A 144,179-nucleotide genomic window follows, 5' to 3' on the forward strand; every position below is an offset into this window, starting at 1 on the left:
TGATGTAACAGAAAAGTCACTGACATTCCTGACGTTCTTCGAGGGGCAAGTAGACATCCCAGTTACCTCCACAGCCTCATGCTGCATTCATGTGGTGTAAAAGTAATGTAAAAAAATTAGTTCCCAATCACATTTCATGGCTCACCTGATCTGTTTTGTTTGCTCTTTATTATCAACATGTTGTTCAAATGCTCGGAGCAGTAAAACACAAGACATCTCTGTAGTGTCCATGTTGTTTCCACATTACAACGTAAAGTTAACAAACACATCAAAGTTGAAAGAACAACCATCCAAGGAGCATGTGAATGCACCTTTGGACTTTTGCTTGAGAAGGTCTCAACTCGAGTCTAGTTTAATTGGTCCTTGCACGTTCCTTCAGTGCTGTTGTTGCACTACGTCATGACACGTTATAATTCATGAGCACTCAGACGTTTGACAGCTGACCCGGTACATACCAGACACCAAAAAAAGTCATTCAAAAAGAGTCATTAATTTATTTTTCATTAATATAGATGTGTGTGCATGTATGTGTGTGTGTGTGTCTTGCACTTGTGACTGTGTAAGTGCAGGGGCAGGAGGGAGAGGCAAGATATGTTTTTTCAATCTTTGAAGATGCATGTGTGTGTTTAAGTGTGTGAAGAGGTGGGGGCTGTGGAAGAGGGCGTCCCTCTCATGGTCCCTCCCCAGCCCTGCCCCTTCACATGGAGGAGTATCCTGTAGCAGGTCCCAAAACTGGAAACTCATTCAGTCCCTTCTGAATGGAGTGCCTTTAACGTGAGAGTGGAGGACTTAACTTTCAGCACGAATATATCACAGCCATGCATTCGGTCCTGGTCGGTGCTTTCCTGACCCTGCTGCTCTGCCTCCCCAGCCCCGGTCATGGAGGTAAGTGCCACTGCAAATCAATCTGTTAATGTCCTGTCCCCCACCTCTTCTTCCTTTCTCCCCTCTGTCAGAGATGCACGGGAAGAGATCAGATCACTGTCCCTGTCTGAGGTTTTCCTCATGCATAAATCAGAGCCTGACAAGCTGATGAGTTAATGCCTCAAACTTTAACTTGATGAAACTTTAACCTGTACCAGTATTGCACTGAGCAAAAAGTTTGAGTAAACTCCACAGGTCTCCTTTATTTTATTCTCTTTACTTTTTTGTTGTCCACTCTCACAGTTTTCATGTCATTCAATGCTCAGCAGTGAAACCCTCCTTTTCTTGATGAAACTCAATACATGAGGGGAAAAGATGTGCCAAGGGTCTGACCCTGGCCCAAAGTCTGAGACAACATCTGTCGGTTTCTCATCTGAAACTTTTTTTTTTCTTTGCCTTTCAGCCTGTGCCAGGCTGAGTGTATGAGAGCATTTACCTTGAGAATGTTTGCATTGAAAGCTTGTTGCCAAAAGGCAGGAGGTAGTGAAGTTGGAGCCCTCTGTGGATAGGAGGTGAGCTGAGGTCCCTCTGCCGGCAGCAATGAATGGCTCTTTGAGAGGGAAGTACACAGTGGCAGGCAGAGCTGCTCCTTATCCACCCAGTGAGGAGAGATGAAAGTGTGGCAGAGAGAGGGGGCTGGTAGGGGAGTGTGAGAGGCAGTGTGTGTGTTGGGGAAGGGGATGCTGGAAGGCCAAGGCCCTCACAATGGCCCCATAGTGCATGAGTAAAGTCTGTAGATGTACCTTTCTCAGTGTGACATGATGCAGCAGCTCCTCTTCTCCTTCCTCCTGAGCGTGAGTACAGTTAGTGTGGGATGTACAGTGTTTGTGGGTGAGGCAAATCCGGTATGTTGATGAGAAGTTGAAACACTGTCTCCAAACAGCTTAACCAGCTCACCTCAGCGCAAAATTGTACATATGGCAAGTTGGCAGGATCAGCCTTGGACTTAGAGCAGCTGTTGAGCCCATTGTCTTCTGCCGGCTGTCAGATCTTCAAACTCTCACTGCAAATTCCACTCCAATTAAGTCCGGGCAAACCTCTCCATGAGTGTCTCGTTGGCAGCTAGAGTGAAAAAGTGTCTCTTGATCTGAACGGGGGAGGATCGCTTTGTTTCAGTGGCAGAGAATCAAAGTTCAGCTGGAGAGCTGGATTCAGATCGTCTGCACTGTGATCTGTTCACCGTGAGCATGAAAAGAGTCATCTGCCCTTCTGTTTGCTCATTTATAGATAAACCCCACTGACTGGCGCGACAGCGACACCTCCACGAAAGAATTAGCTGTGCGCTGAGCAATCAGTCATTGCTGTCAGAGTGTGGTCACATTGCATTTGCTCATGATTTACAGAGACCTTTCTGCATGTCAGTGTGCAGTATCTTGAAGAAGTATCTAACCACTGGAAGATTCATTTAGTTTATTTAATTAATGCGCTGTCTATGCAGTAGAGAGACGCAAGAGAGACGCAAATACTTCTGAAATTGGTGCTAGAAGACCAGACAAAACAGCAGTAAAGGCCTGTCCCATTGGCTTCTGTTCAAGATTTAGTTAACCTACAACTACCAGAATGCACTGCGTCGCACTGAACCAATAAAAGCTCCCGCTGGTGGGTGACCTTATTGGTTTTGACGAGATGTGTATAGCTGCAGCCACACCACACAACACATCCCTACAAACCACAATCGCAAACCCTGCTGCAACACAACATTAAAGTGAACACATATGAGGCCAAACAGCAAAAACCCATGCTATTTAGTATTAAGATGTAACCCTTCCTTAACCTTATCCACGTCTCCTTTAAGCGTACACTTCATAGCTAGCTGAACGCCAACTTAGCATTTCCTTTGGGGCTTCAGCTTCCAGACTTAGTAGCAAAGGAGGCTGATCATGTAGGTATAGTGGGTGGGTCTTGTAGCTTCTCCAGCCACAGCTATACTTATTTGGTTTTGATACAGAAAACAATATGGCAGCCAGCCCGTGACAAGCAATCCCAAATTACAGCCAAACAGTACACTAAAATATCTTTCTGAAAACATTTTAAGCGAGAAATAGGCAATGCAAGGACAGAATGTTGGTTCATATTTCATCAGAACTGCTTAGTTTAGCCTTTTGATCTGAGTTATTGCAGCCTCTGTGTCCACGATACAGGAAATAGCATGCCCACTTCCTGTTTGCTAATTCTCATATTGAAGCTTAACAGTGCACTAAAATATGGTTCTGAAGATATTTTAGGTGAGAAACAAACAGTGCAGTAATTGAATCTTGGTTTTAATTTGATCTGCACTGACTAGTTTTACGGTTTGGTCTATGTTTGGACTGAGTTTGAGAGAAAGAGAGGCGTGTCTTTCTTTCGATCTACTTCAGTGCTCTTTTGAAAATGCGAAAGTACAATTTGTAGTTTGTGCAAAAGCCCTAGAGCCAACTAAAAATCCAACCGGATGATGCCAGATTTGAGCTGGGAGATGAGCAGGATGATGTGGGCGTTGGCATGACAGAGGGAAGTTTATCACAGTTCATGTCCACACACTATCCACGTTGTTACGATACAAAGCTGTTTGAAAATTGACAAAGTACCCCTTTAATGCAGTTATCCATAAAGTAGTTAGCATTATAGTTACTTCTGACTGGCTAAATGGTGCAGTAGATGTAATTTTCCACATAACCAAATTCTCCTCTAATCAAAACGATGGCAGAACAAAACAGGAAAACTGTATGAGGGAATAATTTCTCCTCATCTAATTATCTGTTGGCACAATCCTCGCTGCCTCAGTGTGAACAGTACTCACCCACTGACCCTCGAGAACTAATTGCTAATGTTGACCAGATGTACCAAGTCACTGATTAGATTTTGGCCCCCCTTTGCTCTCACAAAATCCCTGCCACAAGCTGTCGGGGGACTCTTCCACCAACCATGTAGTGGGCTCACAGAGGGTTTCATTTCTTCCCTGTGTTTACATCTTCAAATGTCACAGGCCACAAGCCCACATGACGTTCTTCAAGCCATTGGCACCTTTCTTTACCAAGGCACTGTGCAATCTTTCTTCAAGTGTTAAAGTGGTCTACCTGCACCCACTCTGATTATATTTCTCTGCCATCAGGAAAGTCTTGCTCAGAAGTGGTTTGAGTCATATCATGAACACAGTAAGCTTCCCCCTGTAATAACATTTTCCATGAGTTTTCTTCAATGATGCAACCTACCACTTTCCCATAGTCTTACGCTGTTGTGCTTCCTCCACCCACAGAACAGCCTCGAGAACAATTATGCTGCAGTGTGAGGAAATGCAGGAGCTCACCAAATCAATTCTATAATTTTCTCCACATAAAGAATATATGAAGAAAATTTGAGAATGGTGAGATGTGAGATTAAGTGTTTCACATGCACAAAGACTTGTCTGTTTAGCCCTCTGCTGGTCTGACTCACCGGATATAGACTCTGGCTATAAGCCTGCCATTGGTCGACTACTTAGGCTGGCATTATAACCCTCTTCTACTATCTGTGTGTTACTGTTTTCAAATCCCCTTCGCTACGGGAAACAGCAACAACCTCCGGGCTAACAAGCTACACGCTGAAAGTGGCAAATTTTGACAAAGATTGAGACTGCGTAATAAGGCTTGCCTTGTTATTTCAGGGAATTGTAACGATCTTGGAGTGGCTGTGGCTCAGAGGTAAAGCAGATCGTCCACCAATCTGAAGAGAGTTCGATCCCTGCATGTCACAGTATCCTTGGACAAGATATTGAACCACAAATTGCTCCCAATGGCTGTTCCATCGGTGTGTGGGAGCGTGTCAGTGGTTTCTGAGTAGCAGGTGGCAACTTGTATGGTAGCCTTGGTCACCAGTGTGTGAATGTTTGTGTGAATGGGTCAGTGTGACTCAGCAGTGTAGAAGTGCCTTGAGTGGTGAGAAGACTAGAAAGGCACTATACAAGTGCAGTCCATTTACCATTTACTTGTGAACAGTGTCACCCCCCAAGAATTTTTGATAGGTGTGGCCAGATGGGGCCACTGAAAATCTTGGGGTGGCATACCGAAACCAAAAGCCTTAACTCATTTTTTTTTTCCTTAGAAAGACAAATATACAGCTCTAATTTGAAGAACTACATTGATTCTGAGGAGCAAAACATTTACTTCGAACAACCCTTCTCAAGTTTAGTGGAGTGAAATGGACCCCTTTGAAAATGACCATGCCAGGGTTTCCTGTGCCAAAATTTGGCCTTACTTTGGAGCATTATTTAGCCCTCTTCCTGACAAGCTGTGTGGATATTATTGATATCACTACCTTTGCGCTAGCTTAAAACGAGCCTGCCATAGCCTATTAAAGTTGGTAATATTGGCCTCCTGTTATTTTCTCTAGACTCCAGTAAGGGGGGGCAGAGGGACCGATGGCCCAAGCCCAGACCCCGCCTCACAGGACTTGAATGGCCAATATACTGTAGGTCTGTTTTCCGACACGGCCAGTCGCAGGTGATTTGCCACATTTTTCTACCATGGCAGTGGCATGTGCCAGTGACACAGACTTCACCAGTGTACCGATCCGTTCCACTTCACACAAGCTTCTGTAATATCGTTGGGAGAATATTCTGCAAGAGCCACATACAGCTAGCACATCGACTGTGTGGTTTTCTTTTGTGGAGAATTAACCATTTAAAACAGTGTCACCTCCCGACATGCAAATGTTCCACCAAAACAAGTTTTGCCTGACACTGTTTTGCAAGGGCTGATTGCTGCATGCTAGGCTTGGTGCCGTCCAAGACGATTGTGATTGGTTTAAAGAAATAAAAACAAGCTAGAGCGTTTTTATCACAGCAGAATGATAATGTGTGCTTCTGGTGCTGACAAAGCACTGTGGAGATAGGTCTGGCTTTGTGAGACTAGCCTTCTGGTGATGGTCACGGCCCTCGAATCAATAACACCGTCTTTCACTTACCTAAGCTTCTGATTACCTGCCAACCCCATTCAGATCCTGTATATCATTGAATATCATTTCACCATAGAATTTAAAAGGGACACATTTTTTTGGCATTGAAAGTAGATAAGCAGCAGGGTTCTGTATTCAGCAGCCATGTGAGAGCACTTTTTCTCTCAAATCAAGCAATGCTCACTTTATCATGTCTCCATCTGAAATGGAACATGACATGTTCCTGTTCTCTGCCTGCAGCTCTGTATCTCGTCAGCAGCCATTACGCTACCCTTTAACCACCACTTTACTAAGGTTTGGAAAAAAATTGGCAGGGTAGTTATTTCCAAGCCATAAATTGCTCTCTAGCGCTCGCATGTTGTTTGGTTGGCCTGGTGATAGAGGTTATTTTATTCCTGTTTTGCTCTCTGTTGATAGGCAGACAAAGTTTGAGGTTGTTATGTTAATCTGTCTGAAAGTTGTGTGCTCCTGAGGAAGCCACGTCCACTGCCACTCCCCTCTGTTGGCCAAACAGTGTGAAAAGTTAATGACTTCTTTCTTGCCCCATTACCATCCACTCTACAAAGTCTCCTGTGTGTTCTTTTGTTTTGTCTAGTGTTGTTTTCTGGAAATCCATTTATAAAATATTGACGTCTGCTAAAATACAAATATGACCTGACAGATGAAGAGACAGACGAAATGGGACTCCTGTCCAACTCTGTTGGCAGAACTGATGATGTATGATGTGAAAAAGATACTCAATAACTGTAAGAGCATCGATTGGATTACCACATATTGGATTGTGAATGCTTGCCTTAAACTGCTCAAATAACAGTTATTAAGCAGTGGCGCACCCAAGGGGGAATCCAGGGGGGCATAGGCCACCCTGATACAATTGCTGCCCCTCCTACTGGCCCCCCTAGCGAAAATAGGCAGATGTTAATGTCTTTAAGAGGCTGTGGCATGCTCATTTTTTAAGTTAGCGTGAAGGCAGAGGTAGCCTATGAAACCAGACAAGGTAAGGCATCCATTAGTGGGGCTCACCTGAACTCTCAACTCAAGATAGCTGAATCAAATGGGTTCTATGGGAACCCACAAGTCTCCCCTAAACTTGATTGGGCTTATATCCAAAAAATGTGTGATTCCTTACAATCAGTGTGCTCCTTCCCAGCTAGCACTGGATAACAATATTACGCCAGAAAGACTTTGGACTGTTACGTTGGACAGATGTTAAATTTTGGTTGGACAAAATTGGGTTTAAGATATTTTAAATGTCAAATGATGTTAGAATTTCACATTTTGTGGACATTAACATCATGATGTTTTGCTGATGTTGGGTTTTGCTCTCTATACCTTATGACTAAATGTCATTATTCCACATCAAGATGACATTGGCATGAGACGCCTGGACGACATTTGATTATAGTTACTTAACAACACAACTTACAACCATCAAAATATCAACTTTATTTGTTATCAGTATTTTACGTCAAATTGTCATTGACATTAGATGTTGTCCATTTTGGTCGCCCTACATCACAACCTTAATTCAACCAAATATCAATGGCTTCCCAGCTAGCACCGGATGTCAACATTATGTCAGAAAGACATTGAACTCTTATGTCGAACAGACGTTAAATTTTGATTGGACGAATATTGGGTTGACAGTATTTTAAATGTCAAACAATGTTTGTATTTTACATTTTGTGGACATTAGCATGATGTTGTTTTGTAGGTGTTGGGTTTTGCTCTCCATACCTTATGACTAAATGTCAGTATTCTGTGTCAAGACGACATTGGCAAGAGATGTTTGGAAGACATTTTGATTTTGGTTGCTTAAAAAGACAAATATACAGCTATAATTTGAACCCAGTCGGCCACCGATATTGTTAGATGTTCATATTTGGTTGAATTTTGTTTTTGACATGGGGTGAACAAAATATAATGTCAGGACAATGTCTCATGCTGATGTCAATTTGATGTAGAATGCTGACTACAGATGATGCTGATGTTTTGATGGTTTTAAGTTGTGTTGTTAAGGAAAAGGACAACCAGCCTTTTTTAAGAACAATCAATTGCTTAACATTTATAGATATAAACTACATTAAAACAGGACTGTAAAACTCAAAATGTTTTACCAGTATCAGTCTAAGCACATCAGATAGTAACATTTACTGCAAAATAAGAAACCAATGTATATCACTATGTGATCCTTAACTCTCATATTGACATAGTTTTCAGCCCACCTATAGGCTTCAGCAACATGAGCAAATTCCTAAAATTCAGTTATGGCTTTTGGTTTTGGCACCTCAAGATCTTTAGTGGCTACATCTGGCCACCCCTATGAAATATTTCTGGGGGCTCCTCTGATAATAAGACAACAGCATCTACTGAAAACATTGTCTAATGGTTTATGCACATTTGTGAGTGTTCTAGAGATGTCTTGCTCCTGAATGTGTTTGCATTTTCAATTGCAAAGCTTAACGAGGGGATTTGCATCCCAAGACTGCATATGAGCCTGCTATCTCCCCTAGAGTATAATGTCACTATGGTAACAGGAGAAAATAAATATGAAATTTGCCTGGGCTTTGTGAAGTGTCTGTATACAAGGCCTCCGTGTGTTCCTTGAGAGTTGGCAGGGAGGATGGTGTGACTACAAGTGTCTGCACAGAAGATTAATAAGTCCAGTATTTGCATTGGGAAATTGATGAGATTAGTGTTCTGCTGGTGGTGCTGGTCCCACAGACACACTGTGTGACCCTCCCCTCACCTCTTAGTTTAAACACAACGCAGTGTTAGGACAGAATAAAAATGGGGCATTTGGAGGAAATCCAAACAAGAAAATCAGAGTGTTTATAAATGCAGAGCAGAATGCGCAGTCATGTGCCTGCTTTCTGTCTCTCCACGTGTGACTGAAGGTCCTAAAAAATAAGTGCTCACTTTAACTTGGTGAGAAATGTCTGAGGAGGGAGTTTTACAGGGTACTTTAAATCACCTTAGTGTACACTTTCAGCACAAACTTTTAATCAAAATATAAACTATAATCTGTAACAAAATACAGTCGGACATATTTTGTGATTAAAAAGAGCAGGAAGAAGAGAGATCTTGTCATGATAGCTTCAGTAAACTTGTATAAAATATGCACAAATGTAACATACCAACATGATCGCACAGAAATATGTGAAATGACCACAACCTCTTAACACCACATTACGTGGTGGTGGTGGTGGCATGTATTGTTCTGAAATTATGTGGTGGCAGCACAGTTAGGTTTAGGAAAATATTTTGTTTTTGATCAAAATAACTAAGATTGTTATGTACGGGACACAAGTATGTTGTAAAGTGACGTAAGTATGTCAAGAAACATGTGGTAAGAATGAAAAGGGCGTAAATATCTAAAGTTAGATAGAAGAAGTTCAAGTTGACCTTTAATTTCACTGTTGACATGGTTGGTGATCTCCTGGATAAAGGTCTAGTATTTCTTTGACTCATCCACCACCCTGACCTCCTTCCAACAAAGACTTTCTCAGTCTTTATACGACCTATGAGGTTGTAACATTGACCACCGCCCATTGCATGACGTCGTTGAACCAGGGAATTCATGAGTCTACAATGAAAAAGAATTCTAATTGACCTTATTTGGCACCGTTTCTCTGTCGCCAGCACATAATTTCAACACAATACCTGCCACCAATGTAATGTGGTGTTAAAGAGCAGTGTGTAGGACTTAGCCACATTTAGCAGTGAGGATTGCAGATTGCAAAACCAAATGAGACTTCTCCCACGTGCCAAGCGTTAGCCTACATTCACACCTACAGCCAATTTAGAGTCACCACTTAACCTGCATGTCTTTAGACTGTGGGAGGAAGCCAGAGCAAAACCCACGCTGACACAGGGAGAACATGCAAGCTCCGCACAGAAGGGGCCCCCCACCCCAGGGTTCGAACCAGGAACCATTTTGCTGGGAGGTGACAATGCTAACCACTGCAAGTGTTTAGTTTATCTGTTCTGGGCTACTGTAGAAATGTGGCAGTGCAACTTAGCGATCTTCACAAGGACCCGCTCCCTTTGTAGATATAAACGGCTCATCCTAAGGTAATTAAACACGATACTTATTTTAAGGTGATTATAAACTAAAGAAAACACACTAATTATATTAAATTCCATTCTGCCAATATATCCTCCTGAATCCTGCACACTGCTTCTTAAAGAGGGCATGGTCATTTTAAGTATTTGAGGAAGTTCAGTCAAGGTGTTCTTGAGATATCACGTTCACAAGAATGTGATGGACGCAAGGTCACAGTGGCCTTAACCTTTGACTTTTTTTTTTTTTTTTTAAGATTTTTTGGGCATTTTTAAGCCTTTAATTGATAGGACAGACAAGTGTGAAAGGGGGGGAGAGAGAGAGGGAGTGACATGCAGCAAAGGGCCACAGGCTGGATTCAAACCCGGGCCGCTGCGGCAACAGCCTTGTACATGGGGCGCCTGCTCTACCACTAAGCCACCGACGCCCCAACCTTTGACCTTTGACCACCAAACTTAAATCACATCATCTTTGAGTCCAAGTGGATGTTTGTACCAAATGTGAAGAATTTCCCTCAAGATGTTTGGTTGTATGTTGTTTTTGAAGAAGGGAATAAACTCTGGTTGCTCTGCTGCAGAACACAGCATTTCTTTTCAGACTTAAGTGCAGCACATGAGTCATTCTTGTAGCCTGGAAGACATCCTGCTCATTGACAAGCTCGTCTTTCAGCTGCATGAAAATGAGACGCCCGCAACTTCTCAGAGCACGGAAGACAATCAATATTGATAACACTTCTAATGTGATATAACCTCCCTAACTTCTGCCTGCCTGATGTTTCATCCTGGCACTTTCAGAGAGAAAGTTTCAGTGAGTCATGGTTTATTAACTGTTTTTGGGGGGGAGTCTGGCCCGAGGCAAACATCATTTCAAGAATCTAAAGTTATCTGTATGGGCAGCCTGCCTCACCCCACTCCTTTCCTCTCTATAACTTCATCTTGTTACTACAGGTAGAATCTTATATCTGACCTGCAGCAACAGAGTGGGCAGCATGTCTGCCCAGTGATTACACTGCTCGGTCCTATAATGGAAATGAGAGAGGTTTGACTCCTGTAACAGCAATAACTCCTGTCAAGGTGTCCTTGAGGAAGACACTAGGCCATTGCTGCTCTTTTAAAGCTGCTGTAGTCAGATAAGCATGTCAGCTAAAAGCCAGAAATGATAAATGCAAGAGTGCCTAAGAAAAGCCAAAACCGATGACCATTTATTTCACCGAACTACGGCTAGTTTAAGGATGATTCCAGTTTATTACAACCTGAGTTCTTTTTCGGTATAATAACCTACTCATCAAAGTAACTGCTGTTCCAGAAACACAGGGACTGCCCTACAAAAAACAGTTATCTATACAACTTTATTTGTAGGTAAAACTGAAAAGTAACAAATCCAAAATGCACAAGATTATGACTAGTATAGTTGGTCAAAGTCTGAAAACTGTATTGGATGTTCACGACAGACAGTTTGAGAAGTAACTTAACTCTTCATTTGTGGTTTCTTTTCCAAATAAATCTGGCTAACCTTGTGTCAAGGCTGGCTTGCCAACTAGACAACTGGCAGGGGCCCAGCACTCTCGGGTAGGGGTGTTCAATATATTGATTACACTCAATGTATTGCAGCTTGGGATCTTTAAAATAACACTGAGTAAATTGTAAAAAGTCTTTTTTAAGCCACTGGCACAAACACACACACTCCCCATTTTTGTATGTGCAGGGGCTCTAGACCACAACTATTAAGTCACATTTTGCAACCATGGAGCACCAGTGCAACTTGCATTTATTGTTAATATATGAACTGGAGAGCTGTTAGTTTGAGTCCAGCTCACAGTAAATAAATATTTTATTAAACGGCGGTTTAACGACGCTGCGGTAACATTTAAACTTTCTGCTAACTGCTAACATCAAACCAGAAGCTTCAAATTCACAGCAGGAACATCAACATTTCAGAATAAAAGCACCAGTGGTTCTGCTTTGATTTATTTCATTATAGCAATGCTTTATTTAACTTTATTGTTATGATAGTACTTTATCAAACTTTATTTTAACGGTAGATTATTTAAGTTTATTGTAACTGTGCTTTATCTAACTTTATTATAGCAGTAGTTTATTAAACTTTATTTTAACAGTAGATTATTTAATTTTACTATAACAGTACTTTATTTAACTTTATTATAGCAGTACTTTATTAAACTTTATTTTAACAGTAGATTATTTAACATTATTGTAACAGTGCTTTATTTAACTTTACTGTAACAGTACTTTATTTAACTTTATTATATACGAGTAGCTACTTTATTGAATTTTATTGTAACAGTAGTTTATTTAGTGCTTTAGTGTTTTAGTAGTCTACAGTAATTTAGAGAAGATTTCAAAATATCGAGATATATATTGTGTATTGTGATATAGCCTTAAAATATTGAGATATTATGTATAGGCCATATCATCCAGCCTAGATTTCAGGAGTCTCAAAGTCTCCAAGTTTTCTGTGTGGTTTTTACTTTGTGGTAATTTGATAGTTTGGTAATAATGCATGCACCTCTAAAACAATAAACAATGTCACAGCTTTATAGCCATTCTTAAAGCTCTCTGACTTGTAGAGAGTGTCCAAATTGAGTTTCCTTTGTTATTCTAGTTTGTATTGTAGTTATATAAGCACATATTATTACATAATTTTGTGCTTAATTAAATTCCCAGAAACTAATTACTAAATAATTTCTAATTAATAGGCACACAGTAAAAAAGAGAGATGTGGAAAAATTAGAAATCAATAGGGGCCGACAGGAACATTTTTACCCCAAGGCCCTAAAATTTAATAATCTGGACCTAGCCGGTGTGATCATCTGACTCCTCGTGTTTTTTCCCCTTTTTAAGACCACCAGATCTTGGCACTAAAATATGTTTGTTGGCTAAAAAGCCAGAGGAAAAACAGTAATGACTCGCTCAAATAAAAACAGTTTTGTTGTTTATTGGTCTCAAAAAGCGGCCCGCAGCTTGGCAGTACATGTTGTAGTTATATCATATTAGTAAGTTATTTTGTGCTGAATTAAATCCACACAAACTAATTGCTAAAACAAATTAATACATATAAAGTTTAAAATGAGAGATGTGGTAAAGTGGGGGATCAGTAGGGGCCCAATACTACACTTCTTTCCCCCAAGGCCCCAGATGTTAGTTGATCTGGCCCTGCTTATGGGTCTCTCTGAAGCCAGACTTATCATCTGATTACTCGTGTTTTTCCCTTTTTTAAGACCACCAGATCTCAGCACTTAACATGTTCATTGGCTAAAAAGCCAGAGGAAAAACATTAATGACTCTCCAAAATAAAAACATTTTTTTTGTACTTTGGTCTCAAAAAGCGGTCCGCAGCTTGGCAGTACTTACTGCAGCTATATCATACTACTAATTGATATATACACAGTTAAAAAAGAGACATGTGGCAAAATGGGTGGTCAGTAGGTGCCCATTACTACATTTCTTTACCCCAAGGCCCCAGATGTTAGTTGATCCGGCCCTGCCTATGGTTTTCTTTAAAGCCATTCTGATCATCTGACGACTCATGTTTTTCCCCCTTTTTAAGCCGCTAGATCTCATCAGCAATTAACTTGAAGAGTCCTATCGTATAATTACTGGCAGGAATAATGGCCAAAACTACAAAAATAAGACCCAAGTTGTAGTAAATCAGAGGAATCCTTTAAAGCGGCAGAATCATGTGATGAAGCTATCAAGTGGTGCTTCACAGGGCGACAGATGTGCCAGATGCACAGCCCTTCCAAAATAAGAGAGAAATACTGCCTTCCCTCCGAACGAATCACTGGCATTGTTGTCACACTTAAAGCGGGGGACTCAGCGACTTCAAAAGCGCATATCATCACTCAGTTTATTCTCATTGTGATGCAAGAACAGTGAAAAAAAGGACATGTCCCTCGCCTTGAGGACTCTATAGTCCCCTGGAAGATGATCTTTCCCACATTGCTCTCTTTGAGGTTGCTGGCTGTCAACGGCAGGCTGCTCGGATTATATTTTAGGGCCATGATCTGCTTAGAGCGGGCAGACAGCCCACACACAGACCTCATTTAGCCCTTGGTGTGTACACAAAAGAGTTTCTGTACATAAACACAGGCCCAGATTCTCTCCCATAGGTGGAAGGTCAGAGGCCATCTCATGGTGTGCTACCGTGTTGTTTTAACCCCTTCCACGTCAATCAGATAACTCGGGAGAAGCAGGGGGTTTTGCTGCAATTTGGTGACGAATGGTCTACACCCAGATTTCAGGTCTGTAAGTGGCAATTTGGGATTTGAAATTGTTGATAAACTGTGATTTCCTTGTCGCCATGCAATTTTAGGTAATTCTAAGGACACAGTCTTACCTGCAGCAGCAGCAGTGCGGGGTTAGAGCTGCATGGGTGAAGGAGGAAAATAGTCAACCTTTATTCCAGAGGACTGCACTGTGAAAAAAAAGTCAAAGCCTTGCAACCTGCCAGGGTTTTCTTTCTTTTTCTTCTTCTTCATTTTTTTTGTTTGTGTGTTGGCATACTGAACAGGTTATTAAAGTTCAACAGCTGTATTTTTCATTTACCATATTTTACAGTGTGGACATGTTACAGAAATATCTATGCTCATATTGCTTCTTACTAAGACACTTTATTAACTTTTCAATAATGATAATAACAATAAGAGTCTCAAGCCACGCTCACAGCTATGTGAGGCTGTACTTAAGCAACCCAGTTTCCAGAATAATGTTGGCATTGTTTGTTGCTGCAAATTACAGATGTGCTACATGTGTGCAATACTATGGAGCAGATATATTGAAACTTTGAATTTCAACAATGCTGTGGTTTTATGTGGTTAGGTTTAGGCGCAAAAACAATTTGATTATGGTAAGGGATACATCACCTTTTGCCACTGAAAATTCAGCAGCATCTCAGTAAATGGCACAACCCTGGCTAGAAACACAGGTACAGGTTGCTGAAGAACAACCGGTTTTGGTGCTTGCATGTCTTTAACAGTGGTTTGCAGTACTCTGCTATTTAGCAGGTATCTCAAGACATGCTATCCACCATCCCCTCCATCTTGCAACAACAAAGTCAGTTCATATACTACGTCACTTTAGAAACATTGATATGGTACATATGACACATACAAATGTAACATATTTGTGGTTTGCAGAAATGTGCAATGCCAATATTTCTTCTAGTAATGGGCTGACTTAAGCACAGCAATACTTAGCTAAAGGCTAACTTAGTCATTTTAAAGTGGGATTTATATTTGCTTTATACTGCATCAAATTGATGCCATACCTACAGCGTAGGCTCTGCATTGACGTAGAGCCTGACATGCATCTCCTCAGAAATGTAACTACACGTCGCAGTGACGCAGACCTCCTGTCTATTTTTGTAAGCTGAAACCATTTCCCTCAGTGGAAACAAAGCTTTTATTTACTTTTACTTCACAGGTAAGAAACAATAAATTGTGAAGACAATAAAGCCTCCACAAAAATAGCATTTTAAGTCTTGTGTGTGATTTATCCTGGCTTCATATGAGCAGAGGAAATCTCCACTAGTTGCTATAAAATGTAAAATTCCATAGGCTTGTGCTAATAACGTTAGCATGTCGTATTTGTTCGGAAAACGAGTATAAGATAGTTGTTTTGTCGGTGAATCTGTGAGTTGTAATGGAGCCGAATTTTGTAACGTTACCTTTGTTAAATGTTGCTGTTGTCCCTGGTTTCATATAAGTAGAGGAAAAGTCTGCTAGCAGCTAGGCTAATTTATACAATGTAAAATGCCATAGACTTGTGCTAAAAACATTAGCATGTTGTATTTGTGGGGAAAATGTGTCCAGATAAAGACAAGTGTTTGTCTGAGAATGCTGCAAGTTATAGTGAAGCTGATTTGTGTACTTGTGTTTGAAATTCTTGCTATTAAGCCATGTTTAATGTGAGTTTTGGGTTTGTTTTGAGTCAGTTAAACTTTACAGCAGACTAGTGTTTTGGAGGTGTAACTGCAGAGTGACACAGACACACCACTACAGAAGTATAAATGCTCACAACAGCGTAGGCTACAGTGTAGACTGCATAGAGCTGAGGCACAAGTATAAATCCCGCTTAACATGCTTACAGTGACAATACTACCAACTTCACCATCATCACCATCTTAGTTCTATCTTAGTATTTGTCAATTAGCAATAAACACCAATCTCCTTAGTTTTGCAGGTATTTGCTCATAAATGTCGCCATAAGTAAAAGACAAATATTTTTGACCTGCAGTGATGGCGCCAGAGGAAAAGTCGGAGGATCACCAGAGTCAATAGGATTCATCCTCTCGGTAATCCATGCATAGTTGTTGATGTTTCAGTCAGGACCAAAGTGGTGGTCGGGCCGACATTGCCAGTTGTAGACAAATCCAGCAGTGGTCACAGCAAAAGTGCTCAAGACAGAGTCCTATTACATTTGTGTCCTTGGCCAAAGGCTTGACATCCTCGGAAATCTGGAAAGTAGATTAAGTTTGGTTTATGATGTTTTTGAGGATATTGGGTTTTTGCAGCAGCAGGCAACAGGATATGGATAAAAATAAGATTAATGTCAATTACTGAACATAACAAAGAGTGAACACTACAAAGTAACAATAAAGCAAACCAATAGTGCTGCGAAAAAAGATCAAGAAGACAAACACCACCTACCTAGATGCATCATCATGCACATAAGGATACCTGTAGGGCCACAATGGGGCCTGGACCTGCAGTGCAACATTTTAAATCAAAAGTGTGTGTTATGACCCTGAGAAAGACAGGCTTATATTCATCCCCCACTGCAGCAACTGAATTCTGCATGTTTATTTTTGATAAGAGCTGTTGGGGAGTTTAGTGCCCAAAATGAAAACTCCAGAGAAAATTCTCATCATCACAGAACTGCCAAGTTTTCAATAAGCAGGAATTATGCATGACCAGATGTCTCGATACGAGTGGCCTCTATGGGTTTTCTCTCTCCCTCTCTTTTTTTAGAGAATAGTCTGTTTTATCATTTTTGGTTAAATAGAGGGGAATCAGTTTTATTCTGGCTACTATTGTTTCTCCTATCCATTGAATATAAATTAAAAGGAAAAACAAAATGTCATCTTACCCCAAAGGGCTGTTACGTAATTACTCAGTTTATCCCTCAAGATCAGCTCTCAAGATCTTCCCTTCCTGTTGATTGTGAATGTTATCTACTGGTAATATCATCGGATATTGTTATCTTATATCATATGATGTAAATTAATGCCTAAATCAGATTTAGGAACAATGCTCGCTTTGTCGAACACTCTGCATCGCATGTAACTCACATGCCCTGATCAGTGGAATCAGCCCGATGTGGCCAGTGCGGTAACAAAAGGCTGCTAAGGCACTGGAAAAGCAGCGTGAATCATGGGAAATGTTTCCAGTGTTGGGCTGACTCATCTGAGACGTGTTAGGAAAAGCCTGAGGTTTCCACTCCAACATCTGGAGTCAGCCTTGGTCAGTTAACAGCAAGCCAGAGCTGGAGGCTTTAATCAAATTGTCCCTCTGCTTCTCTTACCTAATATAGACAAAACAACCGCGGTGAAAGAATGTGAGTGTGTCGCAATTAGGCGAGTTCTGAAGAATGCTCAGTGTTAGATCTGAAGTGAGTCTCGAGACAGGCACTGAGAGACCGGTTTGTTATCAGATGTGTTTTATGTTTGCTCTCCCAGCAACCCGTAAACTCTTGGGAACTTGTCCTTTTTAGCAACTCATATATACATATATACATATATATATGTATGTATACAGTAAGCCACACAATAATGACTCATATACGTCACATTGAAAAAAAGAGCGACATTGTGAAACATTTTTATTATTAAATGTGTTGTATATTGCATTTCACATGTCTCGTTCTATATAGCACCTTCCCTCAGAAACCCAAATCCGCTATTTTTACAAGTCCAGCAGGGACAGTAGCTCGCACATGAATTTGACTCACTATTTTAAATATAGAGGCATCCACTGTGAGCGCGGGGACTCCCTCCAGCCCTCAGGGTGCATGACTCATAAGCACAAGGCCTCTGCGGTTAATCATGAGACATCTGACTCCAAACTAATAGTTTTTTGTGCTTCTAATTAGTTATCCACTCCAAGATGTTCTTAGCCTTTGCTCCAAGACGGGGGGATTGAGCTTTAGCCTCGAGGGGCTGCAATATGTTAATCTTCTGAGAGAAATAAAACGTTTTTAACACAGTGAATTTAGTCACACATAAAGTTTTGACAGTCTGACAAAGTTTTCCGGAAACGCCTGACACCTGACAGACAACTTCAGCATTTATTTCATATGAGGATGATTTTAGGGAGAGACTGGCCGTATTTGAAATAATATATATTTAAAATACAATTAGTTTTGACTATTTTGTCATTTGCTGGACAATTTCTGTCTCCAAAAGCATCAAGATGGCGACGGCCAAAATGTCAAACTTGAGGCTTCAAACCAATGGGTGACATCATGGTAGCTACATCCATTATTATGTACAGTCTACAGTCCTGGCACTGTCTCTTGGATGCCTGCTGCTTATGGTCTGGCACCTGGTTGCTACCTTTTTGTAAAGTCCCAACCTCACCTGAGTGCTGTTGGGGACCACGACCGTAAACGCCCTGGACACAGAATAGTCAGCGTCTCTGCAGAAATATACATCGCCGCTCAATGAGAGTGGTTTGGAAGTACAGGCTGTAGATAATATTGGACATAGCTACCATGATATTACCCAATGGTTTGTGGACTCCCGTTTTGAAGCCTCCGATTCCGTATTTCGACCGTCACCATATTTTTGGATCCAGAGGTGACCATATTTGTATGAGAGGGTGGAGGTATGGAGGAGCAAGCAAGCAGTGCCTTGCAGACAGCCTGTCACTCAAGCAACACTGTCTTTAAATATGCGTAACTTCAAGCCTAAATAAAATGCAAAGGGTGAGAAAAAATTCTTCCCCTGTACAGTTGTCATGGATGGTGAAATCAGTATTAAATAACCAAAACCGTCTTTTGTACCGGGCTGTAAACATGTTTATTTCTGCTGTAAAGTTGGGCATTTTAATATGGGGGTCAATGGGGATTGACTCATTGGCCATTTAATGAACTGAAGTTTTTGGCATTTCTGCATTGGTTTCATTTTTCAGCCTTGGAGGTTGTCGCTTGGTCGTAAGCACTGATTAAAAGATCTATACATTTGATTTGAGTATATAACACTTCACCAGAATGTAGAAATGTAAGTGTTTGATGCTTACAGTTTCCTGGCAGGGGACCCCCCAAACCCTTAGTTTCAGATGAGAGATACATTACGTCATATTTGTAATTTGTAACAAGATACTTTTTGATGTAATTGAGACTGTCTCTGATTTTAAGTTACGTAAAAATTAACATGACGATCCTCCCCTTTTTTAATCCAAACAGCTCGTCTTCATCATTCCCACAACATGTCAGCGGGAGGTTACAGTTAGGCGCGCCACTTTTCACAGCATGCTGACATGAAGTCAGATCAGCGCCAACTTCCATCCTGTTGAAAATCTTCATCAGCACTGCAGAGGGACGATGAATTGCTCTGAGTAATTTGACGCCAGACGGCCTCATTACAGGCACGGTTCAGACAGAATCAGGGGGCTGGGGGGAAGCACCAGACCTGGGATCGGACAGATGATGGTCTGGAATAGCTTGCACCAGATAAATATAGCTAGACGGGAGAACTAACAAAAGAGCATGTTGCTTCACATGGGGCTGACGAAAGAGGAGAGGGGGAGGAAAGGGGATCCAGGGTGGGGCTTTTATGTGTGTTTATGTGTGTGTGTGTGTGTGTGTGTGTGAGAGTGTGTCTTCTGTACGTGCTGTGGTTCACACAGATCCCAGTGTTAGGGAGCCCAAGCAAATGTCGTCATCCCGCTGGTTATGAAGGCTTAAAATAACCGGAGGAAATGATGTGTCCCATGAAGTTTGGTTTGACTGACTGTGCGACCGCCTGCAGTAGCATGAAGCTGAGAACAGCTGCACAGTGGAGCTGAAGCACACGTCACCGGCCTGCCAAGCCAGACAACCAAGCTCCTTGTGCAATCATGTGTTGAATCTTTCACACAGTTGTGGCAAAAACAGATGCTAAAAACTTCTGCGTAGCTTCATGGCATATTGTGGAGTGAGCACAGATTATGTGTTGTGGGCGTCAATTGTATGATAATTAAATTCTTCGAGATTTAATTAGATTCTATTATCTGCTGTGTGTCACATATAAAATGTAATTCATGATGTTCAGGCATGTAGAATAGCTGTGGTTGGGAAAGTCATCAGCAAAGTGCTGTAGGAAAAAACACATATTTGTGTATGTTGCTTGTTCACAAGTAGTGGGAACGCTCGGTTCAGCCCAGTCGCCAGAAGAAAATGTTGGCATTGCTGATTTCAGCAAACCATGGACACGTTACATTTTCATTTTCCTTTGTGTCATATAAGCATTTCTTAAGTGGCGTAGTATATGAGCTGACTCTGTCATCAGATGGTGGATGGTGTGTTACCTGAGTGAGATGCCTGCCGAGCTGACCACAGTTCAAGACTAACAAACAACAAAACTGGTTGGTTTTTAGCATGTAATTGCTGCTGGGTTTTAGCACCTTTTAGCCACCAAATATGGGTGTTTTTTTAGAGACCTGTTGCTGTGTTTCCACCGTGGGTAGTGCCACAAAGAGCAGTTGTTTTTTAGAAAGACATTGCCATGTTTGCAACACCAGGAATCAGCACACTTAGGGCCCCGCCCCTGCCTGCCACCCGGCACACAATGCTCTGGACCTTGATTACTGTCCCTGCAGGTTGTGGGCCTACAGGGTGACAGCTCCATGTTATATATTCATGCTGAGCCCAACCGGCCCGGCCACCAGACAGCTGGGTAAGGAGCTCGGAGTAGAGCCGCTGCTCCGTGGTGTTGAAAGAGATCAGTTGAGGTGGTTCGGGCATCTGATCAGAATGGCTCCTGGGTGCCTCCCATTAGAGGTGTACCAGGCATGTCTCACTGGTGGGAGGCCCCTGGACAGATTCAGGACACACTGGAGGGATAACATATCTCATCTGGCCTGGGAATGCCTTGGGGTCCCTCAGGAGGAGCTGGAAAGTGTTGCTGGGGAGAGGAACGTCTGGGTGCTTTGCTTGGCCTGCTGCCCCTGCGACCCGGCCCCTGATAAGCAGATGAAAATGGATGGATGGATTGCAGCATTTCTAGCCAGGATTGTGCCCCTAAAGCACGTATTTTAAACCCAAACAACATCTTTTCCTTTCCATAACCAACTGTTTTTTGTGCCTAAACCTAACCACACATAACCACATTAACCACAGCACTGTTAAAATGTAAAGAAACATAAAGTTTCGATGTATCCACTACAAAATGAGGTACAAATGCTACACATCCATGGTTTGCAGAAATGTAGAATGCCAACAGAAGCATGTCACTTATTAGTCAGTGGATCTTTGAACTATGGTGAAGGCATGACCCGCCCTACTCTGCCTCTGGTAGGGTTACCCTGATATCATTACCCTAAACCTAACCAATCTCACTCCTTAGTCCTTAACCTAACTAATCCAACCAACAAAGGCAACAAGTACAAGCCAATCAGAGGCAGAGTAGGGTTGGTCATGCCTTTGCCATAGTATGTCATTCTGCATAATAATTATCAGTGGGCTTCTCTTTGGGAGAGTGTGTAGCCATTTTGGAGTAACGGCCCTTCAGAGCTCTGCACATTTGGTTTTTGGGATAACAGGCTGTCAGACAAATGGCTTTTTGGCTTTAAGGGACATTTATCAGATGACTGGGGCTTCGGAATTATGAGTCATCAGAACAATGGGCAGTCCCCAAGAGGTCGTGGTCATTTCACATATTTCTGTGAGATCACATTGCAATCGTCTCATCTAATTCTCGACAAGAAGACAAACCAGTGTATTTCCCAAAATGTCAAACTATTGCTTGAAAGAAAGAGGAAAAGCAGTGCACTCATAGCTCTGATGCAATCAATTCATCTTTGATTCTGTGGATCAACGTTGTAACTCCGATTGCATTCTTTAGGATAGAAGGCAGTAATCGTTCTTCTGACATACGGTATAGTACACAGGATATTTAAGAAATCATTTTAATGGCCATTCTTTTGTAGACTTAGTTGCTTTATTTGGAAGTAAGTGTACATATGTCGTCCATAAAAGGCGGGCATAGCCATTTCTTGGCTTTAAATGACTTCTCTGTGGGCTGTTCCTGTCGATTACACTGCAGTGATTTAAAACTTACATACAGACAATTACTGGCTTTTATCCTGGAGGAGACAAGATGATCTGAAACACTGAGCCACAGAAATTGAAATTAAAAGCCTGTATCAAAGTTATTGAGGTGCTGCTCTCCGTTCCTTCCATAAATATATAAAGTAAAACACCCGATCACCCCTTTCATCTTAATAACAAACCTGTTGCTTCATCATCAAACTTCTACCTGAATGTATGAGGGAGACAGGTTGAGTCTCCCTCATACACTCTTCCTTGCTGGAAAAAAAAAACCCACATCAGTCTCATTTTTCGTGCCTCGCCACCGTGCACATATTTGCATCTCCAGACATTATTCACATTTTATTAAATTTGGGGAGACCAAGCTCAAAAATGATTACATGCTTGATTAAACAAACAGAAGACGCAGATATCTTGTGGAAGAGTATGAAGATTGTGAGAAATGAGAAAAGGAATTGGAGTCTTTGAGCGACTGACAACAGCAGCTGAAGTCAACAAATGATCGGCCAAACCAAAAGAAATGCAGATGACAGGAGAGCCGAGCGCGCACCGAGAACAACCAGTATTTTTGTGGCCAACTATGTAATCTGATGTATCATATGGTGCCAGACTGGGCCATGGGAAAAGGCCCTGGGGAATATAGAGATACGGAGTAAGGACGCTGACCACACGTGACCCTGGAGCATCCTGTCCCTTTACAGCCAAAAATGCATTCCCAAGCTTCTCTCTGACAAATCTCTATTGTATAAGTGACCACAGAGGAGACACTTAACTATTGTTGAGTTGAGATTTAGTGATCTTAATTGCAATGCTCTCAGAATATTTTTCATGGTTCTCTGAAGGGTCAGATACAGTAGATTTAAACACTACAACAAGAAAACTTCCATTTAGTCTTTTAAAGCAAACCAGTGATATACACGGCCTGTTCAGATATTCCAAACTAACAGAAATGTGGTCCACCTTACCTCCGGAGGCTGTAAAGCTAATTTGCACTGTGAGGGAGCATTTTGCTACACATAAGGGTACCAATCACCATTGGATGGCAATTAGCTTAAGGCCAGCCTAAGGGGGAAAAAATTGAACTTGTTCTTTCTGGCTGCATGAGTCTCTAATGCACATTAATTTATTAGAAAAATGAGCAAGCTCCCGGTGCTGCTTTGCCCTCTTTCACTTAAATGCATAAACTAATTTTATAGATGTGTGGAGAGGAAAAATGGTAAAGTTAAAAACAAAATGTGTTGTGTTACGGGAAGGCCATTTAGTCAGAGTTTATTAAGGGGAATGTGTAGTGAGTGGCATGAACTGTAAGTCTTAAAAACTTTAAATGGTGTAGCTCCCTCAGGGGTTGAGCTAACACTTTAACTCACTGGTTTTCATCTGTGAAAATCCACATATTCAGAATATTATAAATGTAATAATAAGGTTTACTCTGCAGGAATTGTAAATTACTGTTTGTAAATACTACATGAAACTTAGCCCCTCCTCCCTACAGTCCTTGTACGTACACTTCAAGCTACTATTGTGGGAAATTACATTCGTTGTAATGACAGTTAAATAACCGCTAAATAACTGCTAGTTTAGTTAGCAAGCTAACAATGTTAGGCTAGGCTAGCTTAGTTAGCAAGTTAACAAGGCTAGGCTAGGCTTCTTTAGTTCACAACTGAAGAAGCCTCTTGGATGAGAGGTGAAACATCTTCAAAAAACCCAAGTCCAGTTGCCTACGATATAGCACTTAAGCTTAATTAGCATCTAACTAATGCTAAATAAGCTAACCACGAGCACCTGCTGGGGAGTTCTCTTTGTTCTGACAGCCAAAGATTTTGAAGCCCCGTTGGCCTGAAAAATGTTCCATTGCACCCAAGTCCCATTTCTCAGAAAATACACACTCCCTGCAGTAAGAGAACCCAATGGCTAGACAAAATGTTAGCATTGTACATTTCTGTAAAACACAGATATGTTACATTTGTCAACAGCCCTGTGGTAAATGGGTGGTATAGTTTAGGCACAAAAAGAACTTTGTTATGGTTAGGAAAAGATCATGTTTTGGCTCAAATGCTGCTGTAGGAAAGTTGTTGTTAGAGAAATCAGCTTTCGATCCAATGGGACATTCTTTGGACGAATGTGGCTTTGGAATTTTGGGCCAGTGGACCAGTGGCATGGCACCAACCTGCCTGTCCAACAGAAAACAGGTGAACTCCACCTCTTTTCATCCTCTTCAACCTGGTCTCACTCCGAAGTCATCGAAATCTGGTGCTTGGGCAGTGACTTGCTGCGTCAGACAACGATGAAAAAGCCATGTGCTTTTATTGCCGAAACCCAACCACATGAGTTAGTTGCTGAAGGCCAAAAAAACCCCTGTCAATTCGCAGTGTTGTGCTGAAGCAGTGCGTTTATTTTGAAAGAGACTGTGAAAGTAAATGTGGCAGCCATTTTATCTGCGCTGTAACCACTATTTTCATATCCTCCTCTGGATGTGTGCTGCTTACGATCTGGCACCTGATGGCCCAAACTCAACAGCACGTTGTTTTTGGCAGCTGGCTACGCCCTAAACACAGCAAAATAAGAAGAAAAGAAGAAAATTTGGGCAGAGGACAGAGTCTCTGCAGGTGAATACACCGCCACAAATTTCCAGTGGGTCATAAGAGATGATTAGGAGCGATTACTTATATTATATCTTTAAGAACATGTGCTCTTTCCACATCGGCTGGTGAGTCCAGGTGAAAGCTCCGATCCTTAATCAAGTTGACTAATTAGCCTGAGTTCAGTCTCAAATGGGAGCTGTAAGTGAAGAGGAGGAGACACTTTAATAAGGTTTAAGTTATGACTCAGTTAAGACATGATGGATGGAGAAGCGAGTTTAAGGAGGGTGGGTCTAAAGCTTTTCACACACAGACTTCTACTCTACTTTAGCAGACAGTGAGAGAGAAGTCAGCCGTTTAAAAATATCTGATCCCTGGAAAGTGTGGTCTAAAATAGGAATATCTTTCCTCGGTTAGATTTCATTCTCATCTAAAAACAGTTTTACAGCCTCAACAAAACTTTCTCTAAACAAAATGTATGTTTTCCACTTTGCAACCAGACATTATCGAACCAGATAGCAAGCCGGTTTGTCAAGAGGTGGTGGGTTCAGAGAAGTGATAGGACAGCAGTAAGGTTTGATACAGTCAATCATAGTAAGAGAAATATGAAAAGTAAAGAAGGAGGAAAAAAACAGCGAGGTGTCTTCCTATCTGCACAAGTAAAGACGTGCCTTTGGTAATTTGTCATATTGTGTATCTTGGTGGAAGTCTTAACACTAACTGGCGCAGCAGCTGTTGTAGCAGAGAAATCCTGGTGTCATCCAACATGCAGCTACTTGTGAGCACAAATATTTTCCTGGCAACTGAAAGTGGAATAAACTGGGTTCACTGCATTGCCAAATTGCTGATTTCATTTACAGACATAACTGAACATAGTTGTCTAAGGTAGAGAAGACTGTTATGTTATCTTAAAGGGTTGTCGTGCTTCTGCTTTCCTGATACTTTTAAGCAAATAGCAGAGATTGTAATTATCCTGATAAAGATCTAAAGTAATAATCGGCTTGATGACAATGATTGAAATTGCGCACAATCAAGAGTGGGCCTGAATAATAGATCATTGATTAGGTTTAATCATGGAGATCCTTATATAATCTAAACACAGACCCACTACATGCTACCACTTCTGCTTACAGTGTGTGCTCATTGTCGTCGCTTTAACCTCCTCTCCTCCTCTAATGGGAAACCTTCAGTGTCTCTTATAACTGACTGATTTTTTGAAGTGCTGAGCAGCCAGCTCGTCCTCGCCAACAATGTCTTCATAATGTTTTACCAGGAAAACTTGCCTCCAGATAGCACTGCAGGACATGCTGTGTTCAACATGACACCTATAGTGCTGTGCTGAAAGGTAAAATCCAGTGCACGTTCTAATAAAACATGTTTCTGGAAATTTGAAATAGTGCAGCATCACTGCCGGGGAATGTTCAGACATTACCTGACATCTGTCTTGGTGCATACAAGCCAGCATTCCTGAGCCCGTTGTTGGACTCTGTGAATACAGTTGGGGAGCTGATTCAGGGAATTAGCTCTGCAGTACTTTCAAGTGGAAATTAAATGTGAAACAGCTGCATAGAAGTGTCGGTGAAGTTAGGATTCTGGTCTGGCTGAAGAGTTTTATGTTGCACAGAACACCTAAAGGTCCAGTATGTCGGATTTAAGGGGGATACATTGGCAGAAATGGAATATAATATAATAAGAAGGTTTTATTCGTGTGTAATCACTTGAAAATAAGAATTGCCATGTTTTTGTTACCTTAGAATGAGCTCTTTCTATCTACATGTGGAACAGGTCCTTATCCACAGAGTCCGCCATGTTGTTTCTAGAGTACGCCAGAACAGACAAACCAATTTGCATTTTTGCATCAGCCACCATAATTCTCCTTCATGCTTGGCACACGGAAGAAGTTTCAGTTGGTTCAACCAGGTGAGAGTGAAACTCCGAAGTCGTCGAAATCTGGCGCTTGGGCTTTAATCAGCATGATACGCGGCAGATCATCATTATAGTTCAACAGTGCCTGGCGGCGTCGGGATAATGCGGCGGAACAAGAACGAAAGTTAAGGCAACAAAAGTCCCAGTAGGGTGTGTGAGTGGGGGAGGTGGATGGGTCCAACAAACACCGACTTTCACGCCGCAGAGTCCCTGTTCTTTTTTCCTTTAAAAAGTCAACTCGCAGTGTTGTACTGACGTAGTGCATTTATTTTGAAAGAGACTGTATGCAAACTGTAAATTTCCTGTGAAAATGGAAGTGTATCTTGAAAGAGGATGATGCATATAACAGTGCGAACTAGAAATCGGCGTCCCAGAGCATCAAGAACCAATGCACTCAGGGTATCTAGGATGTCGTGTCTGGACGTGGAAAGTCCATGACCAAATGTGGATACATGACAAGGGTGGAGTGACAATGTGTTAGTGGGTCGCAATCTGCAACCTTATCGCTAGATACCACTTAATTTTTTTCTGATACCCCAAAGACAAATAACGGAACTTTTAAAGGAAAAGCTCACATTTTTTCAAGTCTATCTTACTGTAAAACAATACTGACATGTGCACTGACTGTCTTGTCCATACTGGTAGGGATAATGTGATGACATTGTAAGAAATCTGAGTCAGAATCAGATAAGACCAGGTGAGATAATCCTTTATTTCTCCCACATCGGGGAAATTTACAACATTACAGCAGCAGAGGGATAGTGCAAACAGGAAGCGTCAGTAGCAAAAATACAAATCACTATAAATATTTCACATCACATACAAGAAGTTAGCTTAAATGTTTAGTGCTACAATAAACATATGAATGCTACAGTTGCTGGCTTTTATAAAAAAAAGCAACTTTTTGTCATGTATCTTGAAACTATCATTATATCCAGACAGTAGTACATGAGACAGACACGCTGTGAGAAAAAAACATGTTCCACTGCTTCCTACTACTGCTTCAGATGGCATTGACTGATGTAGCTCCAGCCATAATCGACATTATCACATGAGAGACTCCTCAGCTCTGATTGGTTGTTTTCATTTAACCGCGTGTTTAGTACTGTCAGAGTTATAAAAGTTACCAACAGCTGCTGTAAGAGGAATTTTAAAAAGGCAATGTCACTGCAAAAGTCAAGAACATAAATTAAGAATAGAAAGATTACAGAAAATATGAAAAAGACACTATAAAAATACTATGATATATATGTACAATAAAACATAACTGTCTTAGAATGAGATGTGAGATGATTTTCACAGCTTGTTCTGCGCTTAAATATATTCTGGAGTTTCAGAATAAGCTAATAGGCTGTAAATAATATCAAATTATTTATGTTTCTGCCCCACGAGAGGGGCCAAACTGTAACCAGATGGTGAGTTTAGCCTGTTCAATACTTTAGATGAGTTATGACCACCTGTTAGATCAACATGGAACTTTGATTTTCAATGTTGCAGTTTCTATGGATTTTTTCGTTTGTTTAGTGTCACCTCTGGGTCATATGTCATTATTTTTTAGATAATTTGGTCATAAACCACAGTATTGGATTGAATAAAATTTTGACCTGATGATGGCACCATATGGAAAACAAGTTACTATTATAGCCAAAGTCACGTAGGAGCATTCCTGTAGCATCTTGTCAAATATTCCATTTGAGCCCCTCACACACTGATCTGCACTGCAACACTGTGATTATCAGACCGCTTTTTTCCAAAGCATGTGGTTTCAGTCCTGCGTGTGAGTTACATTTTGTCTTACTATCAGACAATAATGCTTTTACCTTGACCAGAAGAAACCTCCTCAGACCACTTTTAAATACAAGTCATAAACTATCGATGGTGGTCTCCGTGTGAACTCGCTGCTGGCTCCCAAATCGCTCCAGAATGAGGTCAGTTGGAAACAAACTTAGTGGCCCCGAAACAGACAGACTGTGTCAAGGAATAGGGGAGTTGGATGATATGCACTGTAGCCGGCTGTTGTACTGGATTTATGAATGAGGCTCTAACTGTGAGCAGGTGTGTTTTGATACAGACATAATATATTTCCTTCCTGCGAGTCCTGAGCTACGGAAATATATTGATTAGAAAAAAAGGGTCCCGCTGCATTGCTGAGTGAGATATAGAGAAATAATGTTAAATCACTGAAGCTCAGGCATACTCAGAGTCTCCTATGAGCACATGGTATGTTTTTAGTGAATCAGTGTGGATTGAGGACACGGCGAGGAGGATGCTGTGGCGGTGCAGAGCTAGACGTTTCATTGCCAAATCCAACAGGAGCAGCCCTGCACCGCCCAGCTCCACCCTGCCTCGCCCCTGTGTGTCAGCTCTCCGCTGCCACCTCCTCACACGCCAGGAAAAACATGAATGCAGTTACTTTTTATATATGTCTTCTCATATCTATGGCATACTTGAAGAAATTAAAATCAGATAAAGGCTTTGATAAAGTTGTTCAATTCAAAGAGGCAGACGATGATAGCTACCTCCTCTTTCCAGGCTTGGCTTTTTCACTACACTTTACTCCAGCTCAGATTCTGAGGTTTTGTGGCCTGATCCAATGATGTTCCACTGAACTAACTGAAATTATTTCCGCTTCTTTTCAAGCAGTGTTCACATAACTCACATTTGTAAAACACTTATGAATACATTTCCCCTCACTTCAAATGTTAGCACTTGATTGAAAGTTCGTTATCAGTGGTTATCAGCCTCAAAGATATTGGTTAGAAGGGGCCTGCTTCACCTGCTGGTAGGTTATTATCAGGCTATTATCAGCCCATTTAATGGCCATTTGCAGTTGGTATTGCGAGCAGCTTAGTTAGATTTCGGTTTTGTTAGGGTTAGGTGCTAATACTGTGTGATTTGGGTTCAAATAAGTATGTTTATTCCAAAACTTCAGCTCTCGGTCTGGTGACGATAAAGCCTCAGGGGGCCTGATATCCTAGCCAAGATTTCCTCTTCTGTGCTCTGGTCATTTTGGCTGAACTCTAGAAACAGACATCTGCATATGAACACAGATAAACAAGTTTAAAAAGCTAATATAAAGCAAATCATTATCAGACAATAGCCGATGGCTTCTGACATTGTATTCTGGCCAACCTGTTCCACCTCTCCAATCAGACTGTTTACCCGTCGTTAAACGTGATTAGTCAATACTAGTCAGACTACACACAGAAATCAAAACACTTCTGATACCAAACTCTTCTCCCGTCACCTGCAGATTTTGCACACATGTGCAGCATCTGCTTATAGAGATTGCGTACATAACGTAAACTAACGAACTTCTGTACCACGGGTATAATAATACAATATTGACCTGTGGTTTCATACGGGACACAAACCATGGTCTACAAGATGAAAGTCCTGTGTTTGATTGATCCACCCAGCACCACGACTTCTCGCTGACATTGACTTTCTTGCTCTTTCTACTAACGTTACCTGCCATTCAAACGTGACTGGTTAATACTACTTGGCCTACGAACAAAAAACCAGAACACTTCCGATACCAAAATCTCTCCCTATTGCCGACAGATTCTGCATACATACTCAGAATCTGTAGAGGTTGCGTGACGTGGCATAGCATAACATAATGTAATGTAATGTAACGTAACAAACTTCCATATGTCAGTTAAAATAATTCAGAACTGACCTTTGGTTTCCTATGGGACACAAACCATGGTCCCTTAGGTGAAAGTCCTATTTGTTTGAGCCACCTAACACCCCTACTTGCCCCTGATGTGGACTTTCTCACTCTTTATACTGACATTACGTAACCTGACTTCCTCCTTTGCTCCCATCATAATTATTACGACCACTAGAGGTCTCCACGTAACAATAAACATGGCCATTTCATAGGCTGATCATGGCCTTCTGAACCTATCAGATGTAGCAGGCCCCTTCTTACTCATATCTATGAAGCTGGTAACCACCGATAACTCTCATTCAATCAAGTGAAAACATTCAAAGACATTTCTCAGTGTACAGCAGCACATCCTGATATAATTATACGATAGCAGAGCATGTAGTATATGTATGTTGGATATTTGTGTTCTAATATGGTCAGATATGTATATGCTTATACACAGTGGACAACAATAACATATGTGGATGACATGCTGTGAGAACATTGATGACTTCATTTGACATTATGGGTGCATAGCACGAGCCACAGCTTCCTGTGGAACCACAACACCCCACAACAAACGCACTATTGTATCTCCACAGTGTTACTCATATCCAAACTGTTGGCTTGGAAGCCACACAGCTAAGTATGTTTATGAAAATGCATCATCCACGCATTCCATACTGTGCAGTGCAGCACTCTGGATGCGTTTATTTCCATGGGCCTTATTCTTGGTGAATCGAACGCATCTGTAGAACATCTGAATGCCATCTGGATGGCATTCAGATGCCTTTGGCAGGATTATCGAGAATCAGTGCCTTTTTGGAGCAGCATTCATTAGTAGTCAGAAATATATGGGCTGCTTCATTTGGCCTGTGGAATTCAATTCCTCAACCTCATTTAAATTCTAATAAACAAGTGTGAATATATTCATAACTAAAGGCCAGAACTCATTTACATCAGATTCATAGGACCAGTGTTATGAATTTTGAAAAGCTTCCACATGTGCTGCGTTACATACAGTATATGTTTGAAAAGCTATTATAATATCAAGGCTTACATATCAAACAGAGGTCGTTTAATGGGTTAGTTTTGATTTCACATGTATGTAAAGAAGACATGTGAGACCTTTGAGTGAACTAAGTTATATTCATTTTTTTAAATGGATGTTGTTATTGTAGGATTCAGTCGGTCTGTGCCTGCTTTCCAGGTGTTCTTGGTTTTTTCAGTTGGAAGAACGGCTTCTTGTATGTTCCTGACAGCTCTGAGAGCACAGCATGTTGTTAAGTGCTCAAAGCATCAAAGGCTTGAAGTAACACGTATATAATTTTATTGTAAATGGCTAAAATGCTTCAAATGGGTTTTCTATAGTTGCATGGCAACGGCCAAGAGCATAAATGTCCATTAGCAGTTGTAGTAGAGGAGTGCAGTGTACTCGGGTTTGTTCCCCATGGACAAACAGTACAGCCCTTTTCTCCATTGAGCTGTCTGTCAAAGTACATCCACACTCGGAGCTTGCCTTAGTTTAACTGCAGCTTCTCACTGAACATGACTGCTGCAGTTAACACTGCCACATCAGATAACTGAGACAGTTAAAAATAAAACACGTTATTAAAGTCTTATGAAGCTGCTGTCGCACAGAAAGTGACGCTATTGGAAACAAGACCAACGCCCTGACACTACGCCAAGGCCTTCTGGTGAAACAGCGGATCAGAAGCCTCCAGAAGGAGCTCTTTTGCCCAAAATACATCTTTTGCTGCTCACCAGAAAATCCCCTCCTCCCACTGGGTACACTGCGTACTTTCTCTTTGAGTCTTTCTTTCCATTTGTACTTTCCTTTGCTGCACTTAGTCAAGTGTCGGTTGGAGCAGACTTTTGAGGACACAAAGACTCCTTTTACAGTAGCCATCTGAAAAATAACTTTCGGTGCCATTTGTTTAGTTTGCCTTTTTGGGGGGGGAGGTGGTTTTCTCCACAGCCTGGGTTTGATGGCCCCTCCCTTTTGAAACAGAGTCGCCCTGCAGCTTATAAATGTTTAAAAAAAGAGCCTTCTTCTCCTCGATCCAAAACCACCTCAAAGCTTGGCAGACTCAAAGGACGAACGCAGTAAAACGTAGCAAACACATTCCATGTCATCAGCTACGCAAAACAGTGCTGCTTGTGCTTGCAAGGCTGCTGCTGTGTGTTTGTGAACTTAATCCATGTGTGCAATTCGGTTTTCCCAAAGTTCTGTCAGCTCTCTGCAACTCTCACATTTTCTGTTTGCTCACCACCCCCTCATATGTACAGTATGTTTGTTTACCATGTGGCAAAACCATTAATGTTGCTACACTCTCTATATGGCAGGTGTAGACGGTGATGAGCGCTGCAGAGATAAGGAATTTTTCAATGCTTAGCAACACCCGGCTTCACATTCATGCCATTAGGAATTCACACTGGGGAGCCACCAGTGTTAACTGCGGCTTATGTGTCTTGCTCAAAGGCACCTCATTGGACCTCTAAAGTGGGAGGAAACGGCATTACTCAACCCCCGGCTCATTTGGGGATTCAACCTGACATCCCCACAGTCATAAACCCTCTTCTATAACCGTCATGCCACCGGCACATGCATATGCTTTTGCTCAATCAGGAGGACCTGGACCAGGAGCAGATTGAATCAAGCGTGTCTGTGCCTCATTGGGAGGATTCTGTGAGAGCAGGAAATGGGGATCCTTGTGTGGTTATACGTGTGAGTTTTCATGTGTGTGGCCATCTGAAGCATAAAGACAGATGGATGAGTCATACATTTTAAGCTTCTCACTTTTGCTGCTGCCAATACAGTCAGATCTGTGGTTTATTTTTATCCATATTTATGTCCTTTGTTGTTCTGTGAGACAACTTTTTAACAAACCTGTTTGCCAGAAATATGGCTGAGAATTAAATATAGATTCCTCACGACAATGAATATGTATTTGGTGAAAGCAGATCATGTGTGTGTACATGAGTGACAGCCACAAAAAAAACCCCACCACATCATATATCAGATAATGTTTAGACACTGTTACCACGCAGATGACACTGGTTATAAAACACTGACTTTCTGCCGCATTAATAAATACAGTCGAATAAAGACCTTACTGAGAATCATCTGTGTCCGATCCAGCACCACACCCTTCATATGACTCAAAGAAAGGAAGCAAAATGTCTCGCAGCTTTTTACAAAAACCTGCTGACCAAACTGCCTCAAAGTGCCCGCTCTCATTTATCTGAGAAAGACAGCCACATACACAGCAGCCAACTATTTGTAGTGATGGCTTGTTAACCGTTAATTACGCTGCCATCGCAGAGCACTTGCAAATTATTCAATTAACTCCGATGTAAACGGTCTCTGCAGGTGGGCTGCCAATATTCTGAAAAGTGCAGCTCTTTATTTTTAGCAGATTCATTTAAAAAGGAGCACAAAGCAGCAGTGAATTGGCTTTAACTTCTCTGAAAATTGTAGGTGTTGCTGTCAGAAATAACTGTAATTTTTAAGTGACGCCAGGTTTTACAGACTGAGGCTGGTGACCTGTCTTTTCCAATCTTTCCTACCTCTTGTCATCAACAGGGGTGGAGCCAGATGTTGTAAACATTCAGGGCTCAGCCTAAACCGAGGGGGGTCCGAGGCCATGATCCCTCAAGGAGATTTTTTTCCATTTATGGCAGCTATATGCACTGTTTCTCAGGCCATTTGAGATAATAGAGTGCTTAAAAATCTGTACATCCTTTGGGAAACACATGCTAGTGTTGAAAGAAAAAACATCATCCTGTGGAGCATACGTCTTATTTTATATCTAATTGTTCTTCAACTGTCTTTCTCATTCTGAAACTAAAATATAACATTGAGGATGACTTATTTTTACTTATGCATGTCACCTAAAGAGAGGCAAAAATGGCTGGTTGTTACATGTTACATGGCATAGGTAGGAAAGGAATTAGGCATAAACAGCATTACCAATCTTGAAACCTATTTTTGTCTTAATCTGCTGGAGTAGAGTTCACAGAATGAATGTTTAGCTGACAAGTCTACGTGTGAATCCATCTCATAATAATCAAGGCTGCTCTAATTGCAATCAAGGATCCCCAACAATGACAGGTCAATATGGTTTTCAATACTTTGAACTGAATGCTAGGGTGCTTTCACACCTGCCCCGTTCAGTTTGTTTGAATCAAACTCAAGTTTGTTTGCCCCCTAAGTGCTGTTCGTTTGGGCAGGTGTGAACACAGCAATCGCACTCTTGCACCAAACCAACCGGACTGAGACCTTCTTGAAGAGGTGGTCTCAGTCCGGTTACAGATGTACTCTGGTGCGGTTCGTTTGTGGTGAGAACGTGTTCCGACCTGGATCTGAACCAACTGCAGTCACATGACACATTGTTTGGGTTAAACATGAGCATGTTACAGTCCTGGAGGATTATTAATGTGCACCTCCTCCTGTACTGCCTTAATATGCACATTCAGCACATCCAATGCATCAAAACATTGTTTTCTAGTTGGAGCCGCGCTTCGTTTTCAAAGCTCTTGCACTGTCCACCCAACACAATGCCCCAGTGCAACTGCATTGTCTGCATTATTTATATTTACACCCCTGCCCCTCGACAATTAAAGGATAAATCTGGTCTGGGACCTTAGTTGGTACCAGTGCTCGGTACCCAGATTTCCTGGTCATGTAGGAGTTTTACAGATCCTGTCTTCAACCTCCCGAACAGCTGGCAGGCTCATCAGTGCGGCTCCGATTATTTCAAATATGTTGCATATTTAGGATTCAAAATCTGGATAAATTTGGTTATGATTATGTCAGTACACAGCAGCTGAAGATGCTGCTGAGTGATGGTAAACATTCTAGCCCTTGAGGCTGACCTAAGTTAGCATACTGTTGACAGATATTAGACCTCCAGTTCTCGCTGAGGAATAGCCAACTGTGTGTCTGCATCCAGACTCATTTCGCCCTCTGCTTTTGTTTTTCTCACTGCAAAGCATTATTAACATTACAACAATTTGTCACACCACCTTTGTTTTCTTTACATCTGCTTCCCCATGAGGTGGTGCATTTATGCTCCCTCTGACACGATAATCTCAGTAATATCCTGTAGTGTGTGAACATCTGTGAAGTTTCTCCCGATTTTAAAACTCCTGCAGTCTGAGCTCGGCTTTACTCAGCCACACTAGATCTCTTTAGGGAATAGCACATTAGGATAAACAACGTGGGCATATCTTATTATCTGAATGACACAAAGTTGAAGGTATTTTAAAAAACCTTAAGATTTGGGGGCTTTTGTGAAAAACCCCAGGCACCCCCCACCCGCTCCGCCTCTGTCCATCACCATTTATGTTGCCTTGGATGTTCCTTGTCTATAATAGAAGTGTGTACAAGCTGTCTGTCCAAAATACTACAAGCTGTTTTTAATTTGTCAGAAAACTAACCACCTCATGATCCCTCAAACTCTGTTAAAACTGAACCATCTGAACATTTGCGACGTCAAACGAAGCCTCTCTTGGCTGGTTTGATGTGTGAATCCTTTTTTGTCTTTTTGGTTCGACTTTTGCTTGTTATTAAGTCTGGGTTACAATTTGGGTGCAAGCGCTCAGTGGCTTACAAATTGGTTCAAAGGGACTGAGTCACTGGAATCAAAGCGAAAAAGACTGCACACACCAAAAGAGATAGAAATGATATCTCCCACACACATGATGGGAAAAACTGCGTGATAATGAGTCTTTATGAATGTCTGACCCTAATAAGAGTATAATCGCATTGGGAGCTGTGAAATCATGTGTTCACCCATTAGCAAAAGGAACACACTTCTCAGTCTCTCCGATTAGTCCAAGACGCTCCCAAAAGGGCCGTTAGCATGCACACTCGAGAATGTATTTAAATCCAGAGGAATTTTAATTACACTCAGATAGCTTTCAACTGGGTTAGTTCGAGTTGTTTGGATGGTTAATTAATGGATTTGTAGGCTGTTTTCATTTCAACCACAAACTGAAAACGGAGTAAACAAGCAAACAACATCCCAGGTGATGTTGGCGACTTCTTTTAATCATAGAAAGAAAAGGCTTTAACATATTTAACCTATAATAGAAGCCAGTGGAAAGGCTTTAAGTGCTTGAATCCAGTCTCCATTTTCACACAGACTGATGTCATGATCCAGTGGTCTCACGGTCTGTTGAATGTCTGCCACTGCTGATGATCAGCTGATTGACTGATTGGTTGATTGATTTGAACACTTCACTGTATGTTTTTCAAGCCTTTGTTTGACAGTGAAATATTTGAATTTCACTCGAATTAAAAAAGAAAGCTCTACTGAGAAACATCTGATTTCTCAATTCGTCAAGGGTTGGAAATGTTGGGATGGTTCAATTTTACACAATGAAGAAACTGTGTTTTTATCATTTGTTTCAGGCTGTGAGAGACTTTTCACAGGAAGCGTGCTGCCAGCTTGACAGATCATCCAGATCTGTGAAATACTCAAACAGCTAATCCTCAGATTTATGATTATCATATCCGCTGGCACGGAATTTGATCTCCCTGTGAGGTATGAGATGCAATATATGCATGTTCAGACCATGTGGTGCATCAGATCTCACACATATTGACATTCTGTGGTGTTTGCTTACTTAGCCGGTAAGCACCAGTGAACACATCTGCAGATGGTTTACGTTTGTACTGTAGGAGGCCTCCTGTCCCATTTTTCCCTCGTGTTTTACAGGTGCAAGTATATCATTTTTACTTTAATGAGGCGAGGAAGAGAACGGAAAAGTTCAATCTTCACCAACTCTTACCCTTCTTCCCAAACAAACCAGATGGAACATAAAGTTCCCCTTTTTGGAAAAAGTTCAAGGAGTTTTATACGGCCAACATTCAAGTAACAAGTAATGAATCACAATGAACGTCACAATGAACGTCCCACATACAGGTGTGCAAAGGGGATTTCTGCAGGAGGTCAAAAGAAGAGCGAGTATAACAGAGAAAGCCTGTCTGAAGCCTTGTAAGCCCAAAAAACTAACCTTAAAAAAGGATTATCACCATTTTCCTGACTTCTGGATGTTTGGCTCCATGATTGACATTACGGTTTCTTCCACAGATTGAAGTGCTCCTCTGTGTCTACTGGGAGAAGGAATTTAAGTTTATTCTAACAATCATTAATTCTGTAATAGTCCTTAACACACACTGTGATTATAAATGAGCTGAGGAAGTTATGAAGTCATACATCAATACAGCGTGATTAAAGCGTATCACTGTGAAATCTTTGTGTCGGTTAAGGCCACATCAGGCAAGTTGTTATTGTACATTAAAATATCAATTACTTCTTCAACTAATGTGCAGGACTCTAACAGAGAGGAATATCAGTAACTGCAGAAGTTAAAATTGTGGTGTTGGGTACATGGGACTCTTCTGTCTGATGTACTGAGATGCCACCCACTTTTTGTCACTTCAAGTGTTTGTATTTCTTCGAGTCATAACACTCAAAATTGGAAAACAACAAAGAAAGCATGGTGGAGCTCAAGCTTTTGTCATAACGACTCAAAACTACTGTGGTTCTTTTGTTGAATGCTGGAAGGCCTGTCAGTCAAGACAACACAACCCACTGCACATCCTGATATCATAATAAAACAGCAATTGTCATAACTGACATGTTGATACACACCAGACAGCGTGAAATTAGTAACTGAGGACATGTAAAAATACATGTTTCAACTAAAGACGAGTCCTCAATAATTTCCTGTATCTGAAAGGGAAACTGGTATTTCACCACCTGGACCATGTTTTTTTGTTCAGTGACTAGTGGAGACAACAAGATTTGAAACTGGTCCTGTACTGAGAGAGAGTGCTGCATCCAGTGGAGATAAAACAGGCTGGAATGTAACCTCATGGGGCATCTGACACCATCAATTTCTGTCCACTAAAAGTGCTTGTTTTTGCCACTGACAGGCTCAGATTGTTAAAATGGAAAGGATGCTACAACGAACTGAAACGGTTCTCTTTACCGTTTGCTTGATCCCATATTGTTATGTGTGACCAAGTATTGCTCCAAAAACCTCTTTCTCAAATCTTGTAAGAGGTGGCTTGTTGAAGAAAGACAATGGTGGGAACATTAGTGAAAGTTAGAGTGAGGAGTGCTATGACAAGTTTGTTTTGTTGGAGCACAGGAAGTATAGCTTTGGGACATAGAGTTAATTTGTGTTGGTCTGAATCAGGGACTAATTTTGTTACAAAGCTGTATAATTGCCTAGAGTTGGTTCGTGTTCTCACGGCAGCATTTACAAGCGGACCAGATCAAATGCCTTGTGTGAGAAAGCTGCTCTTGACTGGTCAGAATTTCCATGTGGGAAAAATCCAGGAAGTAAACCAAACGTTGAAGAAGAGTACACTTGCAAGATAAATGTGACACTTTCTAATGTCACAATGGAGGGACAACTACGCAGGTTGATTTTAGCGCTGCTCATCGTGGACTATATTGCTGTCATTGTTCATTTTAGTCAAACCATACAGTTTGAAAACGAGGCGCGGCTCCAACTAGAAAACAATGTTTTGATGCATTGGATGTGCTGAATGTGCATATTAAGGCAGTACAGGAGGAGGTGCACATTAATAATCCTCCAGGACTGTAACATGCTCATGTTTAACCCAAACAATGTGTCATGTGACTGCAGTTGGTTCAGATCCAGGTCGGAACACTTTTTCACCACAAACGAACCGCACCAGAGTTCGTTTGTAACCGGACTGAGACCACCTTTTCAAGAGGGTTTAGTCTGGTTGTTTTGGTGCACACCCAAGTGCGATTGCTGTGTTCACACCTGCCAGAACGGACCGCACTTAGGGGGCAAACAAACTTAGGTTCGATTGAACTGAACCAAACAGGGCAGGTGTGAAAGCACCCTCAGAGTTGTCTCGGCGAAAATGGGCTGAATACTGCGGGGGATTTTTGCTAGAAGTCTTTTGCTAACCCTCTTTCCCACTTTCACTAACGTTGTCTTCCTGCAACAAGTCACCTCTTGTGAGATTTCAGAAAAAGACTACTCCCTGAGTGAGACTTGGTTATAGCCTACTCAATAACAAACAGACCTGATCAGCAAAAGGTAAGAAAAAACTTTTAATTTCTCTGTAGGATCCTTTCCATAAGGTAGTCAGAACTCTTAAAATAACAATCAGAACCTGTCAGTGGCAAAAACAGGCACTTTTAATTGACATGAACTGACAATGCCAAATGCCTGAGTGGTTACATTGCAGACTCTTTCGGCACTGTTGGCTGCAGCGCTCTCTCTCAATACTTAAACTATTACAAGAAAAGTTGTCTCCATTAGTCAACCAGAAACAAAAACATGGAAAAATAGTGCCCAGGTTGAAAAAGTTTCCCTCTAAGACAGAGTAAGATACAGCTCTGTTGGTTGTCATTTTATTGAAACATAAGAGCAACATTCACGCCTCCTAAACAGCAGTGAGCAGACTTTCCAGAAAAAGTTTGATCCTTGGCTGTACTTATCATTTTTGGCATTCCTTGACATGAGGCGCTCACAGCTTTGCAGCTGGTGAAGCCCTCTGATTTCTGAATACCAAAGTTAGAAGTTTATAACACCCTTTGCTACCATTCGTAGCTCCCAGTCAACAGTCAAAGCCTTTACAGCTTTAAATATAAAGTAGAAATGTTACATCAGAAAGTGGAGGTCTACTTTCTCACCACTGAAAGGTGACCCAGCACATTCAATCCTGTATAATTGACCTGAGATACTGTTTAACAAGACATGTGGTCAGGGTGCCAACGTCTGCCAAACGACAGCATGTTAAGCACATGTTCATAAAACATTAGGAGGGAAATGGAGAAGAAAGGAGGTGAAGGGCAGAACATTCGGTCCATCAGGGACCATTATGTGTAATGGCACCATCATGACATACTTTCACTCATCTACAGTGAATCGGACCAGAGATACAGACTCTTTAATGAAATTGATTTACATAATTTAAATAAGTTCTAATTTATTGTATATTATGACTGCATATGAATCTAACAAACTGAGCAGGTAACACTCAAATATGTTTTTCTGTCGAAGCTTAGCATCCAAACAAGGGTTATGTTGCAAAGAATTACCAGTCTTATCTTACATTTTCCTTATACTGCAGTGCTAATTCTTCAATACAAGAGCAAGTTTTAATTTCCTTGTCTTTTGCATGTCTTCATTCAACTGGTAAGGATGCTGGCTTTTTTGCCAAGGACATATAACTTTAGGCATTACTCATATAGGCCGCCAAGTAAATGAATATCTAAAACCCTTTATATATAGTTCTCTTTTTTTTTAGACAAGTCAGTCAGAGAAGGTGATTCAGATCAGCTAGCAACAGTTGCCATTACATCCGACAAAACATACGGTCACCAGCCAGAAATGAGAAGCTGTCTTTTGTCTATTTCTGTCTGAAATCAAGGACACATTGTTTAAACATTTACAGAGAATTTCAGACCCATGATACATCCGCCACTGTTGTAATTATAAACTGTCAATGTGTAGTGTTGGGATGGAAAGCTTGCCATAGCAACAGTAACTAAGGGGGACAGTGTTTAGCAAAGGGTCAGTTGATAGTAGCTCTTCATTTACTGCATATTAACCACTGTTGACTCCAGCAGCTTTTGTTTGTTTTTGTTTGCCTGGGTAATTTTGTGATAAATCTTGCAGCAAATCTTGTTTAAATGCAAAGTAGGTGTATGAAGTAGGACTGTAATTGTGGTTGAGATTGAGAAGCCAAGATATATCTATATTAAGAAGCAGCATTGTGGACAGATTTAAAGTCTCAGGCTCAGGGGCAGTGTGAAAGATCTGGTGGCATCTAGGTTGCAGACTGCAACCAACTGAAGACACCTCCCCTCAATCCTCCCTTTCCAAACTTGTGTAGGCGATTCGAGGGGGGATGATAACCCATTCTCATCCCAACTCATTGCATATCGCCACTTGGTTTGTGTGGTTGACGTCTACCTATTATACGTTAGGTATCTTCCTGCACTTGTTGATGTTCTAGGACGGTGTGTCAGTTTACGCCTATTGATAGCATTGTGTCTTTTCAAAATACACGTCCATTTTCACAGGAGATGTACAGTTTCTGCTCGTTAGATGCATACAGTTGACGCATATAGAATCTACAGTGGCCTTCACATATCGTAAAAACATAAAAGGTCCTCTCTAGAGCCAGTGGTCTGTCTTTTCTGGGCTACTGTAGAACCATGATGGTGCAGCATAGCAAGGGAGAGGTCCAGGGTTCCAGAGAGACATGTATAGCTGCAGACAGATTCTGTTTGTAGTGTACACAGCACGCCCCTACAAACCACGCCCACCACTAGTACAAAACCAACCCACCATCGCAATGGTTATCTGAACTGTGCTACACCTTGTCACTGTAGTGAACAAATGTGAGGCCAAATGTAGCAATTATCCACTTTATAATACATTACATATGAAGACATGATTCAGACGAGATGTAGCCTTCCCATCACCCTTAAGGCCCATTTATGCTCAACGTTAAATACGGATCCGGATACGGACGGAGCCTTCTGTCCGTGCTCTGCATTCATTTCGTCCGTATTTCTGAACGTTTCCATAAAGCTTACGGATACGGGCCAAACGGAGCAGTACCACCGGGAACCATGGGGGCAGTGTTGCTGTCACTACCCGATACGTAGCTCTAGTGAGACATGAAGAAGAAATAACAATTCAATTTCTCTCATCGGCAGTACTAGAGAAAAGTATTCTCCGTCCTCCAGTCGCAATGTATTTAACGGCCTCACCGACCACCGCCTCCTACAACGCTGCCTCTGTTTTGGTCTTTTATGCAAGAGGTACATTATCAATATCTCCTCCACAGTCACCATGTTTGTTTTTGAGTTTGTTGTTGTCATAAACTTTTGACTCTGGGCTACCTCCTGGTGGATATATTGGTTAACATCCATGCCAACGTAAAGTACACATGGAAGTATGTGGGCAGTGACAGTAACATGGTTTGAAACGGACGTATACATTTTCATATGTAAAGGGAGCATAAATGAGCCCTTACCCTTACCTTAACCACCTCTCCTTTAATGTAATACTTCATAGCTTGCTAATCGCTAACTTAGCATTTTCGTCTGGGCTTCCACTTTCAAGCCAAGGAGCGAAGGGGACTGAAAGTGGACTGACATGTAGGTTAAGGTGGGCAGGTCATGTAGCTGCTCCAGCTGCAGTTATATGCACTTGCCTGCAGGAAGTGCACTGAACTTTGAAGCCAATTTGACATAGTGGCCAAACCATGTAACTACAGCTATCACATCCATCACATGATGCCATTTGGCCCGAAAAGGCCTTTTCCCATAGAGTTTAGTGAGGAGACGTCTGTAAATATGTGGATACATTTTCTGAGATTCACAACCCAAGCAAAATGATTCCTATTACCCTTACCCTAACCTTAACCACCTCTCTTTTCACGTAAAACTCCATAGCTAGCTAATACTAACTTAGCATTTCATTATGGCTTCCACTGTCAGGCCAAGTAGCGAAAGGGACTGATCGTGGACTGATGGGTTAGGTAGGGTAAAATGACTTGTTTCACTATCTGGATTTGATCCAAGCAGTCCAATAACATTTCAAAACTAATGCAGAATATCTGGGTAACTTTAAATCCCGGGAAGCTGAACTTTTTTGGGTTCATGCATGAGAAATTTTCATAGAAATGAACGGACCACGCCCTCCAACACTGTATCCAGTTCTCTTTATGCATCCTTTAAGAGGACCACTCCCAGTGTAAATATGAAGGACTAATTCTAAGCCAACGAAAGCACAACAAGTCTTCATTTTAGGTGATTATACACTAATGAAAACATAGTTATGAATATTATATTCCATTTCTGTCAACATGTCCCCATCAGTCCTACACACTGGACCTTTAACAAGTAAAACCTTTCATACAATCAATATCTGGATTTACGGATAGGCTTTTAAAGCCTTGGGAGGGGGTTGTGTTTATTTTTTTTTTCTCTACCACGTCAAAGTTTACAATGGCTGCCTCTGTCAGCTTCTGCTGTGTTTTCAGCTACAGGGTCTTGTGAAGGCAAGCATTGATTTTAGTCATGGGCTTTGTTTTCGTCTTCAGTCAAGACAGTGACTCTGTCTCAATGGAGCTCTCGCCTCTAGCAGTGAATAAGAAACACATTCCTCACTTCCCCTTTCGCCAGTGCTCAGTTCACTAGCCCCTGTTGATGATCTTTCTCTCCCTCTCACACGCTCCCATTGACACTGTGTTTCAACATGGTGCTCCTCCAAACCCCACGGATTCATCAAAGTCTGACAGCCTTGTCAATATTCACCACGCAAAGTGGGCAAGAAGCCATCTCATGCCTCGATGAGACGAACAAATGTGTTCATAAATCTAAATATAGCTGAGGAGCTGTCAGCATTGTATGTAACACTATGTGTAGCGATTTAGGTATTATGCACGAAATCTGTGCGTGCCATCTGTGCCTATGGCATGTCACATACCATCAAATTACTCACCCATGTGTGGCACTTTCATCAGTACACGTAATTGTGCCGTGCCAGGATTAAAGATTTGTCTAACAGATGATGGATGAAAGGCTCACAAGACGCACGCAGTTTGGATTAACAGATACATTCCAACACACAGTACACAAGTTTTTAAGAACATGTGCTCTGAAACACAAACCAGGTAAATGTTAATGGATACTCTGATGGTTTATTGATGAAGCAGCCTTGAGACACAAAAGCCTGGAGACAGTTGAGAAATGGTTTGGGCAGAATAGTAAATCATGTCCACTGAAAAGCAGATTACAGCTAGGATACGTTTAACCAGCTTTTGTATCTCAGTCTTGTAGAGGTTTTGTATCAGCTGTCTTTCCACAGTGCTGAAACATGCTCCTGTTTTTGTTCTTTTTGTTTTTTTCCTCTTTTTTCTTTACCTCATATGGTGCTGTTTTTTTATTGTAAGCTAAATAATATAAAGAAAGACATACCTATAGATACGATGTAGATATTTACTACTGTACTGGGTATTTAAAAAAAAACAGATAAACAATATTTCTAGGACTTAACACCTTACATGAGATTTCAACAGGTTCATCAAATATGTTTTTGTTGAATGCTAACAAAATATTTCACTGTTTATTTTGGTCAAAAAAGAGCCTCGTTGTTGCACCATAGCAGTTGAGTTCATGTTAAGGCCCAGACACACCAAACTGACTGTTGCGTCCCCTTCCTGGGCTGAAAAATGATGTCAACATGGAGGTACTAAAAACTGCAGTTCCTTAAATGGCCACTGGAGGCTGGCACCAGAAGCCAGTCAATCTGTATTGACCACCATGTTATAAAGCCTAAATTTACAGCAGAAATAAACCTGCCTACAGCGTGGTGCAAAAAATGATTTGGGTCTCTAGAGCTAATTTCAAGTAAGTTGTAAGTTACCCATGTACATTTTATTAGGACTTAATGTTATGCATTATTAAGCTCTAAGTGACAGGCCGTCTGCTGATAGTGTTCTCGGCTTCTCAGTCAGATGCACCCCTCGCTCCTCCATAGCGCCAGCCTTTCTCTCAAACATGGTCTCTTCTGGCTTCAAAATACCAAGATAGCAACAGCAGAAATGTAGAACTCAAGGCTCCAGACTATAGTTGCCTCATGTTGCCTGTATCTTGGCCAAAAAGGTGCACTAGAATACACCACAAAGACTGCAGCCAATGGTAAACTTGCATGTACGTTCTGCACCTAGTTAGCCAGTTAGCACATTAACAACACTCCAATGTTGTTGACAATAACACAAACACTTAGGAACCATTTCTGCTGAAGAGCTCAATGGCTAAAAAAATGATCTTACCTAGTATATGAAGTTTGTTTTGATCTCACACCCTCTGCAGTCATTTGTTTGCTTTCTTAACCAACATTCTCTTCTCCTGCACTGAGCTGAATTGCCAATCAGAGTGACCTCTCACACTGATGGGCTCTGCTGCCAATTTAACACACTGAATCAGCTGAAAAACAGCCAACAAGGACTAACAAGTGTCAGCAGTGTGACACACCCCGCAAAAACTATGGTAAGAGACGATGACTGATCATTGGTTTGGTGTGTCATGGCCCTAAAATAGACTCAAAATCCCAAAGGGAATTTTCTACAAAGTATGGTCTGTAGCTTCAAAGTCATAATTGATGGTGTCAAAACTAAAGTCTTCTGGTACTTTAATGTTATTTTTGGAGGGGACAAATGCACATGTTCTAAATATTAAGGGGGATGAGTCCCTTGCAACCCCCCTGAAATCTACACCTTCAGTGAACAGGGCTTAAACACCTAGAAATTCTGGACCCTGTAAATAACTCTTCCCATTTCAGTAATCTATTGTTTGATCAAGAAATATGCTTATAACTTCTTCTTCTTCTTCCTCTTCTTCTTCTAACCAATGCAGCAGTTGTTGTTCTCCCTTAGATATACACGTCATAGCGTCTGAGCATACCTGAAGACTACATTCAGCTGTCACACATGATTAATCCTTGTATCCAGAGTTCTGGCAATTTAGACAGCTCTGTGACTGCAGTACAATAGATTCACTTTCAGGACACACACCTTCATAGATCAGTCCCATAGTTGAGAAGCAGTCAACCTCCAACAAAATCTGTGTTGATCCGCTGTCATCCTCGAGGTGGGTGGCACAATATGGGAGGGAGTTTTATTTCTCCGCAGTCGTCTGCAGTACATATGGTCGTTTCCAACACAGTGATGAGCATTTAGTTGAATCAGCCATTCACATTTGGGGGTTAGACAAAAGAAGATTATGAGCAACTTCTCTCAAACAAAATGAAGAAATAGCACTGTAATCAGTCAGAGGCAATGAGGTGCATTACTCGTAATTACATCTGTAGGAAACACGCAGAAATTGTTGGAACAACAGCCCATTCAAACTCCCTGCTCTTGTTATCATCTAAATGCAAATTGGATGTAATAAGGACCTTGTCTGTCTATCTGCTGAAGTTCTGTGCCAACTTACAGGAACAACAAAAAGGAAAAAGCTGTCAGATGTAGCTCTCAATTTTTCTGCTCTCACTCTTCTCAAATTTTTTTTCAGCCTCCCAGAAGCATGCTTCCCACTTTCTCCAGGTCCTTTTCATCATATTTCTTTCTATCTGAACATTTTGTCTTTCTAATTTTTACTGAAGTTTTTTTGTGACTTCTGTCTTTGAGGCATCCCCGAGGTTCTGCAAGCCATGATGCACATGAACTCGTGGCACTGTGGCTTCAAATATCACTCATGACCCTTGTCACAAGTTACCCTTTCTCTGAGGACTTCCACACATAAAACCAAGCAGACTGTCTTCACCATTAAAAAGACAGCATTGCTTGCTCATTCAAATACTCAGGATGATCTCTATTCACGTTTTCTTGATAAGCGACCCTTTGTGGGTCATGCAAATAATGACTGTGCTGTCAGTTGCAAAGGTGGATGTAGAGTCACTTTGTATACAACCATAAAATCTCGCATCTGCACCTTCCTGTCTCAAATAACATGTGCAGCTGCCAAAGTAAAACATTCCCGCCCTGCTTTTATCCTGGACTGTAGTGGTCAAGATGGATGATTCTGTCTCAAGTGTTGCAAAGTGAATAAAGTGCTTTCAGGTGAAGCGATGGCTGGCAGCCATATTGGAGGTATTTAGACCTTGAGTAAAAGTGGCCATGAGCAGCTGGTGTAAACACAGAATTTGTCCATCTCTACAGAATTCAGTAGGCATGCTGGATTTCTGTTTTCTGACAGGAAACATATCTTAGCAACTGCAAAGCCTTTGTTATGAAAACTATGACAGATGGCTGCAAAGAAAAAGAGCTTCTTGGGTTTTTTTTTTCTTTACCAGTGAGGGGAAGGTTGGTGCAGCCACCATAGATTACACTGTTGGACTTCTGCTGTTGCTACATCTGTCCACAGCACAGCTGCCAAAGGGCGTGAGTTATGTACAGTAAACAGTGGCTTGTGTTAGAGGATGCATGTTGCCACGACGCCCCTTCAGGCCCGCTGCGGTGTGCAGAGTGGCCGCTGTCAGTGAATGATTTGGCAGGGACGCAGAGTTTGTTTCCCCATGGGGCAGCTTTGTCACCACATGTTTAAACCATTACCACAGATGTGGCATGAGCTTTTAGGCCCGACAAGACCAGTGTTTATGTTATATGTGTATGTTGAAGCATGTGCCATGCGTAGGAAGGATGACCTCACAGGGCAGATAGCACAGTTCGTTTTTAGACACAGAAATGTGACAAAGAGGCAGACTTGTGACCAAAGGTTTGCCGGTTTGATCTCTAGACCAGCTGAATAAATCTCAGAGAAAAACAGCAAAGAGCGGTACTTCACTACACAGACTCGAGTCAAATCACAAATTAAATGACATGAGACTCAACTTAACAAGATCAAAAGAGACTTTTGAGTTAATTCAATGCAATAGAACTTTATTTATCCCAAAGGAAATTTTTGTGCCAGAGAATGCCTCAGTTACAGTAACACAAAATAGAGTAGTTTGAGAAAAAGATATTGCACTACACTGACAAGTGATCATGATATTGAAGAGTAATATTGCACATGATGAGGTGAATGTGTGTCCTTTGTTTCAGCTCTCCTCCCTAAAGAAGGGAGAGGAGTTATACAGTTTGATGGCCACATGTAGAGGAAGCCGCAGGTAGTCGATTTGGACTTTAACACCAATGACTTGTGACTTTACTTGGACTCAAGCCTTTTGACTTTTAAATGCTTGATACCTTCCCCCAAATCCAATATTCAAAAAGTGTTTTTTACAAATTGTGCCACAAGTCAATTCATTTCCTGAATCAACTAGCATTAATGATATGAATTCCCTGCAAGTTGACACTTGATTACCCAGATCCACTTAGTTTAAACCAATCAGGCAGCATCCAATCAAGCTGCAAGAGAAAGAGAGAGAGAGAGAGAGAGAGAGAGAGAGAGAGAGAGAGAGAGGAAGAACTGTGAAGAACATTAAGTTACTGAGTTCAAGTCCAAAAACTATGCTGTGGTAAACAAAAAACAAAAAAATTGCTGTATGCAAAACAGCAACAACTTCCGGCTTTGTTTGACATTTTAAGTCCCACAAAAATCAGTGATTTGAGGCTAATATAAACATAGTGAGCGAGCTAATGCTTAGCTAACGTTAGCTTAACAACATGTGTCCACATAGCGTTTTCCTTTGGCAGCAAAGTGGTGGCAGGATGCTGGGGAGCTCTTCGTCCCAGTGCTTTTTCTGTAATGATTCACGGCTCCTGGGTATTGTTTCTATGACAACAATATCTTGACATGAACGTTAGCTTGGTAGCTAACGTCACGCTATGTTAATAGAGGGTTGAAAAAACACTAGAAGAAGAAGACATTTTATCAATCCCTGAGGGGAAATTTGGTGTTTTCACTCTGTTGTCATATTCACACAGGCTTGAAATCCACACACATGTACAAACAGGACTTACACATGCATTGAATGGAGAGATGTCAGAGTGAAGGGGCTGCCCATGGACAGGTGCCCAGGAGCAGCTGGGGTTCAGTGCCTTGCTCAAGGGGACCTCAGCAGTGCCCAGGAGGCAACCTGGCACCTCTCCAGCTACCAGTCCACGCACCATACTTGGTCCGTATGGGAACTTGAACCCACAAACCTCTGGTTCCAACCCAAGTCCCTATGGACTGAACTAATGCTGCCAACTATGAGGACACAGGCCTTAAGTAACCTTTTAACAAACTTGTTTAAACACATAAATACCGATTTTAAAAAGCATTCATGATTTTTGTACATTTAATATATTAATACTCTGTTGTCAAAATGGCATTATGATGTGTTTAGGACTCAAAACTCAGTTTAAGACTCAGGACTTGTCAGTCTTGACTTGGGACTTAAGTGCAAAGACTAAAGACTCACTTTGGACTTGCAAAACAATGACTTAACGCTGCTAAGGAGCTCTTGAGCAAGGAACATCTATCCCATTGCATTGTTCCAGGTGTGTGTATGTTTGTAACTGTGTGGAGCAGGGCGTTCCTGGAAAAAGTCATCCACACTCAGTGACTCTACTCTGTTTAAAGAAAGGTTAAATAAACAAGGTAACAGATTTCCACATTGGACCAAATCCCCACTTGTGCCACTTAGTGCCCTTTCAAATAATCATTATTGCTTTGACTGCTTTGGTTTGAGTCATACTTGAGATTAGTTATTCACATGTCACTGCAATAACAAAAACAAACTAATATGAAGCTCAGAAACTCCCATAGATTTTTATTAAAGCACTTTCTGTCTTAAATTTTTACAAATCAAAACTGCTTTTATCGGCTCTGAAATACATTTGTTGGTGGTGAAGAGGAGAGAGAGAAAGGAGCCTGTTTCAAATTCAAATCCCCAAAGGGCTTCTCTACCAACGACAACCATTTTCCACTGAAACCAGAGCTATCTGTCTTCAAGTCGGTACTTCAATAATGAAACCTAACCGTGCAAATTGTGGAAAAATTAAATGGATGTACGAGTTGCAGCTGGCACATTAGAGAGCAGTTTAAGGAGGGTTTTTTTTCGCAGTGTTCCCGGGCTTTCCATGTTATAGTCTGTTTATCTAGGGGTTGAAAGCGGAGCTGGAGGACGATTGAAAGAGGGGTAGAGGGATGGGGAAAAGAGGTGAAGGGGGAAGGAGAATGCTCTTTACTTCTTCCCGATTGAGAGCTGCTGTCAGGAGAAAAGTGGCTGGGTGGAGCAGGGCGGGCCTCCTCAACAGTAGCCTGGTGGAAAACGGTTGTGTGAATGGCGGGAAACGGTGGGCTGACTCAGCCAGTAGGTCGTGGAGGAGTGAGTGTCAGGTTGTGAGATGTCTAACTCATAGTGGAGAGAGTGAGACAGAGTGTGTGTGTGTTCATGGCCACTAGTATGTGCATGAGTGAGTGTTTATGTTTGCACCATGTACTTCAGTCTTTGGGCGTGTGCACTGGAATAGTTTAGAGTAAGGCCGGTTGATGGAGGGGTTTGAGAGCAAGCATCTGGATAAAGCATTTATCTGGGACTAAATTCAGCAGAGTTGAGAGAGGTGTCTCCGGGGTTTGAGGGGGAAGGGGTGAGTTGGTGAGGCGGTGAGGTGGTGAGGGGGGTCAGTCTGAGCTGAAGAGGGTCAGTCTGGCGGTGTGTGCCTTCAGCTGGTTCTCATTATGGGGCTAATGTGACGCTCTGATCTCAAACACACACTGACTTTGCAGACCCAGGTTAAAGCCGGATATGGGTTTTGGGAGGCCCCTTCACTGCAGCTTCTGTATCACAGTTTCCCTCCTCGGAGCACAGCGAGACTGAGGGCCTCATTTATAGAAAGGCCTCACTATCAAATTTGGTCATGGAAAAGTGAGTAGCTAGAAACCGATGTGACAGAGGGTCCCCAGATGTTAGACCAGCGTGGGGTTTAAATGAGGTGAGCAATGTGAGACGTTTATGACATTTTATTTGTTTTTATTCGGCTTTTTATGCAGAATTTAAAACTAAATTTAACAGATAATTAAGGGCTGAGTGTAGACCCTCAGTACTTTTGTGAAACTGCCTAAAATATGTCAAAAGTGTTCAGCATCAAAAACAGTCAAGTACCAAAACTTGGCATTGAATGCTCGATTAAATTCCAGCCTAGTCGCCTGAAGAAAATGTGGACATTGTATGACTTTGCAAACCACAGGTGCATTACATCTGTACATTTTATATGTATCATATCAACGTTTCTAAAGTGGAATGGTATATGAGCTGACCTCCTCACCTGGAGGTGGGGGTGATAGTCGACATCTAGATGGGCACCTGCCAAGCTGCAGACCACTGTTCAAGATACACAAAAAACAGCTCTTTTTTAATGAGATATCATTGTCTTCTCAGGAGCTTTTTAGCCACCAAAAGTGGTTGTTTTTTAAGCAACCTCTCACTGTGTCTCCAATGGGTTAGTGCCAGTAAAAGCAGCTGTTTTTTTTTACCAAGACATGCCACCAGAAGTGGTTGTTTTTAAGACATTGCTGTGTTTCCTGTCAGGATAGTGCCATGACAAGCAGTTCAGTCAGGACCACTGTAGTCAGAGAAAACTTTATTTCCATTTGCAGTATTATATTTGGTGGCATGGCTCTGTTCTGGGGCCTCTTTGCCTTTCCTTGGGCCTACGCATAAAAGCCTAAGGTGGAGACGGCACACCTCTCTTCCCTTCCATGCACCTACATGGAAATCATAAGAGAGAGAGCGCACACCTCTTTGCCCTTCCACCCTCAAATGAGGAAAGTCTAAGACAGAGAAAGCAAACGTCCCTGCCCTTCCATGCGCCTACACGGAAAGCCTAAGGCAGGGAGAGCAGCAGTAGCAGATCCCTGGGAGCAGAACACAGCAGCATCAATGACAAACAGACATTGATTGACATTGATTGACATTGATAAGTCAGACACAGCATGAGAAGGAGGAGCTGGGGTGGAGGCAGGTTACAAAGCGGCCTGCAAGGAAGCAGCAACAGTAGGCGGGACAGAGTAGTTTAAACAGCGCACCCTGAATAAGATTTGCCAATTGGTTGCATCATAACTAAATGTTGGGACTCTAATTTGGGACCTTTTATGTTAAACAGACTGCATTTTTTTTAGCGTATTCCTGTGGTCAAAGCACCTCACAAATTGTCTTTCATTTAAATATTCACATATATCAATGGCGGTGGAGCCATGGGGAGGAACTTGGGGTTAGGGTCGTGCTCAAGGATGCTTTTAAATGTGGATACAAGAGTCTAGGGATCAAACCAACAGTCCTCTACCTCCTGAGCCATAGCTGCCTGATGAAGTTTTGTAGAAAAGCACGTTCAAGTTTCTCACAGTAAAGTTATGTTGTTGTAGTGTCCGTACCAGAAACGTAGGTATTGCATGTAAACGAGACCCTAATGAGCAATAAATACAAAAATGGATGAAGACAGACAAAAAAGAAAGAGAGAGCCACTTTATTTACGAGATCTGTCTGGGAAATATTTGGAGCGCCTGCAGCAGCCAAGCCTAACTTAAACTCCATCTCTATGAAGTGTTCCCCTGCACCGGACCCCAGCTGAGCGAGGTTTCTCGGGGTCCGGGCCCTAAATCTCGTTCCCTGTGGTGACGTTCAAGTGGAATGATTTATGACAGCGAGCTGCTACTCAGCACAGTGTTTTCCAGCCCACTGAAAAGCCAATGTCATGCTGATAATTAGTGGTGGAGTGACTGATGCCTGCACTCGTACTCATAACTGCAGTCACAGGGGCACTCTGAGCGAAAGCTGAATGGAGCTATTGATATGTCTAAAATGACTGTTAATGCTGAATAAGGCAGACGTAGAGAGAATCAGGAGCAAACACGCAGACATACCTTTTCATACCCCCCAGAAAAGTGTGAGGGTGGAAAATTACGAGACCAAACCATAGTGCCGTTAAGTGCTCTCTGCTCATTCGTACTTAAAATGGTGACAGTTAAATAATGCCTGAGATGCTCTCAACAGTGTGCAACAGCGTGCCGGTCGTATGTATGATGAAAACATTCAAACCCACACAAATACCTCGAGCGCAGTATGCTGACATTAAGTGAAGTACCAGAAATTGTTGAGGGAGGTTGAGTCACGACAGAAGCTACATCAAGAATCTGTTACTGCTCATGTTAAAGCTGGAAAACCCCAAATTTAAGAGTAACAGAATACTCCACTGAAATTCGTTTTATTATGAAATATCTGTGCTCTCTTCAATGCTCTTAACAGAAGTAAACAGTATTTCGGGGAATACACTTGTTGGCCTTCTTGCCAAGAGTTACATAAGATGGTCAGTAGGACTCTCACGCTCATGCAGGAAGTGTGGAGCTGGAGCCTGGAGGTGATTAGCTTAGCTTAGCTGCTGTTTTCTAATGAAAAGTTAAAGTATGAAGGCTAACTTAATGTAAAAATACAGCAATATATATTTCTGTTGTGTAAGGATTAAACAAACTACAACATGTTAAAGGTTCATTGTGTAGGATTTAAGTTGATCTATTGACAAAAATGGAATATAATATAGGCTAATAAGTGTGTTGTCATCAGTTTATAATCACCTGAAAACAAGAATTGTCATGTTTTCATTACTTTAGAATGAGCTGCTTTATCTACCTAACGAGCAGGTCCTTGTCTACCCAGTCCGCCAGATTGCACTGCCATGTTTCTACAGTAGCCTAGAATGGACAAACCAAACACTGGCTCTACATAGGCCCATTTGCGTTTTTGCGTCAGCCACCGTACTGAGAAGCCCCTCCACGATGAGAGTGTCGGAAAAACACTGATTTTGTTTATCATGAAACTGCTTGATATTGTCTTTTTAATGGTTTAAATCACCAGGTCCAGTTGTTTTGCAGAGGAAGTGACCTCTGCAGACAGTTCAGCTCCCGGTAAAATCCTCCTGAGCATCTTGATCTTTAGTTATCAGGCGAAAAAGGTGAGGTTACATTAGCAAGTGCTGCGCTAGTGACCCATCTCCAACATACCAAACAGCCTAGAAGAAACACAGGTTGTAATGTGAAACTGCTTTATTCAGCGTTTTTAGTGGATTAAATCATTGGGTCAGTTTGTTTTGGAGAGGAGGAGACCTCTGTGGATAATTTGGCTCACGGTAAAAAACTCCTGAGCGTCTGGATCAGACATAGCCAGTGGAGACTGTGCAGAGCGCCTCGGCCATTTTGGGTCTGATTGACTGTAAACATGCAGGGGTAATTTGACTCCAAATCGCATTATCTGGGTGTGTTACTCCAACTGAGAAATTCAATTAAGTACGATTTCAGTCGGACTAACATATTTACATGTGTTTTAAAAGTCCGGTTTTAGTCAGACTTACACAATGAATAAGTTGTCTTTAATGTCATGTAAATGTACTAAGTGTATTACCTACAGTAGATGTCAGTCAGCAAGCCTCCAGTTTGGAGAAGCAGGCAGGAGTACCGACACAGAAGCTAAGCAATGTACTGCTTTGGACAGGGGCACCAGCAAAATGTATTAAGCCACCTTAAAAAAAAGTTTAAGTCTAAACTACATTTAGAATACCTTCACAGCTTTACTTTGGCATCAGATTGGGAACTGAAGCTGTTATGTTGATTTATTAGCCAGACTCCATAGAGAAAAACAGTAATTTTAGCTTGCTAAACACAGGAGCTGCTGGTCTACTGCTGCCTTGATCGGTAAGTTTGTTTGTATTAGTGTGTGACATTGGTGTTTAAAAGGTTAATTCTTATTCACCAAAGTCACACCATAACACAAACAAACTAACTGATAGAAGCAGCAGTAGACCCGCAGCTTCCGTGTTCAGTGAGGTAAAATTAGTGTTTTTGTCAACAGAGTCTGGTGGTTTTTAGGAGAGCATAGATGGGGAACTGAAGCTGTCTGCGGCAAGGTAAAGCTGTGTAAAGTTTCTCAATATAGCGTACACTTAAACTGTTATAATTTCTTTGAAGGAAGGAATTTTTTTTAGGTGACTAAAATAGGTTTTGTTGCCGCCCCATCTACTTTGCTTTGCTTCCATGTCGGTACTCCTGCCTGCTTCTCCAAACTAGGGACATGCCGACTGACATCTACTGTATGTAATACATTAACTATGGATAAGTGCCTCATACAAACCCATTTCAAAAGATCTGCACTAGACTTTAAACAGAGCAAAGCAAACTGTTTTCCCCTAGCTTCCAGTCTTAATGCTACGGTAAGATAAGCTTAGCAGCTCTACAAGTAATGCATAGACATGAGTGTTATATACAACTCTCCAGAAGAAAGCTAATAAGAGCATTTCCCAAAATAGCAAATAATCCCAGTTTGCAGATTGCTCCCTCTTGGCAGACAGCAGCTGTAGGTTTTAGTTTAGTTTTGTTTATTTGACACAATGAGAGAGAGGGTGTCAAGCGTAACACAATAAAGTCTGAGACATATTGGACTCATCAGTGCCATTTTATAGCCTGGATTGCTAACTAACTGTAGGTAGGTACGACGGATTCCAATTGGAACCCCAAGACAAACAAAAATGTGTCAAAACATATCAGAATGTCTCAGCAGAATAATCCACTTTGACACTGACATTTATTATGTCCCTAACTTTGCCAATAAATTGGTTAATATGCTGCTCAGAGGTGGTGATAAGCAAGTGGTTTGTTTAGCTATGTTGTGGAGAAACAGATGAGTGTTGCTGTGAGTGAAGGAACATGCTACAGTTTTAAAAGTTTCATCTGCCAATTTTGGAAACTTAAGCAATGTATGAGGTTTAAGGTTTAACTGTACAGGTCACGAAAAATGGGAAAAGCCCTTAAACCCAGTTACACCGTATACGAAATTGATGGCTTCAAACTGGTGGCCTAAAGTAATCACCATTAAAATAATTTAGCTTAATTATCCGTACTAATCAGTAGACGTAACAACAGGACACAGAACCTCTTTGCGCTCCCATTTTGTGTTGACATTGTAAATATTAGAAACTTAAGTGGCTGTACTTAACTGCTGTCTAATTTCCTTCTGCAATTACTGTGGACCGTCAGCGCCATGGAACAAAGCCAGAGCAGTCGTGCGTTACATGCAGCACGCTCTGAGTTTTAGAATAAACAACTGTATGACAATGAAAATCCTTTATTGACCTTTAATTAGATTTATAAGGATAGGTCAGGTGTAGAGGTGCAGACGTACAGGACACTTTGTGCTCTGCAAGATGAGAAATGTATAATTGTAAAAGTCTCATGTTTGATAGTCTATACGTGATTTCCATCGCTTCTTGGCACCACTTTCTTCCTTCCTGTCGTCTCCCTTGACACACTGTTCACACGGTGAGATTTCACACTGGAATTCATTACCGGTGTGTTAAAATGTTCTTCGGCTCAGTCTATGAACAGCCTTATTCTAGCTGAGGGGAAACAGAGAAAGTCACAGTTAATGTATAAACAATCACTTGTTAGAACATTTCTCCCCCTGCGTGACTGTTTGGCAAATTAAAGTGTGTGTGTGAATGGGTGTGCAGGGAGTCAGTTGGTGTGAGGAGGGATATAGGTTGAAATAGCGTGAAGGCGGGGGGGCTCAGTCCTCTGATGACACGGGGGGATTATTTTAACAGGACCCACCCACTGGGACCTTGGCGGTTGTTGGCTTCCGTAGCCAGGCTGGGCCGACACAGGCACGCTTTGTATTAGCCAGTCATAAACTACAGCAGAGCCCTGAGTCACCACAATGCTTCTGTTCACGGCTGTGTTTGTCTTACAATGTTAGGTGAGTGAGATCATCAGTCCAAAGTCATTATGACCAACGACTCTTTCAGTCGAGTGTGATGAGCCAACAAGCTGTGAATTCGTCACACACCTTATTCGGCTGGAATATTGGATTTGAGGAAAGATGTTTACCTTGTAGCTGAAAACATGAGAATGTCCCATTGTTTAGTTTTTGAAGCAGCACAATATTTCTTTGTTCGCCGTTGCCTTGAAATACGGTATAGCAAAGTTAATATGAATCTGAAATGCAGCCAACAGTTGGTGGAAATGTTTTCACTGGCAGCTGTGTGAGAGTGTACAGACCGCAGAGAGGAGTTCATGGTGAGTTTCTGAGGTATAAAACTGTGATTTCCAGTGATCTGATTGGATGCTGTGTGGTCTTCAGCAACTCCTCTATAACCTTCTCCGATTTCCTGTTCTCAATCCCATCTCGGAAAATGGCAGGAGATACAAAGTCATTCGTCCTCAACAAAACAAGTTTGCTGTAGAGAAAAAAGGGCCTTCCCTTTATTCTGTATTCCTCTCAAAGAAGGGCTTTTCCTTTTCATTTTGTACAGCACCCCAGCCTTTCAGACCCCCTCTCCTATTAACAGCACAAACCCAGACAACACTGACTCTTTCACATCCTTTTCCACGCTTTCCCTCCCCTTTCTCACAGGTCTATTTTCCTAAACTGAAATTACATTACACTGCCATTCTCCTTTCACAAGGAAAGGTCATAATTTTTCGTTGCTGCCGCCACCCCTTGTCTGTTGTGTAAGTGCGAGTTTTACAGAGAGGGAGTCTGAAAAGTTTTAATTATTGCCTGGGAGGAGGCCACCCGCTGAGGCTCCACAAGCCTGTTTTTTAATGTATTGTACCTCTTCACTCTGGCCAGCGTTGGAGTGTCTCAGAGGGATGTAGGGGTAGGCGGGGATTTGAAAGAGGACTAAAATGATGTTGTGTTTGCTTTCACATTGACATAGTCTGGCCTGAGAAATGGCTCTGTAAAGTGTGTAAAAGTGTGTCCCCGGTGACTTCTAAAAAGTCAGTGGAAAAGGGGGGGGGGGTCCTTATAAAGCAGTGCTGTCAAGGTATGTAAAATTGTGGCTCTGCTCTCCGCTGTTTAACAGTGCTGGAGTTAGCAGTATTTTTTTATACAGACTGCTGTATTCAGAGTCAGGTCAGTAAACATGTTGCACCAACGTGGTCGCGTCCTTGTAAGAGCAGCTTGTGTGCTGTAATTAGTGTGGGAACATCATCTCCTGTTGGCTCTCTGGTTGTCTAGTCCATCATGGTTATACTGTCTTTTTGCATTCTGAATCTGAAATAACATGCAACCAATTACCAAACAAAAACTGAAGCATTTATCGCTCAAAGGTTTTACAATATCATTTCAGTCAGGTGCATCTCTGTTCTGGGGCCTTTCTGCCTTTCCTAGCCCTATGCAGAAAGCCTCTTCCGTGCGCCTACGTTGAAAGCCTAAGGCAGAGAGAGCACACCTCTCTGCCCTTCCATGCACCTACATGGAAAGCCTAAAGCAGGGAGAGCAGCAGCAAAGACTCTGTGACAACAAAACAGAGCAGCAGCAATGACAAACAGAAATTACATTAATAAGTCAGACACAACATGAAAAGGAGGAGCTGGGGTGGAGGCGGGTTGCAAAGCAGCTTGCAGGAAGCAGCAACAGTAGGCAGGCCAGAGCAGTTTAAACAGGGCGCCCTGAATGAGATTCACCAACTGGTTGCATAGAAAGGAATCATGTGATCTATCAGTCAGCTGCTCCATCAGTTGATTGGGCTGTTTGAGATCAGCTGATGTAGCTGGGATGCGAGCTGAGTTGGCAGCGTGTCCTGCTTGAACTAACACTATGCTCAGGTTAGCGTTTTGACACACTAACCTAGCCACCATCTACAGGAATGCTCTGACAACTCTGTTACCTAGATACTGTATACTGCTTTATGTTTTTTACTATGTAATTGCTGCATGGATTATTCAGTGACAGCACTGGCGATGGTTGGGGTGGATTGTTGGTGTATAAAGCGCAGACCTCCTGAGTCCTGAGGTGAGGTTAGGCCACAAAAGTACTTTGGTTAAATTTGAGGAAACATCCTGGTTTTGGTCGACTGTTGAGTGCACCATCACCAGATGTTTGAAAAGGGGCCTTGATGGCCACTCATATTGGCACATTTTGCATGGACAGCTGTAAACCCTCAAGCCTCCAATAAAGGCACTATATAGTGCACTGCTGCTGCCTCAAAGGTTGGACCCTTTCAAGCTACCATATGACAGCTGGATGCTGTGAGTTAGGACAGTCAGCTAGCCTCCTGTAACTGTCATACACACAACTTTAAGTGTAACTGTCAGCGTAACCGTAGAGTCTAGGATAACCACTATTTAATACAGTTTAACACATCATGTCTTGTAATTCAAATGGATTTAACCAAAACCTCGACCTTTACTTAAGATAACCAAGTGCTTTGAGGATCTAAAGATAACCATTTAAGAAATTAAAGGAATACTTCATGAATAAAATGATCATCTGTGTGCCAGTTACTCATCTTGTGTGACCTTGAATTTGTGAAAAATGGGGACCATGTTCAATAACCACAAAACTATATCAAAACATCCATTTACAAACTCTCATACAACTCCTGCAGTATAATCTATGTCTCATTTATCCAGTCGTTTACTCAGTACACATGCATTTTCACTTAAACTTTACCAGTTAAAACACTTCTACATACAAGTAGCGTGCCGAGGCAAACATGCAGATTTAAAACCCCTGCTCCTGCTTCTTTTGAGTTGCCCATCATACTGCTCATATGTGGAAGTGTTTTAAATGGTAGGGTTTTAGCAAAAATGCATGTATTAAGGAAGCACTGAGCATCCAGTGTGAGACTTTGCAAACAAATATTTTGATAGAATTTTGCTGTTGTTGAACTCTTCACTTCAGCTAATCAGAAATGTTTGCTGTTTTTATATTCTTCATTCACTGTTGAGAAATTTGACATCAACAGTTTTCTTAACAAAATCAGTCTAAGGCTGGGGGTGTAATAGATATACAAGTGATCATTATGTGGGTGAAGTGTTCCTTTAATCACCCTCCCATTGCTTTGCGAAGATTTACCTTTGCAAGAATGGATAAAGGGGAAACAAAGAAATTTGTGGTTCTCAACATTTTTGCAAATACGTCATAGTAGACACATTTTTCATTTTCATTATGTTTACAAAAAAATATATAGATGGCATTGAATTTCTCATAAGACATAGGCTATTTGTTCTAAATCAGGAGTAGGGCGTCGATCTCATTTCAACAATAGGTGACAAATAAGACACAGGTGAAGGAAATTTTGAGCATCAAACACTAAATTTCCTGCATTGTGGTGAATTTTTATGCACCAATTTTTGCCTATCTTTCGTTAATTTATGGTGTAAATGTCTTTAATTTTGTCAAAATAAAAGTCCTCTGCTTCACAGGTTATTGGTGGGGGAAAAAATGTCTAAATATTGACATTGATACGTCCCCTGTGTCCCCCCTGAATCCTACACCTATGTTTATAGGAGACTTTCATGCTCTGGTATAGCAACAGAAAGTCCCAACACTGACAACCATTGTGTGCCTTTTGTAACACATAAGATTATGCTTGATAAATAACAATTAATCAGTTATTAAAATTGTTGATCAATTTTTCTGACAGTCGGCTAATTGATTTAGTAGATTTATGATGCAGAGCTGCTCCTGTAAATTGCACTCCATGCTGCGATGGTCCACTGGGTCGCTATCTGCAGACATAACTGGAAAACTAATGTTTATCACAAGCACAAGTGCTATTGACCCTTGTGGGTGACATAATTGCTCTTGATGGTAATGACCGTGTAGCCATATGGTAAATGCCATTACACCCTTAAAAGCTCTCAGATTCTATCTATGGTTAACAACACCCTATCCTTCACATAATTATATCCAGAAGCCAGTGTGCCCTGTTGCAGCAGGCACAGCCCAGCAAAGGAAACAAATGACCAACATAACCGCTATTTATAGTAAAGCTAACCATGGTTTAACCATGGGTTACGCAAGTAGGTGGTTTGTTTGGATTCCAGGGAGTGTTACCATGGTGAAATTGTAGTAGAGGAACACACTGTGGGTATCCTCTACGTCTGCATGGAGTAGATCATATTATTTGAATAAAATGTGGGCCATCATGTTGATAAATAAAACAATATGTGCTTGTGATTTAGGTATTTGATTTGGTGACAGCACAATCGCAGAGAAAGTATTTCAAAGGCTCATATCTTGTTTGCGCATCTGAGAACTCAAAATATGCCTGAAGTGACTTTGACTCATTGGCACAGACAAGTCACAGGACACAAAGTCGTCTGAATGTCTACAATCTTCCTGCACTTGTGGTCAGCGTGCCTCTCTTCCCCATAGCTTTTCCGGACATGTGTTGGTAGATTGAGACCAAAAGAGGATGAAGAAGAGGAGGAGGAGGAAAGGGAAAGAAAGACAACAGGCTAATTCATTCAGACGCTTGTGAAAGAGAGGAAGACTCAGTTTCCTCGGAGCATTATAAATACAAGCGCAGTCAGTCATCAAATTATAGCCATCTGCATTGGCCCGAGACCAGGATTCTGGTTGACGCACAATAAAGTAGTGTGAGAAGGGGTGTGGTAGCTGAAGGGGATCAGAGACTGTCCTCTTTGGTGGTTAAACCTCCACACACAGACTGACACCGAGTGTGGCAGCAGCTTCACAGCTCCAGCTTACACTGTTAAGGAGCGGGGATGATCCTTTACAGATAATGATGCCTTGTCAGCGAAATCACCTCGGGCTAGATCTCATCGACACACAGCCCCGAGTCCCTGGAAGATGGACAGTGTAGCTGAGTGTTGCAGTGGAAAACATGAGTCTTGTGATGCATGTCCTCAAAAAACCTCCATGATTCTGTTTCTTTTTCCCATCCTGCAGGAGCGAGTGACTTTTTGCATACCTGTTAGACGGTGTGAGCACAGGAGCAGTTCAAGCAGGAGACAAAAGCAGTGTCACAGAGCAGGGCATTTATACAGATAGCATTTTGAAAATGTGCTTTTCCTACACGAAGCCTATTCTACACAGAGCTTTGCAGAGCTTAGCTGGGGAACTAATGAATCCCAGGTCCAGGTACACTGCAGAGAGTGAAGCTATTGTGTGTATCATTAGAAAATGTGCTCCCTTTTCCTGAAGGCAACAGCAGCAAGCTGAATTTGAACCAGAAAATCCCCAGGCAGAATTGTCTTGGCATCGCCCTCTCCTTCAGCTTTTTATCCCCATGCTCAGTGAACAATCCAACAAAAGCTTGGGTTTAAGAACCATGGAGCTCATTGCGATTTTCTTTGTTAATGCAATTGCCTGTAAGAAAAGATTCTGTTCCCCCATTTTTCAGTTTCAGCCTGAAGGCTCCTGTGCAATTAGCACAAGTCTTTCATTTGGAATACCTTAGCCGTAGCAGAGACTCTCTGAACTGTACCATAATAGCCTCCGGCACAGTCAGTAACAGCTAACGACAATAGCCTCCGAAAAGTGACATTTTGAAAATGAATGATGTGTAACTGTGATAATTTCATTCGATTCAGTAATACAAATGATATTTGCATGTTGAGCTCCAGTCTCGTTTTGAATTGTTGATTTAGTTTTCTTGCAGCTTATCGGTTCGATTTAACTCAGAATGAATAACAAAGTGTAACATGTGATATTGTCAGAAACAATTTCCTGTGATATTTATTTCTGAGAGCCACCAACATGGCGTGTCTGGCTGCAGGAGACTGGTGCTGTGCAGCAGTGTATAATCGACTGTCTCTGTGTATTCGGCCCCAGTGCTGAGACCGTTCATCACTGACTTTGTTCATGACAGAGCAGCCTTGGAACCAAAAGCAAACGCCTCTTAGTGAAATCACAAAAGCATGGGCACGATGATAAAAGCTTTGCTTTCGTCCTTGCTGACATCAAAATGATTGTCTTTGTTCACATTTCCAGTGTTTGTTGCAGATCTGGGGATGGAGGGGTTCATTTACAGGATGCAAAACCAAAGGACAATTGTACCCTTCAGTGTTTTGAAGTTGGCAGCGTGGCATTAATGTAGATGCAACACAGACACAAGCTGCCCTTTAAAGGCACACACACACACGGACACCTTCAAACACAGTCTTGAGAACATACTTTTTCCATTTATAGCACTGAACGGGAATGTTTGGTGTCTTATTTTCTCTGACTCAGTCGTGTCTGAAGTCTTTCTGTGAGATTTTTGCCTCGTGGCATCGAGCCCACCGCCCCGCCAGGCTACTGGATGCTGCTGTTGATTTGAGGGAATATTTTGGCCCTCGTGATCTTGATGGAATGTTCTAACTTTGACACAGCAATGTCTCTCTCTGCCTCACTATTCCAAATATTCTAAGGCATTAGCATTGTGTGATGAGAAGACTGCCTTCTTCACTGTGTTCCAATGAGTGTCTGTGTCTTGTCCCTTGCGAGGGTGAGTGGGTGTCTAATGGAAAGCCCCCTTTCTATATCTCTTGGCTCAGGCCATGGAAAACCCATGCTGAGGAAACGGGGTCTTGGAGGTGGTCCAGTTTAATTTCAGAGCATGTGCACTGGGAAATAATTGACTTCCTCCGTGGTTTACATTTTGTCGAGGGCCTCGCAGAGCACAGTCCGAGGCAGGTGGCTGAATTTGCATATCATTGGAAACGAGACAGCTCAAGCCTGGGAAATCCTGCACCCCAAGACTCTATATGCCCGGAAAACCTCCGCAGGGGTAATGACTGATGTCTCAGTGAGAGAATCCCTTTGAGGCCAGAGGAGCTCCTCTTCAGCCAGGTGCAGCTGGAGGACACCTGATAATATAGAAATCAGTCCTGAGCAAGTTGCACTGTAACGTGAGAAATGCTCGTATACAGTAATTGGTTTCTCCAAACTTCCACATTAGAATTCACAGAGCTGCCATCCAGCAGTTGTCGGATGAGTTTATGGCTTCATGTGCAGGTGTCTCTTTGTGTTACCGTAATGTAATGATGCATTTTATGTTGCCACAGTGTAGAGAATGCAAATTGTGAGATATGCTGAAATGGATGAGACATTTATGTCTTTATTTAAAAGTGCACAGTTAAAGAAAATATATATGTGTGTGTGTGTGTGTGTGTGTGTGTGTGGGGTGGGTGACACACAGTGAAGATCACTGATTGTTGCAGTTACGTGGTGTGCCTTTGACTTCTCGGCTGACATGATGCCTCTTTCTTATATTAATATGCAATGTCCTATTTTCACTCTTCACAGAATCCTACTTTGGGGACAGCTACTGCAGTTTACAAGCCTTCCAAGATGTCTCCACCTTCCATCTGTCCCTACAGATCAAGACGAGTCGGCGAAGTGGGCTGCTGTTATTGGCTGCGGGAATGGAGGACTACCTGTTCCTTGAGCTGCAAAATGGCAAAGTACAGGTGAGTGGTTAACAAACTGTGGAGGAGGCTGAAATATTGTTTTGATACTGAAAGATGATATAGGTTGGCCAGTCCCAAAAATTGAAAATCTCTGCTGTCATGTTGTACAGCAGAGATTTGCTACACCAAAATGATCAGTGTTAGCAGGTACAGGAGCACATATCTAAAAGAAACCAGTGATGGTGCCTAAATTAAAGCTGTAGTCGGTGACTTTTTCACATTGGTTTAAACTGTCTCTATATTCACAAAACCACAGCACTAAATGAGACAGATAATCTTTAAAAAAACATATTCCTCTGCCTACTCTACTGCCTTGTATTGCTTTTAATGTCCTTTTGGAGTTTGAACAAAAACAACCATTAGAGCTGATGAGTCTCTGATTATTTCAATCACTGCTCATTTACTGCTGTCAACCTGTCAAACTAGGCAGCGCTGATCAAATATATCAAGATCTTGTTACTGCATTGCCTATTTCTTTCCGCAAATGTTTTCAGAAACTTATTATAGTGTACTGTTTAGCTATAAAATGAGAAAGTTGGTCCAACTGGTGGATGGTACTTGGTACTTTGGTGGACTATTTACAGTGGGTGCGGTTACATGACGGCTTCTCATTCTGAATGAAATAAATCTGAATAAAATCATTCTGAATTAAAGTTTTTCCAGGTTTGGGGCAGGGAAGGTTTCTGATTGGATAGGGGGCGGGGCGGATGTTACATGTTTACGTTTACCGGAAGGAAACACTGTAGTCCTCGCTCCGGATAACAAGTTGCTTGATGACGACGTTCTTAGTGCCTTTTTCGGGCGTGTTTTGCTTATATTCTTGAAGCAGCAGTACGACAACAACCTTGTTCTGCTAATGCTTCATCTGTTGAGGAGGAGAAGGGAGGTAGAAGGTCGAAGAAGGGAGATAGAAGACCGTGCTGTGGGCGAATGGAAACCGGTGAGTGCAACAAGTCCGACTGCTCTATCTCAGCCCGTTGCTATGCGCCAAATCGCACCAAAAGGGCAAGGAAACGAGCATGCGCAGAAAGAGCGGAATGAACTTAAAGAGGAATGAGTGTATACAAGTGCGAGAAATTCTTTCATTCAGAATTAGAAACGGAATATTCCAGCCCCTTACATCGGATTGAATTTTCAATCTCATTGGCCATTTTCATTCCGAATTAGGTGTTTACAAGATCACTTTTAATAGGAATGAACTTTCATTTCAAATGAAAAGGGAATTAAACTATCCATGTAAACGCACTCAATGTGGCACCCTGGTCACAAACGTTCTTATTTTACACCTAAACAGTACACTAAAATATGTTCCTGAAAACATTTGAGGTGAGAAATATGTAACGCAGTAATAGAAAATGAATTCATGTTTGCCTAGTTTGACAGTTTGACCACAGTTCATGAGCAGTGACTGATATGATTGACAACAGTGTTAGAGACTACTAGGCTCTGATTGGTTGTTAGTGAAGCAGCAGCAGTAGGAAGAAGAGGAGGGACATGATTTTTTGTTTTTCACAGACTATCTGTCTGTTGTACTTCTCTCAGAATAAAGTGACATTTTTTGTCATAGAAGTTACCTACTGTAGCTTTCATGTTAACTCAAAGACAGAGAAGGACTTAAAATTTACTCGAGTGAAAATAAAATCAAAGCTAAATAATCACTAAATTTGCTCATTTTAGAAGGTAAGACAATACACAAACAGATTCAGTGTTTACTTAATAAAAAGTGAGTCATTTTGCTTCTTATTCTCCTCCACAGAAGAAGCAAATATGCAGCGATTACCATAATAATATGGGTTAAATAAAACATACAATGTTAATTTACACACAGATGTAGCTCCACATGTTAAATTTTTAACTAGAGTGTTGAATATGTATTTAATTCAATGTCAAACCATCCCGGTGTTATAATTTCAGCTGGTTAATAACTTATTGATTGATTAATTCGCTACTATAATCCCAAAACATCACATATGAAATGACTTATGGGTGCGTTAGTTAGCTGCAGAATATCTCACACATTTGAGTGTGTTTTAAAGCTGTTTTAATTGTGAGAAGTGTTGTTTGATAACCAGTGAGCATCGAGACACATATGACACATATCATATGTGCAGTAAGAAAACAACCTAAATTGATTTGATTGTTCTGTTGTCTTCTCTAGTTGTCTCACTGGAATGAGAACTGTCACTTTTTACATCTATTATTAATTGTCTGACGGCATTAAGAAGCAGCAGAATTAGCATCAGGAGTGCAGTCACAGAGATTCATATAGATTTTCCCCAGAAAGCACAATATCTCTGCATTTTCAGTGAGGTGAAATCTCAGGGTGTGTGTAATAAAAGGAGATACTATCTTTCTCAGTGTTCTTCATTCAGTTCCTCAGAGTGTTATGAGATCCTCTGAGCAAATACACTCAAGGCCTTATAAGAATTAAATAACCTTATCTGTCGTACACGTGTAAGAATCGTGAAAACGCAGATCTCTGATGTGATCAGTGAAACTTTTTGGAACTTGTTCATTTTTAAAATACAGCTCATTCAATACTGTGAGCATACCTGAGGAATTATCTTGGGTTGTAGATACACTGTCTTGATCGTAAATGTTAATACTACAATAAAATGAAGCTTAAACTCAAGTGTTTTATGAGTCAATGAATTAGACCCCCATAAATGGTAAGTAATAGATTCCAGAGAGGTCATGAACACAGATAAGGGTATTTGGATTGGTATTTGTGCATTCAAGAGAGTTTCTTGTTCATAACTACTGACAGGACTGGACAAAGTTGTTGTAACTTGTAGTCTTTTATTTGTTTTAGTGAAGGAATTATCTTTAAACATTTGCCCTACATCCATGTGCTGCACATTTCTGATATGACAACCAATCAAGTACACCAGAATACCCCATATGCTACAAACTACATGTACAAAAGCTGGAAACCATTTTAAGTTAACACTTTATGGTACTCCACATTAATAAATGGTTAATTGATAGTAGGGCTGCCCCACAATAGTCGTCATTTAGGGCCATTAGTCGACTAGTCGCCCGCATGTTTATGATATTAATTTAATTATTAAATGATATATTTTGGGCGGGGCAACACAATGGTTTGAGTTGAAGGTGTGAGAAAGAATAGTATCAGTAACATTGTTAACACTGTGCTACATTACAGAGAAATACAAAACCGTACTAATGAACCTTCATTAATATAGGCCTATATTTTATCTACAAGTGCACGTCACACACTGAGCGAGCCGCCTGTTAATGACGCTGTGGGCTAATGGGCATGTAGCTACTTCCATGTTTCAGATGATACGTCATGTTTGTAGTCGACCAATGAAGATGAGTTTACATATCACCTTGGGTTGGTCCCTCACCTTCTCAAAATGATCCCACACTTTGGATTTCCTGTCCGACATGTTATTAACTAGCCTGTGGAATAACCACAGGCACCAGCCCTGGAAATTAGAGGCCCTACATGCTGTGTCTTTAACCACCTGGAAGAGCGAGTTTGGGCGCTGGGCGCTGGGCGCTGGGCACTACTCCTGAGTGCAGGGCTGATCTTCTTCCAGGTGCTGTTTATAAGTGTGTAGGCCTATCGTCTGTGGGACAGATGTAAAGCTCTGGGTAGCCCTGCACTAACATGATCAACTTTTCCATATTTATCAGACTGAATATTTACAGAAGAAGGGAAAGATATCTGATTGGTTTATAACTTGACTGCTGAGCGCGGCCACTTCCTGTGTCCTGTCCTTTCAAATTAAATTCCCACATGGTCCAGACTATAGGTTTTGATTTATTTTGACAAGGCGCAGCTCCTGAGTTTCACTTTTTTTTCCCTGCAACTAATGAAATCTTGCGAACTAATGACCTTTCTGGTCGACTAACATTTGGTCAACCATTAAGGGGCAGTCCTAATTGATAGTTAATTAAATTTTAGTTCATAGTTTTTATACCTTTAAAAAGCAATGATTAGATACTTGACAATGTTTGCTAATAATTTTAATTTTACAGTACCATAACAGTTTATTGTTGTGCACATTATAACTTTCTATATACTGTATTACATATTTTCTTAATGATTTTCAAATGATTGGTAAACCTTTTAGAAATCATTCGTAAAACATCTTTAAACATTAAATAAATATATGATATTTGTAACACTTCATTAATGATTAATAATTGGTTTGTAGACTGTAGTCTGTTGCATGATTAAAATACCTCGTTAAAGGTGGAGTCTGTCGTTCTCAAGAAACAAAGTTGACTGTTGCATATCATTCTCAAGTCGTCAAATACAGACACTTTTGTTTGGCAGTTTGGTCCATCTACCAACTTAAAGCATTTGACAACCTGGTAATGAGACCAATCCACTGTGTTTTTCCAAAATTGCAAAATGGTATATACATGCCTTTAAATGCATCTATAAGCATTGTTTGGGAGGAAGTTATAGAGTCGCAACTGTAGTTTTTAACACTTTACTGTTACTTTATAAATGGCTTTTAAAGTAAACATTCTTTGAATGGATATTACGAAGTTGCAACAGATCAACTGTGTGTCTAACGTAGCCCTACCCACACATTTTGAATATTGTATTGTTACTTTATTTTATAGTAAAGGTGTCATTGCTGAGTTTTTTTGATAGCTTTTTTGTAATCTCCCATTTTCTTGTCTCTTACTATCTGTTCATGAATGTGTTCAATACAATGATCTGATAGAGTGCTTTTATCGGTGCACAAATAATCACTGATTTATAGATCACCAATTAATGTTTTATGTTAAAAAATGTGTTACTATATTATACTTATTAATCATTAACAAATTATTAAAAGCATCGTCATAAACGTCATACAGCCTCTAAGATAATGTTTTTAGATGGTTTACAAACCATTACCAATTAGCATTTATTAATGATGGTTATTATAAAGTTTTACCAATATATTAATTAATATCTCCAAATGTGTAATGATAATTAAATTAAATGTTTTTGTCTTCCCTTAGGCACGGATGAACATGGGGGCTGGCGAGGTGGCACTAACCTCATCTCAAGGAGTTCAGCTGAACAATCTTCTGGACCACAAAGTCTCACTCACACTGCAAGATGGCAGACTCACCATGACAATTGATGAGCTCTTCCCGACGTACGTTCCTGTGGATGTCAACGGCGAACAGCTCAATATTGACCTGGGCATTTGGCTCGGAGGAACAGGAGAACTGGACACCTCCTACCTCAGCACTGCCATTCCCCCTTTCCGCGGCTGCATGACTCAGGTCAAATTTGAGTCCCACCAGTTTGATATTCTCAGCGCGGTGTTTAAACAATGCCACGACACAAAGGAAACCTGCAGCAGTGAGTTTGAGGCTGGTGACGGGGAGGCGACTAGTTTCAGCACTCCTGATTCCTTTGTGTCCTTCCCCACCTGGAGTGGGCCTAGTGGTGCTCCAAGGGTCTTAGAAGTCCTGATGAAAACCACCATTGAGGACGCGTTACTTGCTTTCCACCCTGGCCAAGAGACAGACTTCATCGCTATTGGTGTCGTGAAAGGCTTTCTCAAAGGTGTGGTGGACCTTGGCAGTGGCATGGAGGTGCTAGAGAATACCCAGGTGCAGCTGGATGATGATCAGTGGCACAGAGTTAAGGTTCAAGTCAGTCAGGATTCTTTTACCATCATGGTAGATAGCCAGTCTTCCTCTCTCCCTCTTGACCCATCTGAAAAATTGGACTTGGTTGGAAACTTGTATTTAGGAGGCATCCAGGGGAAAATGAAGGACGTGTTTCGCGACAGTGAGTCCTTGAGTCGTGCAGAGGAGGAAATGACAGCCGAATCCTTCATTGGTTGTTTAGGAGAGATCAAAGTAAATCAGAAGGACAGAAGCCTGCAGGATGCTTTGGTGACTAAAGATGTCCATGTTAAATGTGAAGGAGAGGACTATGACTACTCAACTTACTACGACACAGACGCAACAACTTCTCCACCCGTTCAATTCCCATATGATGATGTAGACGTCAGTGAACAGCATTGCTACCCAACAGATGACACGCCAGAGATTTTCAAAAATGTAACAAAACTCCTCGATGTTGCTCCATTGCTTGTGCCCGAAGTTGGGGAAGCTCTTCTTGATATCAACAACATGGACCCTACATTTGACCTCAGTGCTGCAGGAATACGTCAGTCTCAGATCATCTTTACCCTCCAGAATGATCCCTGGTATGGCTTGGTTGATATAAACACCAGCACAAGGCGCACACGAAAGTTCACTCTTCTTGATGTTGTCAATAAGAAAATCAAGTATATGCATGATGGAAATGAAAGGCATGCAGATCAAATCCAGCTGCAGGTGGTTGTACAAAGTGATGACAATCTTCCAGAATGTTTAACGACTCCTCAGGAGTATATTGTCCCAGTAGAAATCCTTCCCATCAATGACATACCACAACTTGGTGGAGGAGAACTCACCATCACAGAAAACGGCAGAACTCGTCTGAGTCCCAGCCTTATTAAAATCATGGATTCTGACAGTCGCTGCGATGATTTAGTAGTAACTGTAACCTTAGCACCTCCCATGGCAGTTGGTTACTTCGAAAACGGTCAGCAGCCTGGAAGAAGCATCTCAGAGTTCACTTGCAAGGAACTGAAAGATGGAAATATCTATTTCATACACAGAGCGGGTAGTGCTTCTGGAATTACCCTGGAGGTGTCAGATGGACAGTCAGTCAGCCATTCAACTTCTTTTAAGTTAGCTGTGACACAGCCTCATATGACTATGGTCACCAACACTGGACTTCTCTTGTCTCAAGGAAGCAACGGATCCATAGGTGTTCAAAGCCTGGCTGTCATCGCTCATCCTCGTAATGGAGATGTTGTGTACAACGTCACGCAGCCTTTGATGTATGGAGAACTACAGATAATGACACCTAATGGAATGTACAAGCAGGTTACAACTTTCCATCAATCCGATTTAGATCAAGCCCGCCTTAGATATGTTAGCACAGACTCGGCTGACCAGGAAGATGTTGTGAGCGAGAGGATTCAGTTCGACGTCCACCTGGGGCAGTTCTCCCTCCACAACCAAAACTTCTTGGTCAAAATCATCCCTGCGCAAGTAAAAATTTCTAACCTGGTCCCACTTGAGATGGAGGCCGGTGAAGAGCAAACGATCAGTGTAACAGAGCTTCAAGCCGAAGTAAAAGGGAAAAACCCAGATCCACAAACTGTAAGATACATCCTCGTCAAGCCTCCAACACTCGGTAGTCTCAAGTTGTCAGACAGGGAGTTGGCTGAGGGGGACACCTTCACACAGAAGGACATTTTGGACAGCACTGTTAGCTACAAAGTACGTGTGCAAAGAGCTGTGGATAGTATAGACCAGTTCCAGTTCAGGGTCCTTGCTGACGATCAGTACTCCCCTCTGTACACCTTCCCAATTACCATCCTCGCAAATGCAGACACTCCTGTTCTGACTAATGAGAAGCTGGTTGTCTTGCAGGGTGGTGAGCATGCTCTGAACAAATACTATCTTTGGATGCACTCCCCAAGCTCTACAGATTTTGTGTACAGGGTCACACAGGGGCCAAAGTACGGGCGACTGATCAGGGACTCCCCACCTGGGCAGCCTAGATTTGAGGGGGCAATAAGAATATTCAGCAATGAAGACCTCAAGTTTGAAAGGCTTATTTACAAACACGATGGCTCCAAGACGAGCAGTGATGAGTTCCGCTTTTCAGCATTTGATCAAGGAGGAGAAAGTTCAGGCACTGAGGAAGCAGTGAGCGGAGTTTTCCAAATAGCAATCCAATCTAAGAATGAGCATGCTCCTGTGAGGGTTGTGGATAAAGTCTTCAATGTAGTCCGCCATGGTCAGCGTCTGCTTACAACTGATGTCATTCAGTTTAAGGATGACGACTCCGGTTTCAATGACACCCAAATTGTCTACGCTCGTGAGGGAATCCTCTCAGGCAACATCGTCTCAACAGCTAATCCCTCACAGGCCCTTTTCCGTTTCACACAAGCCGACCTGCGAGATAAGAAAATCCTCTTCATCCACCACGGAGCGGACCGGGAGCGCTTCTCACTGCAGGTGTCAGATGGCTTCCACAAGACCACCGCGCTGCTTGACATCCAGGCAAGTGAGCCCTACCTGCGAGTCGTGAACAACACGATCATTGTCATCGACCATGGAAGCACCAAGACCCTCAACACCACCCTGCTGAGCGCTGACACCAACATGGACATCAGAGACGATAGTGGGATCAAGTTTCAGGTCACGTCGCCACCGAGCGATGGCAGGATTATTGTCAGTGGGATCGAGGCTTTAGAGTTCACCCAGGAGGATCTGAAAAAAGGCGTTGTGTCATATGAGCATAATTATGAGAGTCTGAGGTCCAAGGACTCCTTCAGCTTCACCGTCCAAGCAAGAGGACATTCAGAAGAGGGAACGTTCAGGATTAAGATATTCAAGCAAGGTTATTACTCTGAGCCGGAGGTGATCACCAATGAGGTCATCATTTCCTATGAGGGAGAGCACACCATAATCAACCAGGATAATCTCAAGGTAAGGTTTACTGAGTCATTACAGTATGTTGAGCAAAATCGATTTCATTTAATAACGAGATGAGTTATGTATGTGACATATAGAGTACTGGTTCCCAACATGGGGGTCCTGGCCCCCACTAGGAGTCACCAAAGCCTCACACAGGGTCCAGAGGCCTTCTTGATCTCAGGCAGCCCTGTCTCATAGAAATTATGTTGATACACAACTGATTTGAAACAGGGGAAATCTTAATGCTAAGTTAACTGCATTATCTTTTAACATAATGAGGAAATGCTGCGAATTACCGTATCGGGCAAGCCGCAAAAATGTTGATACTAAATGAAATGTTCATTGGCGAAATATTCTATTTGTTCTCAGCCAAAATAGGCAATCTTGCAAAACACTCTCTACTCGTAGTGACCACAGCATTATTGATTGATCATTAATGATTAACGAGACTGATAGAAAATATTTTGGCACACTTACAGCGACGCAGTGTTTCACTTTATTGTTGAGCTTTCAGTCTAGTGGACTGCATGTATGCTCTGATGAAGGTGGAGTATACTTATTGATAATACTTATTGATGTTTCCAGCACTTTGCCAAGACCAAGCTGGGTGGAGCCGTGGTTGTTCTGCATTAATTAATGATTAAACAAAATCACAATCTTTCCCTTACCTCAACCAAAGTGTTTCTTTTGAATAACATAACCAGAGACAGATGTCTGGATGCAAACTCAGGGTTCTGGTGTCACAGTCCTGTATTTCGTATGTCCACCATTCACGACGTGGTACATTCAATTAGTTAATGTAGTATTTCAGTAACTCAAAGAAACGTTGTCTCTTAAAGGTACTATGCAGAATTGTTGGTTACTGTTTGTGAACATGCTCGCCAGCAAAAGTGTAATTAAAGTCAGCTCTGGTTTGGAGTATAGCCCAAAGGCTGAAAAATGAAGCCAATGTTGAAGTAACAAAAACTGCAGTTCATCGAATGACCACTTGAGTCTGGCTCCAAAACAGCTTCAAACCCTATAGACCACCATGATAAAATGCCCAAATTTACAGCAGAAATAAACTTATTTACAGCCTCGTACAAAACACAGTTTTGGTCTCTATACCTAATTACAATATTCATGACAACTGTACAGAGAGGGGAGTTTTTCATTTACTATTTACTATTTACTATTCATTTACTATTTTTAAGGGCCAAAGTTTTGCATATTTAAAGGCTGCTCTACCCTCTCAAATATGGTCACTTCTGTGTCTAAAAAAACATGATGGCGACGGTTGAAATGCCTAACTTAAGGCTCCAAAACAGCTGTCCACAAACCAATGGGTGACATCATGGTAGCTACATCCATTATTATCTACAGTCTACAGCCTTGGTGCTGTCTCTTGGATGCCTGCTGCTTACAGTCTAGCATCTGGTCGCTACCTTTTAATGAAGCCCTAGCCTCACTGTAGTGCAGTAGCCGTAGACGTCAATAAACATCCTGAACACAGAAAATAATAAGAAAATACAGGCAGAGAGCAGAGTCTTTGCAGAAAAATACACTGCCACACACTTCTAGTCGGTCATAGGCGATGATTGAGAGGGATTACTTCAGTATGAGTCTATTCATTGTTTTCAGGAAAATCTTGCTTAGTATATCTTTAACATAATCCAGGCAGCAAAAGTAATTATTAAAACAGTTTAGTAATTTACAAATACAATTTCTAGGAGACAGGGTTGTTTTAAGGGTGTAAAAAAAACGTATATGTTCATATACAGTAGACCTATATCTCAGCATTTCCTTAATTTATGTGAGGAAAACTAAATTAAATTCTTATTTTCAATGTTTAGATTATTATTCAAGATATTAAAATAAAAAAAATGTCACCGGATAAGGGCACATTGAGAACCTGAACAAAAAACTAAACTGCCTCACTATGCATTAGAAAAGTACCCAGTTAAAACAACCACAGAGCTAATAGAAGAATGGCCAAGCATCAGGGAGGAGAACAAAAATGAAGCCTATTTAGTGTGTATGATTATTTAAAAAAAAAAAAATAAAAAACATAATATAGACAGAATTGTATAGAAAGTTACTAAAAATATCAGAAAAACGTACCTGTGATGCAAAATTCAATCAATACAATCTACTCAAAATCGTCCAAATTGCTATTTTTACACAAACTTCCTGCAGTTATTGTTTTCACTGTTGGGGTCAGTTGCAGTGTTTCAGTACTGTTATTTTTAAACATTGAATATAAAATGAAATATCCATAAAATCTGTCGTCAGTTTACTTGATAATAAAAAATGGGGTCCCTTAAGGATAAAGTCTGGGAACCACTCATTCAGAGTTACAGTTCACAAATCTACAAATCTAAATCTGCTTTGCAGCAGACCCTTAATTTATAAAGCACACATTTGTTTTTACTCATCAAGACAGTATTTAGAATTTAAGCATCTTGGCGGGGATTATGTGACAGAATATTGTCTTTGTCTTTTTCAAGTTTATTTTCACTTTGTGAAATTGATCTTTCTCGTGACCCATTCGAGCATACTGCCCCGTTTTATAACCCCGTCTTTAATCTACATTATAACCACATGAAAGCAGGGCTAAATATGACTGTGCAGTTGCTGCTTTTAATCTAGTTTATGTACTAAATTACAGTCTATTAAGTGTGGAAAACAGAGCACTAAGTATCCCCCGAGGAGCTTCCTGAAGCCCACTGTAATTTATAAGATGAGCCTGCCTGCACTTCATCTTGAATGCAATTAATGAGGTTTAAATTGTCGGCCCATTCATAACACATTCTCTGTATATATATCTTGACTTGTAGAATAATGAGGGACAGTTCTGGAAATTAAATGTTCTTTCTTTTAAACTTTCATTTCACCATAGTATAGCAATATTGACTGGAGCAGAACCCAGACATCCAGTTCACATACTACTGAAATATGTATTGAACAAAGCCTTGGCAGAATGGCCTTTACAACAGGTAAAATATTGACTCAGCTTCTGGGAGCTTTTCCAATGTGTGTCCTTACTATGAAATGAAAAGTAGTACGATCTTCTGAAATATTCTCAAATGCAAGCTCGACTGCTAAACACTCCACGGCTTCAGGCTCCAGAGAGTTTATTAAATCTTCTCAGTGGGATGACCATAAATCTGCCTGTGTGTAAATCTGCAGCATGACTTTAAATGTTGCCAAATGTCACAAATGTCTTTTTCAAGTTTTTCTCCACCATACAGACACACTGTTCCAATTAGGTACTATATGCTTTACTCGTACCATTAGATATAAACTGTACTAAAGTTGAAGTGCCCTATTTTAGCAGTTAATACATAACAAATTAATGTAGTGTACTGACATTAACTCACAATACTGTTTCTGTGCTAAAATGAAATAAGAAAAGGAATCCAGTTCCAGATGTCTAATATAACTCCAACTCTGAAACACTGCTGCCAATTTCACATGAATGCTTTTTTCTTAAAGTTTTATTAGTTTATTTGATTTGTTTTGCCAACTGTCATTGGGGCAGTTGCACAACCTTCTGCTATTTTTGTCAGCTGTGAGTGGTTCCTTTATTTCCATGGTTGAGGACAACAGCATCTATCATCACCACATTTTAAAAGTCATGCCATTTTTCTGTGTGTGCTGCCTTTTGAGGTTTAATAAGTTACAAGGTGAAGTAATTTAACACAGCCCAGTCGTCAGAAGAAAATGCTGGCATTGTACTCTTGTGCAAAGCATGAATATTTGTTTATGTTTATTTGTTTATTTGTTTCGTACATAACATATCAACTTTTCTGCACTGACATAGTTCAGTTACATGTATATGAGCTGACTTTGTCATCATAGGGTGGAGGGGATGGCATGAAACTGAGATGGCTGCCAAGCAGCAGCCCACTGACCAACAAACTGCACTAGGTGTTTTAGACTAGGTGTTTTTGGTGAGAGATTTTGGCATTTCCAGCTGCGATTGTGGCACCAAACCCAGGTGTTTTTTAGTGAGACATCGGCTGCATTTTTAGTGATTGTGGCACCAAAGCCGCATGTTTTCCAGCTGCACATTGTGGCATTTTCTGCTGCTATCATAGCAAAAACACAAACAAAAAATGGGTGTTTTTGGTAAGACATTGTTGGAGATTTCTGTTTTAGAGCCAACCTCAAATACCAGGTGTTCTTTAGCGAGACATTGCCTGCATTTTTTGTGGTAATTGTGGCACTAACACCAACTGTTTTAAGCTAGACATTATGGCATTTCCAGCTGCAATTGTGACACTAAAACTGGGTGGGTTTTTTAGCAGGATATTAGCTGCATTTTCAGTAGTAATTGTGGCACTACAATGTGTGTTTTTTAAGTAAGACATTGGCTGCATTGTTAGTGATAATTGTGGCACCAAATTCAGGTGATTCATGGCATTTTCAGCTGCCATTTTGGAAAAAAAACAGACAAATTAGTGGGGGTTTTTTGGTAAGACATTGGTGGCATTTCCAGCTACAGTTGTGGCACTAAAACCGAGACATTAGTAGCATTTTCAGTAGTGATTGTGGCACTAACATGCGTGTTTTTTTAGCAAACCATTGGCTGCATTTCCAGCTTTAATTGTGGTACCAAAGCCAGGTGTTTTCATCATGACATGCTCAGCTGCTATTTTGGCAAAACAATGGGTGTTTTTTTGGTAAGATAATGGTAGCATTTCCAGCTGCAACTGTGGCACTAAAACCAAGACATTAGCGGCATTTTCAGTGGTGATTGTGGCACTAAAATCAGGTGTTTTTCAGCAAGACATTGTCGACTTTTTTAGTGGTGACTGTTGCACTAAAACCGGGTGTTTTTTAGCGAGATACTGGCAGAATTTTTAGTGATGATTATGGCACCAAAACCAGGGGTTTTCCAGCTAGACATCATGGCATGTTCAGCTGCTATTTTGGCAAGACAATGGGTGTTTTTTCTTTGGTAAGACAATTGTGGCATTTCCAGCAGTGGTTGTGGCAACAAAGCAGGGTATTGTAAGCTAAAATACAATCTTTTTCTTAAACGTATCTGCTACATCTGAACCATACAAATGTTACATATCTGTGGTTTGCAGAATGTGCAATGCCAACGTTTATTGTGGCAATAAGGTTGTTTCACTACACACACAAAACACATTAAAATGATCATTCTACAAAAACAACATAATAAAGGCATTAAGATGTTGAATCATAAATTTAAAGTGTGTATCTTTGCCTTTCAGGTGGACCAAGCTGATATTGTGCCTACAGAAATGGTGTTCACCATTAAAGCACCTCCTCGTCTCGGTCATGTGGTCAAGCTGACAAACAGCTCGGACAGCACGGCCTCTCCTGTCCTCGACTACATTCACTCCTTCACTCAAGAGGACATTGATCAGGGGCGCATTCTCTACGTGTCTGCATCCATCCAGGTTCAGTGTTCATTTATTTTGTTGTAGTAAATCAGATGTGGCAGCTCTTTCATATTCATGCCGAAAGTAAAATCAGACAAAAGACAACCTCAGCCTCTGATGAGTCCGAGGTACAAGGTCTATTTTTATTATTTAAATAACATATTTGAACATCCATCTCTTTCAGGGCAATGACGCCTTCACAGTGGATGTCAGTAATGGTTTCACTACAGTGGAGGACCTGCACGTCTCTGTGAACATCGTGCCCCGCCTCATCCCCCTCCAGACCTTTAATTTCACAGTGAAGGAAGGCCTCAGCAAGGCGATTAACGCAGAGATCGTTAACATCACACATCCCTTCTACAGCTCAGCAAACATTGACTTTGTTGTGGAGGAGCCGCCGCAGCATGGGGACCTCCGTTACCTAGATGGAGACGAGGTCACCTACTTTACATGGGAAGAGGTACGTAATTATATGATGACAGAAATATTGAATAAAATGTCTTAAGATCTCGTCAGCTATGTTCGTCATACATCTACGGCCTGGCGCATTTTCCTAAGATTTGCCGAATCTCAATAGCAATGGTTAGTCTTGAATCTGCCTCATGAGGCCAGCTATTGATTCCAAATCCAAAAAAGAAAATGTCTCAGAGGAAATTAGAGAATTTCATAGTTAGTGGACATATTTGTTTGCGTTCACTACTAACGCTGCAAAGTTTAAGTATCAAATAATCATTAGTAGCCCACTGCAGAGTGGCTGCTTTGTTGTAAAACATATTAATGAATGCTCAGTTAGACCTATTAGGAATGTTTATAGGCTGATTCAGATTAAATAGGCTGTGCTGCCGTCACTATAAGGCACAAATATTTATTGTGGCTCCAATTTTTTGGGCAAAAAATGGCTCTTTTGAAAGTAAAGGTTGCTGACTCCTGTTCTAAGTTAATGAAAGCACAACAATTCCTTAAACAGCAAAGAAATACAACCATACAATTATACAACACTCTTTCAAGGAGAAATGAGAAGAATAAATATATATATCAATATTTAATAAAGTAATAAAAATACATATTAAGAATATTAAAACATATATGTTTAGTTATGAATATTATATACAATTTCTGACCATAGATGCCTCTAAATCCTGCACACTGGACCTTTAAAACCTTAATAATTGTGTTTTACCATTTGGTTTCTCTTGCTGTTTTCAAAATTCTGACATTTGTTTTGCCTTCTTTATTGGGAGAATATTGTAAAATAAAACTTGCCTACTTTTTATTCACCATGTGGCTGGTTTCACTAAATTGTTAGCATATGTGTACCGCATGTGTTTCCAAACCCACCAAAACCCTGCATCCTCTAACTAACATCTGAGAGATTTAGTAGATTGGATTAATCATTTCTTCAAAGCACCTGAATTTCATGTGGACAGAAATTATATTTATATTTTTGTCAGTCCCAGACCAAAAACTTCCCAGAAGACCCCGCAAAAAAATCCAATAATCCATATTTCATCCAGTTTTAATAACTCCAGGGAGTTTAACATCTTCCTCTCACGAGTAGATCACAGTGGCTGTTCATGAGGATTACCACAGTGAGGCATCGCCATGAAACTTTCCCCGGTTACTTCTCAGCGCTGTTTTGGATTTGTTGTGTTGTACCAGAGAGAGAGGGGAGGGAGAGTCTGCGAGCTGCTGGTGCTGCAGCACAGTTATCTGGTCTCTCTCCATGCGGTTCAGAGGCCTCAGCTTTAGGAAAATATTAAAAATGCATGAGTAGTTACTGGTGAAAAAAAAGCAAACCTCATGCATTCTGAATGGACCACATAGTTTACTGGAGCAAGTTAGACACATATCTTATAGCTCCTACATCTAGCCCCAGTCTGCCTCTGCTCCTCTTGACTTTGCTGAAGCATTGTGGAAAAACTGACGATGCCTTTGGACCGCCTGGAGCCAAAATAAACTGGCCCAGTATATTCCTATAATAATGTGTGAGTGCACACAAGCGTCCCGCGCTTTGCTACTGCCAGACTCACTCATACTGCTTCTGAAAGATCCCAATGTGAGACTCCAATGGGTCTGCTGCGTAGCAACGATTACGTTGGTAGCGAGGAGTCAAAAATGAACATGGATATCATCATGTGCCGCCATGGAAATGTCACAGAGAAGCTTTTCTTTTTACTGCTTTTTTATGTGAGCTGTGTGTGTGCACGTTTTCTGTTTTCTTTTACTGTAAGAGAATGAAACAGAGTCCTAAATGAGGACCACATTGAAGAATGTCCAAGCCTCAGTTGACGCAGCATTTAAACCAGACTGTAATTGTTTTAAAATTAAAGTGGGTTGTGTGTGTACTCCTCTTTTTTTCCCCTAATGCTGTTTTAAGCTTGGGAATGGACACTGGGCTTCCTGGTGTGTCGTAATTTGGCGCTAAAGCCATCACTGGAGGTGGTTCTTTGGGGTTATGTAAGTGCACAGTGACACCGGGGGCGTGCAGTGAGAAAAACTGAGAGTGTGCACATGAACACCAGGAGATCTACATGAACACCAACCACAAGAATGTAAAGTTACTTTATGTGCCATGTGGCCCAGATGTGTCACATATAAGCAAAGAATCTGTGTCATACAACATAAGGCTTTTTTGTTAACCACAGCGCTGACTGATTTACTCCGGCTTTGAACACAGTAGTCATGAACACATTCAGTAACATGTGAGATGCTGAGCAGGATCCAGCTTGAGTAAACGGAAATCTGAAACACTTTGCTCCGATACACCTTTGCTTTAATCAGGTTCAGTTCCTCCATCGGGTCCCAATTAGGTCCTCCATCTGTGGAAACCTATTAAAGTCCACACTGGCATCTTTATTTTTTTTACACAGTACAAAATGTTTTCGGAACAAAGCGAGCAAGCTTCTACAGTTTATACTACTAATTTTCCAAAATACAGCAGGCGCACAGAACCTGAGGTTTCACATCAATCAAATCTGAAAATAAAATAAATTAGTATCAAACACTGACGCTCGGTCTTTAAGGTAAATCTGAAAGCCACGTTTCCAACAACCACCCGGTGTTTATTGTCCCAGCGAGCAGACTGATTGTCTCGCTGACTTTCCCTGATCAGTAATGATGATGGGGGTTGTTATTCCAGAAGGATGCCCGTCATATGGGATCCATTTGGCACTTCCTGCTCTCTGAAGCAGGTCCACTCCTCACAGCTGCTTGTGGCTTTCGTCAAGACGAAGTTCCAACACTTGTTTCTGAAGAAAAGGATCCTAAGTCTTTGTCAATTCTAAGTATCAAAGTGAAATGTTGGGTAATAGGCAGATTATTTGATCCAGATAGGACTACAGGACTGAGAAACGCTGGGTGCTGAGATCCCTCCTCTGAATGCAGAAAGTCAACAGAGTTGGCTTGGCTCGGCCGCAGGTGCTGTTTTTTCACTTGACACTGGATGACTGATTCCTTTGTTCATCTGGTTTCCCTCAAGGTTTCGTCCCACAGGGGAGATTCTCCTTGTTCATGTGCTGCTGCCAGACTTTAAGACCTGATTATAGCCTTTATCTCAAACCATTGAAAACATATATTATCTGTTTACAACAACAAAAGATATACAGTACAGAAATCTCCTAAAACAAAATAAAGGCTTACAGGCATAGTTCAGATCCTCAGAAGGTATTTACCCATAGTAAATGTATTACAAACAGTAGACATTGGTCGGCATGCCCCAGTTTGGAGAAGCAGACAGGTGTACTGCCACAGAAGCTCAGCAGTGTACAGCTGTGGACGTGGGCAGCAACAAAACATATTTCAGCCACCGAGACAAAATCAATATCGGTTTAAGTGTATGCTATGTTTAAAGCATTTCCACCTCTATATGATGACACAGACAGCGGGAAAGGCTTAATTGGCTTCAGTTCCCTATCTATGCTTTCGTCAAAGCCACCAGACTGCATGAAGAAAAACAGTAATTTTAGCTGATTGAACACAGGAGCTGCTGGTCTACAGCCGCCACAATCAGTTTGTTTGTTTGTGTTATAGTGTGACTTTGGAAAATCTGAATGAACCCTTTTAAATGCCAAAGTCACACAATAACAAACACAACATAACTGATCAAGGCAGCAGGAGAGCAACAGCTCCTTTGTTTAGCTGTGTTAAATCAGCGTTTTTCTCATGGAGTCTGGCTTGAAGAGAGCAATATAACGGTAACAGTTCCCAGATGAGAATTGCTGTCTGACAGTGAAAATATTGTAAATATAGTGTATATATACATATACATACATATATATATATATATATATATATATATATATATATAAGGTCTTTTGATAATCGTAGTGACATTATACCAGCTTTCATCACAGTTTCATTGTCCAGATCACTCAAACTGTAATATAAGGAGAGAGATAAGAAATATAAATACTTGTTTTACTCAAGCTTTTCTGCCTCTGTTTCAAAATAAAAGCACTCTGACAATGTTTCCGAGGACAGAATCCCTTCATTTGTTAATACAAGGTTTTTTATCATAAAATATTTACATGACTGTGTTGTTGACTATGTTTCAGCTTGCATGGCTCCATTAATGAATGGCGTGTCGGCTTTTAACTGTGGAAATACAGTAGATACAGCAGCAACACTGTCTGTGTGAACATGGCAAGTGTGTAGGCTGCAGCAGTTTAGTGAGGCAGACGTCACATGCTATGAATAAGCACCTCATACAACCCCACTTTAAAAACATCCTAACAATCCCTTTAAAGCAATAGTTTGACAGTTTGGGAGATACACTTATTCGCTTTATCTCCAAAGATGAGAGGATTAATATCATGCTTTAATTTTTTGTTGAATATGAGGCTATAGACCATTAAGCTGGGCTTAACACAAAGACCAGAAGGTGGGTGAAACAACTGACCTGACTCTGTCCACAAACATCCGAAACGAAAGTACCAGCAGCTCTAAACACGTTATATCTTGTTTGTTTAATCCATACAAGAAACTTTGCAACAAAAGAGCGGTAAATATGCTAAGCTTAGCTAACTTTCATTTAAACTAAGGAAAGAAAACAAAAAAGCATGTTTTTTTTAAAATGTCAAACAATAAAACCCAATGTATACCCTCCTTTTAAAACCAAAGTTTTGAGTGTGCATTGTAAAAAACTTTGTATTGTCTCCTGCAAACTTGCACTCACTATAGATACATGCTCGCATTATTTATGATTATATTCTGTAATGCTGTGTTTACTCTAGATCAAATTTATGTTTAGAACAACTAATGAGACACGATCCATCCTACTGTATTCTTAGAAAAAAGGTATAGTGCAATAAATAAATAAATAAATAAAAAGTATATAAAAGTCCTGGGTTTGTTCTCCAGCTCTAGTTATTGCACACTGAGGGAGGGGGATAAAAGCAGTATTATTTGATTGCACCACAGCCCAGAGGAGGAAACTGTTTTTCATCGTCCAAACTGCAGAGTTCCTGCATCTCCTTCCAGACAACAAGAGGTTGAACAAGTGGTGCTGGGGTGGGATGGATCTGTAATGATGTTGTGAGCCCGCCGCAGGCATCATGAGTTGCAGATTGAGTCTAAGTCCTGTAGATGGGCCTCACTGATGTCCTGTGCTGTGTTCACTGTTGGCTGGAGAGCTTTTAGTCGGCCTGACAGTTGGCATAACATGCTGTTATGCAGTGCTTCCGAATGCTCTTAATAGTTCTGCAATTTCTCAAGCAGTTTTGGGGGTGGACTAGTTGTCGATATTATCCTCAGATAGTAGAGGTGCTGAAGTGAGAGTGGTCCAGCTGAGCTCCTCTCTCTGTTATGGGCACTCCCAAAAACTCGAAACGTGACCAGTTCCGCTGCATCTCCATTTATTAGGCATGGGGCATGCTCAGTATTATTTGATTTCCTGTAGTTACACAACAGTTTCCTGATGTTACACAACAAAGGAAAACAGCCTCTGCTGTCAGTGAATATCATCTTATTTGCAAATAGGCTGATGGCAGTCAACAAAGCGTGTTGAGCCGATAGATCAGTGCACGCCTACTAAAATTCAATTACAGGTGTGCACATAAAGCCCCAGGAGGTGTAGTTTGGTAACCTCCTTATTTAGAAGTAGGCCTACTGTGTTCAAGGCTGTACTATAGTCAATAAACAGCATCCTAGCATGTCTCACTGTTTAAAAGTCTTTCCTATAAAGATCAAGCAAGTTAGCAGTTTGAGTGAACCAACTTTTGTTCTAAAGAGAAATACTTATGTGCTGTGTAAGGAGATGATAGGTGGTAGAAAGGAATATAAATTGGTACTTGAGTGACTCACTGCTTTCCATAAAGTTGATGGGCTCACAGGAGACAGATTTATAAAACATTGGTGGAAGCTGAAGCAGCCGAGGCCAAGATCTTCTGACTTTTAGTCCCCAATGTGGGTTGAGATCCAAACTCTTGATCCTAGGGTTCCCAACAGCATATTTTTGTTCGATACATCCCATCTAGTAAATACCCACATGTTTGAACACCACTTTGCCAAGTGGCCAAAGCTGAGATAATTAGATCCCCCAGAGCCACAGAAATCATTATACATTACACCCCAAATGATTAGCAAGCTGACTATTATGAGTAAAATTATTGGTGTTCCAAGTATCACGGGAGGCAAAGCCATCTAAAAAGATCATATGCACCAAAATGTTTGATTCAAATTAAAGTCCCCCTCCACTCAAAAATGTGTTTTTCTTCTGTTCTGACTATACTGACTTGTGTCTGTGTAAAGGTTGTCACTAGAGAGGTGTTTTCACATTCTTCTATAAAAGCGGTGATGTCTGTGCACTCCTGTAAAATCTGAGATATAAATGTACGCTGGGAAGCTAGATTAGGTACGTCACTTAAAGGATAACTTCGGTATTTTTCATCCTGGGCCCTATCTCCCCATGTGTATGTGTACGTACGATTCATATGTACAACTCGTTCTAAAACTGGTTCAGTATTGAGGGAGGCGGATGCAGCCGGGAGCCGAGAAACGAGCTAAAACGGTAACGGGGGCAAATGCGTCCCGTATAAGTTTGCACATTACAAGTGCTTTTTTTCACCACTGACCGGTTCAGATCAGCAGTGCTATCTCTGTAAATAGCATACTAAGCGTTTCCCTTACCTCTGGGCTGTGTGACGTCATCTCGCAAGAGCTTTGCTCCACTGTGTCTGTAGCTCTCTCTACTCGTGGGGCAGCCATTTTCTTGAGGAAGAGGTGTTTCAGGATTGTCTTCTCTTCTTTGGCTGGCAGTAGTCATCTTGGGAGAAGTGAGCACTGCAGACCCGATGGTCTGCAAGGTGCAGTGTCTGGACAGGAGTGTTAGCATCCATTTGTAGCACAACTAGCCACAACTTCAGCATCTCGCCGTCCGACAAAAGCAGCCTATGAAAGCTGTACGGGGTGTTGCGCAACATCCTGTTCTTACAATTCGGATAAGCACAAACACGAACCATTGTTTTCAATCAGTGCAGTAAAACTCTCGACTGTACTCCGGGACAACCAGAGCCACTCTGAGCGGCGCTCAGCATGGCTCCTCTGTTTTCTTCCGGCAACAAGCAAAGCTCTCACGAGATGACGTCACACAGCCCAGAGGTAAGGGAAACGCTTAGTATGCTATCTACAGAGACAGCACTGGCGATCTGAACCGGTCAGTGGCGAAAAAAAGCACTTTTAATGTGCAAACTTATACAGGACGCATTTGCCCCCGTTACCGTTTTAGCTCGTTTCGCGGCTCCCGGCTGCATCCCTCCCTCAGTGAATGAACCAATTTTAGAACGATTTGTACCTATGAATCATACACACACATACACATGAGGAAATAGGGCCCAGGTTGAAAAATACTGAAGTTAAACCCCACTGTAGCAGATAGTGCATGTTCCACAAACACTAACACTTGTGTCAGCAAATGCAAGTTAGCATACAAGCTAACAAGTTAACAAATAGAAGATGCTAACTACACTTAGCATTTTGATACGTCTGCTAGTCGTTAAATTTGGTGCACACACACAGCAGATTCCTCAACTGGTTCTGCGTCTGACCGAGGCTCAAACATGTATGACTGACGCTCTCTGATGTTTCCTCTAATGCTAACATTAGTCATCTTGATACGCACTGCTCTTCGACCGGTCACCCTAGTGCAAGAAGTGCTGGAGAAGGCAGAAGGTGAAACTTATGCAAGCAAATTTCTCATTGACGGTGTAAGATTAGATCTGCTTCCAACCCATTTTCAGAGTCTTTTTTTTTAAACTATAATGGTGGACAAAACATGTTAAACACAATATCTGTAACAATACAAGTATCTTTATATAATTGAAAACATGCCTGAAGAGGGACTTAAAGAATGTGAGATGGAAACAGTGTCAGTTCTCAGTGGAGTTTGTCCAGGTTAACCAGGATATGATGTCTTTGTGTTGTGTTAAAAGCAGTGTTCTTTGGATATGGGCGTTCAGAGACACAGTCACATTGTAAAATTTTATTCCACCTTTCAGACCCACCCAGGCTCTGACTATTTTATGATGTTTCCTACCATTCACGTTTGATTCAGAATTGAGTGACAACTGGATCCTTTTTGTCTTCCCCAGATGAAACTTGGACACATCTACTACATGCATGACAGCACCGAGAGCACAGAGGACAGTTTTACACTCTCTGCCTCGGCTTATGAGATTGAGCGCCGGAGCCTCCCTGTCACTATCTCAGTGACTGTCATACCAGTCAACGATGAGCCGCCAAAACTGACACGTAACACGGGACTGGAGGTAATGTTTTGCTCTTTGAAAGTGCTTTTGCTGTTACTTTGAGCTTTCCCTCCGACACACTCGACGGTGAACTGCTGTTGCTGTAGGAAAATCTTTTTATACCTGTAAAAAGTAAACTTTCGGTTTTGTTGGATACTTTTTTCCTTTAGCACATTTCAGCTGATGAGAATTCAGGCTGACCACAAGCGTCACTGTGTGTGAAAGAGGAAAGAACACATTTTTTATTGCAACCTTTCAAAACAAGGGAGTATTTTATGCTAAAAAAGACGCAACTGTGGAGAAAATAACTCACTCCCCTCCAGGTTTATGTCAGTTTCAAGGTTCATTTGATTTCATGTTACTTTTGTGGATATATTTGCTTTCCTGCAGCGTGCTGGAATAACAACCAGTCCAACTTGTGTGTGATTGACAGACTGTTGGTATTCCCACCTGCACCAGACTTTGCATGATTGGTCTGATGCTAGAGCCACACCAAATATGAAAGAGCGTCAGATAAATGGCTTTATAATGGTTGATGAGATTCTGACATGTTGAAAAGGGTTCATTTTTCATAAAAACTATCTTGTAGTGCTTTACGCTTTACTGCGTTACGCTTCATCTTGGTTTTGATTGATTCTCAGACAGAATAGTGTGTGAATTTAGTGTTTAACTGCTAATTTAGCAGTCCCGAGACATACTCAAAAGGCCTTGTGTTGTAAGAAAGATTTTCCATTAGCGGTTCAAGCTGATATAAAATCTCAGTTTTAAGAATTAATAAACTCTGAACTCTGAGTGAACTTTCTCACATCTATACTGTATAGCTTCGGCTGCAGATACGGTCCTCCGTCATGAATCCTATATGAAGTGAGAATTAAATTCACTTCACGCTGTAAGTACAATAAATGCAGTGAATTTTTACTGAGCCACTGAAGGATACTGACCTTACAGGCGATGACGCACGCTGCAACAGTACAGCAGTGGCCTCCGCAGCATATTTGTTTTCATAAAGAGCTATAAAATGGAAGGGAATTAGCATATTCTCAGCTTGACTTCTCCAAAAATTTTGCAAATGAATCATGTAAGCTGAATGAGTATAAGAGGGCGGTGATTCACTTACTGTGTGCACTCAACGCAGTGTCAAGCAGAATACCAGTTACTGTATGTACAGTATCTGTATGCATTTTAATGCACTCGCAAATTTGCTGATATTTCAGTTTCCACAGAGGGAACATGGGAACATGCTATTATTATCTCAGTGTCTATAATAATCCCTGTTTCTTAAAGATATCCGCTGCAGTATATGCAAAATTCCACATTAAATAGTTAACTTTTATAAAATGATGATGGTTTAAAACACAAAATACATTTAATTTGGTCTCTAATAGACTTTAGTTCATATTTTCTGATTCATATACAATAGAACAATTCATCATTCAAAGATGAGATTATTAAAGATTATAAAAGAGATTTAAAGATTATTTTTTGGCCATTTTCCCTTTTTTTATTGATAGTACAGCTTAAGATAGACTGTGCAGCTGTAAAGGCCTCAGCCCATATGGGGCGCACACTACCTGGTGAGCTTGAGGTCACCCCAACTGTTGCCCATCTCTGGCTATTATAATCATGTAAAACACATTTATTCATTTAAACAGCTTTTAACTGTTTACATTCTGTGCCATCAGACTAATGAAGGTTAGGCTGTGATCAGGTGCCAAGGAAAATCAAACTGGACCCTATTTCCCCATGTTATGTGACTTGGTGACCAATGGGAACCACCATCTTTCAGTATGGTCTAGTTTTGAGCGCAAGCGCTGTAGACAGTAGCAGCGATAAAGGCTGCAATGTAAACACCCGTTTGTGCAGTTTATGTCCCTACAGAAACAGACCTTTTTGGTAAAGAGTAAGATCCTTTTAGTTTAACCAGAAACAGCCTAGAAATCACTTTCGCCAAACTCACCAGACTCCATTTAAATAAACATTAATTTTATCACAGTAAAACATGCTTCATTCAGAGTCAACAGAACCAAAATAAAACTCACAAAAAACGTCTTTGTTTGTCTTTCCACTGTTCCACTGCACAATCACCAACTCTAGTTTGGTTAAATAAACCCTTAATTCACCCAGTTAGGTGTGAAAATATGCTGCCTCTATACATGCTAAAATTGCTGTTTATTTTAATGGAGTCTGGTGGGTTTGGCGATGGCAATTTCAAGGCTGTTTCTGGTTAAAGAAAAAGGATGTTACTCTGTTCTCCTTTCCATAATTTTGCCAGACACATAATAATCTGAGGGGCCGTACACATGCCGTGTTTTTAACTGCCTGCAAAATGCAAGTTTGTGCACTGGGTGCTACTCTTGTGCCTTTTCTGTGCCAGATTTCAAAATCGTGGCAGGTTGCGTCTGAGGTCGCTAAGCAACCTCAAAAGCTCTGGCAGCTCTGCACTAACATGATCAACTTCCTCTCCATATTTATCACAGACTGATATTTACGGAAGAACGGAAAGATACCTGTCGGCTGTGATTGGTTGGTCGTCGTGACATGATATGCGGTGCGCGGTGCTGTGTTTCAAGAGTTGAACTCAGTTTATCACAGGGCGCAGCCGTTGAAAAATAGGCACTCGGGAATCCGCAGCGACATCACTCTGGTGTTTGAGTGTGTGTGCCTTGCATCTACATTAAAAACAATGAATTCGAGGGTGCAAAAATTGCAGCATGTCTACAGGGCCTGAGCCTGTTGGTGGTAAAAACATGCACTTAGATGTGAATTGACAGTGTGAACACTCAATATTGGACCAGTTTCCAAAATGGTTGTTCCTATTAGTCACGTAGATACAAAAACCCCATTAACAAGAAGATACACCCACAGACATGATGTAAACATAGCTGCACTCTCTCTAATGTGTAGTGTCTTTCTGGTGAGTCCCACTGCACTGTTACTATATTGTGGATAAACCTCACTCTATCACCAAATAACTTCATCACAGTAATTACTGTTTGGTGTAAAGAAGAGACGTGTTTATTCAACAGTATATTTATTTAATTGAATCTGCAGTAGGTTCAGAGAGTGTTTGCGACATGCTGATTTACATCAGCCATGAAAGAAAAGTTTTGGGGGATCAATGAAGTAGAGAGTACTGTAAGAGCAGGCAGGCAGTTGGAAAAAGCCAGCAGTAATCAGCTCACAGAACTGGAAACCAACTGTGTCATTCAGCCCTCCCTGCTCTGCCTGCGGCTCCGCGTCTCCCTGGCAACCCGTATTTTTGGAAAACCAAGATGGTCGACGAGACCACGGCTTTCTGGCAGAGTGAGGGCGGCATCCAGTCCCTGTGCCTCCTCTGCTGCGGCTGCAGAATGTAACATAATGATATGTGGACGTCTCCCCGCACTGAGCCAGGGCTGGCCCGGCAGCGGCACTTGGATTGATTTAAAGTAGGAAGTGTGTGTGTGTGAGTGTGTGTGAGAGTGGAGTGACCTCTGCAGCAGATGATCAGACATGATGATGAACACGGCAGCGATCACGCTCTGTTCAGGCTCACCATTGATCCCAGTTGGCCCAGTGTATAGGACACAGCTGGTCTCGATTAGGGTTTACACTCGTCTGTCTGGTTCTACTTGACTTTGCTATAACTCAGAATAGTTTTCCCTCTGGGTCAGTCTCAATTTTTGACAGTCTAGCATATTATTTTTCTGTTTATTCATTCATCTATCCAGTTATCTATCAGTCTGACTGTCTAGCTGCTATTTCCTTCGGAGGCGTCTGAGTTGTTCTTGTTTTTGCAGCATTATATACAGTAACTATCCAAACACTTCTGCTTTGCATGCCAGCCTAATCCCCGCCTTGCTATTTGTGCACATGAGCAGTGAGTGATAGATGAAGTGCAGTATTTTTGTTTTATCCCTCATCAAAACACAGAGCAGGGGAGACGTTACACCAGGTATTTGGGTAGTTCATCCGTGCCTCCGAGAGAAATAACACAGCTGCAGATGGGGAGCCGAAATCAAAATGGAAACTGCCTTCTTTTTCTTCACGGCCGCAGTTTAGGCACTGACAATAAACTATCATCTGTCTTGTTGTTGCCTTTACTTCTCCACTCCCCAATTTAGAGTTAGAAACACACTGGTGTCCCTTAAATCATCCCAATACTTCAGATGCCCGGGCAGTCTGGAGATCCAGCCTCAGACATCTGGCACCCCTCAGAGTCTTAAACATTTAAGAAGATGGTGATATCCTGTTGAGTCATCAGCAAACTAAGTCATTTGCCTATGGCAGCTCCTTCATTACTGCCTTCAAATGAAATATAAGCCATTGTGTCCGATCAAATTGAATTTGCAGCCCATCCTCTTAGGTGCTAAATGCATTGATTGTTATATAAACCATCAATTTGCAGGGCCATTTCCAGATTACCTGCCCTAGATTGCCTGGTGCAGTCACTGGGGTGGAGGGTGGACTGATGGGCCCATCTAGTGGTGAGGGTTGGGTTTTGCACTTTATAAAAAATCAGAACTAGTACTGACAAAACCCTGAATCCACTGATATGACCTCATTTTAAATATTGACACCTATTTTTAACAATCAAGACGACTGTTTTGCAATGTAAATTTTGGAAATATTTTACTCCAATCAAAGTTGCATTTCAGCACAACAGGTAATCAGTGTTGCAAACAGGTGATTATCATGACAATCATCAGCACAAGTCAGTATAATCATAGTGTCAAACTGAACTACAAGACAGCACGGTCTCACATCAGCTGCTCTGAGATATTCATCACATTTTCTACTGTAAAATACACAAATTCAAAGTTATTTATTTCAGCAGCAGGCTAGAAAAACAGCCGCAGGCGTTTTACTGTAACTCTGCAGGCGTTTTATCGTGTCTATTCCACAGGGAATCAAACCTCCTGTTGACCTAAGTGGGAGTTACAGTCTGTAATTAGTGTTGTTTTATAGACTTCTTTGCCTTTAGCTTGTGTGTAAATTATTCTTAACAAACTATTTGTATTCAAAATGGAAAACAATGTCATTTACCACATGCTCCAAACAGAAGGCTCTAAAATAGGTCTGTCTGATTTAAGCTGTCATGCAGTCATGGGCAGATTATCATTAATTGATGGTTTATATAAATCTATAATTTATATTAAAATGTCTGTTCCTTCATATCAAGATAGAACCACCCTGCACTGAACTGAATTACTGTGATTTTTTTAAGAGAGTGAACAATGTGCTTCTTCAGGTTCGCTCAACAGAATCACATGAGCACTCACAGGTGTGCTAAATATACATGGGTCACATGGCTAATTATCTTTTCTTTTTCAATAGTTTTTCTTTCACATTCTTCAAAAACACTTTTTCAAAAGATAAGTCACAATTCATCCAAAAAGCATAATAAATTTACACAAAAGAACATCGATCAAAAAACAAAGCGAGATTCATAAAGAGTACAAGAGCTACAAGAATAATGTGATTTAACCTCATCCCATTACAGAGCTGACTAAGACGAAGATTTTCTGAAGAAAGAAAGACGGCAGGTCCTGCAAAATAGTGCTGATTCATATTTTTTTTCATGCAGGAAATACTTCACCCCCAAATGACCATTTTTATATCAGTTACTCACCCTGTGTTACACTGAATTTGTGAAGAAAACTTTCAACTTTCACTGTGAATGGCGAATCCACAAATGAAGAAATAGGAGTTAACTTTTTAAAACACCACAGCCACACAGTAACACAAACTAACTACTTGATCGTGGCAGTTGTAGCCCAGCAGCTCTCGCGTTCAGCAAGGTAAAGTTACAGTTTTTGTCAGTGGAGTTTAGCTTTGAAGAGAGCATTGGATTCTTTGTTCACTAAAGAAAACATCATGAATTCATCTTAACACAAGGAGAATAACTGATATACAAATGGTGATTTGGGGAGTTGAAGTATTAATTTAAGAGCTCCTTCAAAACTACTTTTATTTTAATCTCACCTTTCTAACCACATAAAGGGTTGGAGTTGCTCATGTACTGTTTGTACATGCTCAGAAGTTGTTGGTGCAGATTGGCGCTGACCTGCAAAATGCTGCTTTTTGACTTTGTGCTCCATTTATCTGGAACAAATTGCAGTATACCCTCAAGACCCCAGTAAATCTTGTTTTTGCTGACCTCCAGTGGTTTAACTTCCCACCCTCACCTTCCAGTGACATACAGGTGGTTCAACAGGACCACATGGTGTCACTTTTGGAAGTGGTTACAGGTGCACACATTTGACCACACCCAATCACTCCCATCAAGGATGCAGTATGTGGTCAAAAAATGCTCCAGTTGGGAGTAAACGGTGATACCTTTTAATAAAGTTACTGTAAACAATCTGCGCAGTGGCCAGAAAAAGATGTTGGCACTACACATTTTAGCAAACCACAGGCCGTTAAATTTATACGTTTTAAATCAACGGTTCTAAAGTGACATAGTTCTGAGCTGGTGTTATCATCAGGATGTGGAGGGGATGGTGGATGACACGACACTTAGGCGAGATGGCTGCCGAGCTGCGGACCATTGTTCAAGACCAAAGATGAACAGGGTGTTTTTCAATGAGACATCAGTGTCATTTCGATTGAATTTGTTTATCGCAACAAAACCGGTTATTTTCAACCAAAACACAATCTCTGAAACACAGCCACACATTAACCATGGCATTGTTGAAACACAATGTAAAATTACAACATATCTACCACATAATAATGTACAAATGTTAAACACCTGTGGTTTGTAGAAGCATACAATGCTGACATTTACTCTGGCAATTGGGTTGACAAATGAAACCATGACTGAGATGATGAGATGCTTTTGTCTCAAGGCTGTAGTATTGTCAGAGCAAATGTTTCTCAAAATTAAGGCCATATTTTTTGTTTGTTCTCATAAGGAGATCGTTCCCACCCTCCTCTGAAATAACTCTTCGACAGCATCAGCTCTGTTAGTGGTGGTGGAAGAACGATGGTGAGGTATCGTAACACTAGTATTTGTCTGCAATAATACTCCTTAATGCTGAGAAATTGGCCAGGTGGGTGGCGCTATTATCAGCTAAGTCATCTCTGCATATCATATCAGCCTCTCATGTCTCTCTCGATAAGCAGAGGGATAAAACAGAGGGATAGCAGAGAGCATCTGTCTTGTTTATGGTGCAGTGGTGGGTGTCCTGCCTTAAGGCAAACAGATCCACTTCCTCCCTCCCTAACAGAGTCCAGATTTGGCTCAGAAATGTTTGGGTTCAGTCCTTACTCCTCCAACAGTGTGCTCCTGGACACGCTCTGCTTTCTGCAGCCTTGAGATGTAAACTGCCCAGAGGAAGCAGAGACTCTTTAAGGCCTCATATCACAGGTTCTCTGCAGGCTTCAACAGCAGAGTGGATAAAATGCTACCCTGTTGGTTGATGTAGGCTGGTGTGATGCTGCTCTCAGCTCTACCCACAGTCTGTGAAAAAGAAGTTGGCATACGGACTGTGATTTCACCCATTGGTTTGTGGACTGCCATTTTAAAGCCATAAGTTTGGCATTTTGGCTGTTGCCATCTTTGTTTTTGGAGCCACAGAAGCTGAGGAGAATCAAGGAATGGATCTGACCTAGAACCATACTTTCCAACTCTCCTGTTTTCCATCGCCCTCTGCTGGTTTCACACTGGGGTCACAATTCTCTTGTATTTCTCCCGATTTATGACAGATTTTAACACCTTTATTTTCTTTTTCATTATCACAACCTGTTTCTGGCACTGTACAGGGTGTTTTCACCCTACAACGGCTTCCTTCACACTTCCCCTTCTCACCCTCCTTCTCTGATTCTCTGGCCGGTGGACACCACGACTCAGTGCTTACCGCGTTACACGTGCATAGGTCCGACGGGATGTTCTAGCTGGGGGGTTTGCAGGGGTGCCTTGGGGGTTGAAGGGACCTGGCTTGCCCTCCTCTGCTGTGGCGAGGCTCCCAGCTGTCTTAAAGAGAACATGAGCCTCCTGTTCCGCCTGCTTAAGCATCCAGGACCCAGGAGTGTGTGGGCCAAAGAGGACAGCAGGCTGTGGATCCCTGGCACGGGCCAAGCCTACAGCCTGGCCTCCCTCCCTCCTCCTGGTACTCTACTGAAGTGTCGGGTCATGAACCAAAAACTAATTCAAATTTAATGCACCTAACATAAAAATGCTGATGTAGTGCACTTATTATTTTATTAAGTCACCAGAATGCAGTTTCTGGGGGGAAGACCCCTGGACCCCACTTCTATAAGTAGGGCTGCCCCCAACTGAGAATTTTCCTAGTTGACCAATAGTCGTAATTTAGGGCCATTAGTCGACTAGTCGCCCGCATGTTTATGATGTTACTTTAATTATTAAATGAAATATTTTGGGCGGGGCAACACAATGGTTTGAGTTGAAGGTGTGAGAAAGAATAGTATCAGTAACATTGTTAACACTGTGCTACATTACAGAGAAATACAAAAGCATACTAATGAACCTTCATTAATATAGGCCTATATTTTATCTACAAGTGCACGTCACACACTGAGCGAGCCGCCTGTTAATGACGCTGTGGGCTAATGGGCATGTAGCTACTTCCATGTTTCAGATGATATGTCATGTTTGTAGTCGACCAGTGAAGATGAGTTTACATATCACCTTGGGTTATTGAGGTTATTGAGGTCTCAAGGTTGGCAAGTATGCCAGGAACCTGAGGACACTATTGACAGGTTGCCATGGTAGTGACTTGTCAGTGCCTTAAAGCATACCCTGCTTTATTATGTTTTTTTTGCCCTAAATGGGACCAGTATTTACAAAATGAACCTCGTGTTGTATTGAGGAAGACCAACCAGTTGAGACCATAAATTCAGTAGGAAAATGTTTACTGAGGTATTAAATCAAGTGAGAAGTAGGGTCATTTTCTTAAAGATGTATACAGTCCGACTTCCTTTTGCAGCCAGTGGAGTCGCCCCCTGCTGGCCATTAGAATGAAAGCCTGGTTTAATTCAGACGCCCTTGGTTCTATCTGAAATACCCCTGCAGCCTGTCAGTGGCTTGCAGTGATGCAAAACCACCATTTCCTGTAGGATGATGTGACTTTCTTCCTCTGAAGGTGACACGCCACCTACCGAGCTCATGCAGGCAGGCTACCCCCATTCTGTCACGGAAGTGTCTGACACATGAAAAGTTATTATCCCCAGGAGTGAACAGTCTCTGGAGGTATCTTATGTGCAGCACTGCTGGTGGAACCACAGGGTGGGCTGCTGACTTCTGAGCAAATTCCAGCTGAACTGTTTAGATGCACTTTAGAGGTTGTTGCTGGGGTCCCCGCTGTCTGCACGTGCAAGCAGCAGGCTTCAATCCCCTCCCAAACTGATGGGCCAGGGATTATCCCAAATTTAGCCACCTGCTTACTTCCAAACATCAGCACCTCTGCTCTCCACCCTGGCAGCTGAGGCGGCTCAGTAAGCATTTAAATCACTTGTATTCAGTGTGACACAGGCTAAATACACAGTTGATCAAAGTTATTTCAGTGCTGATGAAACAACTGTTGTATGTAACTGAAGCGCCAAAAATTGTTTAATTTTTTAACCACATTTAGACGAGTTACCTTGGATGTCTAGACATATTTTGACCTGTGAATCAGTGCCCATCCTGCATTAAAAGGTTTGTGCACATTAGTCGCATTAGAAGATCCTTGTCCTGTTTTTGGTGTAAAGCAAAACAGCAGATTTAAAATCACATCCAACCTGAGGCCACAAAGTGTAGAATGAAGTCTTCTTCAACAAGCATGCCAGTTATTTTTAATGATATAATACTACTTGTCATGCTAAATGTTTTCTGAATATTTTAAATGGTTTGCATATTGTTCATGTCATATGTTTCTGTAGCTCCTTAGCTTAGCCCAGCACATGCACATAAAATCCAGAATAAAGACTTTCAGGCTGGACACCAGAGCCTACTGTCAGTTACCTCTGCAGTCGCTTTACAGGACTGTTTGAATAAAATCTGCAGAAGCAGAAATTGTGCAATGGACATCAACCTCTATTCAAATCCTACCTGTCATCACCCATTGTAAAAGTTATCATTTCAGAGGAACAAAGACGCAGGGAAAAAAAAGGCACAAAGTGTGTTATGGTGGATTTTTTGGCTTTGAACCGTTGATGGTGTCTCATGGTGATAGATCTGTGATGGGGTGTCAGACTGAATGGGATGTTGTGAAAAGGGGACTGCAAGGCAACCAAATTACACACGTCACAACACATCTGTTGTATTGAAATGCATCTGGATAGATTACTCTAGGAAAAAAAAAATCACACAGCAGAGTGAAAGAGACAACAGTTTTGTTTGTTTTTACAACAATTCCCTGACATACAGAATAAAGTCTCCGATTATTTTACTCACTTTGAAAGTCTGAAAAAAAAAGAAATGAAGCGTATGTAGCCACATTAGAAGTGACGCTGTAGGGATGTTGGTACCTCAGCAGCTATCCCCTGACTTTTCCATTAGCACATGAGATCAACATTTTTTAAGTAGATAACTCAACAAATATTTGCTGGGTTGCCAATAAATTTGGTACACACATCTCATGCATGTCCCTGTCAGATGCATGCTAACATGGCAGCATGGTGGTGCAGTGGTTAGCATTGTTGCGTCACAGCAAGAGGGTTTCCTGTGTGAACCTTGGGGGGGGGGGGGGGTGTCAGCCCTGTGATAGTCTGGTGACCTGTTCAACGTGTACCCTGCCTCTCACCCAGTGTCAGCTGGGATAGGCTCCTGCCCCCCGCAACTCCCAACAGGATAAGCAGTTTCAGAAAATGAATGCTAACACAGCATGCTAACACAGTAAACTAAGGTATAAACAGTATACCTGCTAAAACATGCTAAAAATCATCATGTTAGCATTGTCATTGTGAGCATGTTAGCATGCTGACATTAGCATTTAGCTTGAAGCACTGCTGTGCAAATGTAGCCTCCAGCTTCTCAGAGCTGCTAGCGTAGCTGTGAGCTCTTCATCTTGTTCTGATTAAATCTGAGTGATGAGGCACGTGCTGCCTTGGTGTTATATTGTTTTTAACTTAATTGTTTCTAGATCTATGTTTGGATTATATTGCCTTCACGTGAACTTAAATACTAAATTAAGTTTTTTGGCAGGTGCTGCAGAGAATTAAAAAGAAAGCTAACCTTGGAGCACTTAATTACTTTTGAAAACAGCTGTAGTTAATGTACTATGTGCCTCTCTGGCTCATTATTCCATAGTGTAAATTCCCATGGAAAATGTGCCTGTGTAGACAATGTTGTAACACGCATATGTTTGTGTAGCACAGCTATGATAACAGCAGATATAGCAGTAATGTTTTCTGTAATTTAAAGGGACAGTCCACCCCAAAATCAAAAAATATATATTTGTCCTCTTACCTGTAGTGCTGTTTATTAATCTAGATTGTTTTGGTGTGAGTTGCAGAGTGTTAGAGATATCGGCCGTAGAGTTGTCTGCCTTCTCTCCAATATAATGGAACTAGATGGCACTCAGCTTGTGGTGCTCAAAGTGCCAAAATATAGATTTTAGATAGATACATTTTAAAAATTCAACAGCAATGTCTCTTTCCAGAAATCATGACCCAGTTACTCAAGATAATCCACAGACCTTGTTGTGAGCAGTTTCACGTAGTAAACTATTTTCTTTCTACCACACACCCTTATCACCGCACAGCTAACTAACGTTAGAGCTCAGCCGAGGAGGACAACATTAATGTTTTTATATCTCATACTGTCAGGAGCACGAGCCTCTCGTCCATGCCTCTTTCTGCACAGTGATACAGTTGGCACGTGTTGTTTGATAGAGAGAAAATAGTTCCTCTATGAAACTGCTCACAACAAGGTCTGTGGATTATCTTGAGTAACCGGGTCATGATTTCTGGAAAGAGACATTGCTCTTGAGTTTTTAAAATGTTTTTCTTTCTTCCTTTTTTTGCCCTTTGAGCACCACAAGCCAAGTGCTATTTAAACTTGTTATATCTTTATGTTGTTGTTATTGAGAAATTCATCTCTGTTTCCTGCCCAGGGACTACAGATGAAAATTAGCTTAAAGCTAACTCTGGTGCAGCTAAATAGCCGTGCACTGTCCCCGTTAAATAAATAAACTGGCAACTCACATCAAAATGATCTAGACTGATTTATAGCACTACAGTTAAGAGGAAAAGTATGTGCTTTTGATTCTGTCCCGTTAACATCGGGTTTTTCAAAAGCAGCTCAGCTCTTGCTGTGGCATTAATCTGTAAAGAAATGCTCCATAGGAGAGGTAGAGATATGTCTTTTAATACCCTCAGTAGACCAGAATGCATCACAACTATTAGACAGGTTGAATTGTAAGTTTTGATTGCAGTTTCACAGCTGGGAAAACCTCTTGGCTCTTGTTCTCTGTCTGTGTTATTTCTCTCTCTGTTCACTGTTTACTTACACATACAGCCCACAGGTGAATGCCACCAGTTCATGCCCACTCTCTGAAGTCACTGAAAGTCATTTAATTTAGCTGAGGGAATTAGTAACAGCCGTGAAGGTAGATAAAGCCGGCTGAGAGGAACTGGACCGCAAAAAAAAGTAAATTCTCCCACCCCACCTTCAGGCCTGCAGCTCCTGACATATGTGTTATACATGGATGATGTGAGCTTATAGGTGCCATATAGTGTAAATTAACTTCTAAATATAAACGACTGTCAGTGATTGGCACCTGAAGCTTTAATACCCACAACTGAGGCTTCTTCCTGCCGGAGGTCTTCTCGCTCCTCATCCCAAGTGTGGAGACAGAGGCAGCGAGAGAGGTATCAGAGGCCGAATGGCTTTGGAGATCGATACGTGCCTCTTACTGCAGGGCACCCTCAGCTCACTCTCCCAGCTGATTCCAGCTATTTAAGAATGTCTTTCTGGGGATCTGGCCCATTTCTTTCAATTAATGCTCCTTTCAGCCAGCCGACCATTAGAAGTCCATTAAAGCCCCTCCACCCTGGGAGAGTCATTCAGTCCGCACCGCTGTGCTCCATCTTCTGATAACAGGAGCGTCTAGACTGCCACGGAGAAATAATTAACCTTTTAAATTGTTTCTGTGGAGGTGGCTGTTTGTAGGTCGGCTTTTGTACTTATTTTCTTTTATTTTCCTCATTTGTTTATCGTCTTTCCTCCTTTGGGTCGGTGTCTTTCTGTTTGTTTCCTTATACTTTATTAATGTACAGCATCATATTGTCTTTATTACACTCTAATCATTTTTAAATGAACTCCTGACCCCGTGAATTACCTTGAGTTACCTTCCTCCAAACAGACTGGCTAATCTGTGGTGTCTTTTCATCCCCCTTCTCTCCCACTGCCTTTGATATTTCACAGGTTCTTGCTGGAGAGGAAGCCGATATCACCTCCAGCATGCTGAACACAGAGGACGCCGATACCCCCGCAGAGGAACTGGTTTACCACGTTGATGTGCCGTCCAATGGGATGGTGGCGTTGAAAGAGGCGCCCGAGGAGGGCATCTCTAATTTCACACAGGCTCACATAAACAAAGGGGAGGTCATCTTCATTCATGAGGGTGAGACCACTGAAATGATTTTCCTTGCATCAGTGTATCAATCTATGACCTCTGTCGCCCTCTGTCTTAGACTGCTGGTGTTACAACAGCAGTGTTAAAACTCATCAAGTCCTACACAAGTGTCTAAGTGCTCGTTTTTGCTCAACGTTGGATACGGAGCCTTCTGTCTGTACTCTACGTTCAATTCATCCGTATTTGTGCGTTTTCTAAAACCTTACAGAGTTACAAATTGCATAAATGTGTATAAAAACTGAGGAAATAAAAGACAGTCTAAATGAACCTAAAACTGGTGTAAAATCAGAAAGGACTCTCTAATACAAGTATGTTTTAAGAAGGGACTTAAAAGAGATCGCTGACTCGGCCGACCTGATTTCCTCGGGCAGACTGTTCCAGAGCCTCAGGGCCCTGACAACAAACACTCTGTCCCCTTTAGCTTTCAGCCAGACCTCTGGAACAGACAAAAGACCTCTGCCTGATGACCTTAAAGAGCCTTGAAAGTGAAGTCATCAGTAAAATCTTAAAATCTATTTTAAAACATACTGGGAGTCAGTGTGAAGAGGCTGAAACTGGAGTGATGTGAGTGGTTAAAGAGTCCTGTACAGTCTGTGTGGCGTAGCTCAAGGAAGATAGGATTTTAGAAGAAAAGGAAATAATTAAATAATGGTAGAACGAAACAAATTGGTAATATAGTGAAAATAATTCTCCGTCCTCACATACCAATGTATTTAATGGCCTCACAGGCGGCCATCTGAAACACTGCCTCCCTTAAAGGTACATTATTACGACCTCCTCCACTGTCGCCATGTTTGTTGTTGTGTGTAACTTTTGACTCCACCCTCTAGCACCATCTTTAGACTGTTAAATATGCCAACATGAAGGACATATGGAAGTATGAGGGCAGTCACATTTACAATGTTTAAAACGGACGTATCTATTTTCATGCATAAAGGGAAAGCTGACTACCTGGGAATGTAATCAGTCACTGGTATTGATCGTCAAAGTCCCAGAGACCTTTTGTGTGATGAGACAGAAAAAATAGTATTTGAGAGTATTTATTTGAGAGTATTTATTTGCCCATTAGTTGTGCCAAATAAAAGTGTGATTTTCATCCACACTCAAAGAAAGTATTTTGGGTTATTTTTAAGTTTTACATATTTTAATTACATATAAAATTTCCAAGTGAGTTAAGTAGAATAGAATAGAAAAGAAATAGAAAGAACTTTATTCACCCCCAAAGGGAAATTCAACTGTCCAGCAGCTTATAAAAAACAACCACATTTCCCCTCATCAACAACAACACAGTGATATTGAAATAGACATAAAATAAAATACGTTAAAATAGGTGCATAAAAAGAAATTAGAAATCAAATTGAAATCAGATTGAAATAGAAATTAAAATTAAATAAGTATAAATTAAATATTCTTATATAAACCACAACAGTGCAATCTAGGCAATGCAGCTTTATTTATATTGCATTCTTCTTTTACAGAGCAATAAAATACAAAACTATAATAAAGGATACAGGTTTATAATAAAAGACTAAAGAGAAAAAAAAGATAGAAATGGTAAAATTAGTTACTAAACGATTTACAATTAAAAAAAATCACCATTAAAAATAGTGCAGAGTGCAGACAAGAGGTGCAAAGATAGAAAGATTATTTAAAATGTTTTAAAATTGAGTTTAAAAAGTAACTTATTTTATTCATTACAGGGTGGAATAGGGAGTGTAAAAAAGGATTGTTTGTATGTAATTATTAAAATAAATCTGAGATGGATAGACAATGAAAATTGATGTAACAATAGCTCGTACAATTTACATAATTAGCCTAATTTAATGTTCATTAACATATTTGAAATACATGGAATTTATTAACAGTTATTACAAATTCTGTGCGATATAGTTACATTGATTCTCACTGTCTATTAATCTCATATTTATCTGATTTAATAACATAAATAGTACTATGTTAGAATTATAGACCAAATACATTATTTGAGTGCAGACTAGGAAGGAATCACAACTGCTAAATTACGTTCTTCATGTATAATTAGTAATATAAGTTGCAGATATAAGTAAGTATTATTATAATATGAGTTGAAATATAATAGCAAAGACCAGTTTGACCAGCGAGTCACATCTGAACTCTTCTCTTCCTGCAGGTGAGGAGTCCGGCGGTTTCAGTTTCACAGTGACAGACGGCGAGCACACATCTCCCCTCTACCAATTTGTTGTCACAGCGAGGCCTCTCACCATCACCATGGTAACGCAGGAGGAGCTCATGGTATTTCCAGGTAAGATGCCAAAATCCTTCAGACTTTAAAGCGTGAAGTCGGCAGTGATGGAAGGATTACCACAGCGATGGGTGTGTGGTCACTCGCTTGACCCGGTCACTGCGGCAATATGACGACAGGTCTTTTTATTAACCTTTGTACTGTTGAGTTCTGTATCTGTGTCAGACACACAGAATAAGGTTAAAACAGAAACTGAGAGTGAGGTACAGTTTGTCCAATGTGTTTACTGGATTTTTTCCAAAACATAGCTGCTGTTTTTTATTATTATTTATTTTTATTTAACCTTATTTTAACCAGAATCTCATTTCAATAGAGACCTGGCCAACACAAGCAGTAGCACAAATAAAGTAGTTACAGACAGAAAACACAAAAAGAGTCTATGAAGGGAGTAAAAATCAAACTTAAGGAGCTCACAACTCAAAAAATAAATTCGAAAGAGTTAGTTTTGTTACCAGATACATTTTAAACATTGACATCATAAGGAATCTGTCTCTAATTCTTTATTTATGTATTTAAAATCATTTAACCAGATGAAGGCTCATATTCTACATATTCCATAGCGAGGGTGCAAAGTGCACAAAAGCCCTCCTCCCAGTTTCCATGCAGGCATTTGGAACAAAAGGCATAAGGAAGTCCAGAGGACACAAGGAGTATTCTCCGACACGTTTCTGCGTGATAAATAAATAAAATAAAATGTATTTCTGGTGTGCAGGTAACTTCTCACTCCTTGAGTTACAGACTTTTGGAAATATAGTCAGTAAATGTAGCCTGTTTAGGACATACAAGAAGATCATATTCAAACACAAAACTGTCCCCCAAATACCTGAGCAGTGATATAGTGTCCCTCTAACTTTCTTACATTTAAGGCAGAGCTGTTCTGGGATGTTTGTTTTGAGCTTATTATAAATGTACATGCAGTAATGGGCCTACATTATCATCAGCCACTTATATTGTCAGTGTTCAAATAATACATATTGTTAAAAGAATTTTCATGTTTCACTGTTATATCAGAAAAGTCTGTAGACAGATGTAGTGTTACTTTTGTGACAGACTGAATGTGTACTTACTTGTAAGATTGAAGATGTAGAAATATATATATTTATATAATCAGGGTGTCTGCAGGTCCTTAGAAAGCCTTACAGTGTCTTAAATTCAGTGTTACAACAATAAGGCCTTAAAAGTCATTAAGGTCTGAACGATTCAGACATTTTATCTAATTTCATTTGTGAATTTCTTCATTTTCTTTTTGTCAAAATAAGTGATGTCTTTCTATGTAAAAGTCCACTTTTTTTTTTTTAAGATTATGTTTTTGGGCTTTTGTACGGAAGCGTATGGCATTCACTTGACAAATAAAAAAAAGCCCTGTTTTTCTGAGTATTTTTTTTTTGTTTTTCGTGGTAATTTTTTTTGGATCAGTAAGGGTAAGGCACATAATTAGTTACACATAGGATATGATAATCTAGCTATGTTTTCAACTGCATCCTTCTTGTGTAGGCCTATCGCTCAATGTAACAGGTTGTAACAATGTTAGCTGACAAACGTGTATGGGCATGATACAACCTGTCTCCTCGTTCAGGAAAAAAAATTACCACAAAAAAAAAAACAGGAAAAAAATACCACGAAAAACAGGGAAAAAATTACTCAGAAAAACAGAAAAAATTACACAAAAAAAACAGAAAAAAATTACTCAGAAAAACAGGGCTTTTTTTTAATTTGTCAAGTGAATGCCATACGCTTCCGTACTTTTGCCTTTAATGGACAGAACAGTGTGAAATGGGGAGAGAGAGAGAGTGGGGGGATGACATGCAGCAGAGGGATGCCAGCCAGAGTTGAACTCGCGACCACTGCAGCGAGGCATCACCTCTATACATGGGGCACAGGCACTATCCACTAAGCTACTGATGCCCCAAAAGTCCACATTTTTAATGTAACACATCTTTAAAAAACTATAACACTGTCTTTTTACTACAGACTTGCATCTGTTTGCAAAATGAAGATTGACTTAAATTACTCTAATAACCATATTCTTACATAACACCTACTTTTGCACAAGACCACATAAATACTACTTAAATAAGTAGAACATGATTTGTCCAAAAATCTGTCCTAAATTTGGGTTAAAACATGTCTTGAACAGGTCTTAAAAGCATTAATTTTTTAACTAATACCTGTAGACACCCTGATAAATGTTGCTGAGCAGCGGCCTCTGAGGCCAGACGTTGTAATTACAAGGCAGTAGTTCAATGACGTTGCTCTTTTCTCAAGGTTCTCTTGAGTCAGTTGTTTTTAAGACATTTATTATGTTGATCTGAAACTGAAACTATCCGATAAAATATTGTGAAGCAGGAGCACAAGTATAGAAAAATCATAAGAAGGGTTGCAGCGGTATGAGATTTTCACAGTATGAGGATTTTTTTTTAACGGACGTATGTGTAAAAGGTCTGACAGACAGTTGAGGATGGAAGGAGATGTGCACTTAGGTGCGATTCTACATCCGTTATATGGTTTTACGGTGTACCACTGCTAACTTAGCTACACCGTATCTATGCTAACATTAGCCACTACGAGCTACTGGTCACACCAGACCGAGGACACTTGCGGCTACAAAACCCCTGTAGTGAAAAGAATTTAACAAGGGTGCATTTTATCACATAAATTCAGCTTTTCAAGTTACATGAACTCACGTTACTCTTACTTTGACAGTCCAGCCTTGATTTAGTTTTGTTTGAAATATGTTTAAATACTTTGAAAAACAATATCACTTTATTTTTAGTGTTTTTAACGTATCACAACTTCTCCATATCATGAGCACAGGTGTGAGCACGGTCAAAAACCTCAGCTCATAATGAACTTTACTTTCATGCATGACGCAGGAAATGAGTTGTCAAATTTTTTTTAAAGCTTGGATAAGCTTTTGGAACGAAATTCTCTCCATCAGGAAACTCTCGTGCACAGTTACGTGCATGAGTTACTGTAACCACTGACGTTGTAGGCAAGTCTAGACTCTGTTTAGTTTTACAAGCTCAACTACACATCACACAAGAGGCCGTTTTCCACAGAGTCATCACAGCACTCAAGTGTGTGTGTGTGTGTGTGTGTGTGTGTGTGTGTGTTTTCTCACAGGAACAAGGCAGTCTATCACAAGTGCCAATCTGGGGGCTGTAACCAGTGAGGATGGAAACGAGATAAGCTACTCTCTCGTCCGCCCACCTCGTTTGGGAAGACTCATCCTGGCCAATGACATGAACCAGTATGAGGAAATTACCAGCTTCTCACAAACACAGGTAATTACCTTCTGTGTGTGTGTGTGTGTGTGTGTGTGTGTGTGTGTGTGTGATGCTAAATGTGTGTGTTGCTGCAAAGTGTTTCTTTTGGGAGACATTTAACTTATTTCCCTTGTTCCCTTCTTAAAATTAATACCCTGCATTAACATTAAATGATAGTAATGAATTATTTGTAACAGTAAAAAGTAAATATCTTAAACAGTAAAATACATCAAAGGAAGAAAAATAATGAAAAAGTTTGTGGATTAAAAAAACTGTCAGGAAAGCCAAAATCAAAAGCATCTTTTGATGACATTTTCTTTATCAGTCGCATTAAGGGGCACTGTGAGTTCAACGTTTATTCTTTGTCGTCTTTTCAAATAAATCCGCTCTACTTTCAGGTCACACGTTCCTATTAATAGCAGGTTTGTGTTACAACAGCAGTCGTGGCTGTTAAAGGCACTGCAGCTGTCGGCTGCACAGACCATCAGACAGACGTATGAGGAGACATAATGCTGCTTTAATGCATAAAAACACAACTAATCCTTCTCTCAACACAAACTGGTGCTGCAGCTCTGCAAGAGGTGGAAATTTGAATAATTTAAAGGCTTGCGGTTGCAGCTTTGTGCTCGTCTGATAGCTTTTAATCATGTTTTTCAGATTAACCACGATTGTGAAGCTCACTCAATCTAGATTAATACAACAGTGTTGACATGGGTGACTTGTTATAACTTTAAGATGGATTGAGGAGGACATGTTTGTGACACAGGCTCACAGGATTTATTTATATCAACCAGTATGGACTTAAGACGTCATATAAATCATCGCAGTGGCGAAAGCGCATAGACATTGATTTTGGGTTAGAACATGAGCATTTGTCCCCCCTCTCCCTGAATAAAAACCGAAAAGTGCCAAGGGACTTTTACTGTGTCAAACTAAAAGACATTTTGCCAAAAACTGACAAACCGGTGCACAGTCTGATGTTCAAAATGTTCTGGTGGGGACCCCAGCTGTGAAGTGAAAGCTGCAACGTCTCAAGGCTGCTGTAAAAAAGTTTGTCTTGGGTGCATCGGTACAATAGACGAGGGTCATAAGGACAGAGGGATGTCGTATGCTGTAAAGCCCTGTGAGGCAAATTGTGATTTGTGATATTGGGCTTTATAAATAAAATTGAATTGAATTGAATCAACAAAGGATGGCAGAGGAGAAACCTGCACACCAATGCAAACTGGGCTGGACGAAGTGAAAGCTACGTCTTAGCTCTGCTCTGTTTTTCTGAATTATCAAGATCATTATTTCAGAATTCTGAGAAAAGATTTCATGGAAAAAAATCTGATTTTGAAGATGACGTAACTAAACGTCAGGTGTGCAGGATTTGGAGAAAAATATTGGCAGAAGTAGTATATAATATCCAGATGTTTTCATTAGTTTGCAATCACTTGAAAATTAGAATCCTTGTGTTTTTGTTACCATAGAATAAATAAACCATTTATATCTACAGAACACTGATTTACACTGGCCACATGTAGCAGACACAGAGGGGAATATTCTGTTCAAGACAAAACTAAAAATCAATTTTTTATGTACAATGCAATACAATGCAACAAACATCTAGTCATCCCATGTAGCCTTAAAGCTCATTTAAATCCTGTACCAGACAAAGTATTTTCCCCTTTAGGAAACCATTAAATGTTACTCTCTCTACAGTTTTACCTTCTGCTTCACATAAACTGAAACAGTGTGCTCCTAATTTAAGTTTAAATATCAACAGACCATCTATGTGTGCAATATGAGGCATCAACATGTTCCTGTTCTTCACCAGCAGGGGGTGTCATTGATATGACTTTGTGTCATTCTGATATTTTGGGTCCCCATAAACATGAGCATCCATGCTAATAAGCTTTTAACGTTATCAGATTTTACCTCTGATCATTTAATATGTATGTTAAGACTGGATGAATGCAGTCTTGCAGTCTCTGTCACAGCTGCTGTGTGTCATGGACAGGGATGGAGAGGATGTAAATAGACACAGTTAAAGAGTGATACCCAACAAATGAGGAGATTTAAAGGAATTTATTACAGCTGTTTTATCTTTACTGTACAATTGGCAAAGTAGCCTCAGTGCCAGAAGAAATATTCAGATTACATGCAAACAAGAAACACAAATTTCAAGAGTCTTGAATAAAATATAATCAGGTTTTTAAGGGCGCACACCTACGTGTTTTAAACCAAACTCGTCATCAGGGTGTGGCCCCTGATTACAAAGAGCCTCTTTGTTCACTGAGTGTGATTTTTTTATTTCTTACTTACTGTCTGCGAAGCAAAAAGGCACTTCTATTTTCAGTTTACTCAGATTACATAACCAAATATCCTCGTAGCATTTGTAGCATTTACTGGATTTGGTTTAGGATTATAGGGCAAACAACTTGATCATGTAGCAGCACGTCACATGTACTGTAGGCCCAGTGTTTGTCTGCCAGGGTGCCAGCGTGCTCTCACTCTCGTCTGATTTCCATTCCTGACATCTGACCGTGCTTGGATGAGCATGAGAACAAATTCTTTCCCAGCAAACTGCTGTGTTTAGAGTGTGACAGAAAATCTAACACGATGTCGAGCTGGAAACACGATTTGATTATTTGAGTTGTTCAGCTGTGTGTGTGTGTGTGTGTGTGTGTGAGGAGGAGAGAGGCAGAGACAGAATAGTTGAGTTGAGGTCACGGTGACCTCAGGGAGCGAACGCAGGCCGTCACATTCCAGTTCTTAAACCCGGATCCCAGTTCAGCTGAGCCAAACCACTGCTACAGCCATTTGAGCTCCCATTTTACTGCCTTGCTCACAAACGTCAGCGGGAAAGAGAGCAGTGAAATATATTTTAGCAAACTAAATGTAGGTTCCCCGTGTAGGTATAAATCTACTGTGGCTAAACCACAGTTTCTCTCTGACCATTGACAACTCCAAAGTCCGTCTGTCCCCTCAGGTTAAGAGTCTGCGTGTCATCCTGGACAGTACCTTGTCCTTTAAGGTCCACATCAATAATGTTACTCAGTCTGCATACTTTCATTTATGAAATATTAATCGTCTTTGCCCGTCACTTACACCTCACAGCACTGCTATCCTTGTTCAGTCTTTGGTTATATTGAAAGATAAAATCCTACAGATGATAAAGTAGTAGATGCTTCAGCAGCATACTCAAGTACTGTGTCCTACGAGGTATTTTAACATAATTACTGATATTATATTTTTCTCCAGTAGACCCTTGTGTCACGATTTAATAACGTTAACTTGGCTGTTTTTATACTTCAACTGTTTACCCACTCCAGTATTGATTTTGAAAGTGTTTAACAGCTCATCATGTTCTGATTTTGTTTCCCTTGTCACACAGCTGGAGTCAGGACGGGTCTACTATGAGCACCAGATACCTGAGGAGCCTTTCTGGGTGGTGAGGGACTCCGTAGAGCTCACTCTGGCATCCCAACCAGCCCCTGATGTCCGTCACATCCTGCCCATCACCGTCTCTTACTACGCTGCACACAGCAACATCTCCTCCCAGCTGTGGAAGAACAAAGGTACAATCTAATATTTGACATCAAAATTTAAATAAATCACCAATCCGTCACTACTAAAAACTGAATTGTAGTTTTTGTGTAAAGATTCTTGCAGATGTTGAGATGAAGAGATGTGTGGTAAAGCCCCATTAGAGGGCTCCGCCTAACATAAGGGCACCAGAGTCACAATGTGGACGTATTGTTTTCACCAGCTGCAGCTTTGTTTTATTTAAACAAACACGTCAGATGTGTATTTATTTAACCTTTAGTCATACAGGGTGGACCTGGTGAGCATACATGCTCTCTTACAGCAGCCTGTTAACAGTTAAATAAAACAACAAAAACAAATAAATGAGACAGTCATTAATAAAACAGAAATCAAACAATAGTGTTTGTAGGTTGCCTTAAAGCTGGAGCTAAAGAATTTTAATATTGCGTAATGTAATAAAAACACTCCCTCTGTGGTCTTTACAGGTCATTGAATAATGGTTATCATCCTGCACAGCTTATTTTAAGTGTTTCATACTTAGGAGATACAACATAGTATGGGTAGAGTATCACTTTGATTCTGAATAGTTTTATGTAGAAGTATTCTAATCCCAAAACTCTTTTGTATCTCAGAGGATACATTCATTTGCAAGGCTGTAAGTGGAACTCTAGATTGAGGGGCCTCAGTTTAAGTGGGAAACATTCAGTGGTGGACAGTCAGGGCCTGCTAGCCTCTCTGCATGCGTAACAATTTTTGAAATAACTAAATAATAATACGGACAGACAGTAACAAACAGTAAGGAGAGAGAAATTACCTTGCTAGGAACAGTAAAGTTGCTTAAACCTTGTGTTTCCTCTGTCCTTTTTAGTCTCCAAATGCAAAGTGGGTGTTTAAACATGTTAACTGTGATTATTTTTTTACTCACACAGAACAAACGTCATTCAGCATTCAAACATTGATTGACTGGCTCAAGTACTGTAGTAGTAAAGTAAAGTAATCAAGTTTATTTTTATAGCGCTTTTCGCAGACTAAGGTCACAAAGTGCTTCATAAGGTCATTATACAACAAAGAAAACATTAGGACTACTTTGGTAAAAGCACACAACTAGCAAACTATTTGCACACAGGAAAAAAGGACCAAAAAAAAAAACCCACAACAACAATACACACAGTAATAAACTTTGTTCACAGATAAAAAAAAACAAAACGCCTGAATTCACCCAACAGTCACAGTGCAGTCACTATTCAATCATATCAAATATCTGCGAATAATTTTGTGGTGAAACATGTTCATTCTGGTCAAATTTACATTGTTGTACATTTCTGATTAATCTGCCATTATGCAGGGAAATTCCAGCTTGTTCTTCAACTCAGTTTTCATAGAGTTTTAGAATAACTTCTATATTATGTTCTATAATTCTTTATTGCCTGGATAGTCCAAAGTCATAAAGGGATGTATCACTACTGCCAAAAAACACAACCCCCCTGCTCCATCTGTGTTTACTAATGAGATATCAGCGTCAATGTACTTTGCTGCATAATTAAATGTCAATAGAAGACAGCCAAGACTGGATAAAAAGTGTCTTTGAAAACTAATTTTGACATTTGTTTTTATTGTCTCGTCTCAGGTTTGGATGTTGTTCAAGGCCAGAGGAAAGTCATTGATGATTCCGTTCTTGACGCCTCCAACCTCCTAGCTAGCCTACCTGAAGCTCAGCGAGACGATGCATATGTGGTTTTTGAGATGAAGCGTTTCCCTGACCACGGTCGTATCACCCTGGGTGGTCAGGACCTGCCCCGTAACGCCCCAACCTTCACGCAGGAAGATGTAACTCAAGGAAAGCTGGAGTTTCTCCATGATGACTCAGGGGCTTCCTTGGACAGCTTCGCTTTCAGAGCCCGACTCAAGTCCGAGGGTCAGGGTTTGCCCTCACCTGCAGAATCCGTGGTCCTGGAGGAAGTATTTAACATCTCAATCAAACGGCGGGGCTCTGACGCCCCCAAGCTTGTCACCACAGATATGCTCTTGGAGGTTCTTCAAGGCTCCATGACCATTTTGACCCAGAAGCATCTTAACACTCAAGACGAGGACAGTCCACCAGACGAGGTGCACTTCAAAGTGACCAAAGCCCCCAGCAATGGTCGCCTGGTTGATTCATTCACCACGGACCCCATCTCTGAGTTCACCCAAGAGATGGTCAATCGTGGGCAGGTGGGCTTCGTCAGCTACGGCAGCCTCACCGATGACTTTATGGAGTTCATTGTGTCAGATGGAGAACACCAAACAGAGCCACACACTCTCCACATCGGCATCCTAGCTCGCACCCTGATTCTTGACAAAGCCCCTGAGATCAAGGTGAAGCAAGGCGATGATGAGACCCTGGTGACTGAGGAGATGCTGAAGGCCACAACTGGCGGCCCTGTTGAGGAGGACATCCTTTACAAGATCACAAGTGTTCCCAAGTATGCAGCTGTCATGGTAGACCGGCAGCCTACATCGGCATTCACCCAGAAGCAGATCAAAGAAGGTCGAGTCAGTGTCCGCTTTGTTAAATCCACTTCCCCTCGAGACAGCGTTGCATTTGTGGCCCGTAGCAGGGCTGCTAATGTCTCCTCTGTCCTCAACATCACAGTCCAGCCTCTGGCCAACATCGCTCAGGATCCTCTCTTACCCCAAGGTGCTCTCGTTCAACTGGACAGGAAGCTTCTGGATGCAACTCCCCTGGCAAACAAGACCAGAACCTCCCCCACATTCACCGTCATCCAACAGCCACAGGGGGCTCGTTTTGTGAGGGCTGGAGGTCCTGGTGCAGGTCAGCCAGTGGACACATTCAGCCAGAAGGAGCTGGATGAGGGACGGGTAGCTATGGAAATCCTAAATGGCAACTCTGGATCCAAAGGTAGTGTCAGTCAGGATGAGGCGCGCTTCCTGCTCAAAGCCCACGGGGTTCCTCCTGCAGAGTGTGTGCTTTCCTTCCAGACGGGCCCCTACAATGCCTCCGGGGTCTACCCTGCTACACTGTTGAGGGTTCCCTCAGATGCCCCATCGAAGGACAGTAATGACCTCCCTGGTGTAGCTGCGGCCCCTCGTCCCACTCCAGCTAGCCCTCGCTGGAGGGGCAACATGGACTGGCCCCACGGAGATGCCCCCACCACAGCATCCTCTGGCTCTAGCGCCCATGGGAAACCACATGTCACCCGGCGCAGCAACTTCTGGTCTATTCTCATCCCGATCCTGGTGATCCTTCTCCTCTTGCTGCTGGCGGCCATCTTGGCCTACTACCTGATCCGTAAAAACAAGACGGGCAAGCACGACGTCCAGACGGCAGCATCCAAGCCCAAAAACGGAGAGGTGGCCAGCGCAGAAACCTTTCGCAAAACTGACCCAGCCAATAACATCCCCATGTCCAACATGGACTCCAAAGACGCAGATCCAGAGTTGTTGCAGAGTTGTCGGACAACGAACCCGGCCTTGAAAAAGAACCAGTACTGGGTCTGAGACACTTTGAGATAAGACACAGAGGGAGGTGGATCCTCAAGTGTTTGGAAGTCTCCTCAAATCATTCCTCTCAGTATTAAAGACCTCTTGCCGCACCAGTTTAAAAGAAAATTATTTTCTAACACCATTGGTTATTTACTTATCTCAACGTAACTGTGGATAAATTCTCAGGCAACGAAACACTGAATACTTATTGGCAAAGAAAGAGGCAGTTTGTTATCTAAGGAGGCTCAGGTCATGTATATTTATTTTAGTTTTATCATTCCTCTATGTCGAAGGGCACAAATGAAGACATAAACATGCCATGTGTTTGCAAAAAGTTATCTTGGGTGTGCTCTGTCATTGTATTCCATATGATATCATAGGCCAATATTATTCGTTGGGGTGGGTAGGTGATTTAAAGTCTTTGTGATGGTTTGATTTTAGTTTTTGGTTCATCAGGAAAGTTGATAAGGATTGTACATAGATGATGAGGTAAATATATGCTGTATTATCGAGAAGATGGAAAAGTGCCGCTTTGTGTTTTCTCTTTTATTTTTTAATGTTTTTAAGGTACCGTTGTGTTTCTCAGGGCTAAATTCAGTTTAAAGGAGTAGTAAAAGATTTTGGAAAATATACTTATTCACTTGTTTTCCTCAGAGTTAAATGAGAAGATTGATGCCACTGTAATCTGTTATACAGCAAACTACAGCAAGGAGATGCGTCATGTGACTTAGCTAAACCCAATGAAAAGGGGGAAACAACTCGGGAGGTCACCCGTGAAGCCCACTTATCAACATTATATCAAAAACGACAAAGTAAAAACAAGAAGTTGTGGTGTCATTGCGGGGGATTATTTCTTGGCTGGACACAGCGAGTTCTTGAACCTGGTTTGCTCAAACAAGCTAGCTGTTTCTGGTGCAGTGCTGTTGATTAGACAACCCAAATTATGAAGCCCCATTAGTCCCCAAATTATCGCAATGGACAGACAGGTGTCCCAAAAACAAAGACCTATTGCTTTCAAGTCTCGTGTCTCCAAAAATGTACGCTCCCTGCAGGTAGTTTCAGTTTCCCAGCTGCATTTGAGCCACTTACGATGGGTGTTTTTACCAGCCCTTCAAAGTGTTTCTCAGTAGCGTCTGAGCCATCAATCCCAGGTATTTTTAACAACCCTTCGCAACATTTCCCAGTGGTTTTTGAGCCACAGATCCTGGGTGTTTTTGACAACCCTTTGTGGTGTTTCCTAGCTGCTCTTAAGCCATCGGTCCGAGGTGTTTTACCAATCCTTCATGGCATTTCTGAGCAACAGATCCCAGGTGTTTTTACTGACCCTTTGCAGCGTTTTCTCATCTGCATTTGAGCAACTTGCCTCAGATGTTTTTACTTATCCTTCACAGCTTTTTCAGCGACATTTGAGCCACCAATCCCTGGTGTTTTTACCAACACTTCACGGCGTTTCCCAGTGGTGTTTGAGCCACCGATCCCAGGTGTTTTTTCCTATCCTTTACGGCTCACCCAGCAGCATTCGAGCCACTGATCCTCTGTGTTTCTTTTATGACCCTTTGTGACGTGACCCAATGACATTTGAGCCACCAATCCCTGGTGTTTTTTGCCAACCCTGCGTAGTGTTTCCTACCTGTGTATGAGCCACTGATCCCGGGTATTTTTACTGACCGTTCGCAGCATTTTCTCAGTGGCGTTTGAGCAACTTATCCCAGGTGTTTTTACTGACACTTTGCTTTTGTGCCACCAAACATGGATGTTGTAAGCCAAAATCTGGTCTTTTCTTAACCATTACCAAGTGTATTTTTGTGCCTAAACCTCACCACACCTTTATCACAGCTTCGTTGACAAATCTAAAATGGTTTACAGAAACGCACAATGCAAACATTTCCTCTGGCAATCGGGTTGTCTACTGCAGGAAGTGTGTGTTTTTAGAGAAACCAGACTTTGAAGCAGTGGGTGTTTGTTTTTGGGTTAATGGGCCATGTGAGAAATGGGCTTAGTGGGACATTTTTTGGACTACTGGGGCTTAGGAAATTTGTGCTGTTGAAACAATGGGCCGTTTCCCCTGTCTCCAGTCTTTATGCTAAGCTAAGCCAACAGCCCTCTAGCTGTGGCTTCATATTTAGAGAGTATGCGAGTGGTATCTATCTTGTCATCTAATTCTCTGTAAGAGAGTGAATAACCTTTGTCTCAAAATATCTAACTATTACTTTAATGTCATCACATGATAGCATTTCAGTAGTTTTACTTTTGTGTGGAAAAAGGAGACAGTTTGCGACTGTTTAGAATTAAAAAGTTTGTGCAACAACTTTCGCAGGTTTGATTGAATTTAGCTCGGAGTTATGTCATCATCTTTCACATGATATTATTTCTGCATGCTTCCAAAGTGCTTGTAAATATTCACTGGACTGGCACAGCACTGACCGCAGAACTACACAGTACACAGTTAGCAGACCACAGGCAGGAGGTTATTTCAGTAGTACTGGTCTTTAACACATCCGTACTGGCTGACATGCAGGGGTGAGGTCATCTCAAACTGGGATGTTTCCAGTTTCCAAGTCTGCAATTAAGAATTCATAAAATACCGGTTGGTGCTGGGGACTTGGATAATGAAACAAATGCTCCACTGGTTAGGGTACATTGATGAAGAAAATGAAGACAGTTTGTTTTTACGTCTTCACAGCTAGTTTTTGATTTTAAGCATTCCATATCTAAGCTAAATATACAGACTGTCATATAATGAATTTTTTTTTTTTACTCTTCAGTCTTGTTTTGTATGTTGAAACTAGGAAGAGCGTTACTGTAAATCAGACTCCTTTTGTTCCTCTTTAGACGTCTTTATTGTCACTCTGACCTGTGATGGTTATCTGTGTATTGAATGTTGAATGAAGTACTTAACGTGAAGCACAGCAAGGAAATCAGATAACTGTTTTTGATCCACTAAAGAAAAGAAAGACTTAACTATTTCTTCTGAGAACTATTTGCTGTACATTTCTTTTCTCACGCTGTATGACGCCTTATCCTTTGTTAGTCATATTCTGAATATACGATAATTTCTTTGCAGTATTCAGCGTTTATTGAGCTTATATTTTTGTAGTGTTTCGAGAGCAGGAAATAGAGATTTTACAGACAGCACAGAGCTCAGGAAGTGATGTGTTTCAGGAGACTGTGTATTTCCAGTGACGTCTCTTACAGATAGCTGAAATAAAAGTACTGGTTTTTCCTTCAGGATATCACATCCACATCTTCCCAGTGTTATGTGTAAATATTTGGTTTCTGAGTATGATTTTTGGGCTTGATTAGCAACTCGAAGTATATATATATCATGTTTTGCATCGATATGTACATGTAACTACATTTAATTAGGCTCATCTTCAAGGTATGCCTGAATGTGTCTCTGTGTGTATCTCGTTGTTTGTGTGTATCTGTGTGTGTGTGTGTGTGTGTGTGTGTGTGTGTGTGTGTTTGTGCAGGTGCCCATCACTTCTCTGTTTTCTGCTTCCCGAGGTCATTGCAGAGTTTCATCATCACCATTCCTCATTTTTCATTATTTATTATTTCTGTCACCCCCCATACATCAAGTCATACTCTCATCATGTGCTTTGTCAGAGACTAAACTGTAATCTGTAAATTGCAGGTGCCTTCATGATAATATGAAGCAGTGTTTAGATTTTGGAACAAGAAGAATTGTCTATTGCTGCAGAATGCCTCTGAGCTTGTTCTCGGCACTAATGGAAATAAAAACGTTCATGCAACAAAACTTGCGTTAATTGTTTTCAGTCGGTTTATTGTTCTAGTTTTCAAAGCTTGTTTGAGTCTTTAAACATTTTTAATTGCAGGGCTCCCACATATTTTTACCAGTGAATTTTCAAAACTTTCCATAACTTTACCACAGTATTTTACCCCATTCCCATGACTAGGGAGTTTAAAATAGACTGCCTGGTAACCTCTGTGACAACCAGTGATTTAAAGTAGGGTGCATTTCCTAATGTGGAGCAGTACACACACTTTGTTTCTCTGCAATAAAATTTGGCCGCTGGCGTTTTGGTGCAGAGCCTCCATCCAGCGTGGCGAGTGTCCGCCTCTCTCTTGTGCCATGAATTATATTTGTCCTTTGAAACACATTATGAAACACGCACTTCTTGACCGTTTGTGGGTAAGCAAACTGCTAGCGTTTGCTAACTTCACTTGCACTTTAGATACTCCCGCCAACTACCGCTATACACCAATGTGTATCATGTGATAATAGTGATGTTTCAACAGTTATGCAGCACAGCACGAGTTTAAATTTAATAATCCAACATATTTCATGTAATGTCAGACATGTTTTAGGATTTTAATGAACATATTTTCAACAACAGGCAAAGCACTTTGCACTATTTATGGTTCAGGCTGCTGGTGGTGGTGGTGGTGGTGGTGTAATGGTGTGGGGATATTTTCTTGGCACACTTTGGGCCCCTTAGTACCAACTGAGCATGGTTTAAACACCACAGCCTACCTGAGTATTGTTGCTGACCGTGTCCATCCCTTTATGACCACAGTGTACCCATCTTCTGATGGCTACTTCCAGCAGGATAACGCACCATGTCACAAAGCTCAAATCATCTCAAACTGGTTTCTTGAACATGACAATGAGGTCACTGTACTCCAATGGCCTCCACAGTCACCAGATCTCAATCCAATAGAGCACCTTTGGGATGTGGTGGAACGGGAGATTCACTTCATGGATGTGCAGCCGACAAATCTGCAGCCACTGTGTGATGCTATCATGTCAACATGGACCAAAATCTCTGAGGAATGTTTCCAGCACCTTGTTGAATCTGTGACACCAAGAATTAAGGTAGTTCTGAAGGCAAAAGGGGTTCAACCTGGTACTAGCAAGGTGTACCTAATAAAATATAGGTACATTCGGTATATTCAAAACTTTCAGAACATGCTGTTTTAAACCATTCCCAGCCCATTCCCAGTTTTTCTAATGTCCTAACTTTTACACGAATTCCATGACCTTGGGAAGCCTGTGATTGGCCTTTTTGTCTAATTAAGAAATTTTATTCATGTTTATTCACTTGTAAATGCTGAGAAATGAATCCATGTTTTGTGCCTGCATCCCAAGATTTCTGTAATTCATTATACTCTGGAGCTGCAGTTCATCTTTGGGTTCAAATGCAGGAGGCCATCTTCTAACACGACAAACTGCAGGGAGCACATTACTCCAGCTGTGTTTTCATTGCCTGCAAGTTAGATTTTAAATTAAATCAAATTTTAGTTATTACTAAGGCGAATTTCTGAATTGTTCTGCCCATATAGGAATTTAAAGTTTGCCACGTTGGTTAACCAGTGTCACTGGATGTTTCCAGAGCTTGATTTCAAATGAAGGGTGACAGTGCATTTTACTGTCTTCACCGCTAAGCTTTGGAACAATTAACCTTTCACTGTTATATCTTCCATATGCTCGTTCTTTTCTAAACAGATGTTTTTCCTCTTAAGTTTTATTTCACTTCTTTTTTTTTCTTCTTTTTTTGCTCCTGTGCCTGTCCCTTCCAAGCAAAATACTTTCATTGTGAAACATGCTTTAACTTTTGTTTTGAAAAATGCCATATCAAAGAGCTTTACTCAGACAATTTTAAACAAAAAAAACTGTAACAATAGAAAAGGCTGCCCATCTTTATTAAAAAAAGAGTAGTTTATTAGTTGCTGCCTATGCAGTGATTAATATTATAGCACGTTTAGAGTCGCACTATGTAATTTATTTACTTTCAGAACAAGTTCATTCAGAGGAGAACTCGGTGTTGGAAGCAGTAGGCCATTTAATGGGGGGATGTTATTCCACATTTTAGCAAAATAACCAGAATGCCCCTTATTAACTGCAATCCCTCTTCTGCATATATTTTATTTTATTTTATTTTACTTTATTTAATTTGATCTAATTTTATTTCATTTTACTTTACTTTACCTACTTTTTTTTAATTTTATTTTATGTTATTTTACTTCACTTGAATTGTTATTTTATATTATTTTATGTCATTTTACTTTAGTTTTTATTTTATTTATATTATTTTATTTTAAGTTACTTTACTTTACTTCACTTTTTATTTTATTTAATATTATTTTATTTTATTTTATTGTAGTTCAACTATAAACTAAATTACATCACACTGCATGACAGTTACCCGTGCATGTTCTGTCTGCAGTACGGTGGCCAGTAAGGTACATAACACAGGGGTATTTGCAGTTGTAAACCATAGGCGCTTGCTGTACTGCAGGGGCTGTCCCGGAGTAAAGTCTACACTGAATAGCTGCGGTACTGTTTCATCGTGTAGACAACCAGGTAACGAAAACAAGCGTACCCAACAACCGGCGCAGGAAGACGCCGGAGACAATATGGCGGAAGAAGAAAGGAGATTAGCATACACAGTTAGCAATGGACTTCTTAAGACAATATTCACAACTCGGATTAATTTTTAACAAGAGAAACTTTTGATTCAGTTATCGGTGGACCTGCACAGACTAAGGGAATATAACTAACTGAGGATTAGACACATATGGGACTTTAGGACCACTTCGAAGGTAGGAAAGCAGCATTGTTTTCTTGTCTCTCTTGTTTACCATGAAGGTAAATGTGAATAAATTCAAAGCTGGTGCTCATGGTTTCAGTAAAATGAACTGAACGGAAGAATAGTGTAGAATATAACCGAGCTAATGATCAGAAGCATGTCCATATTGACAACAGTTTAAACGTTTCAGGTTATATTTTGATGTTTGATGCTAAGCCTCTCAGAACTAACGTTAGCTTAGAGTGCAGTTGACAGGTGTTAGCTGCTAGCTTGTCATCTTGCTTTTATGAGCTTAAAATTGTATTTGTTGTGTGAATTTGGTGATAGGTGTTTCACATTCTGAAAACCAAGACTTTATTTATTAAAAATGATACAAAAGCCCCCAAATAACCCAGTTTTCTCCTTAAGTATGACACTTAAGGCTTCATTTGTCCCAAGCTGAGGGATATACTCAGTCGCACAGAATCCCTTAAAAGGCTTCCTTAGTTAAGGAAAGATGTTAACGCATTTACTGAGTTGAAAGAGATTTTACAGTGGAAAAAGTTTTCATGGAGATTGTTTGTTTTGCTTGGACTTAGGCTTGTGATGTCTGTTATCGTCTCACAAAGTTGACTTATTGGATAGTGAAAAATGTAAGAAGAAAACGAGACAAGAAAAACATGTTGGTCAGAGGAGGGAAGGATAATACTTATGGAGGAACACAATCACAGAAAGCACATCCTACAAAGTAAACTTGATCCCCAAATACCAGATAACAGAAAACGATAATAGAGAAAGAAAATTGTAATGAAAATTAATTTAGTCAAATCTAAAGTGTTAAATCAAAAGTGCATCCATTGGGTTCCCCTGGGTGCAGAACACTGTTCTCAGGGTTGGTTAGTGTTTGTCATTTATCACCATAAACTCAGACATTTTGCAGTTAAGATAGAGTCTAAAGTGTTTTTGGTTGCTAAGGTCTTTTGTGCAACAGTCTAGGGATTTCTTAAATATAAGACCAAGACAAATAGAAAACCTAAAGTGACCATTTTGAGGAAACTTTAAGGAAAATCTTAATTGAAGGTGCTTTGTGCAACCCGCCCCAGATATTCACAAAAATCCACAGTAGGATTGCAACAGTATGAAATTTTCACAGTGCGATAGCCGTCTCAGAAAATACTGCGGTGTCAGGGTGTCACAGTATTACAGAATTTATATTATCAGTCGGAATCATCCTGTAAGGGATGAAAACAGAAGGGTTATTGTTGGTTGAACATTTGTTTTATTACTATAATTGAAACTTGAAACCATTTTGTTGATGGGAATATGTGTAAAAAAATCTCCCCTTAGAAAATATCTAAAATAAGGGAGAGATTCTCCGTCCAGTTGCATTTACAATATTGTAGATAAACAGGGTATGATAACCATCATCTTTTAAAACCGGTATATCGCTGCAACCCTAGTCCTCATTTTTCCAGAAATGGGCTGAAGAAGGAAACGCCTAGTATCACAAAACTGTGTTGTCTTCCAGCACAGCATAGTTACACTATACATGCTGTTGATTAATTTTGTATTCTTAATTTATTTTCTTCAATAACAGTCAAGGCTGTTATTTAAAGTGATGGCCTGGGGTAAATTTAGGCAAAGAGAGGAAGTTATAGACAAGAGACTGTTCCTTTTACAAGAAGAGATGTATTAAAATGCAGTGTCCAAGAGAAAGACAAAGCATTGTTGATATTTTAGTTGTATTTATTATGACGCTGCATTTTTCCCAGGGAAACATCTTTTTGTCGACCTTTTGTTGTCTGCTCTTTATAGCTGCTTTAAGGTCTTTTGGCCACCAGGTGGTGTTAGGGTGCAAACAGGCACATGAAGAAACCAGAACAGATCTTGCAGCCATTCGTCAGCATTTAACAAGGTTGTCTCCATCCGTCATTCTTTCCAGTGAATGGCCTTTGCTTTCAGTGTTTCTCTCAGCTTTGTACATTTTCCTGCTCTCCTGTCTTCTGCCGGTGTCGCTGGCCTGTTGTCAGTTTGCCTCAGCTCTTGTCAGAGCCGCTCATCCTGCAGGTTTCATAAGCTGCTGCTTGGCACAACTGTTGCTCCACATGTGTCTGCTTATGTCACAGACTCTGAGCAGTCACTGTGCTGTGGATGTCAAGTCTCAGGTTCGCTGGGTTTTGAAATGAATACAAGGACATCTTAACACTAAACATAATTTTTAAATATGTGACAAAATAGAATATGAATTGTTCCAAAGAGTGAAAATGAAACTCTCACTGACAGTAATGCCGATTTAAAACTGAAAATAAACTAAAGCTGAACATTAACAGAGTAAACGATTTTATTAAAAAAGCAAACAATAACTGACAGTATTTTTAAAGTGTACCAAACATAATAGGTGTATGCAGCTCAGATATTAAGTAGATTTTAGTTCAGTTGGGGGCACTACGAGTAAGTCAGAGCCTAAATGCAACTTTATTTTCTTTGACTAAATAAAGATAATGTACAAGTATGAGTCATAAGCTGCCTGATCTGGAGATCAAACATTAACCAAGTACTAAAGATAGCATTTATTTTGATGTCATGCCTTATAAAAGCATGTAATAATAGGAGTTAAAGAGGAACAACATCTAAATAAAGAATACCAGTATATTATATCCATGGCCCAGGAAAGTTCAATCAATATTTGTGAACCCGAGCTACTCTCTCTTAAAGCCAGAAACCAGAGAAGCAAGTCTCAAACTGGTGATGTCATCCAGTATAAAGTATGGAGCTGCTCTATAGACAGTGAATGGGAGCCTAATTTTGTGGACCCACAGACTGTTTGTTTTCTTTATACCCAAATGAGCTTAATTCTGTTGTAGTGTACTCAGTTCTGAAACAGAAATGTGCCCATATACACAGAATCACCTTGACGTTGCACTTATTATTGCTTCCAGGCAGACAACTGGCAATTGACCTTTCAGTAAGTCCTGCCCTCGGACGCAGGCTGGCCAATCATAATGTAGCATCTGGCCAGCTCAGACCAGGGTCCGACAACAACACAGCTGTGCTCCATTGACTCTAATGCAGTCGTTTCAGTTTTCCTTCATTTTCAGGCTGGTTTTGTGGATTTGGAGCTAAATGTTGTGCCTGGGGCACGTCGTGTATTAATGATACTCGTTACCTGGAGAGGTTGGAAAAAGATATATGTTTCTTCCCTGTTCCAAAACCAAAATCAAACCCTGAAAAGTGTAGGGTTAGCTAGCTAGCTACTGAAGATATAGCCTACTGAATGTATACACATGCTGCTTTTGGTTTTTGATGATTATAACAGTGAAACAAAGACTGACCCTGCTGTACAGGAACCAGTGAAGGGAAGCAGGGAAACTTTGCTGATATTCAACCAGCTGTGTGTCATCGCATGAACGTTGTTTGACCTCCCCCGGAGATCTCTGACCGTCGAGCAGCTGAGGTTTGGGTGCTGGCAGTGGCACAGAGTCGAAGCCAAACACCGTTCATCTGCACACACTGTGATGCCACACAGCTGGTTCAATATCAGCAAAGTTTCCCTTTATATTCATTGTCTTGTGTGGTGATCAGCAGTGATGTAGTGGTTCACTTTTACACTGTGATCTGTAGCCTATAGTTTGGCTTTAACTTCTAACTATCTTTGTCTTTTTAACCTGTTGTTGCTGCTGACATATTTTAGCCGTAACTAGCATTTAAAGATACATAGTTAAGTTTGATGGTCCAAACTATCTGACATTTCTGCTGTTTGTTTTATGTACTGTGTTACTTTGCTAGCATCTTTAATGAACCAAAACCTCTGGCACGAGAAGAGACCCACATAAAAAATCTCTATTGGTTTAGTATACTCTATATTTGGAATATTTTCTCTGCTTTGCTGTACTCACTAATCTATCAAGGCGGCGGTGGACCAGCAACTCTTTGAAGTAATGCTTACGTTCCTCATTGGAAAGGGCTGTCTGACAGATAAGCTATGAAAATATTCTAAATATAGTGTACACTTAAAGGGATAGTGCACCCAAAAAATGAAAATTCAGCCATTATCTACTCACCCATATGCCGAGGGAGGCTCAGGAGAAGTTTAGAGTCCTCACATCCCTTGTGGAGATCCCAGGGGAGAGGAGGTAGCAACAAAACTCCACCTAATTCAGGCTTACGGCGCCCCAGATTCAAACGTCCAAAATCACATAATTGAAAGCACAAAATATCTCCATACTGCTCGTCCGTAGTGATCCAAGTGTCCTGAAGCCCCGACATAAAAAGTTGTTTGGAAAAACATCATTTTAAGTCTGTTTTTAGCCTCATTGTAGCCTGTAGCTCTAACTGCCTCTCTGTACATGCACACACGTGATGTTTTGTGGTTTCAATTATGTGTTTTTTGGACGTTTTAATCTGGGGCGCCGTCAGCCTGCATTAGGTGGAGTTGTGTTGCTATCCCCTCTCCCCTGGGATCTCCGCAAGCGATGTGAGGACTCTAAAACTTCGCCTGAGCCTCCCTCGGCATATGGGTGAGTAAATAATGGCTGAATTTTCATTTTTGGGTGCACTATCCCTTTAAACTGATATTGATTTTTTTTTTTTTTTTTTTTTAAAGTGGACCTTTTTTTAGGTGGCTAAAAACAATGCTGTTTCATTATATGTACATGACGCAGGGGGTTTTCTATAAGGAAATTATTGGAAACAAACATGATTTGGTTTATACATTAACGAAAACACACTTATCTTGTTTAATTTCTGTCAGTATATTCCCCTAAATCCTACACACTGGACCTTTAAGTAGGGTTATAAACAAGCTGGAGAAGGACTTCATGTTCTGGTACTGAACTGAGTGTTTGTGGAGCTGTAAATCTTAACTCCATGTAGAAACACAGTCTGAGTGTTTGAGGAGGAAATCATTTCCTTGTCCTGATACTGAATGGACACCTCCCTCTGTCCACTCCCACAGATGTGCGTGCATATTGGAGTTGGATGTTTCTTTGTAACCACAGGCCTCTTACTGGATCCACGATTCCTCAGAATCTTCTTTTGGACTGAAATGTGTTTCTTATTGCAGGACACCTCCTCTGTGTGTTCAGCCTGGTTACAGAGTACGAGCTGCTGATTGGCGGATTTTATCCAGCGTTAGTTTGGAACATAATGACTCCTCCTTGTTCCCTGAAGACCAACAGGAATGAAAACACACAGGGCAGGGAGGAGGAAGCACTCTTAAGATGCCACTGAGATAAATGCTTGAACTCTTAAACTGTGAAATCAGGGACTAGACAAAGGGTCACGTGATTGTTTTGGCTTGGATTAAACTGCTTTTCAAGTTTGCTGCCGATCCCAACATGTCAGTGGAGAAATATGTTGTTGTCCAGATGTATTTGAGGAGTACATATTTCTTGTTGACGATATAGAGCCAGCAAAGAGTGTCAGAAGTGCAAAAGATGCTGTAATTGTTTGGCATTTGGAATAAAACTAGTAAAAAGACACCAACTCTGACAGATGTTTGACCTCATCTGTCGCACACTTCACAAGCAATTAAGTCAGCATTATTTTCAGCCTCTTTGAGTTTCAGAACATCAGTTTGCTTGTTAACCTTCAATATAAGTCTGAGCTGGGTTGTGTTGACATTGGCTTTAGCTCTTACAGACAGGCTCCGAGTCAGGCTCAGTGAAAGAGAAATGCCTGTTTGCTTTGGACTTTACTCTGCTACATTATCTACTGACTCCATCAGCTCTCGACATGCAGTAAGTGGCACACACAAAGAGGACAAACCTCCAAACCTGGATGGGTTTCGGTGCTTGCTGTTCCCACCTTCCCCTCACATCTTTCACGTCAGCGAAAAAGTCACGACCCAAAAATAAAACTGCCTGATTGGTGAATCGCTGCGGTCAAAGTTAATCCTCCATAGAGTGAACTTCTCCCTAATTGATGTGGTCATCCGCAAGTTCCTGTTTGTGCTCGTCTTGGCAACATAGTTAGTGTTAAACTGTGGAGTTGCTGTGCTGCAATTCTCAGGGATCACTTGTCAGTCTGACTGTGTCATGTCTCATTATTTACATTTCCAGCTGATGAATTTGTCTGAGTGGCATTTTTCTATTTATTCCAATAAAACAGCTGTTTCTGCTGTAAAATGAGTCACTTTGGTTTGAGCCAGAAGATTTTTCCTTGAGCTGCAAATGTTAAAACTTTCATTTGTTTAGGCACTCACTGAGTGACCTGGCTTTACCTGAGTTTTAGTGTAATTTAGTCTTATTGCCTATTCCTGAAAAAGACAGTTTAGAGGCTATTCCTGTCCAATTGTGGAATCCCAACTACAATTTTGAACATTTTGAAAACATAAAAGTTTGCATGTCTGCAATCAAATCGCTCTCTCCTGAGATATATACATTATGTATACATTATAGGCAATGTGTCCGTAAAAATTAACTTGACCTGGAGTCTCAGTTTGAGCAAATAGAGTGCCCTCAGGATGATATCTGTAGGCAGCAGGCATCGCCCTGGTTCCCTCAAAAAGCCTACGAGATTTTTCCATTGGATTTTGGCCCATTGCAGTAAAAAAGCTTGATGGCAAACAAACGTTTATGATACTTACACGTTTTGTTCAGCAAGATAATCTTCACAAATGAACATCACTTTTGGGATTATTTAGGCCCCACATGCAACTGCCAGGAGTAAAAAGCTAATGTTGTGTGTTCATGTTCGGCGCGGCTTGGCACAATGACACTCTGTAGTCTTATTTAGCTAACTGTTAGCAACTGCCTTTTTAAGACACATAAAACCTTCAAAGTTCATCAGTATTTATTGACGTATTTTATGTAGAACAAAATCTGAAAGTCTCTTTAGCTTGTGTGAACCACAGACCTTATTTCAACCATCAGGGAGTGGAAAATGCTAATTCATTTCCACGTTTTAGGACTCATTCCTGGGGCACTCTGAGCTACCCAGGAGCTAGTCCTAAAACCTGGAAATGAGTTAGTATATCAGCATTTCTGGTTTCCTTGTCCTTAAGTCAATGGGTTTTTGGGATGTCAACAGTTAACTGTAATCGGTTAACCCCGAAAAATATTTTTGACCAGTTACGTGTGTCATTCTGTAGGTTAGATTTGCTATTGTTACTCTTCAGTCTACTGCACAGTGCCCCACCCGGTTCTCGTGGGAGCTGGCTAGCAGCACGGCTCATACAGTGTTTACTGCTCTTAACGCTGTGCCCACCCAAAAGCGTTGAAAAAATTGTGCTCATCCTCTGGTCACCTCAGTGAGTAAGCAGCTCGCATTCGAGCCGCAAATCTCCCTTAGCATTGTTATCACTGTTAGCTCTTTTAGCACTGTTAGCAGTTTCTGCACAGCCAGTGGTGCGAACATATGCTAGTTGAATATGATTTAAGGGTTTTGCAGCTCAATTAAAGCGGCCCAGTCACCTGGGCCACCTGAGGGGATATTAAAAGGTGGCCACCATGTTTCCACAGCAACACCAATGCACCACTGGGACAGCGTTACCAGCGGTAACTTAATTGCGAATGAGAGGTGCTGCTAACTGGCTCCCATTCGACCCAGGTGATGAACAGGGCAGAGCAGCCAAGGCTAGCATAAGCTAATCAATGGAGACCAGAGGGTGGGAAGTGAACATTATATTTCTGCATGTTAACACAATCTGTCAGCTTAGCAAATATAAAACAAAATATTAAAATTTCATCACTTCTTAAAGCGTGTTGAAATGCCGTGCTAAGGCTCACTAAGTCAATGGAGTGTTGGACTTACATGAAAGGCCTCTTGTATTTCATGTCATTTTGCATTTTTCTTTGAAAAATGAACCGGTAAGTTACCACTTAATGATTGTCAGGTTATCGAAAATAAATAAATAAATGAAACTGACATACCTCCATACAGCAGTAACAAACAACACATTTTGTTACCATCAGGTTACTGGAATTTAGTTTGAATTTATTGCCACATTCAAAACAAACTCAAACAAATTTGGGGAAAAAAATGCACCAAACTAAAAACAGGTTTCTCCATTACAGAAACTAGGTTTTTAAAAAAAAAAAAAAAAAAAAAAAGATACTTTTTGCACGTGCTGTAAAAGTATCCTCTGAGATTCATCTGGACCACATGCAACATTCAGCCTGTGGTCACACGCAGCTGTCAGAGAGGATTGGAGGTGGGTCCCCGGGGCCATATGTTGGGGTCAGAGGGAGAGTCAAACACAGCCCTGACGCTGCAGTCGGTCCTGGAGAGAGAAAGACCTTTCAGTCAGAAGGACACACACAGACAGCTGGAAGAGGGATAAGTGTTTTGCTGCGTGAACAGCTTGCTGACCACTGTACTGTGCCTGTGTGTGCTGCCTGTGGTTTGCTTATGATATGTGCACACCAACATCCATTTAAATTTTGACAAATATTTTGATTCTTTTTACGCCGTGAAAACTTGTCATGATCAGGACAAAAGTCTCACAGCCATCTGTCAAGTCTGCAGAGGCTGAGAATTTAATACTCAAAACATAGATTTTTAGTGGGAATATTATTTTAATGTCAGTGTTGTAAAAAGTATAGGAGAATCTGCATTATGTCACTCCCTGAGGCCGCCATCTGGCTGCACCCTGTTGCATATATCAGGAAATAGTATCACCAGTGAGCTAGATAATTATCCTGAGGACTGACTTGAGCCTGGAGATTAGCGTGTTGTTTCATAAAGTACCGATTGTTGTTCATACAAATACGTTCCTGTAACCTAATTAAAGCCTTTAAATTAATTTAATTAAAGCCTTTAAAAACATCCCACTGTTATTTTATTAGCTGTAGATATATTATCTTTTTGGGGACTTTGCTAAGTATTGAATAACAGAAAAAAGAAGACAGGATGTAGAGGGAGGGTGACGTAGCCCATATGACAAAGCTCATGAGACCTTTAAGGCTCTGTGTTACTGTATGTTGTTTATGTAGATACTGTCGTTACCTCCCCTCGAATCATTAGCCATCATTAGTCTCCATGCTACATTCCACTCACAGTAGGCTGCTTATACCATGTAATTAGATTTACATTAACTCTTTATAGGAAGGTTCTTACACACCAACTTGACCGTCAAGGAAACATGTTTAGAGGCTGTTGGAAAAAGAGGAACAGCACTTCATGATGTCATAACTCAACTAAGGATAATTTCTCTCATATTTAGAGTTATCTTAGTTTTTTCAGAGGTTTGTCAGTTAACTTTCATACTTCCTTTAATTAAGTGGTTATTTTGGAGTCTTTAAAGACGGTGTTCCCAACCCTATGCAGCTTAAGGCCCACTGCTGATTGTTAAAATGTTTCCAGGGACCACCTTGATTGATACCACTCTCATTTCCCCGCACTAAATATTAATCAAGAGGCAACAGTGAGTTATGTTTTTTTCCAAGAGTGCTTTGTCGTGTTCCGCCTTATTGTGCTGTAATTGGCTAGTACTAATGTGCTCTAATTAGGGATGTGTGTGATTAGTCAACTAGCTGATTAAACGTTGCTACTATCTCTAGTCTGCAGCAGAAATACTAGTAGGGGTGTAGATCACCAGCTTCATCACGATACGATATTATATCCATTTGTTTGGATGACGATACGATGTTTGCCGATATCACAAAGTCTGTCACGATACGATTTCGATTCGATTCGATTCAGGAGCCTGCTATCGATATGATGCAATAGCATATGCCCATCTAACACAATCATTTACATCAACTCACAAAAACAACTAAAATATGATTTGACCATTTTATTTCTGAGCTCTGTTTGTTGTTTGAGTGGAGGCACGCTTGCCCAGAAATGGTGACACAGACATGCTATGTCAATTTCAAAATAAATGTGTATCTTTAAGATGACAATATGGATCGATGTTTTCATTTTGCATCGATATAATCGGATCGTTAATCAATGAATCGATGTATCGATGTGGATCGATGTATCGTTACACCCCTAAATACTAGTAGTTTAAACTTATTATTAGAATTACTATTGTATTGATATATTCATGTCTTCCTCGTCAAATGTTAGGCCCTGTCCAAATACCCACACTTGCGCCCTGAGGTCTTCCCTGAGGTGCACTTGCCAGAAGTGCAGTTGGGGGCGTAAGTGCGCAAGGGACCGACGCTGTTTAAAAAGGAGAATTGGGACAGTTGTGTACACATCACTTCCGTTTGGGTCCAGCTGGTCCGTCTCCTAGGAGACGAAACATGGCGTTAGGGGAAATAACGTTGTTCGCAGCACTGCTGCTGCAAATGATAAATAGATACAATCAGCGAATGATGAGGAGGATTAGGAGCCACAGGAGAAGGCGGCATCTACATCAGATCCAAGTATTGATGCTGATGCCCAACCAACAGGTAAATTAAATTAAATTTTACTCTTGAATTCACCTGTTAATAATGTGTATATTAGCTGTAACGTCTTTTTTTTACTCTACCGTTAACATAGCCTAGATTACCGTTATTCCTATTAAAACGTTTTTTGCTTGGATAAATTGTGATATAAAATAAACTATAAAGACATACGGTAATAAAATAATAATAATTAAAGACACAATCAAAACTGTAAAGTGATGTGGACTGTCATTCAAACCTCCAGTCAACTGTAAACTGTATATTATTTCATTATTAACGCCCTGTCATGTATTATTAAGTCCACACAGCATGTTGTTTGACGTTATGTTCCTCTAACGGTTGTTGTCAATCGGAGTTAACGGCTCGCAGACTCGTCAGTTACCGTTTGAAGATGGTGAGTTGTACCGGCCAGCTGTGTAGTGTAGGGCGTCACGACACTACGGAGGATTCTGGGTAAAATCCTTCAGCGAAGTGAGGTCTGATGCGCACTTTTGGAAGGGGTGCATAAAGGGCGCAGGTTTTCACCCCTTGATAACAACAGAAGACAATTGGGACACCCTACGCACTTGTGCCCCTTAGCGGGAGCGCACAATTAAGGGGCACAAGGGCGCAAGTGTGGGTATTTGGACAGGGCCTTAGTTTATATAAGATGAGTATCTATTAGCATATAATAAAAAGAACACATGGATCTGGTCACTGGCTCCACAAGTAGCAAGGTTGGACAAAGATGCGTCTTGTAGAACCGGCGCAGTTTGGCAGTATTTTGATTTTATATAGTGAGGTGATGTCATGTTTTGTAGGATCACGTGCAAAGTTCACAAAGCACATTGCAAAGTACCATACATTTCAGCAGCTTTTGAAATATGATCTGGTCCTTGAGCAGTTTTTAGAAGTGGGTCTGAAGTTACAAAAGATTGGGAAACTCTAAAAGAATCCAGAAAGTATGAAAGTAAATTAGCAGAATTCTGAGGAAACTAATTTTACTCTAAACCTAAGATAAATTATCCTTAATTAAGTTATGACATCATTGTTTTTATTTTCCAACAGCCACTAAACATGCTTCCTTTATGGTCAGGTTGGTGTGTAAGAGCTTTCCTACAAAGAGTTAATGTAAATCTAATTCAGTGATATAAGCAGCCTGCTGTGGGTGGACTGCAGCTTCAAGACGTGGCTAATGATTCAAAGGGAGGCAGACAAACTACAGTGTCTGCGGTTGTCACAGTACAGAGTAAAACAACATGACCAAGAGCCTCTCATTTGCTTTGTCATAAAAAGCAGGATATTAGCTTAGCTTAGCAAAGACTGGAAACACAGGGACACAGAAGAGCAGTGGAACAGCACCACACAGGACCCTCGCTCCTTTAACATCTGTTCATTTGCAGAAAAGGTCAAGCTCAGAAAACCCGAGAAAATACCAGGACCTTGTATCTCAATTTATACCCAAACTGAAATATAAAAACAACAAGTAATGGTATTAGACAGTGCACAAACTATTTCTTGGCCAGGTGCAGTGACTTCTTGGAGACTGACGACAAGATTCCAGGGAAGCATGTTTCCAGTGATCCCGTCATGGCACAGCGAGTCAAAGTTGAACCAGAAGGTCTGTAGAGTGTGATGAATGTTTTCAGTGGACAGCTTGGGTAATTATTTTACCACTTTGTTGTTTTCTCTACCCAAAAACTTTGGCTGCTTGTGTTTCTTCCCCCAAATGACTTGTTAGCGATGTAGCCGACATCCCAGCTTGATGATGCCAGTATTATGGTGAGGAGCGATGGCCAAAAATAAGATTGAAGTTGTAATAACCTGGAATTATCCTTTAAGGGTTCATATGGGTTAAAATATGGGTTCCCAACCTTTATGAAACCAAATATATCCAGAGTGATATTAATAAGTCAAAGCCGGTCTATTCTAGTTTGCTCTGGTTGATGGTTTCGACCACGGTTATGTAACTGTAGCACAGTTTCTCAGCCTTTTTACCATTAAGACCCAACGCCACAGCAACCAGTGATTTCTGATGAATTGGAGTTAATTAACAATTCATTCCTCGGCCCACCACAGACCCCCTCTACTGAGCCACCTCCCCTAATCGCTGCTTAGACGCCAGCTTGCCTCTGGAGTCACCACATGGCTTATTTGGTTTTGTGGCCTGACCAGCAGAGCAGATGATTCCTCGGGTCCAGCGCCGAGTGAGACTTTCACCCTCTCCTCCTCTGTGAGAAATGCACTGCGGTCATGATGCTTTGTTACTCCCGCCGGCTGGAACACTATTGTCATGGAAATCTCTGTTGTGTTTTCCTTGTGTGTGTGTGTGTGTGTGTGTGTGTGTGTACCCTGCAGTGGGGTGGGACTGACTAAAGACAGAGCCAAGAACAACATAGCACTGGTCTAATTTCGCTCCCACCCTTCTTTCATCCCTCCGTCCATTGCACCTCATCCTTCTCCCCTCCTTCACCAATCAACCTCCATCCTCGCCATCCCCTCATCCCGCCTAATGCCCTCCACACACTACGAGGAGAGGCCAAGAGTCTGGACTAGGCAGGAAATCAAAAGGGTGGACCCCATCACCCGTTCTTGAAAGCTGGGGGGAGTCATGCCCTCAGATCTGGGTTGTGTCGCTGCTCCGTCCAGCTGATAGGGTGGAGCTCTCCCTCCAGGGTTTATTGTGTCACTGCATGAAGCAGGGAAACAAATTGCATTAGTTCAAAAGCACACATGCATGAAAAATGCAAAACAGGTTTTGGTGTCTTTCCCAAAAAACAAAAAAGCTCCACACAGTGATGATGTTCTCCAAATTGGCAGGCAGCTGTTTTTACAATTTTTAAGGAGTTTGACTCTTTGTTATTCTTTGAAGGCGGGTTTGTGATTAAAGTTGTGCAAGTTCTCCATGTTGATTTTGGAGAATGAAGGCACCAAAACTGTAACCCGACCAGAGAAAGTGTGGCCCTGAGGTGGTCCTGAAGGTGTATGAGCAGGATGAGGCGGTGGTCAGATCGGGTCAGGCCGTGGTTCGGCACACACGGAGACGTGGTATGCAGGACCTGACTGGGAAGTTATTTTAAGAGAGAGCCCTTCTGGAAATTCACTCAGAGCTGTCTGCCTCCACTGCTTTTCATCACCAACGTTGCTATACAGGCCACCACATAACAATTTCAGGTCATACAGCAGATGGAAAAAAAATTGTATTCCTCAAAAAATGTTAAATTGAACTTAAAAATGTGCACAACATGACAATTTACCAAACAAAAAACTATTTTAGTTTGCAGCCAGTACTGAATATACAACAATAAATGGACAGTAAAGAGACTCCCACCTAATTTTACATGTCAAAGTCAGTTTACTAGTCAAGGGGAGTTCTGCACAGCCTGTGAAAACTGTTGTATAATGTCTTCCTGTGGCTCTGGAGGAGCTTTGTGATGACTTGTGTAGTCTTAGCTTGGGCTTGGAAACTATTTTAAAGGATTTCATCACCCCCCCCCCCCCAAATGACCAGTATATCAATTACTCACCCTGTGTTATGTTGCATTTGGAAAGAAAATGTTTGTCTTACATGCCTTCAATGTCATTGAAGAATCCAAAGGGGTGTTTAAAGCGAGAGAAAAGAGTTTAAAGGTACATGATGCAGGATTGTCGGTTACTGTTCATAAACATGCTCCCCAGAGAAAAATAAAAGTCAAAGCCAATCCCAGATTCACACTCGTTCGGCATTTGGCCAACCCAGTCTTCATCTGAAGTCATCGAAATCTGGGGCTTGGTCAGTGATTTCTAACGTCACACACGGACAAAAAAAGCTGTCCTTTCATGCCGGCATGATACATGCACCCAGCGCCGTCAGGGGGAAACATGGCGGGAAAGCAACGGAAGTTAAAGCGTCAGAAGTCCAAGTAGGGTGGGCAGGAGGGGTGGTGGATGTGTCCAACAACCACGGACTTTCACCCAGGAAGCCAGTGTTTGCTTCCCATAAGACTGTAAAGCCAAACCCTGTTCTTTTTTCCTAAACCTAACTACGTGCATGTTGGCTAAATGTAACCACGTGCGTAACATCTATTGGCGATGCTGTACCAACGTAGTGTGTTTATTTCTAAACAGACTGTATGTAAACGTAAAATTTCCTGTGTATTTTGAAAACAGACAATGCATGTAACAGGCAGAACTTGACACGGCGTCCCTGAACGTCAACAACCACACACCCAGGGTACCTTGCAGTTCATGTCTCAACATGGAAAGTCCATGACCAAATGTCAATATGTGACAAGGTCGGAGTGAGAATGTGTTGTATTTGGCATCGCTATATTTGCGTGTTTTCGGTGCTGTGTCTCCACGATGCCTGCTGATTACAGTCTGGCACCTGGTTGCTGCTTTTTTATAAAGCCCCTACCTCACTTGAGTCTCATTTATCCAGTCGTATGATCAGTCAAACTGAACTGAACTGAACTAAAAGTGAAACTTATCAATGCTCTCTTCAAAGCCAGACTCCATTGACAAAAACAGTAATTTTACCTTGCTGAACACAGGAGCTGCTGCTCTACTGCTGCCTTGATCACTTAGTTCTTTGTGATATTCTTTAAACTAAGGTGTTTTAGAGCTCAGATTCACAGAAGTCAAGTCACACAATAACACCAACAAACTAACTGATTTAGGCAGCAGTAGAGCAGCAGCTTCTGTGTTCACAGCGGTAAAATTACTGTTTTTGTCAATTGAGTCTGGCTTTGAAGAGAGCATCGATAAGTTTCAATTTAGTTCGCTGTCGGAAAAGGCTGTCTGTTTGGGAAGTACTGAGCGTACGACTGGATAAATGAGACATGGATTATACTGAAAGAGTTGTGACAGAGTTTGTATACAAATGTGTTGATATAGTTTTGCTCTAATTCATCAAGTTTCTTCCGTTTTGGGATTCTCCATTCACTGTATGGATATGCATGTAAAACAGTGTTAACTTCAGGAATTCAGTGTAACACAGGATGAGAAACTGATATACAAATGGTCATTTGGGAATCAAATATTCTTTGAACAAACTTTTTTACACAACTGGCATAAAGTTTGAAAGATAATCTTTTAGTTTTTTACCCTTAATGCACTTTAAAGTACCGTGGTGGCAGCAAATGAAGCTGTAAACACAACATTGACATGTCACCTTAAAAAAAAAAAAAAAGCAAGAAAAAGTATAAATATCAGCACAACATGAGACATCATTTAATACATTAATGAAATGTCACCAATGTTAAAAGCTTTTAAGAAATGAATGACCATTTTCTTGCACAAGTGGATAAACGAATCAAGGCCACAAGCTTCTTTGGTTTAACTTTTAAACAGCCGTGTCCGTCTCTCACAAGACGTAATCGCAGCAACTGTTTTACCTCATTAGTGCTTCAAGGGAAACACTGTGTTCACAAGTATATCCATGAACACTTCTACTGTAAGAGCTCTCTGGACGTAACAAACACCAGCAATGTCACTTGTTTACAAAGTGGGTGGATGTTTTCCCTGCTGGCGTGGAAGCCTCACTGGGATCTGTCTAATTGCTGGTGATATCTGTTCACAGTTTAGTCTCCAACCATCCTGGAATGCTTAAAACCACATTCAGAGGGAGTGTGGGGAAGAAGAAAAAAAGTCACAGAGCTGCAGACAGGAGGGGAAAAATGTTGGCACGCCTCCACAGCCGAACAACCAAAGCAGAACGCTTTTTTTTTTTTTTTTTTACCCTTATCTCTTTCCCCTTGCTTGTTTGAGCTCTGACATTTGCACAGGGCGTGATGTGAGCCGATTAACCACGTCAGCCTCCTGCGTTGTATGTGGCGTTCTTGTTTGATAATCCTATCTGGGAGTTGTATTTTCCTACTTTATATTTCACCTTTGAAGTGACTCGTTGGCTTCACAGAAATGACAAAGCAGTATTAGAGAGTTTTGGGCTGGGCTGCTGGACAACAGTTTGTAATTACTTTTGTTTTTGTTTTTTGGCATTCCTCTCATCAAGCAATGTTTTAAAAGTCAGCGTCTGGGTGTAAATCCTATCTGGTGAAGTAATACCATTCACTAATGGAATATATGACTTATTGTAATTTTTCCATCTTTTGAGAAGATGACCTCAAAGTGAGTGCATCGCCTGACAAAAACGATTATCTCTCAGATGCTAACAATCAGGGCTCTGCATTTCTCTCTTTCATCATCAATAATAAAGTAAATAAGCCAAAATGTCTCACACAACGTCCCTGCCAAACGCTTCCTTCTCATGCACTTTGACCAAGTTGCTGCCTGGAGGAAGCTGACTGGCACTCTCAGACTAAAAGTTCAGTGATGAATGATTTGTCTACGAGAGGATATGCAGAATTTCCTTCCAACTTTTAAAAGTCCACCATTTCAAACCTGAGTCACCCTCTTACCAAAACACTGCGGGCAAAGAAAGTAAAACACTCTGAACACGAGCGATGTTTTGCTGCATGAAATCATCTCTTTTGGAAATATGAAGCAGCACACACTGTACATCAGGGAGCGTTGAATCACCAAGGATGGATGTCTGTGTTGTTGGAATAAAACCTTTTAATCACGCTTGGCTGTATATGTTTCTACAGTCTGATGTTAGTTTTTCAGCGTTTCAGTTTGCTCTGTCCATTTCACGGACAGATTAGAGCGTCCCAGCGGTGGTGAGATGGGAGTGGGGGCAGTTTGTTATGAGACACATGATGGTCGTTCCCATGTTAGCTTAATAAATGCATTTTTCCTCCTAAACTGAACACGAAAGTAGAATTTTTATTGGCCTGTGCAACTATAACATATCTGCAGGGCTGTGTTGATTAATATCAGTGAACTGATGATTTTTTTGGAGCCAGTTTCTGTTTTTTGGATTTCAAAACTATTTTTTTTGGCCCGTACTCTATTTGAAAGCAAAACATCCTTCCCACTTATAGGACTTGAAGTTGCAGGACACAGTGTAACAAGCAGGCAACATGATGCATACTGTTCCAGTTATAAAGACATAGGCAGTCCAAAAAAAGCACGGTTTTTATTATTAGCATTATTTAGCATTGCGATTTGATACTGTCAGAACGACAGCTTTATTCAAACATTTCTGCGTTTTTTTCTGTAGATTTCCTGTCATTTCTGAATCTGTCATTTCTGTCCCATTGTAGTCATGGCCCAGTTCCAATATAGGCTACTCCCTCTCAAAATCTCAAGGCACACCTGTATTTATATCTGTGCACAATAGCTTCTATGACGTGTTATCACTTTTATTACTACATAAGACAATAAAGATTTTGTGATACTGTGTTTTGTTTTGTTTTTTCTTTTGGTGGTAGGTCGTCTTCACTGGTGCTTTGTTGTAAATTGCTCTGTACAATAAAGCGACCCATTGTCCCACTCAAGGCTTTCTCCTTTAAATGTTATCACCCCTCACACTTGCTGCCAATCAGCACTTTTGATGTGTCACACACTTATGATTCCCACATGCGAACGGCAACAAATACGTTCGTTGTGAAGGTTATTTTTATTTAAATTTAATCAAATTACATTTTTTTGCTAGAGTTTGCATCTTTATTAGGAAATGGGTGCACACAGCATACTGATACAGTCAATCAAAAGTTCATTAATAACTTTTTGTACAGGCCCAGTTGAATATTGCAATAATAGGCTAATGTGTGGTTATCACAAAATCCCACACCTGGGTTGCCATCGCAGTACACCAGTGTGCCACGGCAAACCATTTGAGAACCACTCTCCAAACCATGAGCACTGAACAGACACAGAGTTTAATCAGTGTCTCCTGTCACAGGAGAAGTGTCTGAGGAATGGGACAGTGCATTGTGAAATCATTTTAACTGGACAGAGACATTTCTATGCCAAGTTAAGTATGTCTGACAGCGCTCGACAGTGCGAGCGTTTCACTCGCATTTGCGACTAAAAATAGGTATGTGCGAACTGTAAAAAATATTTAGGGCCACATGCGCGCATAAAAAATCAGCCGAAGCAGCCTATATTTTTGTCAATAAAAAAAAAAAAAAATCTAACCCAGGGACGGTTTTTGCTATGGGCAATGTGGGCGACCGCCCAGGACGCAATCTATGTGAGGGCGCCCTCCAAAAAAAAAAAAAACAACAAAAAAAACCAAAACTCGCCAGTTTTCTAGACTACCGCTCATTTCCACGTCAAGTTAGTGGAGTGGGCACTGGGGCGCTCCTATTATCACATTTCAACCAGCAGTAGAAAGGAAAGGCAAATCCTGGCGGTTGTGGGTTGAACGGGGGTCACAGACAGGAATACAGCTGAGGCTCATAGTGCTCTGCGGTGCAAGATAACGGCTTACCGGCGACAGAGAAGTCCGACTCCAGGTCCAGTAATTTCCTCTTTCGTTGGTGTCATGACTGCCCAGTAGTACCTGGACAAGCGAGCCGTGGCGGCACACAGGTATGTGGCGTGTCAGAGGCGCCGTTCAGACATGGGTAATTTTGAAAACAGGATTTTTTTTTGCATTCTCAAAAAAAAAAAAAAAAATTCCTGTCCACACAAGTGTTGGCCAATCAGAAACTGATATTCCTGGAAGGCCACCTGGAGCAGTGACCTCTGAAGTGTATTCTGACACCTCTGTTCTTCAATATAGTGGAAGAGTGACTGTACATTTATGTGTTAACATGCAAAAAGTCCTGTTAAACCCCTGTCCCACTGCACAAAAACCCACTAACACCCACTAACATCTGTCTTTTTTATGTAATGGGAAAGGTTTTAATCGGCATTCACACCAGGATCAAATGATTCTGCAGGAGACACAGGTATTTATCAGCTCCAGCTTTGATCGGCATTGATAGGAACACCTGCATGAACATGCTAATTTTAGCTCCTTTATTGGTAAGATGCAATGATGCACCACCACAAATACAGTCCGTCTAGGCCCAAGCTCAAACATCGATCCAAATTAGTCTGTACAAAGTTTGAAAGAAACTCTGAATATGTAAGAGATATACTCAAAGATGTGAAGTTTTCACAGGCCTCTATGCTGCTACTGTTAACCGACCTGTTCTCTGTCTGGCAGAGATGTCAGATGTGACACACCAAAATACTTTCACATACACAGAAAGGCATACTCGTCTGCTGCAGATCCGTGTTCGCAGCTCTGGTTCATTGGCAATGGGAAAGGAGTCTATCGTCTGTTTTTAGCAGGCTTTCCCATTTTCAGAAAACCCACATACATGCACTAGTTTTGGTGGAAAAGGGGTATTAGTAAAGTTAGAACCAGCACTATTTTTGGTCATGTCCACCATTGCACAAGATGTCACCTCATTTGAGACACCTCACAAAGGAGATAACGGCACACACTGATTGAACATTGAAAAAGGAGTTTCTGAAAATCTAAAATCTGAATTGAGTTTTACAAAATCAATTTTCAATTTTCAGCAACCTGAAAAGCAATTTATGTGTGAGTGCTGTGTTTTCAAATTTACCCGTGTATGTGTGGAGATGGCCTAAGGGGAGACACTGGCACTTGGCCCATCAGTTAATTCTCACACCTTTTTTCATGGAAGACATTTTGATGGCACAGGTGTAACTAATAACATTAATAATGGCTGCATTTTATTTTGGTGTTAAGTTTTACAGGCCCTGGTGTTTGGCATGCTGGCTTTGCTTACTGTGACACTTACATGGAACAAAGGCATCATTAATGTTACGAGTTACACCTGTGCTGGTCCTGCTGTTACAAGGCAGAATGTGTGTTGTGTAAATGGCCACTTCAACTTTGTGCTGCTTCGGGCCAGTTTGGTTTCATATGTAATCACACTGCATCCAGAATTCAGTTTATATTCAGTGTCAACACACCCGAGGTTGTGGCTCACTTTCCATTTAGCTTGTGTGAATGCTAGATAGGGAACATTCTTCATATCTGCAAGTTTCAGAATTGGAAAATTGAAATGCCAAGACACACAGTGCTGTTTTCATCAGCTGCTACTGTGTGATAAACACAGACTGCAGCTGTGTCATTCATGACTTTCATTGTTGTGAAGCATTTTGTAAAGTCAGTTTCAACATCAATGCAATGAATGAATCATTGATCATCCTTCTGACATTTAATAATAATAATAATGATTGAGATTTAAATATGATGATGGTTTGTGATGATTTAGTGCGTAATGACAGCTGCTCTGGCGCTGTTGGAGAACTTGTTGATGATACACAGTCAGTGAAATTGCACTTTCTTTGCCGTATTTCTCATTGACAGGTCTAATGAAAAGTGGAGGATTACAAGTATCGATATGCAAACAGATGTTTAAGGGTGTTTCTACATCTATGACAAACTGTGTGTGGAAATGAGTCTGGTGCATGTTCACCCAGCCCTACAGTTAAAGAGATTTATAAAACAGAATTACGCGTACACACGGCTTTATAAATTTGACAGAAAGAATGCATATGCATATATCTGCCTTTATGTGTACAGTTTAAGTAGTGAATTTAAGTAGTGAATTTACAGTTTTATGCATGTGGCCCCAGGAGAAAGAGAATGAACATCACTCATTAGTGCAAAACCGTTTTCTCATTTCTCAAATGAACTCCAGACAACAGCCGGAGAAGCAGGTTGGACCTGTCTGGAGTTGCCCTTTCACACATGTAGCACACAACAGGAGATTGTGGCGTCAAATGTTTTCTCACTTGATGGAAGTTCTCTATTTGGTTTCGGCAATGGTTGGTGCCCTTGTAGAGCGTGCAGGACACAGGAGGACATAACGCAAAAAGTACTGAGTCTCACGCCCTTCTTTGAATTTGTCTGACAATTTCAACATCAGCCCTCACCGAAAGAAGTTCCCGAATCTCGTTGTACCAGCTTTCTCTCAACTTTATGTTTACTGGGCAGAATTAAACAAACACACATATCCATTATTACATCTTTTATTTTTATTTATTTAATTTTTTTTTTTTTTTTTCCTGAACAAGACACCAAGACTAGTCTGTAAAGATCTCCTGTACTTCCCTGTCCTTTCAAGCTCCCAGAATCAAGCTCCGCACCATGGGTGGCCGGGCCTTTTCCTCTGCTGCTCTGAGGCTGTGGAACGCCCTCCCTGACCACCTCGGGGCCCCACAGACTACTGATGTTTTTAAACGAGACCTAAAAACCTATCTTTTTACAAAAGCATTCTGCTAAATGTCTTTTATAGGTTCTCCTTTTAACTATTTATTGTCTCTAATCATTTTTAATAATTCTTAAATTGTATTAATTCTAATGTTTTATTTTTTTTTTATCCTGCTCTGTAGCACTTTGAGATTGCTAAAATGTAAAGTGCAATACAAATAAAATTTATTATTATTGTTATTATTATTTACATGCCAGCTTCACCTCGACTTTCATCCACACTTATATTCAAACCCACACCTGCTCATACGTGTCTTCATCCACCTCCTCCATCCATTGCCCGCCACCCCTTCATCAACTTGCTGCAGTTATCCAAGGAACAGAACCATCCGGAAACAGTGAGCTTATACAACCATTGGTTTCCCCAATAAAAATAAGACCAAAACATTTAATATATAAATTGAACATTATCGAACAGAATTGAACAAACAGGAGGAATGGCAGCATTCAAAATATGCACAGAAGTCTCAAAGTCTGGTCTTTGGGGTTTTATTAAGTCAAGCCACCTTGACCAAGTTCAGTTTCTCCATGGTATATATTTGGTGGACTATATCTATCCAGTCTTCATTCGAGGGAGCCTTGGGCTTCAACCACTTGCAAGTTATGACTTTCTTACATGCAGCCAGCAGAGTTGTCAAGAGTGTTCTACCTTTGGAGTTTATCTCTTGTGGAATATTGCATAGATATAAAACATAAAATCTGAAAGAGATATTGGTTCCCAGTTAGACATTTTTGTTGGTGTCTTTGTGTAAATGGCGTCTTCACCCTTAGATGTTTTTATTCTTTCAGCTTTGCACTGGTTGCATGGTGTATAGAAATGCATCAACACGCCCACCTGCTCATTAACTGACTTTGTATATTATGTCGCACTTTGTCTGGTCAAACTGATTCAAACATTTGTGTTCTCACATACAGCTTCTCTGAGTAAAGTTCAGTTCTGGGTTGCAAAGGAGTTTAAGAGAGAAGAGAGAGAGGTGGCAGAGAGGAGGCTTTTGGATCGGACAGTGAGATAATGGTTTTTTGTGGCTTTTGTTTCCCAAAGTAGGAATGTTGTTTACAAGGATTGGACAGCGTCTCAGGAATGTAGACTGTGTTCTAAAGGAAATGGTTGTTGTCTCCAGAGGGAGCTTCTACAGCTCTGGCTGCAGACCCAGAGGGGAGAGGTTGACAGGGACTTAATGTGTAGCACAGGGAGTGTGATGAACTGTTTCTTTCCCATTAACAGACAATGTGATCATATGACATACCTGTTTACAGCCTCACACGACCAGAGTTTTCATTGTGATATTTATGTGTGGGAGCTCCGTCTGACACAAACCAGATCCGCTAACAATGGATATTTCATCACTTTCAATAACAACATGACTTGTTTTCTCGTGGAAACGTCATACACAGCTTTTTCAGGCAACGTATAAAATGGGCAAAATGAGCATGCGACTTTATGGCCTGAATGTTGGATTTATTGAGAAACTAATTTTTGGTATAGCTTAAAAGAATTCCCAGTCACATGTTTTTACAACTTGAAAACTGGAAGCAGTGACAGCCCAGCAGCTGGTGTGACCCTCCAGTTGTAGGAAGTGAAGGAAGGGTTCGTGTTTAATTGTAAGTGAAGAAGAAAACTGTCGATCATGTGTCGTTCAGCCTACTTGACGCGACGTCACAATCATCCGCGATGAGTTTAGGGTTGGAAACGAGTGCTTCTCATTCTAGTAGTGCTCAGCCTCTTGTTGAGGATCCTTCTGAAGCAGTTGGTGGATAGACGAGAGCGGCGCTGGTTAACGGTTTTGCTGTTTAGTATCATTCTTGTAGATCACAGAGAAAAATAGGTGGTTAGAAGTCGCTGTGAATGAGCAGTTAATGAGTGATGACTGTGAGGGTGCGTCCGTTTTACTAATCTGAATTCTCTGTAGCTCAGCGGGTACAGAGGAGTACCAACACAGCCCAAAACTCCTAACGCTTTATGGCTCAGTGCCTTTTATTGAGGTCTATTTTAAACAGGATGCTTTAATTTCTTCCAGATTTAATGTAGGGTTGGTTTTATTGTGCTTTTTGTATCTCAGTTGCCACTGAAACATACAATCTTGAAATGATCTTTTTTTTTTCCTGCACTGTGACTTTTGCATCTTGACTTCATTTGCTAAACTGCACAATCAAGCATATTTATTAGACACATACTACCCCAGCATTAAAAAAACAGTATATCATAATGGTTTAATGATATCCACTTGGCTTACAAACAGTGAAATGACCCTTCATCTCCAGCAAAGATTAATAATAGTCACTCCCTACTGTATTTTTCATCTTTGCAAGAGGCTAATTGCATCATTCGCCCTCATCCTCTATCCAGTATTTTCCTCTTGACACTGCTCTTTGCTCTTCACAAAACACACTTAATATCTTTTGTTTGTGTGTTTTCCATCATTTCTTTCATACATGATCAACCAGGGTCAAAGGTGTTTTTACGGCCACCTTTCATGCTGACAGGATGTGACTATTAATATCCAAAACACAAATCGTGGAGGTTGGCAGTTATATTAGATCCTGCACACTTCATCACCTCAACAGCTCATTAGATGAGCATTCTCTGGCAGATGCTCAGACGCCTTCAGGTTGCAGGATGTGATCTGGAATTTCCACGACTTCCAAGTCTTTACTGTTGCCAGCAATCCCAAAAATGTTAGAATCACTTTTTATGCTCATATTTGCTGAAATACATGGACCATGGCAACCCAACATGCATGTGCTCTTATATACGTGCACCAAATGAAGCTCTCTGTGGAGGAATTTGGTTCAGTAGAAAACAACAGAAATATTCCAGCCCATTCTTATTTGCAGGGTGTGAGATATGGCAGCTTGGTCAGTGGCCATTAGCGTCTGATTCTGACAAATAGCAAAGAGTGGGAAAGTCTGTCAGGCGGGTAGGGAGGAAGAGGTGGTGGATGGCTCAAACAATCACAGGCCTTTCACTGAGGAGACCAGTGTTTGTGTCCTGTGTGAAACCAAAAGTCAATGTTCACATTCACATCACATGACATACGTGTCACATACCATCGCGCATGAAACTTGACAAACTAGTTAACTTACTTTACATTAATTCACAAACTTACTTATTCTAACACAAACCACGATCTCTGTTCTAAACTTGACCAAGTAGTTTTGTTATCTTAACCTTAAGTAGTTTTTGTGAAGAAACCTACATTTTTATTTTGAAAAGACACTATGCATGTAACAAGTAGAAATTGAACCGCCATCTCTGAACGTCCAAAACTGATGCTAGAGGGGTAGCGTCATAGTTTGAAATGTTGGACCGCTGACCAAGCATTTGTATTTGGCGAGTTGGGAATATTTTTATTCAATTTAAGATCCAAGATCAAGTCAACAA

At 41.0% G+C, this 144,179-nt stretch overlaps 1 protein-coding gene across 1 annotated transcript; it reads left to right on the plus strand.

Annotated features, from left to right (window-relative positions):
• The first annotated feature begins 593 nt into the window (after nucleotides 1–593).
• On the plus strand, nucleotides 594–116,571 carry cspg4 (chondroitin sulfate proteoglycan 4). Its single transcript, XM_078167716.1, has 11 exons — nucleotides 594–885; nucleotides 63,865–64,028; nucleotides 69,021–72,572; nucleotides 77,783–77,971; nucleotides 78,138–78,413; nucleotides 86,539–86,715; nucleotides 100,046–100,244; nucleotides 102,406–102,537; nucleotides 105,661–105,821; nucleotides 109,183–109,366; nucleotides 110,962–116,571. Exons 1-11 carry the CDS (start codon nucleotides 819–821, stop codon nucleotides 112,830–112,832), a joined length of 6,972 nt encoding a protein of 2,323 aa, XP_078023842.1. The 5' UTR covers nucleotides 594–818; the 3' UTR covers nucleotides 112,833–116,571.
• Nucleotides 116,572–144,179: the final 27,608 nt, after the last annotated feature.

The sequence above is a fragment of the Epinephelus lanceolatus genome, chromosome 5 (genome assembly GCF_041903045.1).
Source record: "Epinephelus lanceolatus isolate andai-2023 chromosome 5, ASM4190304v1, whole genome shotgun sequence".
Classification (NCBI taxonomy): domain Eukaryota; kingdom Metazoa; phylum Chordata; class Actinopteri; order Perciformes; family Serranidae; genus Epinephelus; species Epinephelus lanceolatus.

Bases quoted from the DNA above. Each gene is read 5' to 3' on its own strand.
- cspg4 (XM_078167716.1), top strand. From the start codon at position 819: ATGCATTCGGTCCTGGTCGGTGCTTTCCTGACCCTGCTGCTCTGCCTC. The intron at 77,972-78,137 runs GTTCAGTGTTCA...CATCTCTTTCAG, and splicing joins ACGTGTCTGCATCCATCCAG to GGCAATGACGCCTTCACAGT. The intron at 86,716-100,045 runs GTAATGTTTTGC...GATATTTCACAG, and splicing joins CACGTAACACGGGACTGGAG to GTTCTTGCTGGAGAGGAAGC.